The sequence below is a fragment of the Thermobia domestica genome, chromosome 5 (genome assembly GCF_964235325.1).
Source record: "Thermobia domestica chromosome 5, izTheDome1.hap1.1, whole genome shotgun sequence".
NCBI classification, from domain to species: Eukaryota; Metazoa; Arthropoda; class Insecta; order Zygentoma; family Lepismatidae; genus Thermobia; species Thermobia domestica.
The window spans coordinates 35,146,380-35,252,161 of NC_137458.1; the positions used below are offsets into that span (position 1 = coordinate 35,146,380).

The window sequence follows — 105,782 nt, forward strand, 5'->3', positions numbered from 1 at the left end:
GCAGGGCCGCGGTAGCTCAGTTGTAGAGAATTCATCTCTGGTGCATGGTGTCCATGATTCGATCCCAGATTTTGCTAAGTGGGCTTAGTGGTGGAGAAACGCCGTGAAGTAGGTTTTCTCGGGTTCTCCTGTACCCTCCCACTTTCTTCATTCCACCATTGCATTCATTTCTCATGTTCACCATATCCCTTAGCCTCGGTACAGAATCGAGGGACCTTAAACTGAATATTTCATTTTATTTCACCAAGCCCAAGAACATCGATGCAAGAAAAAGATAAAAATTGGAGTGCAAGGCGAATTGCATATAATCTTGCTCTTGGCCTTGTTTTGATGAAAACGAAGTAACGATGAGCATATTTTCTTGCTTTTCGTATAGTGTGAAAGACCATAATCATAATCACACTTGGTCTTTATTTGTACCTTTGAGGCGAGCATTCTTGGCTCTTGTATAGCATGAAAGACCACCAAGATTACGAAATGCGGGGCCAAGACTTTACTGTGCAAGATAAGGAAAAAGACGCAGTATTGATGACCAAGTCCCAGGGTGCGAATTGTTTGAATTTCATTTGTTGGGATAAAAGTGATGATAAAAAATTAGTACTTTATAATTAATTATTATACTGTATTTTCAAATTTTAAAGTACAAAATTTATATTATGTGTCTTGTTACTTGCAACTATATATAGTGCAAAATATGTTTTAGTTACCGAGAAAAATATCCAAGTGGCGCGGGTCGCGGAATCATAAGAACCTCTTTTGGAATGAAAATTGAAGGGTTGGAAAAATCACAGGTGTTCTCCCGTTTTTTTAACCCTCATCATTGTAGTTAAACGATTTTCTTTTGTGTCCGCCAAGAGACTCTTGCTGTTGCCTTCCGAGAAGACCCCTGCCGTCCGAGCAGGTGAGAACACTGACCTTGAATAAAAATTTTGTCACACAGAACTAAAGCAAGAAAAAAATATATTTCTTCCACGTTGGACACTGATATCAGTTATAAAAAGAAACAACAAACCTCAAATCTGACAAATATTCACTAAGATCCATATACAAATCCACCGCTTAATCTAGCTAGTGGTTAACGTGTAACACTTCGGTATACCTAGTCCAGGTTTAATTCCCAATGTGAGTGTATTTTGGTGGTTCACCCAGTGTCGTGACCATAGTGCTCTCAAACGGGTCGGGTTACGGATCGGGTCGAGTCGGTTGGAGTTAGTCGGGTCAGCTCGGGTCGGGTTGTTGGGTCAGGCTACTCGGGTTGCGTTTTCAGGTCGGGTCAGTCGAGTCTGCTCGAATCGGGTTGTCAGGTCGGGTTATTCGGGTCAGGTTGTCTGGTCTGGTCAATCGGTTATAATTTGTGATTTATAGTTTTGCAGATGGCCAATAAGTGTCATCCTTCTCTCTAAGGAACACATTTCAATGAAAGTGCAATTACAAAACACCTTTCGAAACTCTATTTTTTTCTATTTACTAAAAGCAAATCAGGGAATAAGGAAAGACGACTTTATATGGGAACGGGATTAATTAATTAGAACAATTTGGTTTTGCAAAAGAAGAAATTAATATTCTTAAAGAGATCTTTGCTTTTAAAAATCTTTAATTTCCGAAAAAATAAAACAGAAAAAAGCACTTAATAAAACACAACACTCAGTATCTCATACCAAAATATCAAGCATATTTCACTAGTCAACATACTGGACTATGTTGACTCAATAATCAACATAAATACGATTCTTAATAAACAATATAATATTAAAGGATAAATTATTTATTATTAGTTAAATTTTTTTTAACTTTCTAAGTAAACTTCGTATAAAGGCAGCTCTGAGAAATTTCTCTTCGCAAACAGACAAAAGTGTATATGTATGTGCGCGTCTATGCGACGCAGAAAATTCTTTCGCTTCTACAAATATGGTTATAAAATTTACTCTCTCTGCATTCTTAACCACAGTGCTTCATGGTTAGTTTTAACCATTACGTTATCCATTGTGTTGTGTTGGTGGTTGGAGCATCTTTGTGAGAAGGGACTGGCAACAATGCATTCATTCGACAACAGGATGTAGAACGAAATACTTCGGCAATAATTCCGTGCCTTGAATTACGAAATGTATAAGTTTATCACTACTAATAACTTTACATAAGAAAATTATATCTAAAGTGAAACGTTTTAAAGAATAGAAAATATTTGGAACGATATAATTTGGTGAAAAGAAGGTGGAACAAACTTTCATATACAGATAAGTTAAAATTTAAAGGGTTTTTCCCTCTAAGAAGATGTTTACTTAATCATGAATCGCGAAAAAAAGGGGCCTTAGGTAAAGATATTATCGTACGATTAGAATACAAATAATTACACAAGTGTTAACAATGTTTATTTGAATTATATATATAAATTTCTAGGTATGCATGATATTTTTGCGTTTCCTTTGATCTCCTGTATACATGAAAATGAAGCGTTTTAAGTAAACTAGTAACTCCATGTTCCGTTCTTAAATGTAATTAAATACTTAGTGTTAACGTTGTAAATACAGCTTAATATTGTCCTTACACGGAGTTACACGAGCACATTCTAGTTTCCGAATTCTGAGTAAGTGGGTTGGAAGTGAAGGTTGTGACAGGTTAACTTTGTGGGTGCCAGTAGATGTATCTGTGCGCGAGTCCGGTATGCAATAAAGACGGTACTATTGCATGGTGGATCTGGGCGGGGTTTAGCTGGGGGACCCGCAAAGTAAACAATAGTGCAAGGCTATTATGACGGTAATGTTCCTAACCATTGACACAAAAGCTTTGTATTATCACTCACCCACACACTTATATTTTAACAATAAAGTAGCGGAATGTATCAGTGTGTAATAAAGGAAATACCGTCACAGAATGGCGTTCGTTAACGGAACTGATGTAACCTTTAGTTACATATATTGTGTTTATGTGTAGCTTCGTGTGGGTTAAATATTGAGTTGGTTTAGTATGCACTAACGGTATTTTTAGTATTAGTATTATTTTTCCATAATTGTGTGTATTTAAACTGTCAACATGTCTGAGAGTGAAAGCCTCAATTTACAAACATTGCTTCAGGCAATTAAAGAATTGTCAGTGAATGTAGATCAAAAATTTGAAAAATCAAACGCAGATTTGACAGAAAAATTTGAAAGATCTAACGCGGAATTACACGATAGGTTAGATAGAATTACAGAAGAAAATAAAGTCGGTTTCGTTTCTATTAATAAGAAAGTTGCGGAAGAGATAGAGAATTTACGTGCTGACTTTCAGGAAAAGTTGCAAATCGAGGTAGGTAAAGTGAGACGTTCTTGCGAAGTAAATTTTGCGAAATACACAGAACAAATACAGTTCGAAATCAATAAATATAACGTAGAATTAGTCTGTTGTCGAAAAGTTAAGCGTTACGGAAAAACAAAACGAAGAGTTTTCAAAATGTATGAACGCTTTTGATGACTCTTTAATTGCGCTTAATCAAAGACAAAATAAGTGTGAGATCAAAAATGGTACATTGAATGGTCACCTAGAACTTTTAGAAAGTCAGGTAGATCGTGTGCATATTGAACTAGTTGAAAAGACGGATAAATGTGAAAATTGGATGTCAAAACTTCAGGAGGTAGTTGAATCTAGTATTACTGCATGCGAAACTACGGTAATATCGCAGAAATTAGTGGAAGAAACCCAGGCTGATATTAGTAGCAGAGTTGAGGCTATTGTTAAGGATGTAGAAAAATAAAACAATCTCTTGTAGAAAGTCAGGTAAAAAAATTCCCACATTCTAATCACGTTTTTACGAACGTTCGAGTTAAAAAAGAAAGAATAGATGACCACATAGACAAAGATACGCGTAGAGGTACTTCAATGTATTCTGATTCTGGTAGTAGTACTCTTGAATCTAGTAGTTCTAATGAGGAAGGTAAATCACGTTCTTTCCAAAACCGGCGGAAAAGAAAACAAATAGAATTAGATAGGATAGTTTCATTGAACCTTAGAGATTTAGAAGGATTTGAAAAGTTTTCCGGTCATGAGAACGAACTTACCGCGACTGCATTTTTGAAAAAGTTCAAAGATCTGGCTTCAATTATGAATATTCCAAGTAGCCAATACTTAGATACTATAAAGTTTTTACTTACGGGATCCGCGTACAATTGGTATATTAACAATTGTTCCTCTTTTGATACGTTCAAACGTTCAAGAAGAAATTTAAGGTTGAATTTGAAAATGAACAAGTGCAAGCAAGTAAGTTAATGGTGCTTCAAAATAAATTGTATGATCCGAAAACAGATGGAAGTGTGTACAACTTTGTCTCTTATAGATGTAATAAAATACAGGAAATCAATCCTGATATTAGAGAACCACTTGCTATCAGTATGGTGCTGAATTTAATTCCACCGTATTTCAGACGTTAACTCACTACTCTTACCACTTTAACTTTGTCGACCGTGTTACAAGTTATTCAGAAACTGGAACCCATTCCTAGATCTGATACTAGAGGGGGATCTTATAATAAGTTCGCGAAAATTAACCATGTGACATCCACTAATAGTAATTTTAATGAGAATCAAAAGAAACGTAGGAATAATGGAAACGGTAATAAATTTCCACACGAAAATACCCAGCAAAATAAAAACAAGCGTAAACGCGGATTTAAGAAAAACAAACGCCATAACAATAATAATGATGAAGTGCATTCTGATGCGCATTCTTGCAGTTGTAGTCAGGAAATCCCACCTAGAGTGAATTCCCCAGTGGGTAATCAGTTTTATCAGTCCTCAAATGGGAACAATCAACCTGTAAATACGAATGGTAATGTTAGAATGCATTCTCCTAATGGCCAAATGCCTGGAAATTCGCCTGGTTTTCCAAATTTTGTAAATCAAGGAAATTTTAGGTCTCCAAGACCTCCTTTCGTAAATTCTACTCCTTTTAATTCAAACGGACAAGTTCGTTTTCCGCACCCAAACTAAATTCCCCCTGTGTGGAGGGTGCTCATCACAGGAAAGTCAGTGAAAGTTCTGGTAATAACGTAAATGCACTCACTAATGGTTGTCATACTGTGTATGTTACTATTGAAAGGAAACTTTTAAATTTTGTACCATAGGAGAGTGATGAAAGTTCATCCGAGGATGGAGGGGAAAGTAATAGAAATTGTAAACAAATTGTTTCGTCACAGGCTACTGAAGAAATAAAGGTAAAAAGATTTAATGAAGAATTTTACGCTTTGTGCGACTTTGGAGCATCTGCTAGCCTGCTCAGCTTTAAATTGTGGAAATCTATTTCTACCATTGTTTCTAATGCTCAATTAAAAACTTCTTCCCGTATTGTACTTGTTGATTATTCTGGTAAAAGAATGAAATCAGTAAAAGGTGAAATTATCCTCTCTTTAGAAATAGGGCCTTTGATGTATGACGTAAGGTTTCTGGTTGTAAATGATTTACATTGTTCTTGCTTGTTAGGCCGAGATTTTCTTACTTTAGCAAATGCAAAGATAGATTTTGCTGAGAAATTCGTTTTGTTAGGCCACGGCCAGAATGTCGTTAGGATACCTATGAAAAAGGCAATTGACAGAGTCGATTGTAGTTCGCCTTCTTCTGGGAATAGTAACCAAGTTAAAATTTTGACAATTCAAAAAGGAGAAGGTCAGGATTTTAAGTTAGTAAACAATGTAAAAGTCACTAATTTTGATGATTCAGAAATTTCTTGTGAAAGTGAGTCTGAAGATGTTAGCCACCCTTTAGAAAGTAAATGTCCTGTAATAAAGAATTTGCTTAAGCAAAAGCAACAATGTATGACTGAATGGTTAAACGAAATTAATGAAAGAGATAAAAATATATGAGCATTTACGTGAAAGATACCAAAATGCAGTTATAAATAATGAACCTTTGAAAGAATTAAATTTCGATTTAGTACAGGAATCAAAATTTTTGTATGACTTGTATGAAAAACAGGTTAGCGATATTGATAATGAAATAAAAGAATATCATGGTATGTACAAAATCAATTTTCTAATTCAAACCAATCCAGAAACTGTAGTAGAAAATAATAGTCCAGAAACTGAACATTTTCCTTCTGTAGGTGACATTAAAGAAAAAGTAAATGAAATTGTTGATCTTGATGACCAACAAAAACAACAACTTTATAATTTGTTAATTAAATATAGATGTGTGTTCAGTGATGTGCCAGGTAAATGTAATCGTTTCGAATACACTATCGAAGTTGACACTGACAAACCTATTGTTAAGAGACAATATCCCTTACCATTTAAATTTAAAGATAACATAGAAAAGCAAATAAAAGAATGGCTTGAAAACGGAGTTGTAGAAGAGTGTGTGTCTATTCACGCTCATCCGTTGTTATGAGTAGCAAAAACGAATACATCAAAACTACGTACTGTAGTCGATTTGACTTCCTTGAATAAGCATGTAAAACTTAAACAGTTAAAAATAAACGAGATTGATGACCTATTGTTAAAATTTCAAGGTGTTCAATTTGTTACTTGTCTTAATTTTGTTGGATCCTACTTGCAAGTCAGTCTTTCTGATAAATGTAGACCTTACACAGTTTTTTACTGGAATGGCAAAATGTATCAATTTACACGTGTTCCTTTTGGATACTTAAATGGGTTTGTAGCTTTTATGAGTTGTTTACAAACAGTATTAGGTTCCGGATTGTATGACCAACTGGTCTGTTATGTCGATGACGTCTCAGTACCGACAATGTCTTTCGAAGAACAAATTTGTTTGTTAGATGAAATATTTACTAAAGTACATGAAGCAGGAATGACGTTGAATCTTAAAAAATGTTCATTTTGTAACATAAAATTTAATTTTTTTGGGTTTTAATGTAAATTCTCAAGGCATAACAAAAGATCCATCGTACGTACAATGTATAAAGGATCTTCCACGACCTAGAAATTTGAAAGAATTACTACGAGTACTTGGTTTGTTTCAATGGTGTTCTAAATTTCTTAGTAATTTTGCGCATAAAGCTGAACTTTTGTTTGCTCTTTTGAGAAAGAAAAAATGGATATTGGATGATGAGTGTGAAATTAGTTTTCAACAATTGAAACATGATTTATCTCAAGAAGTATTGTTAGCTCATCCACGTTTAGATCATGATTTTTGTATCATCACAGATTGTAGTTCAGTGGTTTTAGGGAATATTTTGTTTCAGGAAATTAATGGCAAACGCCATATTCTTGGGTTTCATACTAGAACTTTAAAACAAGCTGAAAAAAATACACGACTGAAAAAGAGGCTTTATCGATTGTTGTATGGTAGACATATAAAAATTTACACCCATCACCATTCTTTAGTATACCTCCATAACATAAATTGGAATTCACGTTTAGCGAGATGGAGTATTGAAATTCAAGGATTCGAGGTAGAAATAATTTATATCAAGGCTAAAGATAATCAGGCGAGTGATGCTCTCTCACGGGTAATATTACAAACAAAAGTTAAACAACATGAAATTATTAAATTTGAGGTTTTGCCGTCATGTTTTGGAAATCTTACTGTCGAAAAATTGAGAATCAAACAAGAATATTCAGAGTATAAAAAAATAATTCAGTTTTTGCGTAATCCTAATGACCTGTATGTAAAAGTGAAAATAGAAACATTAAAATTTTTATAAGTTAAGTAATGATGCTTTGTTAAATAGAAACTATCATTTTCCAGACTCTTAGAAAATTTGTATACCTCCTTCCATAGTTTCCGAAATTGTTAAGTACTTTCATGAACAAGGTCATTTTGGTGCTGAAAAAACAATTGCATTTATTAAAGAAGTGTGTTATTGGAAGTCATTAAGAAGAGACGTTATTGATTTCATAAGCGACTGTATGGATTGTAAATTGACAAAAGCTGAAACATCACCTCCGGCTAAACCTTTGCAGACTGTAGCAGTAAAAAACATAGGAGATATGCTTTCTATTGATATTTTAAGGCCGTATCCAGCTTCTCAGAATGGAAATAAGTTTGCTTTGTCAGTGTTAGATGTTTTTAGTAAATATTATGTAATGTTTCCTATGAGAAATGCAACTGCGAGATGTGTTTTAAAATGTCTAGAACAATATTATTTTCTACTTTCGGGTGTTCCGTTGTCTGTCTTAGTAGATAATGGTAGTTGTTTTGTTTGTAGTAAGTTCAAGGAAAAAATGAAGGAATATGGGGTTAAAATCCATTATGTTAGTCCGTATCATCCAAAGAGTTCTGTTGTGGAGAGAATTCACAGGGAAACTAATCGTTTGTTTAAATTGTTGTGTCATGATAACCATGTAACGTGGGAGAAGTATATACCCCAAATTGTTATTTTACTAAACTATTCTGTGTGTAGCAGTTTAGGAGTAAGTCCAGCAAGTCTTCATCTCAATGTAAAACCGCAATAATCTGTGTTTCGGCATTTCGGAATAGTTATAAATTATGAATATGATAAAAATGAACCTCTAAATTGGGAAAATAGACTTATAATGGCCGATTTTCGTAGAAAAGGAAACATTAGAAAAAGAAATGAAAAATATAATAAAACACAAGAAGGTAAATATGTTATAAAAGAAAACGATTTGTTTTTTTGCTTCAAAGTCATCTTAGTTCAGCTGTAGATAAGAAAATTAGCAAGTTTTTTCATCTGTACAAGGGGACTTTACTTTGTAAACAAAAGGTTACAGATAAGGTGTTTGAACTGATGGACCCACTTACTGGTGAATCTTTAGGAACTCATTCAATAGATCGTATGAAAGTTTGGAAACCCACTTCAAAAACTAAACAACTTTGGTTAGAACTTGCCAAAAAAACATGTACATGAAAAAGAATTAGAGTCCATAACTCCAAATTGTCTAATTGTAGATTTGTGTGAATCTGAAACAACAATTCATGTGAATTTCAATGATGTTGTGAAAGTAGATTTATCTGTATTTAACCGTAGTAAGAGTTGAAACGAAAACATCGAAAAGTTAGTGAAAAGATTGATAGAATGTGATAAATATTTGAAATATTTAACAGATGAACTTAATTGTTCCAGTTATACTTTGTCGTTGACACGAAACCATCTTGTAAATCCTAAACTTAGTAAGTTGGGATAAACAAAAGCATACACACTTCGATATCGTTTTGGCGTTAGTAGGCGTTCGTGACCTACTATGTGACGTCCGGACGGCCGAAGCCTTTTATTAAATAAGGAATAATATGCCAAGTGGTTTGGCAAGGCATGAGATGAGGTTCCCTCCCATTTTGGGTAATTTTATATTTGTTTAAAGCCCGGAGTAGGCTATTTTCGTATTATACCCTTCTATATTCTTTTTAATATTAAGCTTTTATTCTTTCTTTTAAACCTCATCTCGGGGATTGGAAACAGATAACAATAATTATGTGGGTGGTATCTTCTAAATTTAGAAGGGCAGGCACTATAAAAGTGTAATGGTCTAACAAAACATCTACTGCTCGGTCCATCCTGGCTAACGTCTAACCGGAATGTAATAAATGTAGAGTATTATAATTAATAAGTGTTGTAGTTGTATGATGATGTATTTAACATTTTGAAAATGTTTACTTGTCTTTTTATTGCAATTTAATTTATGTGTGATATTTTCGTGTTGTATTAGTATTATGCTATTGATTTTTATGTTGATTAAATTTAATTGTGAATATTTCAAAATATGATATTGTTTCATTGATAAAGGTTCATTCACTTACGAAATAGTGAAATATATACATGTAGTTATGCAAATTTTATTGTTTCCAATGCGACCCAGGATGCAAATTGTTTGAATTTCATTTGTTGGGCTGAAAGTAATGAAATAAAATTAGTACTTTATAATTAATTATCATACTATATTTTTAAATTTTAAATTACAAAATTTATATTATGTATCTTCTTACTTGCAACTATATATAATGTAAAATACGCTTTAATTACCGAGAAAGAAAAATCCAATTGGCGCGGGTCCCGGAATCATAAGAACCTATTTTGGAATGAAAATTGAAGGGTTGGAAAAAATCACAGCTGTTCTACTGTTTCCTCAACACTTATCATTGCAGTTAAACGATTTTCCTTTGTCTCCGCCAAGAGACTCTTGCTACTGCCTTCCGAGAAGACTCTTGCTACTGCCTTCCGAGAAGTCCCCTGCCGCCCGAGCAGGTGAGAACACTGACCTTGAATACAAATTTCGTCACATAGAACTGAAGCAAGAAAAAAATAACTTTCTCCCACGTCGGACACTGGTATCAATTATTAAAAAAAACAAACCTCAAAACTGTCAATTATTCATTAAGATGCATATACAAATCTAGCGCTTGATCTAGCTAGTGGTTAACGTGTAAGACTTCGGTACACGTGGTCCAGGTTTAATTCAAAATGGGAGTGCATTTTGGTGTTCACCCAGTGTCCTGACCATAGTGCTCTCAAACGGGGGGATGGATGGGGATGGGATTTAGATTTCTGGGCTTTCGGCATCTGAGGCCATTTAGCCCTTCAGGTTTTTGAGGGATGACGTCCCTCGGCTAGCACACAAGCCGGGGAAAAGGAAGGAAGAAAGGATTGGAAAAGAAAGGAAGCGTCCTGGAACCTATAAGTTAGGTACCACCTCGGCATTTGCCTGGTGTGAATAAAAAATACCCAGGAAAACCTCATTCAGCGTGGCTGGCCTCAAAAAGCGTTTTTACACTCTTTCGACCGAGTGCCCCCACCGGGAATCGAACACGGGACCGCTCGCACCGGACACGAGAGCGTTAGTGACTACGCCACGCGGGGCCTTCTCTCAAACGGGTCGGATTACGGATCGGGTCGGGTCCGGTCAGTCGCGTCAGCTCGGGTCGGGTTGTCAGATCGGCTCGGATCGGGTTGTCGGGTCGGGTTATTCGCGTCGGGTTATCGGTCAGGTCGGGTTCGCTCAAGTCGGGTTGTCGGGTCAGGTCAATGGGATCGGATCACGGGTCGGGTCGGGACGGTCAATTCGGGTCACTGGTCGGGTCGGGTCGGTGAATTCGGGTCACCGACCCGACCCGACCCGTTGAGAGCAATAGTATATGCAAAATGCGATTACATTGATAATGTTTAGTGGTATAATTTGTGGGTTATAGTTTTGCAGATGGCCAATAAGTAACATCACTCTCCCCAAGGTTCGCATTTCAATGAAGGTGCAATTACAAAATACCTTTCGAAACTCTATTTTTTCTATTTACAAAAAGCAAATCAGAGAATAAAGAGAGACGACATTATATGGGAACGCGATCGATTAATTAGAACAATTTGATTTTGCAAAAGAATAAACTAATAAAACACAACACTCAGTATCTCATACCAAAATATCAAGGATGTTTCACTAGTCAACACACTGGACTATGTTGACTAAATAACCAACATAAATACGATTCTTAATAAACAATCTATGTAAGCTTTAAAAGTAACTTAGTTTTCAATATAATTCGAGATACTAAAAAAAACACTGGTTTATGTAAGACAGCAAAAAGGTCCCGCTACCAAAAATATTTCAACCAATCACAAAACAATCTATGTAAAATTGTCTTAAGTGATATTGTTAATATTTAGTACCGAGCGAAGTAGCTGAAGTGGTAGAGCGTTGGCCGACCATCCTGACTGGGGTTTTCCAGGGTTTTCCTCAGTCCTACCAGGCAAATGCCGGGATGGTACCTATTAAACAGGCCCTGGCCGATACCTTCGCAAAATCCTTTCCATTGTTGTTGTTCTTAGATATCCAGTGTGAAATAGCCTCTGAGCTGTATCTGGTGATTGTTAAATAAATAAATAAATTTAGCGCAGTCAAATACCAAATTATTCAACCTAAAGAAAAGCTAACGCAAATCTATATACCGTATCCTTCAGATCTACAATAACAATCGCAAATCAAGAACGCGAATACAAAGAGTACGAAAGACACCAATGAATCCATAGTCACTCTTCACGAAGCGCGCTGAATTTTTTTCAAAAATATGATATAAATTTTGGCACCACCAAAACTATTAAAATCACTAAAACCAAACTCAACATATGTATGAACACCCATGAAGAAAACATATTTGTCAAAAATCATAACAATATCGCGATATTTAATATATCTTGATAAGGAATAAGTATCGAAATTATGATATAAATATGGCCACTGAAACTACACTAAATATGAACAATACCACTTAAAACTATTTTACATAAATTATTTATGGAGCCTTGTTTTTATATTGCTGGAGGTAGGATAATTAAGAAATGTTTTCTAAAAATATTGATTAATACTATTCGAATTGTATTACCACTTACATTGTTTGGTTATCATGTTTACGTTATCTAGTACCACCTTAACAACTAAAATTACAATACAACATAAAATCAACATCCTAAAAATAGACAAATACTCTAAAATGAGCATATTCGACATATTCCTATTTCCGATCATAGAAAACAATTAAAATATCTTACATTATCAACAACACATAACTCTAGATGTTCTATTCGTCTGTACTTATATGGAAACGGAAAATTCAACGACATGTAAATATGTTCCTTGCTCCCCTTCCCGGCATCTATATATTCCATATTTTCTCTCTTCTCTATATTTTCTAGGTTTTCTATATTTTCTACATTTTATGTACTTTTTGGATTTTCTATATTCTCTACATTTTCTCTCTTTTCCACATGTTCTCTACCATGTCGATTGCCATCTGTATTATTGAAAGCAAAGTTATTCCTAGCATCCCATTTTAAAAGAGATAAAATACAACAGAATAATATAATAACGCACAAAATCAGCACACCAACAACCAACGAACCAGTTATTCTTGATTGCTTTCCATCATCGTCAACTTACATAAGGTGTCACTCTGTGAGGAATTCTATCCTCGTTGTCACTGTTATGCTCTAACCCGCTTCCATGAGCTCACAGGTCTCCTCCTCCAATTTGGCATTATATCCGTCTTTACATTTGCATCCACCTGTAAGATTGCTCCATTTGCCATCACCTTGGCACAGAAACGTTAGAGTTTTTGCACATTTGCATTAACCATACAGGTACCAGTCGCAGTTACAGCGGATCATTAGCCTACTGGGGTGGTTGGAAAGAATGCAAAATTACCTATTACCTCGACACAACTAATATAGTACACTTTAATTGCAATTAATGAGATGCAAGCTCCTTTATCATGGAACGCAAAAAAGACAGCTTTCTTAATTACAAAATTAGATATTACTACAGTATTAATTATTTCACTATTTATACTCAACTATCCTTTATTAACAGCTATTTGTCTACTTTGGTTGTAACTTTCATCTTTTCAAGGCGATATCTCTCAAAGCAGACCATCAATCTCTTAATAAAAGAACACATTAAACTTGTTTTCACGCTTTAATGCATAAATGGAAGACTGGGAACAGTCTCGAATAGTAAACTTTATTTTCATGTAAATTCTGTTGGCTATCCCTTGCTCAATGAATGGCGTTAATAGCCAATTGTTCACATTTTCATAAGCGACATCACAAACGGCATACGACTTCAACTTGATTTCTTTCTCTAAGTCGACAGAATCCTCTTCTAACCATCCACGTGAATCAGGGTGAAGTCCATTCGCATACCGCGTCCATCCCAGAGTGGGTTCTTGAGTTGTATCGAAAACTACTACTTTTTCAGCAGAAACAAACCACAGGAGTGGTATTGCCCATGTGACAAACAGTTGGAAATTTTCCATTGTCTTCCTCAGGACTTAAACTGCCTCAGGAAGAAATAAATCAGTAATGTTATTACCAAACAAATAAAACACATCTAGAAAATAGAGAATACATTTTACTTTCATTATTCGTCTGTATATGCTGAATGCGATTATATTGAGAATGTTTAGTGGTATAATTTGTGGGTTACAGTTTTGTAAATGGCCAATAAGTGACATCCTTCTCTCTAAGGATTGCATTTAAATGAAACTGCAATTACAAAATAACTTTCGATAGTTTATTTTTTTCTATTTACAAGAAGCAAATCAGAAAATAAGGAGAGACGACTTTATACGAGAACGCGATTAATTAATTAGAACAATTTGGTTGGGCAAAAGAAGAAATCAATATTCTTTTTAAAATCTTTGCTTTTAAAAATCTTTAATTTTCGAAGAAATAAAACAGTAAAAAACACTTAATAAAACACAACACTCAGTATCTCATACCAAAATATCAAAGATATTTCACTAGTCAACATACTTTACTATGTTGACTCAATAATCAACATAAATACTATTCTTAATAAGCAATCTCGGTAAGCTTTAAAGGTAACTTACTTTTCAATATAATACGACATACAAAAAACACCACTGGTTCATATAAGACAGCAAAAAGGTCCCTTAACCCTGATTGACTACCAAAAATATTTCAACCAATCACAAAACAGTCTAGGTAAAATAGTCTTATGTGATATTGTTAATTTTTAGCGCAGTCAAATACCAAATTATTCAACCAAAAAAAGCTAACGCAAATCTATATACCGTATCCTTCAGATCTACATTAACAATCACAAATCAAGAACACGAAACACAAAGAGTACGAAAGACACCAAGACTCCCTCCGTCACTCTTCAAGCAGTGCATTGAAAATTTTTCAAAAATATGATATAAATTTTGGCACCACCGAAACTATTAAAATCAGTAAAACAAAACTCAACATATATATGAACCCCATGAAGAAAACTTATTTGTCAAAAATCATAACAATATCCCGATTTTTAATATATCTTGATAACGAATAACTATCGAAATTATGATAGAAATATGGCCACCAAACTGCGCTATTCATTAACAACCACTTAAGACTTTTTTTACATAAATTGTCTATTGAGCCATGTTTTTATATTGCTGGAGGTAGGATAATTAAGAAATGTTTTCTAAAAATATTGATTAAGATTATTCGAATAATATTACCGCTTATATTGTTTGGTTATCATGTTTACGTTATCTAGTACCACCTTAACAACTAAAATTACAATACAACATAAAATCAACATCCTAAAAATAGACAAATACTCTAAAATGAGCATATTCGACATATTCCTATTTCCGATCATGGAAAACAATTAAAATATCTTACATTATCAACAACACATAATTCTAGATGTTCTATTCGTCTGTACTTATATGGAAACGGAAAATTCAACGACATGTAAATATGTTCCTTGCTCTCCTTCCCGGCATCTATATATTGCCTATTTTCTCTCTTCTCTATATTTTCTAGGTTTTCTATATTTTCTACATTTTCTGTACTTTCTGGATTTTCTATATTCTCTACATTTTCTCTCTTTTCCACATGTTCTCTACTTTCTCGATTGCCATCTGTATTATTGAAGGCAAAGTTATTCCTAGCATCCCATTTAAAAAAAATAAAATACAACAGAAAAATATAATAACACACAAAATCAGTACACCAACAACCAACGAACCAGTTATTCTTGATTGCTTTCCATCATCGTCAACTTTATAAGGTGTCACCCTGTAAGTAATTCTATCCTCAGTTTTCACTGTTAGGCTATAACCCGCTTCCATGAGCTCACAGGTCTCCTCCTCCAATTTGGCATTATATCCGCCTTTACATTTGCATCCACCTGTAAAATTGCTCCATTTGCCATCACCTTGGCAAAGAAACGTTAAATTTTTTGCACTTCCGCATTATCCATACAGGTCACAGTTACAGCGGATGATTCGCCTTGGCCTGCTGGGGTGGTTGGAAAGAATCCAAAATTAGCTATTACCTCGGCACGACTAATATAGTACACTTTAATTGCAATTAATGAGATGCAAGCTCCTTTATCATGGAAAGCAAAAAAAGACCCTTTCTTACTTACAGAATTAGATATTACTACAGTATTAATTATTTCACTATTTATACTCAACTATCCTTTATTAACAGCTATTTGACTACTTTGGTTGTAACTTTCATCTTTCCAAGGAGATATCTCTCGAAGCGGACCATCAATCTCATGATAGAATACATTAAACTTGTTTTCACACGATAATGCATAAATGGAAGACTGGGAACAGTCTCGAATAGTAAACTCTATTTCTATGTAAATTCTGTTGGCTATCCCTTGCTCAATGAATGGCGTTAATAGCCAATTGTTCACATTTTGATAAGCGACATCACAAACGGCATACGACTTCAACTTGATTTCTTTCTCTAAGTCGACAGAATCCTCTTCTAACCATCCACGTGAATCAGGATGAAGTCCATTCGCATAACGCATTCATCCCAGAGTGGATTCTTGAATTGTATCTAAAACTACTACCGTAAAACGGGGCTACTTTGACATTTAGGGTTACTTTGACATAGAGCGGGGCTACTTTGACAGATGAGCAATTCCTGCTTCCTGTGAGAATTGTTGCATATACTTTCATAGATAAAGGCTGATATGGTGTCCAAGGTGCGAAATGCCGGAGGGATGAGTGATTTCTCCCATTGTATTTTTACCCCCTCTCAATATCCCTCCTGTCCCCCAATATATATAATATAAGGACTTCTAGATCCGCCACTGTTTATTCCCCCCCAAAATGAATAATCTAATTCGCAGTCTGACGATATATATCAACGTGTCGTGGAAGGGTGGAAGACAGTGGATTCAATGTGTCCTGTGCAAAAAATGGGTGTGTGGGTTTTGTAATGGTGGATCAAAAAATCCTCAGTATGCTTGTTACGACTGTGATGTTGACGACTAAGGTTTTTCTTTCCATTCTTACATGTAAAGATAATATACCGGTGCATATGCAATTATGTTAAAAGTAAAGTAAGGTAAAAAGAATAGAGTAAAAAATAAAGTAACAATGTAAGGTAAAAGCACCGTGTATGTTCAAAGTAAAAGATGTTAAAAGTAAAGCTTTAGATAAACTTGTATAGTGGTGTATAATGATGTGCCACAACAAAATAAAGATTTCGTGCCTATCAAGTATACAGCATACCGCACCTTACACATGACAAAAGTGTTTTATACACTTTACATAAATTCCATGTCAAAATAAGTCCATACGTTGAGTAACTTTGACCTTATGCAGCAAATACATAAGATGTCAAAGTAGCCCCACCCCTGGGGCTACTTTGACCGGTATTTCTTAATTTCTTCCCGCCAAAACTTACTTGTAGAGACTTAGGTTTAGTAGTGGATGTGATAGCCTAGATACCTATTGTTATGATGAGAATAGTATCATTCATTGATTGCAGAAAGTGTCCCGTGTACACATCTAAACTAGTCCAAAACCTGTCAAAGTAGCCCCGTTTTACGGTACTTTTTCAGCAGAAACAACCCACACAAGTAGTATTGCCCATGTCACAAACAGTTGGAAATTCTCCATTGTCCTCCTCAGGACACAAACCTGTCTCAGGAAGAAATAAATCAGTAATGTCATTAACAAACAATCAAAACACAGCTAAAAAATAGAAAATATATTTTGCGTTTCTTATTCGTCTGTATATGCTGTATGCGATTACATTGAGAATGTTTAGTGGTGTAATTTGTGGGTTACTATACGAAAACTTTAATCTTTCTATTTATGTGCTGAAAAGGAAGGCTTAGGTCAACTATCAACATAATAACAGAATAGAATAATAGTTTCTCGGCTGACAACTTGTAGTTTCTATTTGTTAAGTACCAAATTTCCAACGAAACTGCGCTAAGTATTAACAATAGTCACTTAAGACTATTTTACATAGATTGTTTATTGAGCCTCGTTTTTACGTTGCAGGAGATTGGATAATTAAGAAATTTTTTAAAAAAAAGAAATTATTAAGACTATTCGAATTGGATTACCACTTACATTGTTTGGTTATCATGTTTACGTTATCTAGTGCCATCTTAACAACTAAAATTACGATACAACATAAACCAACATCCTAAATATAGACAAACATTCAAAAATGAGCATATTCAACATATTTCAATTTCCGATCATAGACAACAATTAAAACATTTTACATTATCAACAACACACAATTCTAAATGTTTTATTCTTCTGTACGTATTCTTGAAACGAAAAACTCAATGTCATATAAATAGGTTCGTTGCTTCCCTTCCAGGCATTTATATTCTATATTTTCTCTTTTTCTATATTTTCTAGGTTTTCTATATTTTCTACATTTTCTCTACTTTCTGGATTTTCTATATTCTCCAAATTTCCTGTCTTTTCCACATTTCCTCTACTTTCTCGATTGCCATCTGTATTATTGAAAGCAAATTTATTCCTAACATCCCATTTTAAAAAAGATAAAATACATCAGAAAAATATAATAACGCACAAAATCAGTACACCAACAACTACTGAATCAGTTATTCTTGATTGCTTTCCATCATCGTCAATTTCATAAGGTGTCACTGTGTAAGTAATTCTATCCTCAGTTTTCACTACTATGCTAAAACCCGCTTCCATGAGCCCACAGGTCTCCTCCTACAAATTGACATGATATCCGTTTTTACATTTGCATCCACCTGTAAAATTGCTCCTTCTTCCATCACCTTGGCCAGATACGTTGGAGTATTTTGCACTTCCGCATTAACCATACAGGTGCCAGTCACAGTTACAGCGGATGATTCGCCTCGGCCTGCTGGGGTGGTTGGAAAGAATGGAAAATTAGCTATTACCTCGGCACAAGTAATATAGTACACTTTAATTGCAATTAATGAGATGCAAGCTCCTTTATCATGGAACGCAAAAAAGACACCTTTCTTAGTTACAGAATTAGATATTAATACAGTATTAATTATTTCACTATTTGTACTCAACTATCCTTTATTAACAGCTATTTGACTACTTTGGTTGTAACTTTCATCTTTCCAAGGAGATGTCTCTCGAAGGGGACCATCAATCTAATAATAGAATACATTAGACTTGTGCTCACACGATAATGCATAAATGAAAGACTGGGAACAGTCTCGAATAGTAAATTTTATTTCTATGTAAATTTTGTTGGCTATCCCTTGCTCAATGAATGGCGTTAATAGCCAATTGTTCACATTTTGATAAGCGACATCACAAACGGCATACGACTTCAACTTGATTTCTTTCTCTAAGTCGACAGAATCCTCTTCTAACCATCCACGTGAATCAGGGTGAAGTCCATTCGCATACCGCGTCCATCCCAGAGTGGATTCTTGAGTTTAATCTAAAACTACTACTTTTTCAGCAGAAACAACCCACACAAGTAGTATTGCCCATGTGACAAACAGTTGGAAATTCTCCATTGTCTTCCTCAGGACACAAACCTGCCTCAGGAAGAAATAAATCAGTAATATCATTAACAAACAATCAAAACACAGCTAAAAAATAGAAAATATATTTTGAGTTTCTTATTCGTCTGTATATGCTGAATGCGATTATATTGAGAATGTTTAGTGGTGTAATTTGTGGGTTACTATACCAAAACTTTAATCTTTCTCTGTATGTGCTGAAAAGGAAGGCTTAGGTAACCATCAACATAATAACAGAATAGAATAATAGTTTCTCGGCTGACAACTTGTAGTCTCTATTTGTTAAGTACCAAATTTCCAACGAAACTGCGCTAAGTATTAACAATATCACTTAAGACTATTTTACATAGATTGTTTATTGAGCCTCGTTTTTACGTTGCAGGAGATTGGATAATTAAAAAATTAAAAAAAAAAAGAAATTATTAAGACTATTCGAATTGGATTACCACTTACATTGTTTGGATATCATGTTTACGTTATCTAATGCCATCTTAACAACTAAAATTACAATACAACATAAAATCAACATCCTAAATATAGACAAATATTCAAAAATGAGCATATTCAACATATTTCAATTTCCGATCATAGACAACAATTAAAACATCTTTCATTATCAACAACACACAATTCTAAATGTTTTATTCTTCTGTATGTATTCTTGAAACAAAAAAGTCAACGTCATATAAATAGGTCCGTTGCTTCCCTTCCCGGCATCTATATAGTATCATTGTCATCGTCATCATCGTCAGCTTGATTAGTTGCCACTGTGGAAGTAATTTTATTTTCTTCCCATGTAATTATAAATAAAGCATCAAACGGGTTCACTACATTACATAAACAAAAGAGCACAGAGTAAAATAAAAGTGATTCGTGGGCCAATTTCAGTAAAGAAAAAAAATATATGTATATATCTACTTTAGAGACCCTAGAATTAATATTTATTCGTATGTCTTTGAGATTTGTCAATATTGTCCTCTTAATTAATTTATCATATATGGAAAGGGCGCAAGGGCGTAACTAACGGCTCCGCGGACCTTGCCGTGCGGAGTAAAGCAAATATAAAAGTATTATAGTGAAACTGAACAATGATAAAGAGAAAAATCATATTTATTTTTAATTTTCCGGTGATGTTAAAAATATTGATGCATTATTTATTTATTTATATTATTATTATTATTAATTATAATAATAATATTATTATTGGGGCACAGACCAATAATAATAGTTTGTATCCATTTTCTTTCATTTCTTCTATTTTTAAAAGAAAAAAATATTTACAAGTCATGTTTTACCAAAGCTGTAATCAGGGGGCCGGTCCCACTAAATTTTTGCTGCCCCTAAAATTTTCACTGTAGGCTTGGAAATGGACTAAAATATAGTGATAAAGCATAATATGGTTGGATCGGGTCCACTCTGTTTTCAATAGATAAGAAACTGTATTGCCTACTAAAGATATGAATACATGACCTGCAATTACGTTTGCTATTAATCGTACAGCCAGAGTCCTGAGCGGGTGATTTTGCTGATTATTTCAACATATATTACGACGGGGTGGGTGTACCCGAAATAACAAGGCGTAATTGTTATTATTATCATAACATTTCTTTTGCATTGGTAAAGCAGCAAAAGAGTGAAACAAATAAAAGCCAAGAGGAAGAATATGATTTTTAAAGGTAAATAGAGTTGGCCCGATCCAACCATATTTTCTACCGCCCCCTACAGTTTTGGGCTAGCTACCGGCCTCTGTTACACAATGTTAATATATTAATAAAGAATATGATAATAAAGGAATGATAAGTATTGACCGTGAGTGATTTATTCAAATAAGACTGAAAGAGCTTTATGCAGAGTTGCTCTCAAATGTGATTAGTGCCATTGCATAGTTTGGAGGTCTAGGAAAAATATTGTTAACTAAAATTAACCACAGAAAAGCAGTAATTTCTGTATACATTTAGCATATAGTTTGGGGTCAGTGACTGACCCCCAATCAATTGGTCCTTGGCATCGGTATGCGAGTGCTAACCATATGGCAACGTTGGACCTCTATGAAAGATCTGAGTTAGCAAGGCATATTTCAGTATTCTGGATGGAAACATGAGCTTCGAAGCTGTTTATTCCCATCACAAAAAAGGTCAGTAGCCAATGCACGATGCTCAGGAAATTACTTCCAATTTAAAACAATAAACAGAAACACGGGTTTAGAAGTAACTAAAACACAACAGTAGTATCCTATCGAATCCAATGAAGATTCACAAGTGTGAGAATAAAAAGTTTAGTAAGATTAACAGAAACTGAAGAGTGCTTACCTCCGGTGCCAGGGGTTTCTGGTTCAATCCCAGAAGTGCTCGAAATGAGGTGGTATACACCGGTATGCCATACCATTACTACTTATTCCATTACTTTTCATACCGGCACGTTTAGAAGCAAACATTCAATATCGGTATATTAATTGTATTCCTACGCAAAGGCGCCGATCCTGGGGAGCCGGGGGCCCCCCCAAAGCTCACGTGGACCCCCTATATATTTATGAATATGTATTTTCATATGTATTTTTTCTTGTTATATGTATTGTTATATTTATTTTATGAATGGGTCCCCTCAAAGTTACATAGAGATCGGTGCCCTTGTTCCAACGTATTTAAAATTCCACAATGAAATAACCATTAGCTAATTTCCAACTAGTTTAAGAAGAAAGAGGATACAAACTGTACATTTATTTTTCAATACATAAACATAACAGTGACCCTATATTACGTAATCCTCCCCTCTTTGTGCTGATTTTTGTTTGATGGGAGTTCTACTTCATATAGATAAAGAGTCCAAAAAAATAAAATAACAATCGAAATATTTTTTAATTGTTGTGTTCAACCGCTATGTTTCATTTTACTATTATTTTTAAATTCTATGGTCGACCAGTAAACAGAAAAAGAGCAACTAATAAGCTATTTTTCCTAAAGGACAAGGATACTACAGATGGGCGCATGAAAAGTAAAGGTAATGGGAGAAAAATCACCTAAGGTATATGTTCAATGTATCATCCCCATATTTACATGGTGTGGCTGAGGATTAAAACAGAAAATCTCAGTGAAGCATGGCCTGCTTGATATTCGATCACAAGACATCTCGAATGAGGAGCCAACACTCTATTATTATTATTATTATTATTATTATTATTATTATTATTATTATTATTATTATTATTATTATTATTATTATTATTATTATTATTATTATAGCAACAGTGGTAGCACTAATTCAAGTATTTTACAACAAAATATGGGTTCCCAACTTTAATGGTAAAATCGACATTTGCTGGAGTGTATAGTTGAATATTGAAGTACAAACCTTTTCGTCTGCCATTTCGGTCACTGTATCCTAGTTTAAGAACGTTTGTAATGAACATGTCCATGGGATCTCAAGAGGTTCATCTCGTATTGTTGATCTGCTTCTCTCTCTACTTTTTTTTTTTTTTTTTTAATATTTAAGTTGTACGGGAAATTAGCTAACTACATTTCTCCGATTCGGTAATTTTATATACGATTTTTTTTCAGTTAAAAAATGTTTTGTGTATAAAAATTGATTGTATTTCTTTGATTGTATTTGATTGTTTCTTTGTTCGCTATCTCAAGTCATTTTCTAAAATATCAGGTTATCAGGAACATTTTTTTCTTTTTAGTATAGCACAAATATACTCCGTTTTCGAAAGCAAAATTTAAAAAGTGTTCCTGGGGTGCACAATGTCCGCTACTTGGAAATTATTTATCGTTTACTCGGATGCAGCATAACGTCGTATCTGTTTCTTTCAATATTATACCCACTTTCGAGATCCTGCAGAAAAAATTCTGAATGCACGCCTGATTTATATCTTACGAATGGGAACTACTTGAGTTTAGCAGTTCAAGCGTTCGGCTTCTTTTTTCCTCCCTTTCTGTTTTTTTTAGCGTACCTTAATAATTTGCTCTGAGAATCTGAACTATTCTAACATTACTATGCTATAAATAAAATAATAACAATAAGACTACAGACTGGTTTATCATACATATGTAACTTACTACGTCAACACAAAAATAATTTACATCATAAAGCTATCAAATTTAAAAAAAAAAATACATATAGTGGAAATTGAGAGGTCGCTATACTGCCCACTATCACATTGGTCAAGGGATTTTATTACATCCAGGCACCAGGCCAGTTAAAAAAATTAGTCGATGGGCGGACGATAGGTTAGGACTTAGATTTCTGTTCCGCTTCCTTCCTTCCCTTTTCCCGGATCGTCTGGGACCTATAAGTTAGGTGCCACCCCGGCATTTGTCTGGTGTGAATGAGGAAAACCAAGGAAAACCTCATTCAGGATGGCTATCTTGAAAAAGCGTTTTACACTTCTTCGACCGAGTGCTCCCACTGGGAATCGAACCAGGGACCGCTCGCACCGAAGGCGAGAGCGGTAGCGAATACGTTACGCGGGGCCACTGATGGGCGGACGAGTATAGACAGTATCTCGTAAAACATAATGGAAATCTTCTTTTCCCGTATTGTCAACCTGCTTCTCTCTTTTTTTTAAAAAAAAAAAAAAATATTTAAGTTGTACGGGAAACTAGCTGACTATATTTCTCCGATTCCGTAGTTTTATATACGATTGTTTTTTTTTCAGTTAAAAAAAAGTTTTGTATATAAAAATTGATTGTATTTCTTTGTTTGATTGTAATATCCAAGTTCGGTTTCCGTAAGTGGTTAGAGTGGGCGCTTCTCATTCGGGAGGTCCCGGGTTGAAATCCAGAATACAGCCTTCCTGAGTGATTTTTTTTCTGGGTGTCTCTCACTCAGGAAGGCTGGCAGTCACTAGCAGATAGACAGATACTACTAGCCAGAGCACGTGCCTTTGGAGTATAGGGTTCCGGGTTCGAATCTTGGTGGAAGGTCATTGAAAAGTTTCAACGCATAACGGTAGCTTAGATTCCACCTTAAACCGTAGGTCGATATTTCGTATAGCTTCGGTGCTGAAAGGGACGCTAAATTCCAAGCTAACCAACTATGCAATTTACATCTTGATATTTTAAACCTATTCTCTGGTTTAATTTGATAGTATTTATTATTATTATTATTATTCTACTGTAAAATGATAGAGAGTACACACTCCACAATAGGGGTATACATTATTTTGTATTGTACAAAGTTCAAAATACATTATTTCTATTAAATATATTAAAATACTCAATTGCAGCAGCTTTGTCGAAGTACTGCATAATACATGTTTTCTATTAACCCGTTTGAGTCTTACGCATTTTTAGGTAAGTTTTAGAATTTCAGTCAAGCAGCTATTTCGTCGAGACTATTATGGCAGGATCATGGTTCATACCAGAGATGGGCACTTTTGCTAACTCTCACCTACCCTTATCCTCAATCGACTCTCCCACACTCACTCTCAACCACCCTTACCCTCAGTCACCCTGGTCACCCTCAGCGACCCTTACCGTCAATCGACTCCCTCACACTCACAGTTACCTTCATGACCTTAATAAACAATAAATAAGGGTAAATGCCTTTCTCATTCAAGTAAAAAAAAAACAGATTTTACTATTTTTTAGGATTTTTGGATATCTTATGACCCGTTGCTGCTAAGTTTTTTTTAAAAAAAGAGACTAGATGCCAATAAATATCATAAGTGCTGTTCTTGCCTTCAATAATTGGTATGGTAGTGCAGTTGATTTTTTCTTTTTTTCTGGGAAAAATATGTGCCTTCGCACTACATATATGTAAGTTATTTGGGAACCTAGGACTCTGCATTTGTGTTCCCAATCGTGCCCCGCACCTTCTAACTGAATCAGATTATGTTCTCTTCCTTACTTTGAACCAAGAAAACTTTAATCTTTTAATAGTGCAACTTCCCCCAACAGCAGCCTCTACTTTTAATTATGTGCTTGAGAACATATTGTCCTGCTAGAATTCATTAAATTAAACATTTCTTTCTTAAATTCGAATTTAAAAATAGAAAATTTGAAAGAGCCTGTTGATTATAGCCTGTATTTTGCCAAAACAACAAAAATTAAAGTTAACGAAAGCTCAAGTAACATGTTTGTGACTATGAAATTTACGTCATAACACCACATTGAGTCTAGAAGTTATGTGTAATACATTTGAGAATAATAAGCATAGTGTGGTTATACTTTTCGATTCATCTACACATTTCTTTAAGTATATAAAAACCGGTTCTTAAGTACCATAACATGATGGAAAAATAGTACATTATATGAAATGAGTTAATATAAAGAACTCCGTACAAAATAGGAATGCAATTGCCAATTTAGGAAGCTATCGTGAAATTTAGTGTGTTTCGTGTTCACTTTGAGCTCAATAATTTTACAGCAGCGAGATTGTATGGGACTTGTCTCGCAAGTTGTAGTGAAAATTCTGCATTGCATTTGTGATGTATAGACCCATGTAAATAGTACTTTGTGATTGTTCTTTGCTTTCTCATTATTTGGGCAGTGTCAAGTGGCAATATTGTTGCTGTGCAGCGTTGTTCCTAAGTGATATTGGGTTGCTACATATGGACTGTAAACAAGATGGGTAAGAAATGTGACATGTCGCCTTGTGAACAAGACATAATTCTTGCTTTGCACAACTAAGGTAAATTTCTAAGGAACATGGGTGGAATATTAAAAATCCACCATTCGACGGCAGGAAGAGTAATTCTCAAGCAAAATCAGCATAACAAATCGTTCCTTCGTATTCATTTCAATAACCTGAAACTGTAGCGCATGTATTAGGGACAAACTGCTTATTGAGAATATGCATTGTAATATTATCAGGAATTCATGTAAAAGATCGTATTGATTAATGTATGTTGTGAAAACCATATCCGAGCGAGTGTCGCTATTTTTTCTTTACAGAGTATATCCTCAATAAAAATGTTGTGACAAACAACACCAAAATGAGTTCTGACAAACGACACAGCGTTGTTTCAGAGTAGCTTTCGAAAAAATACTTTAATAAAAAGAAGGGTGTGTGTGTTTTCTTTGATGTCCACTTGCCACATTCTTTTTTTTAGCCCATTGTTTTATAAGAGAAAGGATTCTTTTTTTGTGACGGGATTAAAATGTTTTGGTGTTTGGAAACCCAACAGGTTTCCTTCCTCTATGACGTTTATGTAAAATAAAAATAAAAAGATGCCAGGGAATTTGTTACTAAAACAACAAGTACAAATGCCAGCCTCAAACACCACTCATGAAAATCTATGAAAAAATACATTTCTATTTCCAAAACCAGCATCAAACATCACACACTCTTCAAGTGTATCAATATAAAACATTACAAATAGTACATCGACTCTCTCGCCCGACTCCAGACTCAATCGATTCCCTCACCCTCACCCTCAATCGAACACTCTCACCCTCAATTCCCCTCGTCCTCAATCGAACACTGTCACCCTCAGGAACCATCACCGTCAATCGACTCCCTTACACTCACAGTTACCTTCATGTATTTAATAAACGATGAGTAAGATTAAATATTATTATTAGAGAAGTGAAACAATGAAAACGAGGAAGCAAGTATATTTAATCAAGGGTATGTATCAGAGGGCGGTGATCGAAAACACTGGAAATTTTCCCAAATTTCACACATGTGAGTCTCTACGATAGGCAAATGTCTTACGAAATACGCCTATTGCAGAGAACACCATACTCCACCGATTGCGCTTGCCTAAGTCTGTTTAACAAATGGTGTAGTGTTTTTTTTTTTTTTTTCTTAGAACGATAAATGGAAAAGTTTGTACTGCAGATCAATGAAGTGTTTCGAATGTCCAGATAATTTCTTCTCCTTTCTCAATTAACATGTATAAATTGTCTCTATCATGATACAAGTTTTTGCGTCCACTTTCTTAAGGATCGCTCATTTAGTATAAGATGTCACTCTTTGATTCTTCACGATTGCTTTGAAAAAAAACTAACTTGAAAAAGATTGGAACCTATATTGATTAACTGTATTACTCAGAAGTTCAGCACTTCTACCTACACTATATTCTCATGCAATATCATAAGCTAAGTATTATCAAATTCAGCCCTGATGTTTGGAGCGAACCGGCAATGTTCTTCCTGTAATGATATTTCCACCAAAATTGCATGCCGAAGTTAATTTATTCTATGACCTGCAGACAATTTACTGCCCACTAAATAACATACAGTAGAGTAAAATTACAGAATTGATATTGCATTATACTGTAATTTCGCCATGCGAGTTCAAAAGTATGATAATAATAATAATAATAATAATAATAATAATAATAATTATTATTATTATTATTATTATTATTATTATTATTATTATTATTATTATTATTATTATTATTATATTCGGTCCTGCGGGGAGAGTATGAGATGAGACAAAATTGTTACGAAAATTAATTTAAAAGAGTTTTCCTACGGCAGGATTTGAACCCAAACATTAATTGTTGAAATATATTGAATGAGTTCGATAGCCAGAATAATCAGATGAAAATGTTCAAAATGGCAGCTCTTCAAACTCTTAAAAAGTTCCAAGGAAACCAAAATCGCCCATAAATGGGTATTCACAATGTATGAGTGACTTTTCCTCTTTTATTGAAATATGTGTGTGGAGGGGTTTATCCTCTTTTATTGAAGTATTGGATCCGATTAGTCACTTAAGAAGGTTCACGTCCTTTCGTTACAGTCAGGCTCAGGTTTTCAGAGGGGAATATTTTCCTATCGGAACAAGACGATTGTTAGTGATGATGTGAAGTTACACATTGAAAGTGAAGTAACCCTGTGATGCATCAAGGTCATGAGCAACACTAAAAGTATTTCACATTACTGCTTACATTTATCATGGCTTTCGCTTTCCAATCTAATCGGGCCATTATTTCAAAACGAGTTAAAACGAGCTGAACGAGCGAGCGAGCCATTATCAAACTCGACTCGACTCCAAACTCGACCTCAAAAACAGCAACTCGTCTCGGAATTCAACTCAACAAAATTACCTTTGACTCGACTCGAATTCAATTCGAGTCTCATCGAATTCAATTCGACTCGTGCTCATCCCTATTCGTATTTGTATTTAATGTTTCTACTTCGACAATTTCTACTCTTTTTTCTCTGTTTACCTGCTGTTCCTGGATTTCTCTTTCGGTGTCGTAATTTATTGACGCCATGCACTATTCTTATTCACAGCTTGTGCCCCTCTTCGAAGTCTTATTCAGATTATTATTTTCTCATTAACTTCACCTCCTTTCATTGATTTAATTCTCACTCTGTGCGCAGGACCGAAGGAGAATTATTACTATTACTATTATTATTATTATTATTATTATTATTATTATTATTATTATTATTATTATTATTATTATTATTATTATTATTATTATTATTATTATTATTATTATACTTTTGAACTTGCACGGCGAAATTACTGCATAATACGATATTATTTCTGTAATTTTCCTCCATTGTATGTTATTTAGTTTATTAATGAACCTTGAATTGTCTCCAGAGCACCGAATAAATTAACTTCGGCATGCACTTTGGTGGAAATATCATTACAGGAAGAAAATTACCGGTTCGTTCCACATATCAGGGCTGAACTTAGCAATATTTAGCTTATGATGTTGCATGAGAAGATAATGTAGGGGTGAAGTGCTGGAATTCTGAGTTATACAGTTAATCAATATAGCTTAAAATCCTTTTCAAGTTTTCTTTTCAAAGCAATCGTGAAAAATCAAAAAGTGACTTCTCATACTAAATGAGCAATCCTTAAGAAAGTGGACGAAAAACACTTGTATCATGATAGAGATGATTTACGCATGTTAATTGGGAAAGAGCAAGGGAATTACTAGGACATTAGAAATACTTCGTTCATATGCAGTATACACTTTTAATTTATCGTTCTAAGGAAAAAGAACGCTACACCATTTGTTAAACAAACTTTGGCTATCGCAGTTGGTAGAGTATGATGGTCTCTTCAATAGACATATTTCTGAAGTTTCTGAAACGAGACAAATTGTTATCTCGCCCCCTTTCGTGTAATTTTCTTTCGTAAACCTCATAATAATAGAAGCAAAATTGGAAGCCATGCGTCTTCGAAATGTACCGGTAACGAAGTTTACAGGTTAGAATTGATAATCGGACAAGAGATGGCTACGGAATGCTTTAGAGACATATAAAACGCGACAAGCCCAGACAAAGACATGTCACGTCTCATCTCGGAAAATAAGACGAGACAGACGCTTTGTCTCGTCTCGTCTCGGATTTAACAAAGCTTATATTGTCTCGCCCATCCTGAATTGGAAACCTCTCACCAGAGTTGAAGTGGGTCATGTGTCAAGTGAGATATGTGAGTCAATATTTGTAGGTTGGTTAATGTGTCGTGGGTCAGGAGGATGTGACTCACTGCAATCCACCACCATCGTGACCCACCATTAAACAGCGACCCACCATAACCTACAGACCCACTAGTGCACATTCAAAGTGTTAATATTACAAACTGGGAGAGCGCACTAGCAAGAAATAGCCTAGAAAAATCGTCTTAAGGTTTCGACTCGCCGTATATGTGATAGGACGCCTAAAATTATCAAGTGACGGTGTGGTAGAGTGAGAAGGATTCATGACTCACGCGTAAAGGGTCCCGACTTCGATTCCCGCTCGAATCAACTTGTATGGATAATCATTACAAATATGTGTTGTTCAAAGAATATGTTAAGGTAACAGCAGAATTCCCTTGTTTTGTTTGCAAGATTTTTCTAAAGCAAAAGACCTCATGAATTCTTTCGAGAATTGCTTTTTTCTTGAGCTTAAACCCTTAAGAGTTAATAAACATGATATCTTCACCTTCAGCATCAAACCGTATGCTTTAAAACAAATTTCCACATTATTTAGACATTCTTCTATGTTTTTGACTTTTGTTTGCTATGTCATTCCTAGTAAGAAATTTTCGTACAAATTGGCCTTTACCATACTAACTGATCTAAGCTATGACGAGATTCATTACCGCCTCACCCTTCTCAAAAATGTGTTTGCACTCAAACATCTCATCCCAATTGTTACCATTGAGAACATAATTTTAAGCTTAAAGTTCTATAATCAGCGAGCCTTAATAGTAGCTGTATACGAGTTAAAAGCATTTGCCATTTCTATAATCTGTCTCTATCTGAACTATGCGAGATTAGATAAGTTATTCTCCCTTTTCTGCTGATGTGATAAGAAATAAAATGTCTTCTTATCTATGCTTATGTACACTTATTCGCTTTACATGTTCTTTTATTCTTAATAAGTAAATAAATTGTATAAAGTAGATATTACTATCATGTAAATACTTTAGTACTCTGTATACAATATAGTATTATAGTAATGTATGTATCCATATTTGTATCCTTTAGTTATGTTATATCTTATATTTTAACTATTATATATATATATATATGTATATACAGTTATATTATATGTTATATGTTATCTTGTAAATACAAGGTGTTTCAGATAAAACGTCCAGTCCGTATAAACCAGAAACGGCTGAGAATAGAAAGATGAAACCAAAACTGAGATACGGAACGATGACAAAGCATATCAAGTGGTGTTGTTGTAGTGACCCTCAGGGCACTCCGTGAAAGGGGTCCAGGGGCCAACTTCAAACTGATACAGATCTTTTTCGGCCATCTTGGAAACGGCGGCGCAAATCGAAAATTGTTTCCTACAAAAGTTGTTTCGTTTTTGAAGGACTACCGAATGAGGTATGATTCAATACATGTTCCCATTTGAAAATTTGAAGTTCGCCCCTAGGTCCCCTTGAAAGAGGGCCCTGGGGGTCACCACAATAATACCATGTGATGTGCCCTATAACATTTTCGTATCTCAGTTTTTGTTTCATCTTTTAATTCCCAGCCACTTCTGATTTACACGGACTAGACGTTTTATTTTTTTAAAAAAACACTCTTTTTTTACTTTCATTATAAACAATTGCATGGCATCGTATTGTGTAATTCCGTGTGTGCTCATACTGGGTTAATTCTCCCTATTACATCTTTAAGGTTTTCTAATTATTCGTAACTTATAGTATGAGTAATATGAGTAAATGGCGATTACTAATAACTGGATTTTGTTTCTTCAGTCTAAGTTCATTTTTTTACTATTTTCTATTTCTAGATAGTGTTTTATTAAAATTGTGTAGGGAATTTTATTAAAATTTTCTTAAAATTGTTTTATTAAGTGTTTTCTAAAAATTGATAAGATGTGTGAAACATATGAATTTCTTATTGTGTTAAAATCCAACTCAATGATACCTTGAAAACTAATAGTACTTTATTCTATTTTTCATGGTTCTAATTTACTACTGCTTGTGAGCCCTGACAGAAAGACGTAGATCGAAGAACGTCCAAATGGATTAAAACTTGGAAATCCTTCTTGCATGGAAACCCTCCCTGCATTTTGAGAAATCGGACTCCAACTCTAGGAAGAAATTATTTTTTAATAGCGCATGAGAACGCTGATGGTATTTTATTCAAACGTCGTATTTTATTCAAATATTATGTAATAATAAGGAGACTATGTATTAATACGACAGAATTAGATAACAGAAAGAAGGAAACTCCTACTTATCACTTGGTAAATTCTCCATAGTGATCCCAATGTATGACGACCAAGTAATTCGAACTACAACCGACGCGAATATAATAAACACAACACAGCTTCAACACAACTCCAACATTTACTTACACATATTATTAAGCACATTTTGCTTATTATACGTTGATCATAATATGTTTGTTTTAAAAAATATGTATATGTAATTATATAGTAATATAACACTTCATTTCCACGTTACACAGGCACTCACACGCGCAAAAAAAACATTTTTTTTTTACAACACTTAAACATGTTCACCCACGAACTGTCCAGAGTGACTACCTGGTCAAAAGTTTTACGCGTTTCCTTTTATACCGTTTTAACTGCAAAACAGGAAACATATCAAACAACAGTTATTTTAAGCTAAAACTACGATTACGAATGAGTGTCCAAGACAAAATTCTGTATCGAAAGCCCGAAGTTAATGAAACTAAATATAAATGATTAAAATATTCTCTAATTGGCTAATTCGGTTTACCGCCTAACTCGCCCGCGACCTCTAGTAGAAGTAAGAACCACTAGATGTGGAGGTTCCAGACCCAAATAGATATCAGTTCAATTCCCCGGACGGGAATTAGTGCAAAAAAAAATCCTCTTTCTTTCTTCACTCCCTTCTGAGTACGCTCCCAAATCTCATTAAAAAAGAGAGAGGAGAAAGAGAGGGAGAATTATCCATTCCTTCGGTTTTGAGACGAAACCAACTTCAAATTTTCAAATGGGAACATGTATTGAGTCATACCTCATTCGGAAGTCCTTGGAAAGCGAAACAACTTTTGTAGGAAACAATTTTCGATTTGGGCCGTTTTCAAAATGGCCCAAAAAGTGGGTCATGTATTAGATAAAACGTCCAATGCTTATAAATCCGAAACGGCTGACAGTAAAAAGATGAAACAAAAACTGAGATAGGAAAATGTCATAGGGACTATTACGCAAATCTTAGTAATTGATTTACATGGCTTTCTGCTAGTTAAAAGCTATTATTTGCGAGAACTAGAGATTGTAGCCTCTGATAACTCTCTCTTGTTACATTGCATGGTGCAATTATCTTCCCCTATTGAGAAGCTAGTTGCTGTTGAACAAACACGCGTTGATTACCAGACCATGCACAATCATGGACTACAGTTGTCCACTACTGATGGGATGTCCATCTCTTCAGTAAAACAAATGGTATCAGCGGTAGTTAAAGAAAAATATTGTAAAATATATTGTAAGGGTGGTAATAAAATTAAGTGGCTATCTCAGTTATTTAATATTAAGGTTGAATATCTAGAAGGGATGGGTTGCCCTTGATTAGAAAGCCTTTCGCGTTGTAGTGAGGACTGTGCAACCCATGCCACTGAATGTATCAGAGGGCGGTGATCGGAAAAACGAAATTTTCCCGAATTTCACACATGTGAGTCTCTACAATAGACAAACTTCTTCAGAAATACGCCTATTGCAAAGACCATCATACTCCACCAATTGGGCTTGCCTAAGTTTGTTTAACAAATGGTGTAGTGTTTTTTTTTTTTTTTTTTTCCTTAGAACGATAAATCGAAAAGTTTATACTGCAGATCAATGAAGTGTTTCGAATGTCCAGATAATTCCTTCCCTTTTCTCAATTAACATGCATAAATTGTCTCTATCATGATACAAGTTTTTGCGTCCACTTTCTTAAGGATCGCTCATTTAGTATAAGAAGTCACTCTTTGGTTCTTCACGATTGCTTTGAAAAAAAAAAAAAAAGATTGGAAAAGATTGGAGCCTAACTTGAAAAAGATTGGAACCTATATTGATTAACTGTATTACTCAGAAGTTTAGCACTTCTACCTACACTATATTCTCATGCAATATCATAAGCTAAATATTATTAAATTCAGCCCTGATGTTTGGAGCGAACCGGCAATGTTCTTCCTGTAATGATATTTCCACTAAAATTCCATGCCGAAGTTAATTTATTCCATGACCTGGGGACAATTTATACTGCCCACTAAATAACATACAGCAGAGTAAAATTACAGAATTGATATCGTATTATACAGTAATTTCGCCATACGATTTTGATAATAATAATAATAATAATAATAATAATAATAATAATAATAATAATAATAATAATAATAATAATAATAATAATAATAATAATAATAATTCTATTTCGGTCCTGCGCGGAGAGTATGAAATGAAACAAAATTGTTACGAAAATTTAAAAGATTGTTTTCCTACGGCAGGATTTGAACCCAAATATTAATCTAGACACAAAATGATTGCCTGTTTCTTCTCCTCATGTTAAATTATTTCATTTTAGCGATGCGAGACGAAGCCTGTGTCTCGTGTCGTGGCTATCCTAGTGTTATCTCGTGTTTCTGAAACGGGACAAATTGCTATCTCGTCCACTTTCGTCTAAATTTCTTTCGTAAACCTCATAATAATAGAAGTAAAATTGGAAGCCGTGCGTCTTCGAATTGTAACGAAGTTTACAAGTTAGAATTGATAATCGGACAAGAGAGGGCTACGAAATGCTTTCGAGACATATAAAACGCGACGAGTACAGACAAGGACCTGTCACGTTTCATCTCGGAAAATGCCTGTTGGCCGCAGGAAGATCTGCATCAGTTTGAAGTTGGCCCATGGACCCCTTTCACGGAGGGCCCTGAGGGACACTACAACGACATCACATCATATGCTTTATCATCGTTCCCTATCAGTTTTTGTTTCATCTTTCTATTCTCAGCCGTTTCTGATTTATAAGCACTGGACGTTTTATCTGATTCAGGACCCACTTTTTGCGGCCATTTTGAAAACGGTGACCCAAATCGAAAATTTTCCTACAAAAGTTGTTTCGTTTTTCAAGGACTACCGAATGAAGTATAACTCAATATATGTTCCCAATTGAAAATTTGAAGTTGGCCCCTGGGCCCCTGCAAGGAGGGCCCTGGGGCTCACCTCAACAACACCATGTGATGTACCCTATGACATTTTCCTATCTCAGTTTTTATTTCATCTTTTTATTGTCAGCCGTTTCGGATTTATAAGCATCGGACGTTTTATCTAATACAGGACCCACTTTTTGCGGCCATTTTGAAAACGGTGGCCCAAATCGAAAATTGTTTCCTACAAAAGTTGTTTCGTTTTTCAAGGACTTCCGAATGAGGTATGATTCAATACATGTTCCCATTTGAAAATTTGAAGTTGGCTCCTGGGTCCCCTTGAAGAAGGCTCCTGGGTCCCCTTGAAGAAGGGACATGGTCATTACAATAACACCATGTGATGTGCCCTATAACATTTTCCTATCTCAGTTTTTGATTCATCTTTTTATTCCCAGCCATTTCTGATTTATACGGACTGGAAGTTTTATTTTTAAAAATTACTCTTTTTTTTTTTTTTTTTTTTACTTTCATTATAAACAATTGCATGATATCGTATTGTGTAATTCAGTGTGCGCTCACACTGGGTTAAGTCTCCCTATTACATCTTTGAGGTTTTCTAATTATTCGTAACTTACAGTATGAGTAATATGAGTAAATGGTGATTACTAATAATTGAATTTTGTTTCTTTAGTATAAGTTCAATTTTTACTATTTTCTATTTCTAGATAGTGTTTTATTGAAATTGTGTTGGAAATTTTATTAAAATTTTCTTAAAATTGTTTTATCAAGTGTTTTCTAAAAATTGATAATGTGTATGAAACATATGAATTTCTTATTGTGTTAAAATTCAACTCAATGATACCTCCTTGGAAACTAATAGTACTTTATTCTATTTTTCATGGTTCCAATTGACTACTGCTTGTGAGCCCTGTTCCCTGACAGAAAGACGTAGATCGAAGAACGTCCAAATGGATTAAAACTTGGAAATCCTTCTTGCATGGAAACCTTCCCTGCATTTTGAGAAATCGGAATCGAACTCTAGGAAGAAGTTATTTTTTAATAGCGCATAGGAACGCTGATGGTATTTTATTCAAACGTCGTATTTTATTCAAATATTATGTAATAATAAGGAGACTATGTATTAATACGACAGAATTAGATAACAGAAAGAAGGAAACTCCTACTTATCACTTGGTAAATTCTCCATAGTGATCCCAATGTATGACGACCAAGTAATTCGAACTACAACCGACGCGAATATAATAAACACAACACAGCTTCAACACAACTCCAACATTTACTTACACAAATTATTAAGCACATTTTGCTTATTATACGTTGATCATAATATGTTTGTTTTAAAAAATATGTATATGTAATTATATAGTAATATAATTATAACACTTCATTTCCACGTTACACAGGCACTCACACGCGCAAAGACATTTTTTTTTTTTACAACACTTAAACATGTTCACCCACGAACTTGTCCAGAGTGACTACCTGGTCAAAAGTTTTACACACGCGTTTCCTTTTATACCGTTTTAACTGCTAAACAAGAAACATATCAAACAACAGTTATTTTAAGCTAAAACTACGATTGCGAATGAGTGTCCAAGACAAAATTCTATATCGAAAGCCCGAAGTTAATGAAAATAAATATAAATGATTAAAATATTCTCTAATTGGTTAATTCGGTTTATCGGCTAACCGGTCTACCGTGACCTCTAGTAAAAGTGAGAACCACTAGATGTGGAGGTTCCAGACCCAAATAGATATTAGTTCAATTCCCCGGACGAGAATTAGTGCAAAAACAAATTCCTCTTTCTTTCTTCACTCCCTTCTGAGTACGCTCCCAAATCTCATTAAAAAAAGAGAGAGGAGAAAGAAAGGGAGAATTATCCATTCCTCTGGTTTTGAGACGAAACCAATCATAACGAAAAAGGGTTCCAATCTTATAGTTTCACTGGCATGTTGATTCAAAGAGGAGACTGATGGTCAGTTCTTTTGGCAAGTTTCGATATTGATGTTTTTTTTATATAAAAAGGGGCCTATTTCTTAATTTCATTAAAGTATATAAAACCCAAGAGAAGAAATGACAGCAGTCTTGCTTTGATTCCGCATGGCAGTATGGTATTATGATTAATACGTTAAGTGAACAAATCAGCCCCTTCCCATCAGAGAAACTGGTGTTGGTCGCTATTGATTCCTTATAAGATGTTGTGAGTAGCTCACAAAGATGACTGTATTTCTTGAATTTCCTTGTAATTAGAAATCACGGGGCAGCCATATATATAATTACATTAAATGTCATTTATTGCATAATACGACTTATATGTGTAAGAAACATTTTACTAAATTCTTCCTAAGAAATAATTCTGATGTAAAATTTGATCCTAATTATAGGGAACTTGGAAAATTGACAATAATCATAGATACTGATAACTGATTTTATGTTTCAAGCCATGTTTCATGTAAATGCTAAGTATGTATAATTTTGAAATTATTTTACAAATAGAGTTCAATATGTTTCATTACACTATTAAACCCTTCTATCTATATTGATATCCATTTATCTATATTGATTTTCATTAATAGATTTGCATACCTTATATACTGTTGTCATTTACAACAGCTTCTCAATTAATATAGCTAATATAGGAACTATCACATTTTGTGGCATTTATTTTATGTATGTTCTTACGACAGTAGTTCTTTAAGGTACCGGAACCCTATTTCGTTCGTCTTTTTTTTATTATTTTACCATTTCAATTTTTACTCTTTTACCATTAGTCAGAATTAGCAATTGTAACTAATTCTTTAGCCAATGGCCTGTTTTAGCCGATTCTCATTTCTTAGTTATTTCATCTGAGTTTTAGTTTGTTTTATCTGGTATTGTATGTACTATGCTAACACAGGCTCCACTGGAGATTCGACTTTCTAACTGTTGTGAGTCATATGACCTTATCCTTACCCATACGACCAGTGTAAATACTGTAATCTCAGTAGAGTCAAATCATATGTATAGAATAACTGTTCTAACATTTCAATAAGTGACGTAAATGTTTCAGGTGGCAATTTAATTCAGTGTTCCAGAATCGTGAAATCTCTGTTTTAGATTGTAAACATCCAAGCTAAATTCATAATTAAACAAAAAGTTTGGCATCTGGACCAATCAATCATTGTAATGATTCCTTTTAAACAACTTTTAGTTCTACATATGAGTCTATCATGTATGTATAAAAAGCTTAATTATACTTGTATATGAAGATATGTCAATTGTTGAAAGTTTATTTTAAATTCTCTGTATCAATTTCCTTAATGATGATTACTACTGACTGATAATAACTAATGATTACCCAAGAGCATTGTTATGATTGAACTTATTGCATTCAACAGTCTTTTGTTTTGCGATCATTTTTGCTTCTTGCACGTTTATGTATTAATTAACTAGATAGGTAACTATTACTTTCATTAGAGATACTGTACTTTCTTTTTTTATGTGTTCAACCGTGTCTCAATGTGTTTCACTTACGTCTCATGCTATGGGTTATGACTTGTACTTAAACTTTATGGAGACACCATCATTATGCCATTCATATGTTGTCAGAAATAATCTACGAAAATAAGTCATGGTTATAGTTGAGAAAGACGAAATGCAACCATACGACTGTTAGGTTCAACTATTAAATTCTTTCCCCTTTTACTATATGATCATATTACCTTACCAACCGTCACCCCGTTTCTTTTAATCGGTAGTGTTAGGGATATTATAGTAAAATTCTCATCTACGAGGGTCACTCCAAAAGTAAGTTACCCATGTTTCGACTATGCCTCGCTCACTTCTTGGTAATTTTCAGGGTCGAAAATTATAAAGCAGTGAGAATGTGGCGATGAACTCAAAAATATGGTTATATTTGCCCTTAATTGAGTGTAGTTGAAATTTTGGATTTAACAGACACTTTTAAATCCTTGGTTTGCTTGGAGTTAGCAACAAGAGAAGGGAAATATGCAAAACGATGAAGGTAATAGGTATTACCATCACGACGCAATTTTATAGGAAGTTTACTCAGTGAAGGTTTCACAACAACGCAACAACAGAGGAAATTTAGTCAGTATTTACGGATGTTTGGAAAGTTGTAGGACGCGTGACATTGAATCATACGTCAAATACTGTACACGTGTATATGTGTCATCTGCATCGTATCCTGGGTGCGACAGTTGGTGAGAACTAATGAGAAGGCAAAAAGGGCAATAGGTTTCCATATTTAGGGGTCTGACGCAAACTATGGTCTGATCATCACAAGATTTGGGTGTGACCCTCGAAATACTTAAAAAGCCTTAGAGCCTTTAGCCTTATTCATTCGGCAAGTCAGCCTTCGGGTGATTTGGAAGCAGTCGAGATCACAGTGCAACGACCATCGGAGAACGACTTGTCATTCAACGGTACGAGAATTCAGTAAGGTATGTAACAAAGACTTATAGTACCATTTTCTTGTATTAGGGATGTCATATCAGTTTCCACTATTTGATTTGTCTACCTACGGTAAAGCTCTCCCGGTTATGAAAAGCAGTCGTATAATTGCATTTTGCCTTCTATCCTCAGAGAAATATTAACCATAAATATAATGTTAAATACTCATGAACAATCAACGTAATGGGCTGTATCTAGTTAAATTAATCATATAATAAAATTCAATTAATATTAATCAGAGCCTTTATTCAACTCCTAGATTAAATTCCCATTAGTCCCAAGTAGTTCTTGGTGTAAATTTTTATTCTAGGTGAGCTATCCCTTCCTTCGGGGAGGAAACATGGATGATAATATTTTTACATGAAATAATATTACACAAAATTGATTTAGTCGACCCTCGTAAGCCAACCATTGAGGTAGGTAAAACGCCTTGGATATTATGCAATCTCCCATACTTTTCGATCAGGGGATTGCATAACTGCAAGTGAAATTGAGAGTGACCAGAATTATTTTCTTTTTCTTTTTCTTTTCTTTTTTTTTTAAGAGCAGAAAATTAAACGTGCTCGATCTAATAAGTCTGATGTAATTTAAGACGCCTTTAATATTAAAAGATATACATAAAATTTTAACTTTGCTTTAAAGTGTCGTGGATTGTGCTTTCAACGCATGTATACTTTTCATAAAAATTGTAGAAAATATCGGTGAATGTGATTTTGATGAAAATTAGTGACAAGATTCAATTCGAGTTACTAAGCAACGTAGTAATAGTCACTCGATGCGCACATGCTTCTTTGAGCTGCTACACCGACGCCATCTTGAAATCCGGTAGGCAAAATCCAAGAATTCCCTTTTGCCACAAAAATGGAAAAGCTTTTGGAAGATAATATGTACGCGTTTCAAAATATATGTAAATAACCCACATGACTACACTCACGTGATCCCAGTTTTCATTCTTGATATCTCAGAATTTGAGATTAAGAAATAAATCGGTTACACTGTGTTTCTCGAAATCATATGTTTAATCCTTTAACTGTAAGAATTTCTAAAAGCAATGATAGTTAAACTAAAATTTACTCTTCCTGGTTAAAATTTATTGTTAAGTGTGGTTATAACAAACGGTTCTGCGTCCTCTAAGTTCACTGTCCAAGGAATGAAACAGGTGATAATTGGACGGTGCAATATGCGGGAAGTATAGCGAATGCAATAGTGTTTTCTACCCAAAGCGAACGGTGTGAGGGCCAATGGAACACGCCCCCCCCAAAAAAAAGGCACTTTCTTCGGTGGCCATATTTATATCATAATTTCGATAGTTATTCGTGATAAAGATATAATAAATATCGCAATATTGTTATGATTTTTGACAAATATGTTTTCTTCATGCGGGTTCATATTTACTTTGAGTTTGGTTTTGGTGATTTTAATAGTCTCGGTGGTGCCAAAATTTATATCATATTTTTGAAAAATTTTCAACGCACTTCGTGAAGAGTTACGGAGAGATTCATTGGTGTCTTTCGTGCTCTTTGTGTTTCGTGTTCTTGATTTGTGATTGTTATTGCAGATCTGAAGGATATATAGATTTGCGTTAGCTTTTTTTTTTTTCAGGTTGAATAATTTGGTATTTGACTGCGCTAAATATTAACAATATCATTTAAGACTATTTTATGTATATTATTGCCCCAATTTTTAAAAATAATATTTTTTTAAAAAATAATAAATCATTTCTTGCTTTTCTTTATCTGTTCAACTATTACCGGTACTGTTGTTTCGTATTCAGGTTTTGTGATTGGTTGAAGTATTTTTGGTAGCCAATCAGCCAATTGTTCGAATTAATGAATCGCGTTCTCATATAAAGTCGTCTCTCCTTATTCTCTGATTTGTTTTTTTGTAAATATAACACGAAGAGAAAAAGGAGATTTAAGATTGGCACGAAATGATATAAGAATGTTTCGAGGTGAAGCACTATAGTAAGGAATCCTCCTCACTCATTTTTCACATATGTATTGCGTAGGTTTTGAGATGTGTGGTGTTAGAAGCCTTCTTACACTGTTATGAGCACGGGGGGGGGGGGGGAGGCAAAAAGTTGAAAAAGAGAATCTCTCACATGGACATGTAATGTGATGGTTTTTCACACTGGTTTCTTTATTTTGTACTTTTTATGCATTGCGGTCAGGGTCGGATTAAGACTATTGGGGACCTGGAGCAGGAAAATAAATGGGGCCCCAATTTTAAAAAATAATAAATCAATACTTGCTTTTCTTCAAAAATAGGAGCGTTGACGACGTCCCGCTTCAACGATGTCTTTCCTTTACATACTCCAAATTTGGTGTAGGTATAGTATTCAGTTTTATATCTAAAATAGCGACGACGTGCACAGTAATTCCCGTGACTTCGTTCGGTAGGACTATTAACATTTTTACACTTCCTCTCTGGGAAAAATAACATATACAATATTTTTAAGTAAAGAAAATATGCTGTAAGAATTGTGTAAGCTGGGACTTTTCTTGTTTTCCTGTGGTATGATGGAAGAATAGATATGCTTGTGATCGAACTGAAATACAAGACAAAAAGGTTTCTGAAAGTGGTAAAATTAAATATTCCTAAAATTGTACAAAGTGAAGTGACCAACTAGCCCAGTGACCTAGGAAAACTGTTCCACCCCTGCCTCGCATAATAGTTACCTGTGTGAAGGAAAATATGTTTTTTTGCTTCTAAAACCATGTGCACATTCAGAACCTGGCAGCCATTTTACTATGTGTTTCAAGTGTTGCCAGCACATCTGCTAGCAGCCACTATGACACAACACAAATCAGCAGAGAGATATTATCACTGTCCCACTCCTCCCACTGTCTCACACCTCACACTTTTCCCCTACACATTTACCATCTTAGAATCTTCAAAATCGATTACATTCCCAGACGTCAATCAGGTAAATATAATATTATATAATACATACGTTGTACGTATAATAACCTACATTGCGTAAAGCTGGTCGATGACGAAAAGAATGGAACAGAACTGAAATAACACAGATGAGATTCCTAATGACTACTCTGAAAAAGACCTAAAAAAGAAATAAAAACCTAAATTAGAGATACACTTAGAAGTAGAAATTAGAATATAGTGTTCAAAAAAGAATAGAAAATTTTAGTCTCTGTTCGTATGGACATGTAGAAAAAATAGAAAAATATAGACTACGTCGGTATGAACATGTAGAAAGAATAGAAAAATCTAGTCTATACTGGCATGGACATATAAAAAGAATAGAAAAATCTAGACTACGCTGGTATGGGCATATAAAAAGAATAGAATATCCATTTATGTTAGTATGGAGACAGAGAAAAAATACAAAATTTTTATCCATGTTGGTATGAGCATAGAGGAAGAATAAAAAAAATGGCTAGAATGGTATGGATATATAGAAAGATCAGAATAATCTAGACTACGCTGGTATGGCACATAGAGAGAAACAGAAAAATCTAGTCCACGTTAGAATGGACATAGAGAAAAAGTAGAAAAATCTGGACTACGCTAGTATGGACACGTATAGAGAATAGAAAAATCTCTCTTGGGTGATATGGACATAGAGGAAGAATACTGTATAAAACAATTATCTATGGTGGTAAGCACATGGAAAAAGAATACGAAAAAGTATCTACTGTATGCTGGTATGGATATAGAGAAGGAATAGAAAAATCTAATTTATGCTCAGTGGCGGCCTTTATATAGGGCGAACCGGGTAATCGCTTAGGGGCCCGCGTTTTAGAATAATGCCCTTCAATTCACTCTCTAGTATTTCTGTAGATCAGTACACATCACTGAAGTGCTCTGTGGTGTCATCAATATAACTTTTTAACTCTGAGAAGATTTAGAAGTTTAGCTAAATCCGGGTTAGCTGCCAGAAAATCTTGTATAAGATTTCTTTTAAAAGTTTCACTAATCGAATGGAGGAATTATGTCAAAACAACTGCAACTTTATGTACTAAGCAAAATCTTTGTACAGTGTACACCTTTATGTGTTTCTTGAATAATATCATTGGCAAAATCTTGGTGCATTACTGTCTCAGTTTATTATTATTATTATTATTATTATTATTATTATTATTATTATTATTATTATTATTATTATTATTATTATTATTATTATAACCTATAACAGGCCTACAAAATTAATATTAATTCTGAGAATAAACAATAAAAGAAAAAGAAAAAAGAGAGATAAGATTTATAAGATAAAATAAACTACTAAATCACATACGACCACAAAGATATATTAGAATTGTAATACTGAGTGTCTACTGAGTTTCAATTTCAAAATTCCAGTATATTCAGTATAACTATCAGCAAAATTCCAGTATCTAATACAATGATTTTTTAAAAGTTCTTTAGGAACAATCACGCTCTTGATGATTTCATATTTGTAACTGTTTTAACAACAAATGAACATTTTATTTTTAATAAATTTAGTTAGCCTTGGTTTCTTTGAAATACAAACGATTAGGTATATGTAGCTGCTCATGAAAGTGCTGAAATCTTTACACAAACAATGTGCCAGATCCATACCAAGCATTAAAACTAGCCCTCAGTTTCCCATCATTAGGCACACTTTCACTGACTTTACAGACTAGTTTGCAGCCCTGTATATTGTACTTGAAGCATTACATATAATATAATGCATCCATCGTTATTATACGTAAAATATTGAAGAAAAAAAAACGGAAACTGAAAACAGTATTAGTAGAAAGGGGAAAGACAGTGACTATCTGCAACCCCAATAGAGATGGCATCACGTCTTAACACCGGATCATTAGGGAAAATCACAATTTATTATTTCAGTAACTGTACTGTATTACATAAGTATTGTTATTCTATAAAATCACTTTTTTCATTATCCGAAGCACAATTTCACTACCTTCCTTTGACCGTTAATCTCTTATTCATGACTTTCATGACCCGTAGACACCATGCTCGGAGGCCTGATACAGTGAGCCAAGAGCATTATTTGTATTATATAAATGCATTATAACTTGTATAAATGCATTATAAGTTATATTATAACGCATAAATAATTGTGTATTATTCTATTCTAGTTATATTGTAAGATTGTTATTACCATGGACTTTTGGAGTTCAAAAATCCAGGGTAGATTATAAAGAATGATAATATTTGTATATTTCATAATTTTTCCAGTATGTGGATCAAAATTCTAGTATATTTCCAGTATTTCTAGTATCAAAATTAAATTCCAGTATAATTCCAGTATTTCAAGTATTTCCAGTATCAGTAGACATCCTGTAATATCATGTTTTTATGAACACAGTAACAGTAAAAGACATCTAAAGTAATTACTAAAGTAAAGGGAAATAAAGTCCATAAACTTACTAATCAAAAACAATTATCAACAGATACACTACTGTTAAAGCAAACTCAAAATAGTAGCATTAGCAGTGTTGTTGAAATATTAATAACACACATTGTTATCATACTACAATTAATTTGCCTTATATAATAAACTAGCATCGATCACAAGCTTTTCTGGGTTAAATTAAGAGAAAATAGTAACATGTTCCATTAGTCAGTCTTTTTTACTATTACTAAAGCGCTCTCTGATATCGGTCATTTTCGATGATTTTGATATTTCTCCTCCCTCCCTTCCCTCATGTTGCGGGCCAAGGCATTGGAGGTGTCATTGTTCATCTCAGCGACAATAAAAACTGTGAATTCGACACTGATATTGATAGTTTCCATCATTTTTATGTATTTTCCTCTCTTCCAAGTTGCGAGGCTGAATTTGGACGTGAATTAAATCGGAAGTGTCACTGTTCAACTCAGTGATCCCCAAAACTGTGAATTCGACACTAATAGTGATCATTTTCTCTCCCAAGCTGCAGGGCTGAATTTGGCATTAAACATCATCGAAAGTGTCACTGTTCATCTCAGTGACCCCGGAATCTATAGATTCGAAATTAACATCGATGATTTTCGATCATTTATAAAAGTTTCTCCTCCTCCACCTCCCCTAAGTTGCACCGTCAACGTAAAATATGTTGAAAATTTGATCGAGATTGGTTGGGTGGTTCAAGAGTTAATAAGTTTTATTTATTTTTATTTATCTCCCCCTCTCCTAAGTTCTACCGTCAAAGTGATATGACAAAAACCATCTCAGCTCCGAACCTCATCTATGTTAAAAATTTGATCGAGATTGGTCGTTTGCTTCAAGAGTGTTTAGTTTTATATATTATATATATATAATTCCCCTCCTCCCCTTCCCCTAGGTTCTACCGTCAAAGAGTAAGGACAAAAACACTTCCAGACCTAAACCTCATCTATGTTGAAAATTTGATCGAAATCGGTCGAATGGTTCAAGAGATTAGGAGTCACAAATATAGTCACTTTCAATTTTATAATATAGGTGAGGCATAATATTGCAGATAGAATATCATAATCAAATACTTATCAGTTGAAATATCTATACTATAGATCATCTAAACATGGTAAAATTGCTATAGCTGATCTTACGTAGACAATGAGTAACATACTAAAATAAATGTTAATGTTATTTTGTATTAATTTTTTAAATCATCTACACATAGTTATTAAAGGTGCATTCAAAAGTGCAATTGTTTTGGACTTTATACAAATAAATGGCAATCTTGTCCTCAACCAATTGTATGTAATATTAAAATTTAATAAATGTGTAAACACCCAGGATTATCAACAATTCCATTTACTGATTTGAAAAGAAATATAAGTTGAAAATACTTCCGTCTATCTGATAAAGTTCCAACATCAAATAACCTTAGAAGAGTTACATACGATATTTTATTTTCATAAGAGTTTATTCTATAAGTTTTAAAATATAAATATCTCAGAAACCTATTCTGAATCTGTTCAATTTTTGTAACGTGCTGCTTATAATACGATGTCCAAACTATATTTGCATAACCAAGTTTGCTTTGTACTAGAAAATTGAATAACATAATAATAACATAAGGATTATTAAAATCTTGTACTTCTTATCACAGAACCTAGCGATCTAAAAGCTTCATTGACAACCTTTTCTATGTGAGCCTTATAAACACAATTTGGTATTTACAATGACACCCAAATCATTTATTTTCTGAACTGTATTAAGATTAATGTTTATTAAGGTATAATTATAATGTATAAGGTTTCTATTTTTGGAAAATGTGATAGATTGCTATTGTTTGTTTGTTTGTTGAAATTTAGCTTTCCTTCCAGCACCAAGGCTATATGAGACATGCACCCTACAATTTAAGATAGAATCCGAACTAATCTAATATGTTCAAATTGTAATGTTTTCCTACCAGGAATCGATTCCAGGAGCAAAGGTGTACATATTAGCCTACAAAAGCGTCACAAAGAGTATTGGCTTGATCTTGAAAAAGACTGAAACATAGAAAAACTATCGATAACATATATCAGACTCAAATTCGAGCAACAGAGCTCATCCGTGGCTAAGCGGTTAGCGTATGCGCCTTTGGCGTCGGAGGCCCGGGTTCGATTCCCGGTAGGAGCTCATGTGGTTCGGATTCCACGTTAATCAGTAGGTCCACGTCTCATATGGCCTCGTTGCTGAACGGGACGTTAAACTCAAAAATCAATCATCATCAAATTCGAGCAGAACAACGGCGCTGGAAATCTATTTCAGAAATTCTATTTATTAGCCATTGTTCAATGTATAGCTTCATACAATTTAGCATTCAGGAGTCAGCTCGAAAGAAATATTAAAAATGAATTTAAAACTTTATGGCAACCTAAAGCAAAAATTTAAGAAAGATTGTTAGAAACCAACTACTACTCCAATATTTTTGATTGTACACGCGATATTGCTTATAGACAAAGATACCGCTGAGATCGAGAATAATTCTAATATTTTATTGACGATATTTCGACAGCTGATATTTTGTCGTCGACACCTTGGCTTTTGATATTGTACTATGCAATTGACAAAAGTCCCCGTGAGGATTCCTCGCCCCAAGCCCCGCAAAGGCTAACGTATGAAAGAACACTTGTCTAATAAGTTTTACACATGAATATGACAGGAATATGGCAACAAGGAAGATGAAAATGATGCTGAAACCATGGATGTAGTTACAGAGACCTCACATACAACCAAACCAAGTAAAATGCTGAAATAGAGGATTTATGTTGTTGATGAATACACTGACTCTTTAATCCGTCATTTACACAATGAAAATGGAACGGTTTTTCGTAATGTACTATTTTGAATAAATGTTTTTAGTGTGAACGTTATATCAGTGCTTTGGTAAGGATAAATATATTATGGATTAAGGATAAATATATTTAACTATTTTAACAATTAACTCTGATATATTTCCATTAAACTGAGAATAATATATTATGCCAATAATTAACACTGTTTGTCCGAATTCCAAAAATTCTTTTCTCTCTTTGGTCAAAATATAGAAGTACTAAAAAAAGATAAAGTAAAATTTAGATTGAAAGTACACGGAAAAGAACGAAATGAATTCATAAGTCTACATTCTCAATCCCCAATCTCATCGAAATAAAAGGTTACAAACTCACCCAATAAGGTAGCACCACTGCTTGAGAACTTAAATTGTCAATTACTGCGTAGGAAAACTTCTCTGTTATATGCATCATATCTATTTCTATATCTTTTCCAGGTCTTACATGGAATGGTTTCCTCACTGTTTCGTGATATTTTTATTTGTGTTTCCAAACGCCTTTAAAGTAGATGGCGTTCACGAGCACCATTCTTGTTTCAGCATCCAAGGAATCTGTGCAAATTAGAATCAAATATATATACATTTACAAGAAAGTCGCTAATGCGATATATTAAGTTGATTAATTTCTTCATCTGTTCTAGAATATTACAATTGTAATACTTTAGGATGTACTGCTTGGTAGGCAAAAATAAATAAGTAAAATGTTTATTAAAAAGTTCAAAGAAATGAGACTTCTATAGCGCCAAGAAGTACATACGTTGTTCCTCTGGCCGTGTGCACCAACGAAGTTCAACTGTTGAACGAGTGTCATAACCAAACTCGGTGAAAATGTCTGTTGCACCAACAACGTTCAAGGTTACGTCTAGGTCAAATGGTGGATAAATTTGGTTTTAGTTTGAACGCCCGAATTTGGGGGTTTAAACTTCGTTGATCCAAGTCAGTCTGTTTATTTCAATAAGGTCTTTGTATTTTTCCACTAATGAAATTACAATACATTTCTCGTGTTCGGAAACATTTTTTGCTTGTGATTTCATTGTTTTTCCATCACAATTACGATCACTGAAATTAGACTACTCAACTCTATGTACATAATCTCGAAAGTCGAAAAGACCGGCACGCGCTTTTGCTTTCTTCATTTGTTACTTTGTTAAACGAAGGTTAGAGACAAAAGACGACAACCAATCAGAGTCGATTTTACAAATTGACCGAAGTTGACTCAAACCAGATACACTGACCTTCGACTTTCAATGGTGCAACAAAAGTCCTGGAACCACGTTTAAACTTGAAAGTTTATTGTTGAACGCGTTTGAGTGAACACTCGTTTAAACTTCGTTGGTGCACACGGCTAAAATAACTTGGGACAAACTACTTAGAATGTAAGTTTTCTTGCAGAGGAATCATTTTAAACTAATAACTATTGAACTGGTAATACACAGAACTTTAAGAGAGTTGTATCTTTCTTTTAAGATGTGAAGTAAAGAAAACAGAGCAATTAGTTTAATATCACACGTGATGAACATTGTACTGCGAATATTGAACAACGACACTATATATTGGAACAAATGTAGAAACGAAACAAAGGGTTCGTCTTTAAATTCAATTCAGCTTATTTCCTCCTTAGCTTTATACATAATATTAGATTTGTCAAGTTGTACACATAATTAGTACATATTAAAAAATGTTATTTACCATGAACCTTCATTTTCTTCTTTTAATTGAAATTTTCGATATGTGTGGAGATAATCTTTGGTAATTGTTTATACATGTATCACCGGATCCTAATTTTCTTTACAACTTTTTTTTTTAACCTGTACTATAAAATAAAATTTTACACAGAATATTCCGTAAACTTTATTTCAGGCTTTAACTACCACCTATTAACTGTAATCTAACAATTCACCTACCATTATTTGACAGTTAATACGCGATAATTAAAAACTGAAACAAAGTTTACAGAATGCTCTCTGTAAAATTATATTTTATACAGTACCTAAGAAAAGAAACAAGGGAAAAATATAAAAATGGAGATATAAAGGAAAGGATTCAATGACACAGCATAAATTGTTGCCAAAAATGATCTTGGCACAGGCCGAAAATTTCAATTAAAACAAGAAACTAAAAGCATAATATAAGTCACGCTTCCCATGAATATATGCACTAGTATCAAGGACGTTATAAATAGAGGATCTGCCTATTAAATGGATGAAGCCAAAAAACAACCGAGCATCGGCACGTCTGATTGGCTACTCTTGTTTCTGCCATTGTCTGATTGGCTACTTTCGTTTCCGCCATGATTGTTGGCTCAAAACATTGAATTCCTATTGGGCGGAGTGGGCAGAGTAGGGGTGGCGAAACTGTGACGTATGGCTTCAAGATTTTGTTGTAAGGGCAGATCCTCTATTTTATAAGATCCTTGACTAGTATATATTTTTTCACGCTCGAACCTAGCCAAAAAAGTAAATACATATTTCTGATTGGTTGCAGTTTGCGATTATTCAAATCTTCCGGTGCATGTATTGTGTATTATAGTAATAGAAGAAAATTGTCACTTTGTGATAAAAAATAAAAATATAATTATGTTTGGGTTACATTTTGTAAGAACATGAAGCATATTTTTTTCCGCGTTACCCTAAAAAAATACTCACTTTGTTCACAAGGAAGTGGGTGAGTTTCGAAGTTGGACCACCCGAGTATGACGTAATGTAACGTGGTATTATCATGGGTGTAAAAGTGGAACAAAACGAGCCCTACGCTACCGCCCACTCAGTTATGTTTCGTAACGTAAAAAAATAACTTTTTATGCATTACATATTACGTACAAGGACAAATTAATATTATTTTTATATTATTTTAATGATAAAAATGTTATGACAATTTAAAAGAAATTAAAAACTTTACTTGGGCCGGGTTTGAACCCACGCGAAAAGCGTTTATTATTACTACTAGTCTGTTGCTCTAGCACGCTCGGCTACGAGGACCGACAGCAGCACGCGTTTGATTTCTGTTATATGTACACTACTGGGCGAGAAACGGATAACTTAAACCAAGCAGAACTGCGTATTTAGCTCCTATGGCTAAGGTGAATCGTGATTTAAAAAATTGCAGTGCACTATAGCTTCAATCACTATAGGAGATACAGTTACACGAGTTTAAATTACAAAACTTCTGAAGAATATCTTTTCAGCAATTTCTTAAATTTAGGAATACTTTTCTCGTTTTAATTACAGGAAAGCGTTAAAGAAGAAAAGCGATTGCTTTACTTAGTATAATTGTTGAAACCTTATGGAAAGCATTTATTTATTTATTTAGCAAAAGCTTTCGACTAAGTTGACTGAGAAATTCTGAGAGCAGTACTAAAGAAGATCTGGCTGGCATAAAAAGATCAAAGATTCTCATTAAAAAAAAAAAAAAAAAAAACTTAAATGCAAGTAAAATTTAGAAAAAAAAATGTCAGAGGAAAGAGTAAGTTCAACATATGTATTCCTTTCACGAATGTGTTTATTTAAAAAAGAAAAATAAATGAGTATATATATATATATATATATATATATATATATATATATATATATATATATATATATATATATATATATATATATATATATATATATATATATATATAAATGGAATATAAATTTTTACTCTATTAATAATATTAAAATATAAGGGAAACAGTTTAGTCCGAGGACGAAACCTATACAGATAGATATATTATCACACCATAATGGGTCGTGCTATTTGTGTACTAATATTTCTTTCTCATGTTAATCGATGTCAAATTCGCCTCAGATGCAAATAGCTTCATATACTCCACCACCTTGTAAAAAATATGTCCAATAACTTTTGTGTTGGGTTAGGTGTTTTTTTTCTATATTTTTACCTGGTTTCATTGAAATATTTATACAAACTTATTAAATTTATTAGTAAAAAAGAATCCTCTTTGGTATTTATTTAGGTTATGTATTTACAAAATTTCATATACCCCATTGAACATTTAAAAGAATATTTACATTAGTAATTTGGTAAATACTAGGGAAGTGGAAAGAAAAGATATTTTTACCCTGAGAAATGAGATTTTGAATTTTATTTTGAGTAACTTCCTCCACCCATTTGTTTATAGTAGAAGCGGCTGCATTTGGGTCCGAAGCAAAATTCACTAGTTCTGCTTTGGACAAGAAATATTCCTCTGCAATATACTGGTATTCATCGAGAATCGGGATATTTTCTTGAAGGTAGATTCTGTTTGCGACATCAAGCCTGTAGTTCTTGGTCACCTTAAGAATAAATAAATAATTTTTACATTTTATGAAAATATGGACTTGCGAAAATTAAATATTTGAAAAGAGGTATAGAAACGTTTCTGCGATATTCATATATATATCTATATATCTATATATCTATATCTATCTATCTATATATATATATATATATATATATATATATATATATATATATATATATATATATATATATATATAAAAAGAGAACGTACAAAATCCTTTGTCCGCTCATCACGCTAATACGGCTGAACCAATTTCTTTCATTTTTGGGGGGTTATTAGGATTTGGACCCTAGATGGTTTTTATCATATCACTTTAATTTTCAATTACCAGTGTCTTGAGATAATTGACCATTCAGGTGTCCACAAATCCTTTGTTAGTTCATCATAGGTAAAAATAAACGTATTTATATGCAACCCGCATGACCGTGTCACTCGGCGGGTTAACATAAATGACAGGCGATATACAGCGGAAAATAGCTTGAATCTTCTGTTTAAAATTTTTTAATTGATTTGCTTATTTTTACAGACACTTTTACAATATGCCAGCACCGGGATGACCGCAGCGAAGCGGGGCGGGTTAACATAAATGACAGGCGATATAATGTTAAGATTTACTGCAATCTTCTGTGGTTTTTATCATATCACTTGAAAGCGAAAAAGTAAAAATTATCTAAGTAACAAAGTTTATTGCGTTCCGGGGTGACCGCAGCGAAGCGGGGTGAACGCTGCTAGTATATATATATATATATATATATATATATATATATATATATATATATATATATATATATATATATATATCAGTGTTTTATTTAAGCGGTATCGCATCGCAGTTTGCTACACAAAATTCGCCCATAAAAAATTTCCCATTGCACATTCCTCACATTTCGAACTTTTCCCATACGTAAATCCTTATAGGGTGCCTTTTTAACAAAAGAGACACTGACCAAAGCTTAAAACTTTACTTTATTTTAAATTATAATTTGTAACTGTTTCGGATATCTAGCATATCCTTCTTCAGTCACGATCGAAATTAATGAAAATACAGACATATATATAAATGTTGTTATAACAGAGTTTAAATTCTTTAACCGTCATATATATATTCATTGTTATAAAAAATTTTTAAATTCTTTTAACAGTCATATATAGAGTCATTGTTGTACTTTTTTATTTTTATTTATTTATTTATTTTTCTTATTTACCGAGGCCTTCAGCACATCCTATAAGTCTTCGTGTTCACTTTCCATTTAATCACTTCCTTTATTTTTGGTTCTTATAAGGGCCTTTTATTTATTTTATTTTTTATTTTTTTTTTTAAAATAAAGGAAGTGATTAAATGGAAAGTGAACACGAAGACTTATAGGATGTGCTGAAGGCCTCGGTAAATAAGAAAAATAAATAAATAAATAACAATAAAAAAGTACAACAATGACTCTATATATGACTGTTAAAAGAATTTAAAATTTTTTTATAACAATGAATATATATATGACGGTTAAAGAATTTAAACTCTGTTATAACAACATTTATATATATGTCTGTATTTTCATTAATTTCGATCGTGACTGAAGAAGGATATGCTAGATATCCGAAACAGTTACAAATTATAATTTAAAATAAAGTAAAGTTTTAAGCTTTGGTCAGTGTCTCTTTTGTTAAAACAATTAATCCAAAGCCATGAATAGTCTTACTATAGGGTGCCTTTATGCAAAGTTTCAAGTTTCTATCTCATTGGGAGTACTTAATCAATTTGATGAGTGAGTCAGTGAATCAGTGAGTCTGATAACTGCATATTTTAGGGGCCCAGTACTCGAATATGGTTGAAGCTAGGAACGTGAGATTTGGTACATAAGCACATCTCTCAGACATATGCTGAATTCTAAACTTCATATTTCTACTCTTAATATGAACCGTTTTCACAGAGCCTCAAAATTGGCGATTTTACTCAAAAGTCTTGTTCATGTATAACATGCTTACTGCAGTGCAGGCCAGTTTTGATGTTCGCAGAACTTAGCTGCCATGCACTGACTTGCATGCTGATCAGTGAATCGTATAAAATCAATATGTTATTGTGCAGATGTGGATTGTTAGTTCAATTAACTCAGATATTGACTTATAATTTATTCATGAATTATAAATTTCTCAAAAGGATGTAAATGGGGATGAGAAATGACAATTCACACACAACTAATATTGTGGCAGGTTATGCTTTAACTCAATAATTTCACATAAAATAGCGACTAGATTTGGTAGGAGGTAAGAATAGGAGAGAAGAAGGGATTTTACTATTGGGATAGGAGATGAACACTTGTCTTAATTATCCTTCCTTCTTAGTGATGTCGTAGTTGTTCTAATTGATGAAATGGCTCTCCGAAATTGCTGTGAAACTTTCTGGCTTGTAAGCGATGGAACCAATGTTGAAGATTGGATTTGAATTTCATCAAATCTGATGATAATATCTGGATGGTGTCCTGGATGGCTTTATGGACTGCTTCTGCGGTGATGAACTCTCAGGTTCCAAGTTCGGGACGGCCTGGAGACGGCTCTGGCCTCCAATAATGATTACTTTCTTACTTCGCTTTCCACGACACAATCTACATCGAGAAGTGTGCTGTAACAGTTTTGTTAGAAAACGACGATGACATCTTTGAGTATTCAACCAGAACAGTAAGTACGCCAGAAATTTTTACTTGGGGGTGTGTTCAAAATAAAAGGGGGGGTGCTTTCAGAATAGTGATATAATTTTTAAACAGACTCAAACAAGAAAACAGTATATTTTGTTACGCAACTATTGCAATACTACTACTACTACTACTACTACTACTACTACTACTACTACTACTAATAATAATAATAATAATAATAATAATAATAATAATAATAATAATAATAATATCAGCTCTTCGCAGTGGTAGGTTCAATAAAGTAAGTTCACACATTTGAGCATTTATTATTATTATTAAACTAAGTAATACAGTGAAACCTCTCAAAACGGACATCGGTGGAACCGATTACTTGTCTGTAAATAAGAGGTGTCCCTAAAAAGAAGGGTTCTTTCTCATAACATCACACCACACATATGTATGGCATGGAAGAATAAGAAAGTTTGTCCTCTTATGAAGATGTCCATTATTGAGAAATGTCTGTTAAGAGAGGTTTCACTGTATTGGGAATTAACGTCCACTATTTTACCCAATAATTCCCCTACACGCGAATTGATTACATACGAATTATTGTAAGTATTTTGCAAAATTCTGCTATTATTTCAAGTTATTCACCCCCAGCAAGTTTTAGTGGGTGATTTTTTTTCCAAAATATTAATTGAGAAAAAAATCCCTCGTCCCATGCTGAAATCACATTCGTTTATTAATTAATACTGTACATAGTTCCAATTTCAATATTTTAATATTCTAACCCTGTAGTTAACGGGGGCCGCGGTGGCTCAGTGGTCGCCCTCCCTGCTGGTCTAGTGACTAGCACGTGCGCCTTTGGTGTACGGGGTCCCGGGTTCGATTCCCGGTGGGAGAGCCTTTGTGATTTTAACTGTCCTCGATATTTCTGTGTTCGTGTCCCTGTTGCTCTAGGTAATTGCAGAAAGCAAGTAAAAATGAGTAAAGCAAGTACAGTTAGATATAAGTAGTGTAAGTAAGTTACTGGAACACGTTCGGTGAGTCAGTTGACTTTTAAAAAAAAAAAAAAAAAAAAAAGTGGTAGAGCGTTCACCTCTGGTGCTAGGGGTCTCGGGTTCAAACCCTGCTCCCGCCAAGTGAACTTTGTGGTGGACAAACACTGTGTGCGTGGGTTTTCTCGAGGTTCTCCCGTTTCCTCCCACTTTCTTCATTCCACCTTTTCATTCATTACTCATCATCACCGTCTCCTTTAGCCTAACCGGCATGACCGTGGGACGTAAAACTAAAAAATTTCATTTTTCCTGTACTTAACGTTAATTGTTGAAATATTATTTGATCTCTTAATCTCCGTTCCTGCCCTTCCTGGTTACGTTATTCGCTCTGAATATCTTTCATAAGAAAATTATTCATTGATTTAGTTGTTTTCCAGAAACCCAGTTTTTCAATTTACAATATTCTGTATCTTACTGTTTTGTCTTCTTTAATATACCCTAATTTTAATAATCCCAGGGCTCGTAGTGGTCTGGTCTCTTGTAAATAGTTGAAAAGTGATCAAAAAATGGCCAAAAGCACACAAAATCTCATCATGCCCCTTTTTTCCTTTGTCAATTTCTCGCTCTCTTTGTTTGTTCTTTTGTTTCTTCTTTACTTTTTTTTTTTTTTTTTTTTAGATTCCTCTTTTCTTAGGTTTTCAAAATATGCTTTGTAGTTACGGTAAGCAGACTTAGCAGATCTAAAATGCTTCTGAGTAAGTGGAACCAGTTCTGGCCTATTTCCGAATTTCTTCATCCCAGACATTATATTTAACTTCGCATTAAGATTTCTCAAAAACGTGAAATATTCAAATTCATCGCCTACTCTTAAGAAGAACATACAAAAGCATAACACAAGACGAACATGATGAAGCATACAAACACACACACACACAACGTTGAACGGAGCGTTAACTATTACGAAAGAAAACTAAAAGATTATTATGATAGAAGAAAGAATAGACACAGAAGGGTTCTCAACCCCACCTTGAGAACTTAAGCATCCACCTTCCGTCCATTGTGCTTTAGAAAGAATAAAAGCTGAAGTGAGAATGAAGCTGACTGTTTCACATACTGAAGCTTTCAGAAGAGTAATGAGTAACAAGTTTCTGCCTTTTTCCATTTGTTTTTATATTTTTCTTAGCAAACTGCCAATGCAAAACATAAATCACACGAAAAAGTCACTTTACCTCTCTGAAAAGTAACTTTTAGTGACAAATTTGAAAAAAATAACTTTTAGTGACCAACTTGAAAAAAGTGAATTCTAGTTTTTTTTTAAAAAAGTGACTCGCTATAAGCCCTGTTCCGCTCAATGAATTTACGTGAATAAAAATATACTTTACAAAAAATTAAGCTAGCGCCAAATGCGTTCCTGCATAACACTAGACTCAGTCTAAAATATATATATAATTCTTACTTCAATCGATCTATTCATTTCTAAAAACATTTTGACTACACCCTTCTAACGTCCGTCCGTCGAACTTGCAGAGCAGGCTCGAAACCAGCCACAGATCTTTGGGGGCCATGAATATGTTAGGAGGGGCCAAGTCATTAAAAATTCTCTTACAAATATCTAAATTGTGGATTTTGTATTGAGGTCTGGAGGGGACATGAAAAATTTAGGGAGGGCCAGGCCCTCCCCAACCCCCCTGTAGTTGTGAGCCTGTTGCTGAGTAGCACTTACCAACTGAATCTGGTATAAGCTTATTACTATATTGTCACATTTTTCCTTATTGAGGAGGAGGTAGGTGAATGACCGCTCAAGACGTTGCCAATTTCAGTCATCTGCATCTGTACATCAACCTCTTTTCTCGGAAACGACCGCGGAACCCAGAAGGGTAAGTATCAGCGGTCTGTTTTGTCAATTGTTTTGATCGAAACACCGCCCGAAACAATGAGGTCGTGTGGTTCTCGAAGCCGTACATGAGAACGAGGTCGCTTCGTATTTTGAAGTGAAATAAATAAATAAGAATATTGCCTCCTTTCCTAAACGCTAAACCTTTTTTAACTTGATGTAATAAATAACCTATATGATACTGATTGATACAATTGGATTTGGGGGAATATTCGTTTTCCATCCAGGGGTGTGTGTAAAGAAATTTGGAGGGGTGTTAGGGGGGTGTTGGAGGGGTGTAGATTACTCCCTGAACCAGAAGACTCGTGCAATGCAAAGGAATATAGCGTGATGGTTGAAGGAACACTACTATCCATTTCATAAAGATAGGCCCCTGACTTGGCGGTGCTGCCGTGACGTCCAGTCATAACTTATATTACATTGTCGTACCTCGTTGGAATTGTTGGAATGTTGTCTTTTCAATACTTAAGACATACAAATTTTCTTTGTACTGTGTAGTGAGAAAAAAATAGAAATTAATGAAAAAGTGCGTATTTTTTCGTACTTTTTTGGTAAATCAATGTTTATAGGACTATATCTCGGAAAGGAGATAACATAAAATAATTTCCTGTGCACCATATGTAGATGCATATGTTACCTGTAAATTCTGAAAATTTCATTACTGAACACGTAGTAGTTTTCTTGTTATTCAGTAAAAAGTGAGACATCATTATCTCTGAATTGCTGCGGTGTATTAACAATCTTAAAAAACTTTTAGAAAGATCTTAAAGTAGCTTTTTCAACCAAACTGTTTTGACTTGTTTTAAAAGATAAACAATCACAAATATGACATTATGATTTTCTCAGCTTTGCGCCCTTCGCTATCGCAGTTTATACGGAGTGCTACGTTGCCACATTTTCCTGGCGCGTATACACTCTCAGACGGACGGGTATTTAAACTTGTCACGCACACTGTCCGGCACTTTTTAGATATATTTTTAAAATTTTATGTCTCCACAGATTTTAAACCAATTTCTTAGAAATTAACAGGATATACAGAAAATGTGCCAAATGTTCAAAATTAGAAAAGCGAACTCTTATTTTGTTTGGATTTGCATGTGATGGTCTTCGAAAATTTGTTGCTTTTTGTCAGTTTTTCACTTACTGCACGCAGTACAAAATACACTTGCACAGAAACAAATACAAGCATAAACTTTATTATATGATACAACCTTAGTTGATATGTAATATTGAGTTTACACTTCACAGAAGATCTGTTCCACCACTTGACAGACATACTAATAGCTCTTGCGTAGTTGATTTGTAAAAATCGCGTAAAGCTGGCTTCCGTGCAAGGCTTATGTGAATAATTAGTGTAAAAAGTTCCTGGTTTTTAATTAAAGTAACACGCTTTCATTTAGAAAACAAAGATTTTTGTTTTAGTATTTTTTCTTTTTCTCAATCTGCTGTTTTGCGTATTGATTCATAACTTTTACTACTATTCCTTGAGAGCTCATGTAGTTTGGATTTCACGTTAATCAGTAGGTCGACGTCTCATATAGCCTCACTGCTGAACAGGACGTTCAACTCAAAATCAATTCAACTTTTTTTTACTATAAAACTTCATCGGTAAAAACAGCTGAAACACTTTATATGCGGAATACTCTGTAGATAACCCAGCATTTTGATCAATTCCCGGGATACCACTAAACAGGGGTTTTGTATTTACTTGAATTTTATCGCTCCAAGCTACATCAGAATCTGTCTTTGAATAGGAACGACACGTTTTTTTCTCTCTTTCCCGGCGCAGCCGCAGGTTCACTTGAAACAGAGTTACTATCTTGTTCACTCCCGAATACGCCACTGAACACAGAATAATCAATGTCATTACTATTCATTACTAACTCATAACCGTCTGAGTTGGAGTAATTCATCAGTTCTGCAATTTCATTATCGCTAAAAATTTTGCTTCTTCTTTTTGTAATACCGCCGCTCGTAAAGAAATATCCATATATATATATATATATATATATATATATATATATATATATATATGTATATATTTTAATCAAAAACCACGACATATACTAAGGAAAATATAAATGCCCATTCGTCCGTCTCATTGCAATGAACCCATATGGTGTGAGTGCATGTCTAAGATTTTGACGCCTACGAACCGAAGGGAAGTGTTGAAGGCGTAATCAGTGCAACGTGATTAGACGCAAATACAGCCCTCGTCACCTACACATTGCATAGTTTTCTTTCGTTGAAAGAAAACAAAGGACCCATTCTGTGTTATTGTATACATTCGGCAGGGGAATTGATCGCAGAACTTGGGTGAACACGTGATTGCCAAGGATACATTTCTTTTTAACCTTTAACATGTTCGTAAGCTGGAAAGTGTCTATACGGTAGATCTTGAGGTAAAAATGGAGCCATTGTTAATAAGTGTACAGGAAGATAACAGGAGCAGCGATGAGTCAACAAACCCATTACGAAAGTGAATGAAGTAAATAGATTAAGAGATGAGTTTTTGGATGTTTTACTTCAACGTTTTATTTCGATTAAATTGAGATGTGTAATGCATTATTATTATTTTTATGATGTTGTGAAAGGTTATAATAAATACTTTTTCCTATTACATTCTTATGAAGTAAGCTTCGCGCTACAAGCTTCCTGAACGCGACAACACTGCACGACAGCGTTGCCGCACTTCCACTTACTGTATGCTGTTTCTTCATATAAGCGCGGGGAATTTAAAGATTGGGCTGCAACATGGCTCACCGCTTAACGCAGAGAACATTTTGAAGTAAAAGAATTTTTTAAAAAAATAAATACTCTACAACTAAACCCTTTTTTGTTAATAGTTCCAAATATTTGGAACACTAGACTTCCAAATTTTCGAGCAGTGTTTTGTACGTTTCTCTAACTACCATGGTAAAGGAGATCAGAGCGTCGTACATTTGTTTTAATTACACAAAAAGTATCAAGTGATGAAAATTGAAATTCTCACAACTTACAGTTAATGGATGCATCTAGATATTGTACACAGGAAATTATTTCACGTGATCTCTTTTCTGAGATATAGTACTATAAACATTGATCTATCAAAAAAAGTACGAAAAAATACGCACTTTTTCATTAATTTTTATTTTTTTTCTCACTACATAGTACAAAGAAAATTTTTTATGTCTTAAGTATTGAAAAGACAACATTTCAGGAATTCCAACGAGGTACGACAATGCAATATAAGTTTTGACTGAACGTCACGGCAGCACCACGAAGTCAGGGGCCTATCTTTATGAAATGGATAGTAGTCTATTCTTCCAATGGTGAAATGAATGTAATGATTTTACAAATACTTGTCTGGGTATGTACAGTTGGAATAAAATGTTCTTTGGGGCTGAATTGATGAATCAAATAAGATTGAGAAAAGATTTTAAAACGATTCGATTTTAACAATAATTTTAAAAGCCCAATGAATATGTAGTCGCATTAGCTTTTTAGTAATTTCATAATATTGCATAGTACTGCACATTAGTATATCAATTTGAATTATTTGTATGTAAACATTGTATTTTTTCCTGCCTACACACACACACACACACACACATATATATATATATATATATATATATATATATATATATATATATATATATATATATATATATATATATATATATATATATATATATAGTTCTTAGGACGTGAAACATATAATTAAATACAATAGTTAAGATTTTTGTACTTACTTGTAAACTTTGTAAAACTTGCAATACACTATCTTGTAGTATTTTCAAATCTTCGGGAATGTGCATATAGCTCGATATTTCAGCTGCAGTCTTTCCCTTGGCTAATGCATAAGCTAATGCCACAGTTAAGTATACGCTCAAAGGCGAAACAACCACATTACCGTCCTTACGAGACAGAAGCTAAAGGAAAAACAGGATTATTAAAAAACAATATTCGATATATTTTCCCCTAAATCTTGAGTAGTTTCCTATACTGATATATTTTGTGTTGATGTGAGAAAATGGATGAAAAATATCGTAAGAATCACACGTAAAACCAGCATGTTGATGCTCATTGCTGCACTGATATCTGCAGGCTTGTTACTAGATTGCTTTCTACCTTCGACTCTGAAAGCAGCATTTGGCAGAGTCGTTAAATTACGTGATGAGAGATACGTTAAATTACGTTAATGAGAGATAAGTAATAATTACGACCCTAAAAGTGATTCAGCGAAGTGATTGAGTTTACATCGAACTGAAATAATCAGAAAAAAATAAATGCAACCTTATAATTCTAGGTAGGAAAACTCGTACTTTCACAAGTATAAGCTACAGAGCACGAAAAAAAATCTTCAGGTGCTTTACCTCAAGAACTATAGGACATTCGGCAGTATTTGAGAGATCGTAACTGCTATAAGCTGTAAGAAATAAATCAAATCAAATAAAGATTCAGCAAATGTTCTCTCCATTTTTCACTATGTTTAAAAGATGTGAATTTTCAAAACATCAAAGACGAAATCATTTTGAAAAGCCATAAGAAAGGGAATTGGTACCTGATGATATCAGGAATTTAAAATAAACTATGAGCAAAGTCTCTTAACTGGTACCGCTTCTACGCTCAAATATTGATGAAGAGCATACGGATCATTTACTATTACTATTACTTTCCAGAATTTGAAGTTTTGGAGAAATGAAACCATGTTTTATTTAATCTGCCAAATTCTTGATTTAATTAGGTATTTTAAAAATTAATAATAATACATGATTTTTTTCTCCAAAACAAGTATCAGTGCTCACCATAAATAAGTTACTTTACATGCTCTGATTGGCAGCGAAGGCAAAGTCAAAATTAACCTCTTAAATGGATATAATATACTGTTGTTCCGGTCTTCAAGTTAAATTAAATTCAAACGCGTAGCAGTGTCCACATGAAGGAGTTTGGTTTGTATAGTATTATTTTCTCGATATTGAAACCGGGAGTGGTAGATTTCTATCATTTTCGAAAAAATGAAATGAAAGCTTTACGTCCCACGTTTATGCCGGTTAGGCTAAAGGAGACGGTGATGATGCGAGATGAGTGAAATGCTGGAATGAAGAAAGTGGGAGAAAACGGGAGAACCCCGAGGAAACCCATGAGCACGATGTTTGTCCACACGGCGCGAGCTGGGATCGAACCAGGGACCCCAAGCACCGGAGGTGAACGCTCCACCACTGAGCCACCGCGCTCCCTATCATTTTCGATTTTAGTATAGTGAGATTATAGTGGTGATCGAATATATTCATGGGACACTTAGTTGACTGCAGTAAACCGCTTCTCGCTATCTATTACGGTTTCTGCTCCATAGAAACCAACGTTAAAATCGGAAGAAGTTGATTTCTGCCACTTCCGGTTTGAATAATGGGTTAAGAAAGAAGATATATTCTTAGAATTCTAAACTGATTCCACAGAACACATTTCTTCATTACTTCTTTTCGTTCTTGTTCTATGTAGATTAATATTGAAAACGGAAGTAGTAGTGGATTTGTATCACTTCCGGTTTTATTACAGAGTTAAGGATGGAAACGAAATGACCTCTTTGGACGCTTAATCGATTCTTTAAAACAGCCTCTCTCTATCTAATACCTATTTATAGCTTCATGTTAAAACCATAACCACCTTCATCAACGAACTCAATTTTCTCCATTTGGATGCTCTACATCCGGAACAAACTAGATTGGTAATCCATCAAAAGTAGTTCTTAACATTTTTTGTCTACCCACCAACATTTTTCGCCGGTGTTTTTTTAAAGCGAAACAAAAACTTGAACAAAATTTAAAAAGAAAACGAATCCAAGTATATAAAAGAGATCCTCAGCGCTAAGTTTCAGACGGATGTTAGAACTAAGTGGTACCTGATTGACATGTTTTGCTGAGAGTCTGCCTCGATTTTACCTTTTCCCCTTTATTGTTCTACGTTATGTAGGGATCGGTCAGAACGCTCTACCCCTGAGCCACCGCGCCCCCTACAAGGAAACAAATTGCCGCAATTAGCATGTAATGTAAAATGAGCTATTTTAAAAGTTAGAAGCCATGCTTACAAAATTTAAGCATGAGAATCAAGGGTTTGGGTAAAAAACCTCGCGGCCAGAACCTCGCGGCGACAACCTCGCGGACCAAAACCTCGCCTCCCAAAACCTCGCGGCCCAAAATCTCGCCAGGCCGAAACCTCGCCTGGCCAAAACCTCGCCGCCCAAAACCTCGCGGGACAAAATCTCGCCAGGCCAAAACCCCGCCTGGCCAAAACCTCGCCGCCCAAAACCTCGCGGGCCAAAATCTCGCGGGGCCAAAACCTCGCGGGCCAAAATCCCGCCGGGCCAAAACTTCGCGCCCCAAAATATCGCCATACCCAAAATCTCGCCTGACCAAAATGTAAATGTTCCAACAGTTGATAAGGATGACGGTATAAAAGACGCTGTTTCAGAAGAAGTATCACGGGTATTTGACCAAGTCCCGCGATACAATATGAAAATTCTATTTCTGTATTAGAGAATTTCAATGTGAAAGTAGGGTGACAGGATGTTTTTAAACTGGTTATAGGGAAAGAAAGTCTGCATAAGGAAAGTAATGACAACTAACGAGGTTAGTTTCGTGAACTTTAAAACATCCAAAAACTTAAAATTTTAACAAAAATCTAATAATATTTATGAAAGTATGAAATAATATATGAGTTTTTACAACGTCCCTTGATTATGTCCTATAGGTTAAAGGAGACGTAAATGACCAGGATGAAGGAAATGATCGAATAAAGAAAATGGGAGGAAACGGGAATAGCCCGAGAAAGCCCACGCACACGATGTTTTGTATCTTATTATTATTATTATTATTATTATTATTATTATTATTATTATTATTATTATTATTATTATTATTATTATTATTATTATTATTATTATTATTTGTAATGTGGAATTGCATATTAGGAAACACATTGGGTAAATTTTAAAGAAAAGTTTCATTCGCGGCGAGGTTTTGTCCCGGCGAGATTTTGGGCGGCGAGGTTTTGGCCACGCGAGGTTTTGGGCGGCGAGGTTTTGGCCACGCGAGGTTTTGGGCGGCGAGGTTTTGGCCACGCGAGGTTTCGGGCGGCAAGGTTTTGGCCACGCGAGGTTTTGGCCCGGCGAGATTTTATCCCGCGAGGTTTTGGCCGGCGAGATTTTGGGCGGCGATGTTTCGGCCGCGAGATTTTGTCCGTATACCGAATCAAGTTATAAGGTTAAAGAAGAAAGAGTTGCTACAGAATGTGATTTTGACATCCCGATTCTAAACTAACTTCAATAAAGGCGGACACACAGACGCAAATAATTTCCTTTTTTTTTTTTTTTAAGATTTTACGGAAATTAGCTTAAACGATATGGAGCCATACTTACTTTGTATACTTCGAAAGCAAACTTCTGGTTTCCTTCCCCAATTACTTTCAATAGATCGTTTCTCGTAAGCAGACTAGCTGTGTCACTTTCGCTGGAAGATAAAACCTCTGCATCGGTTTCTCTACTGAAACAAAAAAAAAAAAAAAAGATTTGTTTACATAATACTGCTGTTACAGATAAAATATAAACTGTGCTTTTTCCTTGATGTCTGCCCGCTAAAAATGACCAGACTAAACGAGAATGTCTATTTTGGTAGCTTATCCAGATGACTGAAAGTCACAATGTATAATATCTGGTATGTAGAGTACGCAGGATATGAAATCATAGTAAAAATTACTCGCAAGTTCTGTTCGTTTTTAATGTACAATCTTGTTCAAATACATTTGCCCACTATCTGTATTTAAAAAGATATATAGTCTCAACGCTGTATGAAATATTAAAAAATCAACGCATTATTTGGCTCACTATATATTTAAGTAAATAGAAATTGTTGAAGGTGAAGGTATTGCACTCTTAGTTCTTTTTAATTAGTTCAGAAAGAGAGACTGTAAAACTCCAAGAGATCACTAGAAGAAGAATGTGCTAGAAATGTGTTCAAATGAGTTCAGGTAAGACAAACAATTCGGAAAACTAAAGATAACACCTGTTACGTGTGATGAGATCACATTATAAAAAAAAAAAAAAAAAAAAAAAAGTTATGTCAATGATATCCTAGAAGGTTATGCTTTCAGTACCTACACTTCAGGGTACTAGAGCGCCTCTAGCGGAAATCTCTGAAAACACATACGTTCGAATGAGCTGTAGGTAGATTGAACAGCCATTCGAAACGATATGTCGAACTGGGCAAGGTTTATCTCTGCTTAATGTGAATCTTTAACGGTTTTCAAGAAAGTGGTATAGTTGAATAATTATCGTGATATAAATTTCAAGAATTTTGTGAATTTGTTAAAAGCTACCAAAAAATCAACCTATTATATTTGTTAAAGTTCTATTTTCTATACCGAAATATCTATAATTGGTGTGATAATATGAAAAGCGTGTTAACAGAGGTTATTCGAAATAGTCCTCCTGAAGGATTTTGATGGTTGTTCAAAGCATATTTAATTGGGTGAGTGTTAAAACTTGATTATTTAATATATATTGTTAAATTTAATATATATTGTTAAATTTTTCCTGCAGATAAGATATTGAATTCATATTGGAATTATAAGGATTAGGAGGTATTATATTTATTATATATATTAGATTTATTACCGAAAGTTGTATTCTTGTTGTGAAGATTTCTTATTTACCAGTCAACTCAGATATATATATTTTTGGATTTTCAATTTTGTTTATAAATTGTTGATATTTAATTATAGATTATTCTGTATTGCATATTTAATTTTTCATGAATTTTGTTATAAAATTTATCAAGCTAGAAAAACAGTTACTTTCACTTATCCAAATTACCTTAGTATTTCACATTTTTTTTTTTTTTAATTTATGAAGATAATAGCACTTTTCTGGTAATATTTAAGCTAGTTCAAGTCTGAAATTCACTGTAAATATAGAATAACTCAAGATAATTCTGCATGGAAATTTTTTAAATGCTTACTTCCAAAATATAGCCAGTATACATAGAAATTACGAATCCCGCATACTAATAATTGTCCTGGTTATTACAACCAGCGGCCCAGGACGGAGCACATAGTGGCACGTTACAAACATATCGTTTCGAAAGTAACTTCAAAAAACGAAGTAAAATACATGTTAAGATTGCGGGTTTTGTTTGGCAAAATCTGACTAAGGTGGGAAAGTTGTTAAGTACGATAATAAATATATGGACATTTTTTCAGGATCAATCTGTATATATCTATCTATTTTGAATTATGTTAAGGAGGATATTAAAAATTAGTTCAGTTAGGATTGATTAAATGTCATTATATTTAGAGTACGTAAAATATATAGCCTATAGCAATAAAACTGTCAATGATTGTTAAAGGGTTGTCGCTTACCGTAAGGTATAGTAATTATTTTCGATATTTAAATTGCATTAGAATAGCTCTTTTTGTTTGCTTGGTAATTAAGATGGAATTTAAGGAAGAAAGAAATCAACCACGTTTATTTTTAAATGGATTTGAAAATGGAGATACTGGAATGGTTGAACCGCAGACTGAAGGTCAACGATGGGATTTATCGTATTTAGATTCCGGAAGGGAGTCAAGGTCATTACATATTTCTGCTGTTGATAAACCCAGCGAAATGGTTGAGTCATGGTCTATAGCAAGCAACACAACCGCGAGTTTAGCAGAAGGTGGAATGTTGTATAAGGAGTTCCAACCGCTTATGTCTGTTGATAGTGCTAGTTGTGTCAGTGCAGACACAAACCCGTTTATTGACCTGGGGCAAACAGCTGACAGAAAAGAAGAAGAAAATCGTAGTACAAATCCTTTTGTAGATAAAGACTCGATAGTGGCAAAAGAAAAGAATGCTGGTAACGAACCTTTGGTAAATAATTTTATGCCATTCCAAATACGGGCTGATAAATTAAATGGAAGTGTTTCCAGTAATTTGTTTAATGAGAAAATACAGTATATCCCAAGAACAGATGGAACAGACGATATACAGTTATTTCAATTTCTAGTGACAGTTCTTAGAATAATTAAATTAAAAATATTCCCAGTTGAGTCTGTTTTGATAACAGCTTTGAGTAAAGCTGAAGGTCGTTTAAATCAGGAGCTAGTAGCATTGTATGAAATGACTAATAATTGGTTGCAAATATCAGGATATTTGTGTCGTAGATTAATAACTCCTTTAGGTAGGCGAGAACTCATAAATCGTTATGTAAAAGTGATACAAAGACCTAAAGAAAATTTGCTTGAGTATGTTAATAATATTTGTGATGCTTATGAAATATGTTACGGACCTATTAATGATAGTAGATCTAGTGAATTGTTGGATATTATTATGGAGGGGATGCAACCTCAAATTAAATTTGAAATTTATAGATATAGCTATCCAATGTCATTAGATGATCTTATGGGTAATATAATAGAATACGAAAAACATCAACGTAATTTAGAAATATACACCGCACTGGTGAGGATTTCGGAAAAAAGTGAAAATCCGAGAAATAAAATGAAGTGTTATTTTTGTGGTGGACAACATCGCATTGCAAAATGTGCTTCTAACAAACAGTACCTTTTAAATAAACAGTTAGTTAAATTGAATATGGATGTGAACTCGGAAAGACGCTCTGCAGCTATTAGTGACCGGTTAAGGGCTCCGACTCAGATTATAGGAACCGGAGTTCAAACTAATGGTTTACCTAGTAGTGTGGGTGATAATAACAAACAGTTTAGATATAATAATGGCAATGATAAAAGACGCTTTGCGGGGAATAGTCGACGGTCACGGTTAAAGACTAAAAGTGAGAGGTCCGAAGTTCCAGAAAGGGAAGAAACAGTTTTAGAAAGAACTTTGTTAGAAGATGGAAACAATAATAGTAGTGTGGGTTACAACACACGTACGAAATATGATGAACAGATGAAGACTCCTACGGAGGGGTTCCGGACTCGATCCCGAGGGGTACATAATAGTGAACAGTGGGGAGAAAAGAATATGGTGTTCAATGTGAATCCGGTGAGTGTGGGGGAATGTGAAACAGAAATGCGTGAGCAATATTATGGTAACTTTAAAAGCAATGGCGGCTCTAGAGGGAACAGCAGTAAGAATAGCAAACCATTATATAGAGAGGATTTGCATTCTTTTAGTAATTATAAACAAATAGAAGATAATAATAAAACAGAAGATACTATTAAAGGGATTAAAATTAGTGCTGATGAAAATAAAAGTGAAAATAGAAAAACTTTCTCATTGGGAACATTGACTGCGGCTTTTGTTGATGCATTTGTCTTAGGTAAAAGTATTAGAGGAGGTTTAGATACTTGTTCTACAGCATCGTTAATTAATAGACAAAGCTTTATTCAATGGAATCGGCAGTTGAACAACCCAGTGAAGATAATAAATGAGAAGTTCATTGGTGTAGGTGTTGATAAACAAAAGTTAACACTGGATCAGTGCGTAGTTATACCCATTAAGTTTAAAAATCGTGTTTACAGACTAAAGTTTTTCCTAGTTGAAAATTTAGAACCAGTATTTATACTGGGAATAAATGAACTAAAACTCTTGAAAGCGAACATTGATTTAGTGAATAATAAATTATTTCTCCCTTTGGAAGGAGTGGACATACAGTTACATTATACACTAAATATCCACCCCCCTTGTTTAAATCGAGATACTCGTTCGTGTGATCTATTTTACAGTGAACCAGACCATAAGACTTCTAAATTATTTCTGCGTGACTCAGACTTGGTGGAAAGGTCCACAGTTCAGGCTTTTGATACGGATGGAGGTAGACATCTGGGAGTTCCAGCACAGGGATTTTGCAGTGTTGCCACATCTATTAGTCCATCTTTGGATAGCAGTCCCAACATCCAGTCGGACCAGATGGATAGCCCATTGAGGGTGGATCCTGTTGTATTAGAAGCTAATCCTGAATTACAAGGGTACGTTAACGAGATATTTAGTAAATATCATTCTGTTTTTTCATCACATGTTGGTAAAATTAAAGACTTTGAATATAAAATCCAGTTAAATAACTACACTCCTATTCGTAAGAAGGCTTACCCATTATCACGGAGTTCTCAAAGAGAGATGGATAAAATTCTTGATGAGATGTTAAAGGCCGATTTAATACAACCAAGTAACAGTGATTATGCTTTCCCTTGCTTTTTAGTAAATAATAATGACGGAACAAAGAGATTAATAGTTAATTATTCTGATTTGAATCGTCATCTTTATTTAAATACTCACAAGTAAACCTTACGTTTGGGTGAATCGAGTTGCTGATTGAGACACATATAAGAAAGTAGTACTAAATGTAGTCAGTATTTCAGTGAAGTTGTAGGTGCGAAGCTCCAGGAGTTTAGGAGATACAGCTACCAGAACATCACATGCAAGTACAGAATAGTCTTCATACAGTTGGAGGTAAAAGCTCTGTAAGAGCTCTTGTAACGACAAAAGGTGAATAACAAATATATGGGTACATATTAGGACTAGGGGGAAGTCATATAGTAAGGGTATACCTGACGGCGGCCATCTTGAAATCCGCCATTTTGAATTAAGTTCAAGTTTTTAAAATAGGAATAGGGTCATGTGATACATGATTTAAGGCGCAAATTTACTCAGAAGAACAATGGTGACGTTAATTTTGATTTACGCGCAATTGGTAAAAAGTTACAGGGAAATTAAATATTGTTGCAGCATATGTATTAGTCCTTTACCCCACCTTGTAAATGTTGTGTTAATGATAATAACTAAATAAAAAGCAGGTGGATAAATATTAGGTCTATGGTAAGAGTTGCCTTGATGGCGGCCATGTTCAAATCCACCATTAACCAGCATTTGTTATCGCATAAACAAGTTGCTAATTTAAGGAAAAATAACCAAAGTGGAATTGAGTCATACTTGAACTTGGGTCTTTCTTCCAGAAAAGTCCTCAATTAGTACAATCAATATGTAGTTCAGAAAAGAGTGCATGACTTGCACAAATACTCTGCCCGAAGTCATCTATTGCATTACTCTATTCCCATTTAATTTTGTGCTGGTTAATGATAAAACAAAAATGGTTATACCGTTGGATTTATGGTAAAATTTGCTATTAATAAGGTGTCACTGTTATGCGTTTTGTTTAAAACTTTTGTCTGATTCAAAATGGCGGATTTGAACATGGCCGCCATCAAGGCAACTCTTACCATAGGCCTAATATTTATCCACCTGCTTTTTATTTAATTATTATCATTAACACAAAATTTACAAGGTGGGGTAAAGGACTAATACATATGCTGCAACAATATTTAATTTCCCTGTAACTTTTTACCAATTGCGCGTAAATCAAAATTAACGTCACCATTGTTCTTCTGAGTAAATTTGCGCCTTAAATCATGTATCACATGACCCTATTCCTATTTTAAAAACTTGAACTTAATTCAAAATGGCGGATTTCAAGATGGTCACCGTCAGGTATACCCTTACTATATGACTTCCCCCTAGTCCTAATATGTACCCATATATTTGTTATTCACCTTTTGTCGTTACAAGAGCTCTTACAGAGCTTTTACCTCCAACTGTATGAAGACTATTCTGTACTTGCATGTGATGTTCTGGTAGCTGTATCTCCTAAACCCCTGGAGCTTCGCACCTACAACTTCACTGAAATACTGACCACATTTAGTACTACTTTCTTATATGTGTCTCAATCAGCAACTCGATTCACCCAAACGTAAGGTTTACTTGTCAGTTCACACCAAGGATAGAAGACATATTGTCTGAATTATCTGATGGTAAAATCTTTAGCCATCTTGATATACGGAAAGCATATTTAACCATACCTTTAACAGAGGAAAGCCGTCATCTAACAGCATTTCTTACGCATAGGGGTTTATATGAATATAAAGTCTTGCCTTTTGGTTTGGCAGCAGGGAGTCATGTATTATCTAAAATATTAACTGACTTATTGTATCCTTTGAAAGATGAAGGGGTTCAATGGTATATGGACGACCTAATTTGCAAAAGTTCAGATATAGAAAGCCATAAACAATTATTGGAAAAAGTTTTAAGGTTATTGGAAGAAAAAGGTTTAACTTTATCCACAAAGAAATGTACCTTTTTTTCAAATAAGATATCATATTTAGGCTTTATTATTGAAAATGGGAAAATGTACATGGACCCTTCAAGGTTAGAAGTAATTAGAAAGTTACCTGCTCCAAAGACAAAAAAAGGATTAATTTCTTTATCTTGTTTTTTACAATACTATGCAAAGTTCGTCCCACAGTTCCATGAGGTTATGGAACCCATAGAACGTTTAAGGGCGGCTTCTGCTGAATTTGTTTGGGGACCGGAACAACAAAAAGCATTGGAAGATATTAAGGAATTATTTGCCAATCATGTAATATTAAAACTACCCGATTTAAATAAGAAGTTTATTGTCAATACAGATAGCAGTCTCAAAAGTTTAGGGGGAGTCCTACAACAATATGATGATAACAATAACTTGGTACCTGTAGCATTCTATAGTAGACGCCTAAAGAAACATGACTTTAATAAGCCGATTTACTTGCTAGAAATGTTAGCAGCTATAGAAACTATGGAACGTTTTAGTACTTACTTGCATAAACCTTTTGAATTAAGAATGGATCATTCTGGACTGGTGTATGCCTTGAGGAATATGAAAAGGGTTAAACGTTATGGATCATTATTGTACAGACTATTTGCATTTACGTTTGATGTAAAATCTATATCCTCTAATATGAATATAACAGCAGATTTTATTTCAAGGTTACATGATCAGAATAATTTTGAGGAAATGGAAACTGAACTTTCTCATTCCGAACAGGTAAATAATTATTGTCTAATTAACCTTTGGAATATGCCTTTTGCTAATATATCTATTAAAGAACATCAATTAAAGGACCCTGAATTAGGTAATATTATTAAGGAATTAAAAGCAAAAAGGGAAGTAGAAGGATATAAATTAATCCAAGGCATATTATGTAAGAAAACAAGAGCCATAAGAAATCCATACAAAGTATGTTTGCCCAAAGAATTAGTTCCTAGTATAATAGAATTCTTTCATTCAAATATTTTGCCAGGTTCTCATGCTAGTATAAATAAAACTATAGCTAAGATCTGTGCTCGTTTTACATGGAATGGGATATTGAAGGAAATAAAAGATTACGTATCCACTTGTTCAGATTGTCAACTAAATAAGAGCCATAATAGAAAACCTACTGGAAAGCTAGTATCTAAGTATGAGAATGTAGTTAATGGACTCTGGGCAGTAGATTTACTAGGACCACTAATTGAAAGTAAGTCAGGACGTTACTGTTTGATAGTTGTCGATTCCTTTTCTAAAAGAGTATTTCTAGAACCAATTAAGGTCTTGTCGTCACAAAGTGTGATTAATAAGTTATATAAATTAATGTGTAGAAATGGATTTATTTTTAGCATATGTCATGATAATCATTCAATATTTACATCGGCTAAATTCAAAGATTTTCTTTATGCAAATGGTATTAAGGATATTAGTATATCCCTTATCACCCGGCTTCAAATCCTAGTGAAAAATACGTATCAACTATAAAAAATTCATTAAGAATATATTTTGGAAAGAAACAAAGCTCTTGGGATAAAGGATTGTGGGAAATTGAATTTTCTGTCAATAATGCCATCCATGAGGATACGAAATGCAGTCCTATGGATTTAGTATTTAATTATAATGTTTGTAATCCACTGGATATTAAGTGGAGAATAAGTATGTTGGATTTGAATCCTAGGGATCCCGAGTTATGGAATCGAGCTTTAGATAACATGGAAAGAGCATGGCAACGTAAAAAGAAAATATACAATAAACGCCGGCTAGATAATGATTATAATGTGGGTGACAAGGTGTTAATTAAATCACAGGTATTATCATCAACGAAAGATAAAAGAACAAAATCTTTGTGTGCGAAATGGTGTGGACCATTCGAGATCGAATGTTTTCTGGGTAGGAATACCATAAGAGTTGTTAATGTAGATAATCCCAGAGATATCCGTAAGAGTCATGTTAGTTTGACAAAAAAGTATAGAGAAAGGAGAGGAAATGCATCATAAATATTAAATGTATTAAGTATATTTCTGTACTTGAAGTGTAAAAAAAAAAAAAAAAAAAAAAAAAAAAAGTAGAAATAATTAATCTAGTCAGAATTATAAAAAAAAAACTTACAAACCATCTAGTCAGATATACTTTATTTAAGTAGAGATAATATATTAAATTGTTTTTAAAATATTTTAATGTGTTTCTAATATATGTTTTTGTTAGTGTTCCAGATCTGGATGTCTTGTATCTATGTCCCAAAAATGTTTGTAAAACTTGTATTAGTCCTGATTCCGTCATGGAAAATTTTATGGAATATATGTAACGAAGCTCAACCAGATGTAACGAAGCTGACGATTGATTGGAATCATGATGGTGCTATGTTTGATGAGTATAATGAATATTGTTATTATTACGGAAATTAATTTCAAAAGAAAGAGTAGGATTACCTCCTGAAGATATATATAGAAAAATATTGAGAATGAATTCTGTAAAAGTTTATGAATAAATAGGGACTATTAGTAATAACTAATACTTATTAACTAACTAGAGTAGTTGGGATTAATAGAATGTTAGGTGGTGTGATTGAATTTATGGGGGAAATTTTTTTTCTTTAGTTCAGTTATTTTTTTCGTTTGATATGTAGTGAGTAGAGTGAGAGTGATGGTTGGTTAGAATCAGTAGTTGATTAATTAGCTGGTAGAAGTTAATAGTAATAGATACCTAGAAAGATTAACAGAATCTATCTATTCATAATTAAATTTGGAATAAGAATACTTTAAAATTATGGTTTAAAATAGAAATAAAAAGTTGTGTCAACTTTTTATTGCCGGGAGGGCGATATTTGTTACGTGTGATGAGATCACATTATAAAAAAAAAAAAAAGTTATGTCAATGATATCCTAGAAGGTTATGCTTTCAGTACCTACACTTCAGGGTACTAGAGCGCCTCTAGCGGAAATCTCTGAAAACACATACGTTCGAATGAGCTGTAGGTAGATTGAACAGCCATTCGAAACGATATGTCGAACTGGGCAAGGTTTATCTCTGCTTAATGTGAATCTTTAACGGTTTTCAAGAAAGTGGTATAGTTGAATAATTATCGTGATATAAATTTCAAGAATTTTGTGAATTTGTTAAAAGCTACCAAAAAATCAACCTATTATATTTGTTAAAGTTCTATTTTCTATACCGAAATATCTATAATTGGTGTGATAATATGAAAAGCGTGTTAACAGAGGTTATTCGAAATAGTCCTCCTGAAGGATTTTGATGGTTGTTCAAAGCATATTTAATTGGGTGAGTGTTAAAACTTGATTATTTAATATACTCTATATATATTGTTAAATTTTTCCTGCAGATAAGATATTGAATTCATATTGGAATTATAAGGATTAGGAGGTATTATATTTATTATATATATTAGATTTATTACCGAAAGTTGTATTCTTGTTGTGAAGATTTCTTATTTACCAGTCAACTCAGATATATATATTTTTGGATTTTCAATTTTGTTTATAAATTGTTGATATTTAATTATAGATTATTCTGTATTGCATATTTAATTTTTCATGAATTTTGTTATAAAATTTATCAAGCTAGAAAAACAGTTACTTTCACTTATCCAAATTACCTTAGTATTTCACATTTTTTTTTTTTTTTTAATTTATGAAGATAATAGCACTTTTCTGGTAATATTTAAGCTAGTTCAAGTCTGAAATTCACTGTAAATATAGAATAACTCAAGATAATTCTGCATGGAAATTTTTTAAATGCTTACTTCCAAAATATAGCCAGTATACATAGAAATTACGAATCCCGCATACTAATAATTGTCCTGGTTATTACAACCAGCGGCCCAGGACGGAGCACATAGTGGCACGTTACACACCCAAAACTAACCTATCCTAATCTAGCTTGTCTACCCTAAGTAAACTTGTACTAAGTGATTTTCATAAAGACTCTCATACTGCATATGAAGAATTCAGGGGGAAAACTTCATAAACACCATTCTACAAATTATAGGGAAGAGAGACAAAAATCAGCGTTTACCAAGTTATTTTCCTTGAGGGCACACTTTTCTTTCTTAATACTATCTCTGAAGTTAGCATGCTGTTGTTTCCTTTGAAATTTCATTAGTTAGATCCAAGGATCTTATAAAATAGAGGATCTGCCCTTACAACAAAATCTTGAAGCCATATGTCACAATTTCACCACCCCTACTGTGCCCACTCCGCCCAATAAGATCGCAATGTTTTGGGTAAACAATCATGGCATAAACGAAAGTAGCAAATCAGACGATGGCGGAAACGAGAGTAGCCAATCAGATGTTCCTATGCTCGTTAGTTTTTTTGGCTTCATCGATTTAATAGGATAAAGATACATATGGGCAGATAATCTATTTATAACATCCTTGGTTAGATCACAATTTAACCAATATAAATCACTACTAAAAAGAAGAAGAAATTATCATGTTCTTCTTCTGGATCCCTTCATATGTTAGTAATGCGTATAAAAAATGTAAGAGCGAAAAATCTTTTATTTTCCGGAAGTACTATTGGTATGTGCTCTCCTAAAGTAAACTATGTGCGTAGTGCATTTCATATCAAGTTCACCAACATTTTAATACATTTCGACATTAGAAATCAGTGATGATTTCATAAGGTCTTCCTTCAGAGAAAGAAAACTGAGAAATGAAAGGTATTACTGCAAAAAATCCTGGTAACCAACATTGGGCAGGGGCAGAGAAGAGGTGCTGGGAGAGGAAGTTTCATAGGATAGGCACTCCCTGAAATTACCACTGATAAATTGTCAAAACCATAAGAAGATGAATTCTGAAAGAATTAAGTGTCACGAGTTGAATTCTTTGAGAACCTAAACCAGGCGTATATGACTACACCCTACAGGCACTAAAGTGCATATAATATACAGAAAACTCGTGAGTTGTTTACGCTTCTATAATAAAACAAATCCAACGTTGGTTACCAGTATTGTATATAGGCAAAGCAACTACCTCTTCTGAAAAGATGGTTTTTCGTCAATCATATTTTTAGCCGGTATTCGTCAAACACAAACAAAGAAGTAACGTAATATTATTGTCTGCAAAAGCAAGATATTGGATACAGAAGGCACAAAAATGATGCGTCTCAAATAAAATGGCAAGTTTCTTGAATTCTCTTTACTAATTTCAAACTATGACTAGGCTTACCATAATTTCTTTACATCAATCTCAGACATTTCTTAAAATGAGGTGAGGAGATTCAGAAGTAAAAAAAAAAAAGAAAGGATAATTTTATATTCCAAAAGTGTTTTTACTAATTTTCTTTCTCTAAATACATTTTTACAATTGCTTTTATTAACGATTACAATGGGGGCGCGGTGGCTCAGTGGCAGAGCGTTCACCTCTGGTGCTTGGGGTCCCTGGTTCGTGTGGACTTTGTGGTGGACAAACACCGTGCTCGTGGGTTTTCTCGAGGTTCTCCCGTTTCCTACCACTTTCTTCATTCCACCATTTCATTCATTTATCATAATCACTGTCTCCTTTAGCCTAACCGGCATAACCGTGACACGTAAAACTGAAAGATTTCATAATGATTACAATGCCTTGTTTAATAGATACAACTAAATCCTGTGACGAGCACGTGCAAACTTGTGACTGTTATCTGCTACAACACTATAGCAGCAACTCAACTAGTAGTCAAACGCTTGACCAAAGTGATTTTTTTTTAAAACCTTCCATTCATTAACCCGAAAATCCCGGACTGTCCGTATTAATATAGGATGTATGGTAAGCCTAATTAAGACCCTGTTTTAAAAGAGCACTTACTGTGGTGTATTCAAGAAAGCAAAAATAGCAAGAAGTTGAATCTAAGTCTGGTTGAAAGGGCAGAAGTTCCTTCATTGTTCCACTCGAAAACGTTCATTAATTGTTTGATACCTGGTATAGTAGTATCAGACGTTCAAAGTAAAATAGTAAAACAACAAACGAAACAAGAAAATGCATTACGGTAGACTCAAAATAAGATATGGCGTGTCATGATGAATTTCAAATTGGTCTTATACAAATTGTGGCCAAATTAAAAAAAAAAAAAAAGTTTACTAGATTTGTGTGTGGTTGTTCAAGCAACATAAAGACCATTTACTGAACTAAAAACGCTATTAACAGAACATGGATTGCATACAACTGACATTTTAGGCCCTATTGAGTCTGTTCCTTCGATACCGCGACTAACATGGAAGGAAAATTTAATGATCTCGAAGCCCAGAACATCTGATTAATCATCCTGGCATATTCATAATACGAAGGTGATTCAGAAATGCCTGCAAGGTGATGCCTTTATTTGTATTTGACAGATAAAACCAATACAGGTATCAATGAAAAGCTTGCAATATCAGCTACAAATGGTGGCATCATTTTTCATCATAGTCTCGTTTACGGGAAACACACTTGCGCCAACGCAAAACAAGGTTTTTCATGGCATCGGTGAAGAATTGTAGTGGCGGCTGGCGACACCGTTGCTGAACTGCTGCTTCCACCCCCGCGTCACAACTGTAGCGTTGGCCCTTTAGGTGATCCCTTAAGTTTGGAGAAGAGCCAAAAGTCGCAAGGCGCAAGATCCGGGCTGTAGGCAAGATGAGGCAGAATGTCAACTATACTTTGCCAGCAGATGGACAACTTTGAATTTTTTGGCGGAGGAAAGAACGTGTGGCGGTACTTCATCGACTGACGTTTCATTCCAGGTCGTAATGATGTATCCACGACCCGTCGCCGGCGACTTGGGCACACAACCTTCTACAGTCAGAAATTAAATGACAGCCCGTTGTTTCAACCGGACGTCACCATTGGATGCATGGATTGCTCCATTACTCTGGAACGAGAAGAGATAGGAAGGTGAAACAACTGGCATTCTATATTTATTCATTTATTTATTTATTTAACAATCACCAGATACAGCTTAGAGGCCATTTTATACTGAATATTTAACAACAACAACAATGGAAAGAATTTTCGAAGGTATCAGCCACGGCCTGTTTTTGTAGGCACCATCCCGGCATATGCCTGGTAGGACTGCTGGAAACTCTGGAAATCCCCAGTCAGGATGCTCGGCAGCGGGAATCGAACTCACGACCTCCCAAATGCGAAGCCAACGCTCTACCACTTGAGCTACTTCGCTCGAGTTTAAACATCAAGTGCATTAACACTTTAACCAAAACATGGGTCTCTGAGACCCAGTGATAAATTTTAAAACACAATGGTGGCACCCCTGGTTGCTCGTGACAGTTTATTTGGCTCTTTTATTTTATACTTTAATATACCATATATATATAAACTTAAATACATTTCAAAGTAAATATAATACAAAATTGACTTCTGGGTCTCTGAGACCTTGTGTTTCTCATAACGTTTCTGAAACTCATGTGAGAGTTTATCATTAACCCGTTAAAGTGTTAATGATAAACAGATCAGGATGTTTGCTGTACTATTGGCCAAGTAATGGGCTTGGAAGCCTTACTTTCTGAATTATCCTCGTATTTGATAATGGTGGAATGTATCAGTAGCTATCAGTAATTGCTGAAAATTTATTAGACTTGCTAGAACAAACAACAGTATTTTCTCCAATTAATTCAAAACGACGAGAATAAAGTAAATAAAACTGTCATTTTCTGTTTTAGCAACTCAAAAAAATGGGAGCAACGCGATGGGAAAGCAAGGAAAGTGCTCTACGAGGTGTTTTTGGTAACTCACCAAATGCTAATTCTGAACAATTCATAATTTTATTATGTGCATTGCTTGATATTGGACCTGATTGTGTTTCTTGATTTATTTATTTTACCATTTCACGATTATGCGCTTTAAACTAAAGGAGATTAATGAAAGTGAATGATTCTAGAATTAAATTTTTGTGCGTTCTCTCACCGGGAATCGAAGTCGGGACCACGAGTAGCAAAGGGGCACGCGCTAGCCACTACATCAGTAGGAACGGCTTGATTTGTTAAATTAATTCAAATTTTATGAAGATATGCTTTCATTATATTGCGTGCAGTTTACAAAGTCTTAAGAAGAAATAGCTTATAAAACGACTGATTGTATTTAGGAACACATTTTAAGGACATTTCTTTTCTTCCGGAACGATCTATAATTCAATTCTGGACTACGTAAACTTATAGTAAACATTCGTTCCTGGGGTTGATCGGACTCTCCAATTTACATCCGCTCTCTCTTCATTCCACAATCAATCATTTGTACTCATGAATCGTCGCTTTTATGCCACAGAATACAAAAGCAGGATATTTTTTATTTAGGTTAAGGGTCACACGTATGACCCTTACAATGAAACTTCATTTCCAATAAAGGAAAGAAAGCTTATGTAATATAGCCTACTAATTCTTACTCTATACCTAATATATATATATATATATATATATATATATATATATATATATATATATATATATATATATATATATATATATATATATATATAGATAGATAGATAGATAGATAGATAGATAGATAGATAGATAGATAGATAGATAGATAGATAGATATGGATGGATGGATATAATTTCCCTCAAGAGCCGCCACTCCTAGAATGATGTCACTAACTGTAGTACTGAGTATGGAGTGTTCCAGGGAAGAATTTTGGCGAATTTTAAAAATTATTCCCTAAGTGATTCTCCGATACAAGCCACGTGCCAATTTAAGTTGTTTATCGTAGGTCAATGTACTTCATTGTTGCCAACACTGCTGCTAAAAGAAGAAATTTTATCAGCTTTTCCTCTTTCCTTCAGATTTAAAAAAAAAAAAAAATCTTCCTGATCTTAGAAATTGTTTCCTCACGCAAAAGATAGATCAACTTGTCGTTTGAAAGGAAGAAATAATGTCTTCTTCAACTTTCAACATTAAGTTTTTTTCATTTGTTTTTTCATTTTTTCTTTTCTTTTTTTAAAAAATCCTCATGGTTGCTCGACCGCCAAGGATCCACTATTGTGTCTGTTGGAGAGGCCGCGGTGGCTCAGTGGTAGAGCGTTTACCTCTGGTGCTTAGGGTCCCGGGTTCGATCCCAGCCCCCATCAAGTGAACTTTGTGGTGGACAAACACCGTGTGCGTGGGTTCCTCGGTGTTCTCCCGTTTCCTCTTCCTCTCACTTTCTTCATTCCACCATTTTATTCATTACTCATCATCACCGTCTCCAGGGGACGTGGTGCTTGGGGTCCCTGGTTCGATTCCAGCTCGCGCCGTATGGACTTTGTGGTGGACAAACACCGTGCTCGTGGATTTTCTCGGGTTTTTCCCGTTTCCTCCCACTTTCTTCATTCCACTAATTCATTCATTTTTCATCATCACCGTCTCCTTTAGTCTAACCGGCATAACTGTGGATTTCATTTCATTTTTTGGTAGTGTTGGAGAACGTCAGAGACAGCGTTACCGACGTACATAGTAGAGTTTTGAAACGTTCTGTATTGAAATCACTTATGTCCCAATTTGGTCAATTCAGATAACAAGCAATTAAACATGTCGCTCTAAACCGTGAGAGTTGGCAGCACTGTGCTTAAAAGATTTGATAATAAATTAAAACCCGCTGAAACCGCCGCAGATCCTAAGCTATTGGATTTTCCGATCGCGGCGGTTGGAGATCCGCACCACCGTGAATAAACGACTCATTTAATTCAATGTAGTTAGGAAACGCAACGGTTGAGCAACCGATATTGTAACCACGAAGATTTAAAAAAAAAAAGAAAAAAGAAAAGAAAAAGAAAAAAGAAAAGAAAAAGAAAAAAACTAACAGGTTTTAAATTGTCTAAAGTCTTACTCTAAAGCCTACCAATTATATCACAGTTTGCTATAATGTCAAAATGTGTTTTAATTATTAAATAACTTTAATAGTTATTAAATAACTTTAATAGAACTCTTTTCAATTTTACATATATAAAATTTCCTCGAAACGGAATAACTTTATTTCTTTCCGGAATATGATATTATTGATAACGTTTACACTCAATGCCTCAGAAGTATCAGCATATCAATAGGTTCTATATGGTACTAACCTCGTGCAATCCAATCGAAATACCCCCCCCCCAAAAAAAACTCATTGACATGATGTTGTCCACCACAAACTAACTTGCCCGAGGATCGAACTAGAGGGTAAGCACGCGCCCAGAGGTAAGCACTCTACTGCTGAGCTACCGTGCTCGTTGGGTTTACAGTTCTAAGCGGTAAAGAAAATGCAATTTAAAAGAGATCACCATCACAGGTATTCTGCCACTATTGGCAGGTTACTTACTCAGGCCCGTATTTATATATTGTGCGCCCCTGTGCTCTAAATAATTTGCCGCCCCCCGCACGAGCATCACCGAAAAGAAAAATAATTGTTTACATTATTCACCGTCAGTAATGGTTTAACATCTATATTAATGATACAATAAGCTGTCTGTCTGTATCTCTTTTCAACTCGAGAAAGATAGAAACATATATTAGTGTTGAATCCATAGTTCTCGGGTGTTTGTGCAGAGGGTGTTAAGTCACAAAACTCCATTTTTGAGTTTTTACTATCACTGGAAAGAGATTTTTTTTCTCTACACATGTGTATAAGAGGCTAAGTCAAATTCGAATATGTACCGAAATTAGTAACTTGTGTTTTATGGGGTAGTTCAATAAATTTCGAATACGGTTGTGCAAAGAGTTGTAAGTCAAGTTTGCACTGACTTAGCACTCTTTACTCTCACAGTTTGTCCCAAATGTGTGTGTGCAAAGAAGGCTAAGTCACATGTAAATTGACTTAACCCCCTTTTTCTTAAGCAGAATCCGTTCTTGTGTGCGGAATTGGGTAAGTCACACGGGCGTAAACCTTATACCTTTTTAATAGTGACGCTGCTGCTGACCAACAGATAGTACTACCTATATCACACCTTATGATCAGTCTACATAATTATTTTTTTGGAACTGAAGCACTAGTCTGATCTTCAGAATTAATTAGTTAAAAACTTTAAAATGAATATTGCTTACATTTGAATAGTATCCAATGAATAAAATTATAGAATAAAAGTTATACTAAAGTTTGTGTAAATTGTTATTAGATTTAACTGTTTACAAATGCACGAGTATTCACTAATGCTACAGATATGCCACAACCTCGGCCACCCATCCATGCACTGCAATTTGCTGACGACACAGCCTATCTCGCCTTGTGCTCTTCTGTGGATCGTATTAACACTACTCTCCAACCAGCAATCGAGCAGTTGGTCACCTGATGTCTGAAGTGGAAACTCAAACTAAACCCCGCCAAAACCCAAATGGCCTTATTTGCCCGCAACCGCAACAAATTTTGTCTAACACGAAATCCTGAGCGTCTCCATCTTACGCTTCTCGGGTCACCGTTGACCTTATCTAACAGTGTGAAATATCTAGGCGTCATTTTCGATAAACATCTCACCTGGAGAGCCCACCTTTCTCAGTTACAAACTAAACTTCGACGCCGCATAAATTTGTTGCGAAGCCTCTGCGGTACCAACTGGGGTCTCAACACCAGGCTTCTTCTCCATACGTATAAGGTCTTTGTCCGCCCAGCTCTTACCCATGGTCATATTGCTTGGTTGTCTGCTCCTCAGCACTTCTACACCAAATTACAAGTCCTGGAACGTCATGCTCTGCGCACTGCTTATTTCTTACCGGCAAACACTCCTACTAGGGAGGTCTCTCGGCACACCACCATACCCACGCTTTTAAAACATCTCTATCGTCTCCGCACTCGCTATATACAGAGCCGTATAGCTGAGGCCCATCCTATTCTTGGTGCACTGCTCGATCAGACTCCTGCACGACCACTACATGCCTATCCACCAGTTGACCATCTACTTGCACTGCATGAGCTTGACCAGGCCACGCCAACCTATAACCCACGTCGTCGCATCTATCAAACCCATCAGCATATCTATCATCCATAATCTCTTCTACCCTGCACTTCTTGTACTGCATCTAAAGATATAATAATGATCATACATCACCACCGTCAATAACTTCGTGTATCCCATCTATAAACAAGCACCTCTAACACTTCAGTTTTTCCCTGGCCCCGGAGAAGGCGTTACCTTCTGTGGCCCGCCCAGTTTCGACTGGGAATGAAATTGCAGGAAAAAAAAACACTAATGCGTTTTCTACTGAAAGCACGTCACAATGTATTCCGAGACCTGCAGTGGACAAAACAGGAACAGCCATGTAGCAGTAATGTGCATGACTGCTTTGCAAAATTCTCCCCATTTAGAAGTTATCGACCATAAGTTTCTCCTACCAGAACATACTCATATGGAGAGCGACATGGATCACAGCTTAATAGAAAAGAAAAAGAAGAAATTCAACGGTAGTATTGACCACCCTCATGATTGGGCGCAACTTATCAGACAGGCTGGAAAGAGTAAGCAGTTTGTTGTGAAAGAAATGTCCCGCGAAGAATTTTTGAACTTCTCTTCTCTTCTCAAGGGCCCCCTCCAACTCCGTACAGTTTATGAAAGTGGTTGCAAGATAACCTGGCGGGATATGAAGTGGCTTCATTATGAAAAGAAGAATTTGGGAATAATGTATTATAAAACTAGCTTAAATGAAGAGGAAGACTTCAAGCAAGTTAGTTTCAGGAGAAGAGGAAGGAGCTCTACTCTGACTCCAACTTTTACATATGATGGGCCAGTACCCATAACCACCGAAAAGAAGAAAGATCTTCTTGATCTTCTGCCATTTGTGTCAAATGTATTTCACGATTTTTACAAATCTCTGACAACAGCGAAAACTGCACGTAATGTCTTGCCGGATACAATGGGGAACGTTTCAGAGCCTGAAGAACTGTAACTTCAAATATTTTTTAGTTTGATACAAAAATGTGTGTGTGTAAGGCAGAGAGAAAGTGCGTGTCTGTATAATATGGTGTAGGGGTAAGTCTGATTTTCAACAGTGCAAAACGGGATAAGTAAGAATTTTTCAAATGGTACATTTTTGTTCTCTTATAAGCATAAAACGTATTACATGACATTAGCGATATAATACACACTGTTTGTACACATATGTCTCTTCATAAATCTTATACTAAAGTAGTGTTTACTCGTCATCCCGATTTAGCACGATTTTTTAAACTTTCAAATCAATTTTCCCAAAAAGTGTATTTTTTGACTTAACACCCTCTGCACAAACACCCGAGAGTTTTCGAGGCCACTGAGTTTAGTTTTCATGATGTTCAAGATCATCCTCATCCCTTTGGGTGGGGGTGGGAGAAGTTGAATTTTTAAAAATAATCAGATAAGCTAGGTAATTAGTAATTACTGTAATAAGAGCGAATTAAATACATTGACATATTTTCCCGCGCTTGCGCTGGACTCTACGGGTTGCTAGTTTTAAATCTTTTGAACCTCTAAAAAAAATCCAAAATTTTCCCGACCCCTAAATTCTGCTGCCTTGTGCTCGATCACAGAATAGCACTTACCTAAATACGGGCCTCTACTTACTGCAACTGAGAACCTTCCATGCTTCACGATCTCCCGCAACCTCTTCATCTTCACGTATGATTGTTCTCTTTTGATATCGTCTATTGACTGTAGTATCCTTCGCCCCTACGCTCTAGCACGTCCCTCATGATACAGTTTCTTCTTAGCCAATGTCCCAACCAATTTCTCTCCCTCATTTAAAATACAAAAGGGTATTTATTCTTGTTTACATTTTGTAAATATATATATGTCAGGTGTCTCTTTTTTCACTTCATGAGCTCTGGCAATCCTGTAGACACCTGTCCCCTTAATTCCAAGAAGTGGGTTTCTTCTATAAAATTTAGTTCGCGTCAGGAAGGAGTAAAAATGAAAATACTAGAGGGCTACACTAGAACACTATTTGTTAAAGAACATGCTTTGCACAAAGAGTGACATGTAATCGAATTTAAAATTTTCTTTGCTCTTGAGGGATAAGAAAATTTCAGGGGCAACCTCCCCGAAAAGCATACTTGGGAGAGAGACTGCTGCCGAGTATTCAATAGATAGCATTCTGTATTGATCTGGTCCCGGGTTCTATTGTCGGTGGGCGAGCATTGAACGCATTCCTATATTGATACGAATTCCACCTTAAACTGTGAATGAAAATAGCTTCAGTGCCGAAACGAAAATCTAAACTTCAACAAATGTAAAACAACTCTGTAGTAGCTCTTGCTTTTCAGTCAGAAGGTTTCCATGAACAAAACTGACGGCAAGTGGCTGCTCTTGAGGGAAGACATTGTTAAAATCTAAATATTTTATCCCTATAAACTAAGGGAATTAGTACATATTTTATCGCTATAAGGAGCATACAAGAATTAGTCATATTTTAAGCCTTTTTCCTTTTTGTAGAGATGAAATATTATTTTTTGCCGGCGTGGGCTTCCTTCAAGAGCCACCTCTGTAGACTAGCACTTTTTAGACCGTTTTGAGTTGTATATTTTGTTCACTTTCAGTTACTTTTTCTGAATTCACCGTGAAGGCTTTATGCGTTTGGTCTACTACCAGTTCGATGTATATGTATTTACAGCATAGGCGTCTCTGGCGGGGGGACGAGGGGTCGCGTCCCTCCCCCAATATTTTGAAGTACAAAATATTCAATATTTCATTCTAATTTAATTTATTTACTAAAGACAGAATAACAAATAAATAAATAAATAATAATAATAATAATCATATTTATTTGGAATATATTATTCAGGTTGTGGAACGATTATATCAGAGTTCTTGATATACCTTAGGGGATCCGTGAAGGTAAGCAGAAAGATAACAAATGGAGTCGAAGACAATAAATAGGTTGGGCTACGTAGCACCATTTTAATCACTTTCTTCGATGTCCCCCCAAATTTTACATGCCACAGACGCCAGTGATTTACAGAGGCAGAATAAGTAACAATGCTAGAAAAGAGAGTTTGAACCTTAAATATAGATAAACATCAAACTTTTTGTTTTAGTGTTAAGTATAATGAGAAAGTGAATAAAATTAGTGCTGATTATCGAATTTTCTTTGAAAAATAATATATGGGAGAAGGCAAAATGGATACCGTGAAATATAGCACGATTTGTTATTATTAACTGAAACTTTTGAGTCCAAAAACGAAAAACCTTTGGTACTTCTCAGGGGTAAAAATTTCCGGTGCTCTTAGTAACGGATTTTCCTCAGTTCAACAAGACAAATGTCACAATAATACCGTTAAATAGCTATGTTTCTTTCCACTTCCTCTCTCTGTACACAGGATATATCTGAATAAGAGGGATTTTATATTTATGGGTTATCGGCAGCTATGGCCATGTTAGCCCGTCATATTTGAGAGATGACGTCCCTTGGCGATCCCACTACCGGGGAAAGTGAAGGAAGAAAGCGGCCTGGGTCCTATATGGTAGGTACCATTACGGCATTTGCCCGGTCTGAATGAGGAAAACCCTAGATAAAACTCATGTAGGATTGCTGGCCTGGAAAGCTTTTTACACTTTTTCGACCAAGTGGCCCCACCGGGAATCTAACATGAGATGTATCTGAAGGTCCTGTAAACAAACATATATTAAAAAAGAATACACGTATAATATTGTGCCATTGTTTCTAACTTCTTTACTACATTGGCATCACTCTCCTATCATGAGTTAAATTAGCAAATTCGTGCACTTTTGAGTTTAAAACAAGACTCATTTTAGATTTGTCCGAATTTAAAGAAGTATAATAATAGTAAGACATACTTGAAACATCTGTGATAATATGTAAAGATAACTCTAAAGCAGCGTTTCCCAACCGGTGTGCCGCGGCACACTGGTGTGCCATGAATGGGCCGCTGGTGTGCCGTGAGGAATCGAAACAAAATTATTAATTTTAGAGGAATCAAATTGTAAAACGTAGGGGAAAATATATATATTTGTATTTCACATTACTATGAACCTCTACTATGAATCTATTATTTTAAGTTTCATACCGTCTAACTGTCCTGTTCATTTCTAATGTTGAAAGAAGTATTTGTTGTCATTGTTATGTTATTGCTTCTTTATTGTTGCAGACTATTTCGTAATTTGAAAATTTAAAATATCATTCAATCCTTATGACAAAGTACCTACATTTGTGTTTTAAAAGTAAATGAGATTTGTTTGTTCGTTCGTTATTAAGTGATCTTCCTTCTTAGTAAAAAGTTGGATACAGTTTTTAAAAAGAAAGCGTATTTTTAAAAACTTGAGTCCAATATTTCATTGCAATTATTTTCTATTTTTAAATTAGAATGAAAAATAAGCGTAATGATTTACCACGGGGGAAAAACCAGTGATCGAGCTTTCTTCTCTGTGAGAAGAAGATCAATAATCACAGAAAGAATACCACTGTGTTTTATATTTACAAATAATATCTATAAGTGTGCCGCGAGAATTCAAGTAACACCCGTATTGTGCCGCAAGTTGAAAGAGGTTGGGAAACGCTGCTCTAAAGTGTGTATTAAATTTTATTACATAATAATTTGTTTTGTACGTTGACAGTGTCAATAATAACCGAGTAAGAAACATCAAAGCACAACTTGCATCTGCCTTATATGATCAGCTGAATGACCTTGCACCACACTGCTAGCAGAGCAGATGGAACAGAGAACATTATTTTCAAGGCCAAAATAGCCACAGAGCATGCGTACTTACCTCGTACAGGCACCCATTTCACGAAGTAGTTCCCTTAGTAACCTAACTGAAGTACAGTATACTTGTCACATTTGCCAGCTGACCAACTTGTTTGCTTCTGCAAACTACAATAACACGCCCCTTTCAAACATAAACATTCAGATCAATTTACGTCATTGTATAACATGACGTCACTTCCTTCAATTTTTCATGTTGGTCAATGTTGAGAACCCGGAAAGTGAAAAAGTTTCTACACCTCGCAAGAAGGATATTACATACATTCGCGGATTAAAAAAAAAAAAAAAAAGCTTCCAGAAAACTCGAAAATATTACTCCACAAAATTTAGGCTGCTGAAAATATATTTTATGTGGGGAGATTTGTGAATAAAGTTAATGGGTTCAATCATGGGAGTACATTTGGAGGGCAAGAAGGGGAAATGCCTCCTTAACAGGTCGAAAGTTTTTACTTAAAAACAAAAATAGACAGAAAAATACAGCGTGTATAAAAAAAAGAATCATCTGGTTTTAAACAATAATATCTATTCTGTCTTTTCAGAGATGTGAGTGAACAATGTACTGTTGGAAAGAGAAACATCTCTAGTTGTACATAGTGCTTGAGTGAACGCCCACTACGGTTCTGGTTAAAATGGCATCTGGACAACAGAAAGCGTTTTGTGTACTACGTTTTACGGAGTGCAAGTCAGTGATAACTGTTCAGCGTGACTTTCGTACTGTGGGGGGTTTATAAAAGACTCCGTTTATGTGCCTCCGTTACCAAGCACATTCATTGAACTGCGACATCGCATAACGGCAGCTGTGGAAGCTGTAACTAAAGACATGCTAGCTGCAGTTTGGGACGATTTTGAATATCGCATGGACATATGCCGTGCATCTCACGGGGGGCACATTGAACACCTATGAACAGGTGCAATAAAAACTTTTTGAGTTTCACTGTCATGCAAAACAAAAAATATTTGTATATGTTTATTAGTTTCAGAAATACAGACTTGCCAAAGTGGATGAATCTTTTTGATACACCCTGTATATAAGTACACGAGCTGCATTAATTTGGATTCGTTCTATTCAGGATCTGAAATGCAACAGTACATTACACTGAAACCAAGTACAAAAGAACTTAAATCAAGCATATTATACATTTTTATCTTTTCCCGGCTGAAATATTCTTTCTTCGCATGGGGGCTGTATTGGGGAGTCAACGCCTTTGGGGGTATCACCATTCATCTCAGTGACCGCAAAAACTATGGATTTGACACTACTATCGGTCATTTTGGATTATTTTTAATGTCTCAGTACCCGCTCCCCCGCGCAAGTGAACCTCGGCCCGCATACAACGGTAGCTGAATTTGAAAGTCATCGCTAATGGAAGTGTCACCATTGATCTCATTGACCGCGAAAACTGAATTCGACACTAATATCGGTAATTTTCTATTACTTTAACATGTCCCGCTAAACACCCCCATTGAGACCTTCCTGGTTCGAAATTCAAAGAAAAACGCCTAGTCTTGGTCTGGGGCCTGAACCAAGGTACCCCGTGACCCAAATTTGATAACACTCGGTCCACTCGTCTGATCCCCAAGCCGCACACAAACAAACTCTCTATTTTATTTATATTAGATTAGTATTTTGTGAATGAAAATTAAATTAAATATCTAGTTTTACGTCCGATAATTATGCACTTTAGGCCAGGGTTTCTCAACCTGGGGTCGCGAAGATAAGCGGAAGAGATAAATAGAATCTAATACAGGAAAATATTTTTAAATATTATTTTGAATTTAGTTCTGATAGGCATATTTTTATTTTTATACATACTGTTAAGAATAACAAAAAAATCGGTCTACTAAACATTTTCAACAGGTGCAGAGCTGTTTAAAAATCAATATAAATGAAAGAGGTACAATATGAATCTAATGAGAACTGCATATTGAAATACAAGAAAAATACAAATGTAACAAAAGCTGCATATTGAAATACAATTAAAATTGAAAGCTATTGAGATACAAGAGCATGGTGTGATTTCACTAGTGCGCCAATGTTTGGTTTAATCTTCGTGATACACATTATCAAATCATTTTCAACTGATAAGCAATTTCTGGTCTTTGTTTTAATGCTTACTATGGAAGAAAAAATATTTTGGCTAATGGTATTCATTTTGAAACAGTATGACGGATCGGATTCGATATTTGTAATATGAACGAACTGACCAAATTTGGTTTTAATCCATTCGCTTTTAGGAAAGTTATTGTAGACCCTATCTACTATATACAGGAAATGGATTCTATTATTATAGATATAGATGGATGGAGAAATAAAACCAACTCAAACTATTTGATCTCGGATTGAGCCAAGGACTCCTCACACCACAAGTTAATGCTCTATCACTGAGCTACCATGTTCCAGTATTTCTATTTATGTATCATTGCATTTATTTAAAACCGTTTCCAAATATTTCGTATGATACTTTCATATTAAGTATTTGTGTTACTATGCTACATGTAATAGCTACTTCTGTCTCCGCGGCGGAACGTAGTATTATAGTATATTTTATATACTAGAGTCTACCTAGTTCAGGTGTGCCCTGGGAAAAATATGCGAAACATATTTCGGCCCCACCCCGAACCCTCTGATGGAGGAAATCCTTCCTTTGCTTAAGGAAGAGAAGTTAATGACCTCAGCAGTGTTGCCAATTTGTTATCCAATCGTTTAGTGAAGATCGTATGCTACTTAGAATGGTTAACAATATTGTGTTGCAGCGAGCATACAACGACCAGATTCCTTCAGCGCGGCAATTGGAGCAAATGTTAAGTCTTCTTTCCCCTATCTCAGAAGTTAAAGGGACTGGTCGTTGCATTGCTTCTGCAACACAGCACGGTTTCCAGTGAACGAGGAGGTTTTTCGCGCTAAATAAGATTTCTGAAATTTCTTTCACTTGCAATTAACAAATGGAATTTGTTTTTATGCATTCATATTTTTAAATTACGGGACCATACTGAAGCAAATCAATATAATGACAATTAAAAAAAAAGTGATTGCAGAATTACAAAATAAGAAAGAAAATATCTAATAGAGGAGAAAACAAAGTAAAGTAGATCCGCACTTAAAAGTTAAATCTTAGCTTATATTGATAACGAAGGCTTCTTCTACAGTAATTTGTGAATCAAATATTAATAAGTCAGTATGTAGAATCGCTCCCCCTCCCCTCTGTGGATAGTATTTTATTATAAACATATTTCTTTTATAAAATAAGTATATTTTATACACTTGATAATTTCCACATAAAAATGTATTATGGGGAACGCCACATTGAATTTGGGACTAGTTAGCAATGCTCAGGGGCGTAGCCACGAGGAGGGTCCACAGGGTCCGGACCGACCAAAAATTTCGAAACTTGACTAACAGTTGTAGACTTTCTTAACGAACTATACTTCTTTAACAGAGAAGTGATTGATGCAGGGTAAACATTTTATTTTACGCCTCATTATGTACTCTTATTTTCTTATAAAAATAATCGTTCTATCATTTTTCTAAAAATATAGATGACAGTAAGTAAGAATTACTTATCGTCTTTTCGAGTGCAGTATAAGACAGGTTCCATATTATGTAGACGTATTGGACTTCCCTCAAATACTTTGGACCCCTCCCAGTTAACATTTCTGGGTGTAGAACTGGCAGTGCTGTTTGTTTGATGTTCTTTTATTTTTGGCTTCTGTTACATGCTGATCCTTCATCTGGCGGGTTTCGAGGTTTCCTTTTCAGAACATATCACATTGGTAAGCATTGTTTCGCCTCATGTGGAAGTATATTGTGTTCATCGTGCATTGCGTAACAACCAAGACGGATGATTTGGAATGTAGTTTTCTTCTTTTACGCACATGTGTGTCTGTTGATGTATGAATATGTGACATTTGGAATTCATATACCAGTACCTCTTTTGTATCAGCTGTTTTGGTTTTTAATTATTAGGTTTAATTTTATTGTGTGTGCTTTAATTCTGGACTTCTGTAAATAACTTACAAAAAACATTGATTTTTATAACACTAATCTCTGCTACGAACTCTCTTCAGTCAACGCTGAAGAGGAATTCGGATCACTGTCAGGGACTGAGTTTGCTAGAATGAATCGTTCGCAATAATCTAGAAAAAATATTTAGTGAATCTACAAAGCTTCTGAAATTAATGTTAACTATGGCGTCAGCAAAGGACGGAAAGTTTTTTTCCACATGAGAAAGAATTGACACTTTCAAGGAATTGAATGTCCCAAGAAAGGTTATCACCGTTGGTTATGCTTTCCATCGAAAAAGACCTGACAATAAGAATACCAGAGTTTAACCAGCATGTATTAGACAGATTTGCTCCAATCAAAGAGAGGATAATGAACTTACCGATTAATTAAGGTGATTAATCGGATAAAATGTTCTTCATTTTTTATTTTTAAAAACAGAATTTTATTTAATTTCACATGTCACATAGCATTTGCATCTAAAGTTATGCTGATTAGTCAATGAGTCAACTTTATATCTTCTGTCTCTTATCGTTCGTACTGCAACACCCGAAACCACAATCCACCGGCTGCCACTGGTGGCAACACTTCTGCATCCTACAATTGAAAGATCTTGGCTGCAGCAAATTGTTCCTCCCCTTTCGAGAGAAGAGCCGGAACACATATACAGCAGCACCAGAAGGGGCGTCACTTCAAATAGAAAGACTCTAGCAAAGGTCACCTGCCTTGCAGTCCACCGTATGGACTTCTCTTGATGCACTCTAAGCTGTTTTTAAGGAAATGTGTGAGAAAGAAAAATAATAGTTTCTAGTTTGTCTCAGTGTTCACAGTCCACCCACCGTATTTCCTCGATGTCTCTCCCACTGACTACTACCTCTTCTGTCACCTCAATCATTTCTTGGGATGGAAGATCTTTCCTGATAACCGGGAGTGCAACTTGCGGTTAAAGACTTGTTCTCATTGTAGACTCCACTCCAAACTTCTTTCGCCACGGAGTTCAATTATTGGCTGAGCAATGATATATTAGTTGCAGACTGATAATTTTGATTAACCAAGTATAGTATTGTTGATATTTTTGGATTTTGGAAGTGACGCACTTAGATTGAACATTTCATTCGCACTAACCTAATATGCTTGCTTTCAAATGTTCATCTCTATGATTGCTTCCTAATTCCAATTCACATTTCAAATCTTCAGTAACAATACTACCTAGATATTTATTCTACTTTCTTCCCTCTGACTAATCCTTCTACCTTATGCAGTCTTTTCTACCGCTGAAACCATTCGTAACGCTAGGTTGTCATAGTGCAAGAATCTTGTAGCTGTCACTAAAAAATCTTGTAACCCCATCTTTCTATTTACATATTACAACTCTCTGAAAGCAAAAAAGATATCTCCACCCATGCAGCACTGTACTCTAGTGGACAAATACTGGACCTCCTAATTAAAAACTTGTATTTTGGCGCGCTTCCCTTCCCAGTTCAAAAGAAATGAAATGAAATCTTTAAGTTTTACGTCCCACGATTATGCCGGTTAGGCTAAAGGAGACGGTGATGGTGAGAGATGAGTGAAATGGTGGAATGAAGAAAGTGGGAGGAAACGGGAGAACCCCGAGAAAACCCACGAGCACGGTGTTTGTCCACCACAAGGTTCACATGGCGGGGGCTGGGATCGAACCCGGGACCCCAAGCACCAGAGGTGAACGCTCTACCACTGAGCCACCGCCCCCCCCAGTTCAAAAGAATTCGTCGTTTCGGAAGCGACGAAACTTCTTTTCTTTATTTATTTATTTATGTCAGTGGAAGGGCGATAGCAGGTAGCAAGCAAGACGACGTATAAAGTTGGACATGGTTTGACTCCTTCGAAGGTGAAAAAATTTTTGCATGTCCCTTTCAAGACTATGTTTACATGGAGAAATTTTGTACGGTTGCAAAGGTTTCTTTTAAATTGCAGCAACAAGATTCTTGGAGCATGGCAACCTAACTTAACTATTCTTGTAAATAGTTATTGAATAATGCCATGCCAGATGCAATATCCTTGAATGCCCCTTTCAATTTAGCTTCTCTGTTATTTCTTCTAACTTCTTATTTCATCTCGCCTATCGTTTCCCGAAAATAAAAAATAAAAGTATTTATTCTTTATACTTTTATGTCTGAAAGAAATGTCAATCTGTAACAATTTAACAACACAGGAAAACAATGGTAAAGAACATTTAAAAAATCGAGTAAATTTTACACGAGAGTTCAACATTCCTATCAAATGCAGGCACGTAGCCAAGGGGTGGGTCCGGGGGGTCCGGACCCCCCCCCCTTCGGATCCAGAAATGAAAAATAAGGAAGGATGAAACAAAAAGAAACGAGAGAAAGATGAATCAGCGTGAAAAATATAACGCTACAGGAAGTGTTAGGATACTCTTTCTTATGAGGAGCTTTGTGTGAAGGAAACCGGGGGGGGGGAAGGTTTAAATGGTTATTATTGTAAGAGGCCGTTTAGACGTTATGATAAATCATCAAGGGTAGAGATAAATTTCAGAAATCATAATGTCTAAATTAGTTTATCTCATGATATCTCTCCTGCATATGATACGATGCGATAAGTTCGACATGTTCAACTTATCGCATGCAAGCCAGGTATAGCCCCCCGTAGAGAAACAAAGGAATGAATAGGTTACCGCTTCCAACCCTCCTTGGCTGCCAGCTTCTTGGAAGGAAAGCGGGAAATATCTGGTTAAAAACAGGTTTTGTTAAGAATTTGTTTATACCTGTCGTCCAGTGGTTTGTTCTGTTGACAAAAAGGAAAGAAATATCTTTACCCCGGTTTCTGTTCATGAAATGCGAGGAGCCTTCCAAACTACGAAAGCTACAACAAATTAACCGCTTCAATTTGGTTTGCTTTGATATCTGAAGTTTAACCTCGGCTAAAGCAAAGGTAGATCCATAGTTTAAAATGAGATAAAACCGGGAATTGAAACCTGGACCACATACATCAGAAGCGACACGTCCTTGATTGAAACCCTTTTCATGTCTTCGAAACAAGTCATTATAACCTACCAGAGATGGCCAACACATCAACCATGGTCTCTAGCCTACCGGCAATCGTGAGAGGTAGCCCGCCGTGGTCTGTGTCACACTATCTGTATCAATCAGTCTCGATGGACTGATTTCTAGTTTCTGATAACAAATGAACGTTTCTGAGAAAATAAAAATGAATTAATTAGGTTTTTAAAAAAATATTTAATTAATCTTAATTTTATTGTTCGTATTTACTTCTTCTTTACTGTCCATCACGTCCTCATTATTAATCTATATTTTGATTAGTAGATCACTAGAGAATTCGGAAATGAGAAGTAGCCCTCAAACCTAAGAAAGCCTAGCCACCCCTGTTGTAAACCTATTCAATATTGTTTTATTTTCGGTTCTTACTCTGGTTTGTCAATCAAGCGCTTTAGTGCTTATCTCATGTTATTATAATCAATTTCGAATTCCAAAATTGTATATAGATACTTCATAATTAAAATTTCGAATTTTGAATTTATGTATAGTTATTTCATACTTACTTTACTTCTATATAAATTGTATTTTATTTTAAATATCGTATTAAAATATTTGAACCAAAAGTCACCGCGTTAACCATTATGTTAGTCGGGTTAATCTTCTCCCTAGAACTTCTAAGATTATATGTAATAACATTATATATATATATATATATATATATATATATATATATATATATATATATATATATATATATATATACAATGATTAAATGAGCGCATACAGTAAATTAGAAATTTTATAATGTAAAATTCAATTAAATAGCAATGTACTTGTAATTATAAACCATCATTATATCCACCTGCCATTTCGTCCTCTGTCAAGATGTCCACTGGCCACTTCCTCCATTAGTTTGGGCTGAAATATTTCCTGCTCTTTTGACCACTCTCAATAATATGTTGTTCTGTTATTTTCTGTGTAAATGATAAGAAGTGACCTAGAAGAGGCCCTGATACCGAATGGTGTGGTCAAATTAAGAAGCACTGAGGAATGATTTGAAAGAGGGTTGCCCAAGATGGAAAATTCTGGAGAAATGTTGAAAGATCTTTATCAAACATTGGATTGACAATGGTTGTAAATAATAGTTATCATGATTTTATATAATATTTTTGATTCCCCAGATAATACAGATAATTCAAATTAAACAGAGTTGTTAGATTGATTTTCCATCTAGTATAAAATAACTTATGAATAAAAATCTATTGCCATTGCTTATAGCCTACCCAATTTGCAAATATATTACAGTGCAGTGTCTTCTAAACGACCCCCCCCCCCTCCCAAGTTGTAGAATTCCTCTAAAGATTTTTGAAAATACCTGCAACAAAAGTTAGAAAGTCATGAATATCCCCTAGAGTGTTAGATTCTCCTCAAAATTAACAGAATTAGACAAAACACTGCTGGTGGTTATTTTACAACTTTATCTCACAACGCTTGAAGAGCTTTACATAGTTCATAGTTCATAGAAATGAATAGTCATAGTCCATTTCTATGCTAAAAGTTAATGTTCTAATTTGCAGTTATTCATTGAGAAACTAATACTGCAAAATTCTAAACTTCGGAAATGAAAAATAAATACATTATATCTATATCTATCTACTTTATAACTCACAGCATTATTAATCTAATTAATACGCTTATCGTAGCTCCAGTATTCGGTTGCAGGGGCGTAAATAAGGGGTTCGTTGACTCCGCATTGTGGGGGGCCCACACCATCAGGGAGTTCAAAATTGTGAAGTGGGACGTAGAGAAGGGGTCCCACTCCACGCTGTCTACGGTAGAGCCCCAAGCTTTTAGACGCCACTGTTCGGTTGTGCCATTTGTTTGTATGGCTGAAGAAATCAAATTTATGTCAAGATAAATTTGACTTCCAGTCCTTCCTGGTTTTGGAGAGTCCCTTGAGTAATCAATCACATTGAAATTAAGATCAATGTACTAAATACTATGAGGTCAATTCGGAAAAGGACTGCCATTTGATATCAATGGCACACACTCGCAGATACAAAATGTTTATTATACACATGGGAAAAATATCACATTACATTACTTTTCAACATATTCACCATTCAAATTGAGGCACTTGTCATAACGTTTTATAAGGTTTGAATTCCTTCTTAAAAAAAAAAAAAAAAAAAAAAAAGTGACAACGTTCTTTTACAGCGTGAAACTTAGGGTTATTGCCATATATATAGTATGATTTGTGTCTTATTCCGTAGCTCATTGGGTCCGTGCAAATTCCCATTCCCGTGTTCGAGTCTTCGTTTTACTACTTTTTTATTTTTATTTTTTCATCGATCAGATAGGACTCCAGTAAAGAGGAAAATATTGTTACAGTTAAAGGTGTGATTCGATATTCTGCTAGTATTTATTTATATATTTATTGTCAAGCGAACAAAATGAAGTAGAATTTACAAGCGTAAAACTGTTCTAGATTTTACTATGAATAAGTTTACAGCTCAAAAATAAATTGAATGCTCTTCAATTATAGTCCATAATTAGCTATGGTCAAGAAGATGGAATTAAGTTGTTTTGTGTGTGGTCCGCACATTGGCATCCATCATCTTTAATTCTGGAACTAAATATAACTAATTTTATTTTTCGTTTAGAAATAAAATAGTCACCTTTAGCTCTGAACGAAACAGAGAGCATAGTGCAAAAGGTCACTATGGCATTACATTTCGTTATATAAAGAAATGAAAAAGAAAAGTACATTTATACTTGAAAATGTCGAAGATAATTAGACAAATATTATGAACAATTCTATAATGGAATTTAGCAATAATTTATAATAAAATAAAACTGCAATGAAATGCAGGTGATATGAAGTTAACAAAAATGTTTGCCCCTATATGCTGAAATACAAGTTTCTTGATTAGATAGGGAAACTTCGCCTTGAAATATACACCATGAATTTGATTCTCGATAGAATCTGAAATATGTTAAGATCATGGGATTATTTATCGTAGGATCATAGTTTATACTTCATTTTCTTCAGCACAGTGGCGGATCGAAGGAGGCAGGGTGCGAATTACCGGGGGGGGGGATTTCCCCCTCAATCACATTTTGTTCCCCCCCAAAGAAGTCAGCTGAAGTATCCCCACCGGGGATGCTCCCTTTCCCCCTCAAACTATGCTTAGTATAACTCCAAATTTCACTGATTTTTGTTATTTCTTGTAAATTGAATCTTCTAGCTGTATTTCGAAATGATCGATGTAAACTGTTCAGTTTTGGTCATTTCTACTTACCACCTAATTACCCACTATTTTCAACGTTGTTTAGTTGAACTATATTATTATGACTATGGTTGTTACTTGCAACTGTACCTTCGTACCCTTCAGTTCGTCATCGTTTGTGAATTTGAATGTACTAATTGCGTATAACAAAGCCACATATAGATTTATAAATGTTCTTAGCGGTTGGCCAAGAAGAAGTAAACAAATAGCTTCTTCTACCATACTTGGCGAAGTTCGGATATGTCATATTCATCCTCTATATTTGTATCGATTATCATCTTATTTTAATTTTTGTTATAACATGTTATTTCATTTTCCAGTGTACTCCTTGTTAGCACATGGTCTTCATTCCCTAGTAGGTTGTGTGTATGCAACTCAAAAGTTGCATTTAATTTGTGATAATTAGCATAATAATCGCTGCTTTTACAGTTTACGGAAATGAACTTTTGAAACTGTACTCAAAATCTGAGATATAGGTATTCTCTCGTAAGTATATGTTAACGTACACGCTGGGAGATACGCTCCTAGTGAGCAGACATGTTAATGAAGGTGATTTTTAGGTGAATAGGCGAATAATTCAAGATTTATTTCAGCATTTGTTAATACGACTGGTTCTCCGTGTCTGTATAAGCATTTCAACTGGAGCGGGTTTTTTTAAAGTTAACCCTTCATTTTTCAATCTTTTCGCTGTACATTTTGCTGTCCACGCTAATAATGTTGTCTGAAAAACTTCAATGTTTTACTTTATTTGACTAACGTAGCCCATAGTGAATCAACTCATCTTCAACCTAACAGTAAAGTAATTTTTAAGTGTTGACTTTCTGTGCCCATCACAGAATCGATATTTGGAGAAAAAAAGTCGTGATGAGCACAGCTTTAGCTGGAAGTAGAAGCACAAGCTCGAAATTTGAATTGAGAGATTTTAAATATTTGGCCTTAGATTTGACCTTGATATGAGAAATCGGGACTAGCAACAATCCATTTATTTGATAGGTTAATATCTAGATTTTCTTAAAAAAAATGTCCGGTTTAACTGATAATTTTAGTGGTTTTCACAAGACTGAAGTAGGTTTATTTTCGCAACCTGTATGTATTAATGCAAAGTGGAAGCTTTCAATATGAGTGGAAAAATTAACATATGCTTGTGATCATGGCTGTGTGTAACATATATCTTCTTCAATACTTTTTTATATTCTTTTACTCAAGATTTCTTCATAGTTTTTTTAAATCAAAATATTTACTAACATATCCTCATTTTAATGTCCTAACAGACCAATAAGAGTATGTTGCCAATAAAATAGTTTAGACTGATCGATCCCCTAGTGTCTAACCACAATATTTCATGTCAACCCCCCCCCCCCTTCGCCCGATTAGGAAATCCCAGCCAAACGGACGAATATATGTTGCCGGTAAAACAGTTTAGAATGATCAGGTCCCTGGTGTGATAACCACAGTATTTCGTCACGGACCCCTCCCCCCTATTGCGAAATCGTGGCTACGTGCCTGTAAAATGCATTGCAATAACACATATAAAGAATCTTAATCTGATATTTTAGGTACACTTCCAATCTTAAAAAAAAACTCGATAAATTCAATGGTCTGATCCCAGATTATTTCACCTAACAATTCTATGTCATTGGAAATGGCATTTACATTTATCTTCGCAGGAGCCACACATTTAATTTTTTTTCTTAGAAGCCAATTTATAACGAATATTAATTGAATTACGTAAAATAATACACTAAAAGGCACAATATAACTCTTTTTTACTTCCCATTATGGTTACATTTTGTACACCGCGGTGACGGATATCAAACACCTTTGGGCTTAACGGCTGGGAAACATTAAATTCAGCCCTGTTTTTAAGATTTTGATTTTATGTTATGTTCGTTGTTACTTACTTTCAAATACTAAATTAATTGCTTTTGAAGTATACCAATGCTTAAATTTATATAATTGAAAATCTAGTTTACTTCTACTTATTTTGGAAGTCACAATTGAACGTTCTAAAGCACAAAAAGTTTGGAAAATGACCAATGAAATGAAATCTTTTAGCTTTACGTTCCACGCTTATGCTGGCTAGACAAAAGGAGATGGTGATTATGAGAAAAGGAATGAAATTGTGGAATGAAGAGTGTAAGAGGAAACGGGAGAACCCCGAGAAAAAATAAGCGGGGTGTTTCTCCACCACAAAGTCCAAACGCAGCACCAGAGATAAACGCGCTACCACTGGACCACCACGCCCCCTCACAGCAACTTTCTTCCATCATTAACCACGTCTAATTAGATGTATCTTACACTTGAGTTTACGCATGAGAGCATGAGTGCATGAGTGCATGAGCGAAAAACCGACTAATATAACTATTGATATCTTTCAAGACCGAAAGCTCAAAAAAAAACGATGTGTAAGCCTATTAAACTTTAAATCACATTCTTTTGATTTAAATATAATGAATGGAAAATCAGGAATAAATTTAAATACGTAATTCTGAAATTTGAACCATTTTTTTCTGAGATTATTTAAAAGTTTTTGTGTATGGTTTATTCAGAATTTGATTGAGACAGAAGATCTAAAAACAAAAGAAGGTATGGTACTTTTACATATTATTGAAGGAAAGAAATAAATGCATTTAATAGTGATCTTTGAAGATGTACGTGTATGCCTCATTTACCATATCTTGTTAAATACACTTAATACTAAAAGTACATTATTTATTATTTAATTAGCTAATAACATTCTCTCATTTCTATTTTTGTCAGCTGTTCTCCTCAGCACTGGGATCAGCAGCCAGAATAATAACCGACTCTCCCTCACCACAATCCCAGTAGTCGGTGTTTACGGTGGCTATGGACTTGGAGCTGGATATGGTCTTGGTGTAGGATACGGTCTTGCTGGATACGGCCTCGGAGCTTATGGGCGTCTTGGATACGGACCCTGGGGATATGGTGCACAAGGTCTCCGTGGAATCGGTTATCTTGGTTAAGTGTCTGACAATAATGTAATATTATTCGTTTTTTGAATAAAATAGAAAGTGAACGCATTATAAACCTGATCTTTTTTTTTTAAATAATGGCCGTTTTTAGTTAAGTGTTTGACAAACATTTAATACTAGCAGCGTTCACTCCGCTTCGCTGCGGTCACCCCGGAACGCAATAAACGTTGTTACTTAGATAATTTTTACTTTTTCGCTTTCAAGTGATATGATAAAAACCATAGAAGATTGCATTAAATGTTAACATTATATCGCCTGTCATTTATGTTAACCCGCCCCGCTTCGCTGCGGTCACCCCGGAACCCAATAAACTTTGTTACTTAGATAATTTTTACTTTTTCGCTTTCAAGTGATTGCAGTAAATGTTAACATTATAGCGCCTGTCATTTATGTTAACCCGCCGAGTGACACGGTCATGCGGGTTGCATATAAATACGTTTATTTTTACCTATGATGATCTAACAAAGGATTTGTACGTTATGGACACTTGAATGGTCAATTATCTCAAGACACTGGTAATTAAAAATTAAAGTGATATGATAAAAACCATCTAGGGTCCAAATCCTAATAACCCCCCAAAAATAAAAGAAATTGGTTCAGCCGTATTAGCGTGATGAGGGAACAAAGGATTTGTACGTTCTCTTTTATATATATAGATTATTCGTTTCTTGAATAAAATAGAAGTGAACGCGTTATAAACATGACATTTTTAAAAAATTATTGGCCCTTTCTAGAAGCTAATGTGATATTCCACCACAATTTTTTGCTTCTAGCGTCGAAACTATTGAAACATTAATATTTTAACTTGGTGTTCTAAGAAGCACTAAGGAAGCACTAACGATTGCACTAGAAGAGATCATTAGGGCTTTTGAATTTGGCTGGAATCTTACCCAATAAAAATTTCCCAATTTATTCCTTATGGGCGTTTCGTGACATGTAATTGACCATTGCAACATTAATAGTGAAGCACTAACGAAACTATTAATGTTTTCTGGAAGCACTAACGATGCACTAACGATTGGACTAGGTTTAATCGTTAGTGCTTTCTGGCGCCAGTGTAATGTGAAGTTGCCCAAAGTCTTTTGCTTCTAGCGTCCAAACTACTGAAGTACTAATGTTGTAAGTTGGTGTTCTAAGAAGCATTGACAAAACGCGAACGATTGCACTAGAAGAAATCATTGGCGCTTTTGAATTTGGCGGGAATTTGACGCAATAAAAATTCCCTGATGGGCGTTTCGTGACAAGTAATTGGCCATAGCCACACTAATACAGAAGCATTGACGGAACTATTAGTCTTTTGTGGAAGCACTAACGATTGCACTAGGTTTAATCGTTAGTATTTTCTGAGAGGAGCTAACGTAAAGTTGCCCCCGAATATTTTTTTTTTTTTTTTACTTCTAGCGTCCAAACTATTGAAGCACTAATGTTGGAAGTTGCTGTTCTAAGAAGCATTAACAAAGCACTAACGATTGGACTAGATGAGATCATTAGTGCTCTTATGGGGGGGGGGCAACTTCTCGGAGGTGTTACAAATCGATGCTGAAAGAAAAATGCGTAATTTGTCACGGATATAACATCTAAACGTTGCATCCTATAGAAAAAATGAAGAGAACATTTCTTGTAGAGAATTGCAATGTACTTTACTTCTTGTAATAGCATGTTTTGCTCTAAAAATGCTTTCCATGCGAGATATTAAAAAAAAAACTACTTTTCGGCGCAATTTTTGCAAGATGGCGGCCAAATCCGGAGTGGTACAGTGATGCAAAATTAATATGTTGTTACAGACACTTATAAAGAAAATAACATTTGTTCCAGCTTTCCACCATTTCTTCCTTATTCGACCCTAAATCATCCCTTATAGACTGGCCTATACCTACTTTATTGTTTGCCTATTAGTATAAGAGTCAAACCCCTACGAATTTGGTTTCCACCCTTTGATTGGGTCTGCAATTGGTCAGTGCTAGTTTTAACGTTTTCCGTAGCAGAGTTGGCCAAACATATTAACCTGTTTATGAACTATGACAAATGTGAGGATCACACACAATATATTATTATTATTATTATTATTATTATTATTATTATTATTATTATTATTATTATTATTATTATTATCCCATATGTAAGGGTTGTGGTCGTGGGTGCTCAGTGCTAGTGTGTGGGTTTCATGGTCCTATTATAAGTCGTATAATTTTCTGGTGACCGTAAGGATCTGTCGATTCGATGAGGATCACCTCTAATAAGTGCAGTCCTGATTTGATCTTAGATCGCATCAAGTGTATAGATTTTCTATGGATTCTCAAATGTCCTCTAACATTTCTATTTCATTAACTCCTACATTAAAATTTATTGTCAATTATTAAAATTTATTGTCCTCCGTTTCCGTTAGCCTGTACATCATCATGGCAATTAAAACTTAAAGATTAGCTAATGTAAGCTTTTTCAAATATTGTTTGAAAGGGGTGGGGCCGGGACGTATCTGGGGCACATACTGCATACTTACTTTTAAATTATACCATGTGTCACGTAAAGCTGTCCTCTTTTAAACATTAATTATACTAATGGACAAAAGATACTTCTTCTCTGGCACACGGAAGAAAATACCTGATTCTAATAGAACTTTTCACGTAGAATTCGAATCTGCAACCAGTTTTTCTATATAACTCCCAGTTTTCCCCTGACTGTGGGATTTTCGGGAAATTTTCCCTCAAATTTCCACTTTTTTTATCATTTTCATAACTGTAGTTCGGGCATCCTTAGGTATACAAACACACAAATTACATTGTGTGTTAGCTTGATTTATACTTAGTAAGCCCTCTAAGTTTCATAAGAATCGCGTTATTCTTTCTAGAGAAATAAACATATTTATATAAAAATATGCTATGAGTACTGTTGATTTTATCATATTCATTAATGGAGATAAAATAACATATAACTTCCACGAAAATTACAATATAAGCGCGATTTATATCTCATTGAATTTGAAATAAAACATATTTTCAATGATGTATACACCGTGTCAGCATTTTTTGTATGAGGGAATTTCTACAGGGATTTTGTGGGAAATTCCATCCAAAAAGTAGTTTATAAGATTTTTTTGTCTTAACTTGCTATTTGTATATAGTAATACAGAAACAGGAACTGCACTAAAACATAATTTTATGTCTACTTAATAAATAATACAAAAGAAGCGAGTGGTATCTTCTTAATAAATGAACACTATCTTACCTTAACTAAAATGTTTTAGTTGTCAACTTTTTTCTGTGTTTTTCTTTTGGAACATCTCTTTTGAGTGTCCAACAGTAATCAGCTAGCATTTGTGAACTCCACTGTCCCTGGTATCTCTTCACCATGGAGGAAATGTTTTGATGTAAACGTTCCCCATGCTCATCAGTAACAGCACCAAGGTTTTTAGGAAAGAAATCCAGGTGGGGGTCTAGAAAGTGAATTCTAAGGGACATGTTGCAACCCATTTCTCTGAATGATTGCAGGAAATCATTCACAATTTCACGGTAATTTGGGGCTTTCTGGTTTCCTAAAAAATTCTCTGTTAAACATTTAAATGAACACAAAGCTGCTCTCTCAACCGTAGTTATGAAATCCTCAAATTTTTGGTCGCGAATCAAGCATCTTATTTGCGCCCTACAAAAATCCCTTCCTTGATTTTAGCGTCACTTATCCGATGAAATTTTTCCTTGAGGTAACGAAATTCTGCATTACTTTTGTCTATTGCCTTAACAAAGTTTTTGAAGACCCCCAACTTTATGTGAAGAGGAGGTAGAATTATCTTATCAAGACTCAACAACGAGGAATAAACAACATTCTTCTGGCCAGGAGTTAATACACGCTTTGGCCATTCCTTCTTGATGTAATGTTCCGCTTTGTTCCTGCTGTCCCATTCGAAGGGGAAACAACAAAATTTCGCATAACCTAGCTGCAAACCCATTTACAAAAAATAACTTTTAAATCAGAGCAAACGGTCCACTTGTATTCCTCATATTGAATTCTTTCTAACACTATTTTGATGTTTCCAAGTTTCCTTCATATTAGTGGCATAAGCCAAAGGCAACGAAAAAAATTTGTTGTCATTGTGCAAAAGGACAGCCTTCAAACTAGTTTTGGAAGTCAATAAACAATCTCCATTCTGTACTTATATGTGCATGTACGAGTGTATCCATCACAGCACAGACATTATTACAATACACTAAATCATTTTCTTGAGAATAGTAGTTTTGAAACTCTGTATGACGGTTTCGAAAAATATACACTTTAGTGTCACAATGAAGCAGATTCCAGCCTTTAGAAGCCTAATGCTGTTAGTGATGAGCATGGGGGAACGCTTTCATCAGGACATTTCCTCCATGGTGAAGAGCTACCAGGGACAGTGGAGTTCACAAATGCTAGCTGATTACTGTTGGACACTCAAAAGAGATGTTTCAGAAGCCAAACACAGAAAAAAGTTGACAACTAAAACATTTTAGTTAAGATAAGTAAGTGTTCATTTATTAAGAAGATACCACTCGCTTCTTTTGTATTATTTATTAAGTAGACATAAAATTATGTTTTAGTGCAGCTCCTGTTTCTGTATTACTATATACAA

The 105,782-nt window shown here is 34.7% G+C and overlaps 2 protein-coding genes across 2 annotated transcripts; both read right to left on the reverse strand.

Moving 5' to 3' along the window:
- Window positions 1-15,859: 15,859 nt before the first annotated feature.
- On the reverse strand, window positions 15,860-16,210 carry LOC145685042 (ephrin type-A receptor 3-like). The gene has a single exon (XM_081757386.1). The coding sequence runs from the start codon at window positions 16,208-16,210 to the stop codon at window positions 15,860-15,862; it is 351 nt and encodes a 116-aa protein (XP_081613512.1).
- A 655-nt stretch (window positions 16,211-16,865) lies between these two features.
- On the reverse strand, window positions 16,866-88,042 carry LOC145685043 (serine protease inhibitor 3/4-like). The gene is given in 6 exon segments (XM_081757387.1): window positions 16,866-19,213; window positions 47,722-47,936; window positions 51,445-51,658; window positions 60,920-61,099; window positions 64,585-64,708; window positions 87,914-88,042. Coding segments are annotated over 6 exon segments (855 nt in total). The 5' UTR covers window positions 87,931-88,042; the 3' UTR covers window positions 16,866-19,108.
- Window positions 88,043-105,782: the final 17,740 nt, after the last annotated feature.

What these genes read in the sequence shown, in the direction of transcription:
- LOC145685042 (XM_081757386.1), bottom strand. Translation starts at nt 16,210, where the DNA reads ATGCGTTATGCGAATGGACTTCATCCTGATTCACGTGGATGGTTAGAA.